Source organism: Coturnix japonica, chromosome 17 (assembly GCF_054131305.1).
Source record: "Coturnix japonica strain WE chromosome 17, WE-NBRP24, whole genome shotgun sequence".
In the NCBI taxonomy this organism is placed as follows: Eukaryota; Metazoa; Chordata; class Aves; order Galliformes; family Phasianidae; genus Coturnix; species Coturnix japonica.
Window position 1 is genome coordinate 14,188,085 of NC_140679.1, and position 136,456 is coordinate 14,324,540.

The 136,456-nt window shown below is 46.8% G+C and overlaps 12 protein-coding genes and 1 long non-coding RNA gene across 42 annotated transcripts; 10 read left to right on the top strand and 3 right to left on the bottom strand.

Annotated features, from left to right (window-relative positions):
- Positions 1–7,970: 7,970 nt before the first annotated feature.
- LOC107323804 (uncharacterized) lies at positions 7,971–25,234 on the top strand. The gene is made up of 4 exons (XR_001559348.3): positions 7,971–8,067; positions 13,241–13,352; positions 17,872–18,097; positions 24,970–25,234. It is a non-coding gene; the product is annotated as an uncharacterized LOC107323804 (long non-coding RNA).
- Positions 25,235–29,755: 4,521 nt separating this feature from the next.
- Positions 29,756–31,525, top strand: C17H1orf232 (chromosome 17 C1orf232 homolog). 2 transcript variants are annotated; one of them, XM_085518087.1, is made up of 5 exons: positions 29,756–30,339; positions 30,423–30,643; positions 30,728–30,814; positions 30,899–30,984; positions 31,153–31,525. In XM_085518087.1, exons 1-5 carry the CDS (start codon positions 30,174–30,176, stop codon positions 31,412–31,414), a joined length of 822 nt encoding a protein of 273 aa, XP_085374213.1. In that variant the 5' UTR covers positions 29,756–30,173; the 3' UTR covers positions 31,415–31,525. The 2 variants fall into 2 exon arrangements, with proteins under 2 accessions (XP_085374213.1, XP_085374214.1); XM_085518088.1 differs by lacking the exon at positions 29,756–30,339 and having other exon boundaries at positions 30,361–30,497.
- A 186-nt stretch (positions 31,526–31,711) lies between these two features.
- On the bottom strand, positions 31,712–46,153 carry FAM110D (family with sequence similarity 110 member D). Of its 9 annotated transcripts, XM_085518079.1 has the most exons (4): positions 37,277–37,493; positions 36,949–37,015; positions 34,447–36,580; positions 31,712–33,259 (listed from the first exon to the last, which is right to left on the bottom strand). In XM_085518079.1, the coding sequence occupies exon 4, from the start codon at positions 33,186–33,188 to the stop codon at positions 32,154–32,156; it is 1,035 nt and encodes a 344-aa protein (XP_085374205.1). In that variant the 5' UTR covers positions 33,189–33,259; positions 34,447–36,580; positions 36,949–37,015; positions 37,277–37,493; the 3' UTR covers positions 31,712–32,153. The 9 variants fall into 9 exon arrangements, with proteins under 9 accessions (XP_085374205.1, XP_085374204.1, XP_085374208.1 ...); XM_085518078.1 differs by lacking the exon at positions 36,949–37,015; XM_085518082.1 differs by lacking the exon at positions 34,447–36,580.
- On the bottom strand, positions 39,041–46,153 carry PDIK1L (PDLIM1 interacting kinase 1 like). Of its 3 annotated transcripts, none has more exons than XM_015883614.3 (3): positions 46,090–46,153; positions 44,656–44,957; positions 39,041–42,119 (listed from the first exon to the last, which is right to left on the bottom strand). In XM_015883614.3, exons 2-3 carry the CDS (start codon positions 44,938–44,940, stop codon positions 41,379–41,381), a joined length of 1,026 nt encoding a protein of 341 aa, XP_015739100.1. In that variant the 5' UTR covers positions 44,941–44,957; positions 46,090–46,153; the 3' UTR covers positions 39,041–41,378. The 3 variants fall into 3 exon arrangements, with proteins under 3 accessions (XP_015739100.1, XP_015739098.1, XP_085374212.1); XM_015883612.3 differs by having other exon boundaries at positions 44,656–45,860; XM_085518086.1 differs by having other exon boundaries at positions 44,656–45,860; positions 46,074–46,153.
- Positions 46,154–47,989: 1,836 nt separating this feature from the next.
- TRIM63 (tripartite motif containing 63) lies at positions 47,990–51,092 on the top strand. Of its 2 annotated transcripts, none has more exons than XM_015883778.3 (9): positions 47,990–48,190; positions 48,281–48,450; positions 49,388–49,556; positions 49,823–49,918; positions 50,020–50,253; positions 50,379–50,401; positions 50,516–50,640; positions 50,729–50,800; positions 50,914–51,092. In XM_015883778.3, exons 1-9 carry the CDS (start codon positions 48,032–48,034, stop codon positions 50,922–50,924), a joined length of 1,059 nt encoding a protein of 352 aa, XP_015739264.3. In that variant the 5' UTR covers positions 47,990–48,031; the 3' UTR covers positions 50,925–51,092. The 2 variants fall into 2 exon arrangements, with proteins under 2 accessions (XP_015739264.3, XP_015739265.3); XM_015883779.3 differs by having other exon boundaries at positions 49,391–49,556.
- Positions 51,093–51,661: 569 nt separating this feature from the next.
- Positions 51,662–53,882, top strand: SLC30A2 (solute carrier family 30 member 2). Its single transcript, XM_015883751.3, has 8 exons — positions 51,662–51,955; positions 52,171–52,370; positions 52,525–52,671; positions 52,746–52,899; positions 52,973–53,147; positions 53,270–53,375; positions 53,455–53,589; positions 53,671–53,882. The coding sequence occupies exons 1-8, from the start codon at positions 51,903–51,905 to the stop codon at positions 53,814–53,816; spliced, it is 1,116 nt and encodes a 371-aa protein (XP_015739237.1). The 5' UTR covers positions 51,662–51,902; the 3' UTR covers positions 53,817–53,882.
- Positions 53,883–54,421: 539 nt separating this feature from the next.
- EXTL1 (exostosin like glycosyltransferase 1) lies at positions 54,422–60,294 on the bottom strand. Of its 3 annotated transcripts, none has more exons than XM_015883748.3 (12): positions 59,884–60,294; positions 58,593–59,768; positions 56,731–56,824; positions 56,555–56,662; positions 56,342–56,461; positions 56,140–56,272; positions 55,942–56,060; positions 55,562–55,657; positions 55,396–55,482; positions 55,065–55,225; positions 54,824–54,995; positions 54,422–54,744 (listed from the first exon to the last, which is right to left on the bottom strand). In XM_015883748.3, exons 2-12 carry the CDS (start codon positions 59,522–59,524, stop codon positions 54,562–54,564), a joined length of 2,205 nt encoding a protein of 734 aa, XP_015739234.1. In that variant the 5' UTR covers positions 59,525–59,768; positions 59,884–60,294; the 3' UTR covers positions 54,422–54,561. The 3 variants fall into 3 exon arrangements, with proteins under 3 accessions (XP_015739234.1, XP_015739236.1, XP_015739235.1); XM_015883750.3 differs by having other exon boundaries at positions 54,422–54,699; positions 59,884–60,276; XM_015883749.3 differs by having other exon boundaries at positions 54,422–54,702; positions 59,884–60,276.
- Positions 60,295–60,366: 72 nt separating this feature from the next.
- On the top strand, positions 60,367–65,046 carry PAFAH2 (platelet activating factor acetylhydrolase 2). 10 transcript variants are annotated; one of them, XM_085518089.1, is made up of 12 exons: positions 60,386–60,555; positions 60,856–60,943; positions 61,668–61,768; positions 61,886–62,036; positions 62,465–62,561; positions 62,652–62,720; positions 62,837–62,951; positions 63,691–63,804; positions 63,912–64,003; positions 64,067–64,237; positions 64,311–64,459; positions 64,724–65,046. In XM_085518089.1, the coding sequence occupies exons 1-12, from the start codon at positions 60,478–60,480 to the stop codon at positions 64,816–64,818; spliced, it is 1,320 nt and encodes a 439-aa protein (XP_085374215.1). In that variant the 5' UTR covers positions 60,386–60,477; the 3' UTR covers positions 64,819–65,046. The 10 variants fall into 10 exon arrangements, with proteins under 10 accessions (XP_015739025.1, XP_085374217.1, XP_085374220.1 ...); XM_085518091.1 differs by lacking the exon at positions 60,856–60,943 and having other exon boundaries at positions 60,368–60,555; XM_085518095.1 differs by having other exon boundaries at positions 60,381–60,555; positions 63,912–64,237.
- Positions 65,047–66,648: 1,602 nt separating this feature from the next.
- On the top strand, positions 66,649–75,818 carry STMN1 (stathmin 1). Of its 4 annotated transcripts, XM_085518100.1 has the most exons (6): positions 66,649–66,939; positions 69,724–69,913; positions 72,605–72,660; positions 73,325–73,497; positions 74,769–74,960; positions 75,326–75,818. In XM_085518100.1, exons 3-6 carry the CDS (start codon positions 72,648–72,650, stop codon positions 75,392–75,394), a joined length of 447 nt encoding a protein of 148 aa, XP_085374226.1. In that variant the 5' UTR covers positions 66,649–66,939; positions 69,724–69,913; positions 72,605–72,647; the 3' UTR covers positions 75,395–75,818. The 4 variants fall into 4 exon arrangements, with proteins under 4 accessions (XP_085374226.1, XP_085374225.1, XP_032304810.1 ...); XM_085518099.1 differs by lacking the exon at positions 69,724–69,913; XM_032448919.2 differs by lacking the exons at positions 66,649–66,939; positions 69,724–69,913 and adding an exon at positions 70,581–70,703.
- A 1,846-nt stretch (positions 75,819–77,664) lies between these two features.
- PAQR7 (progestin and adipoQ receptor family member 7) lies at positions 77,665–80,787 on the top strand. Its single transcript, NM_001323224.2, has 3 exons — positions 77,665–77,749; positions 78,568–78,626; positions 79,499–80,787. The coding sequence occupies exon 3, from the start codon at positions 79,537–79,539 to the stop codon at positions 80,575–80,577; it is 1,041 nt and encodes a 346-aa protein (NP_001310153.2). The 5' UTR covers positions 77,665–77,749; positions 78,568–78,626; positions 79,499–79,536; the 3' UTR covers positions 80,578–80,787.
- Positions 80,788–82,826: 2,039 nt separating this feature from the next.
- On the top strand, positions 82,827–85,882 carry GJA9 (gap junction protein alpha 9). The gene is made up of 2 exons (XM_032448915.2): positions 82,827–82,966; positions 83,852–85,882. Exon 2 carries the CDS (start codon positions 83,873–83,875, stop codon positions 85,406–85,408), a length of 1,536 nt encoding a protein of 511 aa, XP_032304806.2. The 5' UTR covers positions 82,827–82,966; positions 83,852–83,872; the 3' UTR covers positions 85,409–85,882.
- A 501-nt stretch (positions 85,883–86,383) lies between these two features.
- On the top strand, positions 86,384–88,776 carry MYCBP (MYC binding protein). 2 transcript variants are annotated; one of them, XM_085518101.1, is made up of 5 exons: positions 86,384–86,477; positions 86,592–86,683; positions 87,887–87,935; positions 88,021–88,150; positions 88,674–88,776. In XM_085518101.1, exons 1-5 carry the CDS (start codon positions 86,392–86,394, stop codon positions 88,716–88,718), a joined length of 402 nt encoding a protein of 133 aa, XP_085374227.1. In that variant the 5' UTR covers positions 86,384–86,391; the 3' UTR covers positions 88,719–88,776. The 2 variants fall into 2 exon arrangements, with proteins under 2 accessions (XP_085374227.1, XP_015739029.1); XM_015883543.3 differs by having other exon boundaries at positions 86,420–86,477; positions 86,611–86,683.
- Positions 88,674–97,067, top strand: RRAGC (Ras related GTP binding C). Of its 3 annotated transcripts, XM_085518096.1 has the most exons (8): positions 88,674–88,792; positions 89,168–89,448; positions 90,984–91,187; positions 91,837–92,036; positions 92,575–92,689; positions 92,901–93,043; positions 94,176–94,324; positions 95,086–97,067. In XM_085518096.1, the coding sequence occupies exons 2-8, from the start codon at positions 89,191–89,193 to the stop codon at positions 95,235–95,237; spliced, it is 1,221 nt and encodes a 406-aa protein (XP_085374222.1). In that variant the 5' UTR covers positions 88,674–88,792; positions 89,168–89,190; the 3' UTR covers positions 95,238–97,067. The 3 variants fall into 3 exon arrangements, with proteins under 3 accessions (XP_085374222.1, XP_015739021.1, XP_085374224.1); XM_015883535.3 differs by lacking the exon at positions 88,674–88,792 and having other exon boundaries at positions 89,167–89,448; XM_085518098.1 differs by lacking the exons at positions 88,674–88,792; positions 89,168–89,448 and having other exon boundaries at positions 90,993–91,711.
- Positions 97,068–136,456: the final 39,389 nt, after the last annotated feature.

Below are 136,456 nucleotides of genomic sequence, written 5' to 3' on the forward strand. Positions count from 1 at the left end.
CAGTGAGGACTCAGGGGATGCTGATCTCATAGGAAAGCATGACATAGAAATGGCAAAGAGCACTCGGTCCTGTTCTGGGGAGTAAAACTTCCAAGATAAGCCAGATCATCTGTTCTCCAAGCCTTTCATTATTTTTTTATGGAGTATTTCTTCTAATAGTTTTCATAACTTACTTCCCAGGCCCTTATTCTGCTGCCCTTTGAAATTAAGAAGCTGCATCCATTCAACGACTGTAAATCTGAAATCAAATTACCGATAATCACAGCAGCTTTCCATTTCCAAAAGTCACCGTGACACTGCAGAAAGCAATGGATGATAAAATGCTGCTGTAGTATTCCCTCAACACAACAATTCCTCCCCATTCCATTAGAAAACCCCCTAGGAGCACCATGCACTAAATAATGTGTACCTGACCCTCTTTGTGATACAAGTCACACAGCGATCAAGGACTCTTCAGGTGGAGTAGTGCAATAGGGTGACACATGGCACAGAGAAACAATAACAGTGGTAATTATGAAGATAAGATCCCTTTGGGAAGCCATTGCACAAAATGCTACGGGTAAAAAAACTGAGCTATTAAGAGGTTTTCTCATAACCACTCTTTTCACAGAGAAGCTCTCACACATCCCAGATCATCAAGGTTAAAAATGCTGCCTGCTTCATTATTGTAAGACAATGGTTTTCTTTTGAACTATTGTTTACGTGCCAGATGGATCATTGATGTGTTGCGTGAAATATGGGGAGTTGTGTGGTTACAATAAAAATCCCAAACAACTCTCTGAGTAAAGTGGTATCAGCTGTAGTTCTGCTTAAAATGGTTGTTCTGTCCCCTAAGTTACATACAAAAATAATAAGAGAATGGCTGGGGATAGATGGGTTTCTGTTTTGTCTGTCATCGATAACTGACTTCTTCAGTTACAGTTTTGGTTTTAAGTACCTGGCATTTATGATCTGCTAGAAGAAGTAGATTGTCCTTTATTTCTGCTCCTTTATGGCTATCAGGGTGTGCTGTCAGTTCCTTGCTACAGGCACTATTTTGTCACAATCCTTCCAAGAATTAAAACAACAACAGCAACAAACTATTAAAAAAAGAATAACGCAATATGAATTTCAATGTTCTTTCCTTTTCAATTAATGGCTCAAATAAGCATTTGATTTACATTCATAGGGACGCTTGCTGCAGGCTAATTAAAAATAACGTATTGTTGGCGGATCATTTATTGAGGGAAAACAAGCTGACAAAAGATAAATTAAGTTGCTACGTAATTAACGAAAGAAATACACAAGTGAAATAGTGAATTAATACATGCATTTATCAATATCTCAGCCAGGAGTGAATAACGTATTTCAGATTTCCCTGTATAGAATAGGTAACAAGCAGATCTGGTTGGATTCAGTTCTGTGACTCCAATTTGCATGCATGCTAGTGCAAGTAGGCTACAGCACTGCTAGGCTGAACCCACCTGGACCTTGAACTTGTCAGTACAAGGTTGTGTCTGTTGGCTGGTGATGTTTCAGGAGAGGATGAATGCGGTTGAGCAGGAGGCAGCAGAGAGCAGCCTTGCTACTGAAACCGACCTGAATCCTGAGAGTATCATCCTGTATTCCTGGGGATTGAGGGGTCTATGGCCATTCTGCTCTTTAAAAAAGTGTTTTAAATCCAATCGGTGGCAATTCTGAGTAGCTTCGTCATGTGGATAAATGCCCTGTCGTTTCATTCCATATTCATTTCCATCTTGAGCTCATAACTGTAATATCTGTGGGTGATATAAGATTCAGATCTTATATCAGGACCTTTGAACTGTTGCATCCTTTTCTCTTTCCTCCATCAAACAACCCAGTGCAATTCTGTGGATAATATCTGATAAAAGAAGACACGGTCTGGGTTCTCATGGCTCAGGAAGTAGAAAATAATATTTAAGAGTTGGCTTTCCAGATCAGCGTAAGGAGGATACATTAGCATTGATTAGGGTAGTTTCCCACCTCAGCTGCTGAAAAGAAGGTGAGCTTTGAATATTGTATCAAACCCTTTCTGCTTCATTGAGCTTCTCTTTTATGCTCTATTGCTTTGCTTTGGCTTTTCAAGGTGTGACCATTACTGCAATGGAATAACAACTATTACCAGGGATCCCACTTGAATTGCATTCGCACAAAAGTCATTGGTTAGGTTTCAGCAGTTGTGTATAATTTGTAAAAGAAGAAGGAAGAGGAAAATAATTAGTTATACTTCAGCTGGCAAATGAGAGGATCTGAATGAGAGTAGCTTTGTAACAGCATGTTGGCTTACTTGGTAACTACTCACAAAGCTGACTGGGAATGGATTCTCTCAGCAAGATAGTGTTATATGCTGCCCTCAGTCATTCATATGGGAGAGCTTTATTGCTGAACTCAGTGGGAATATAAATGATATTCAATGGAAGTACTGCCAGCAGAGCCCCTCTGGGTTAGGAGATCAGCTCTAGAATAATTTGAGTGGGAATTCGAAGAGTTCCATGGGACTACAAAACTGATTTCAGCTTTCAACCATAAATGAAAAGAAAAATGCATCAAGTTAGAATAAATGTTGCATACATGAGTACGAGGAGGGAGAGAGTGAAAGGGATAGTGTTCTCTGATACTGTATGCAGCAGATAAAAATCCTCTGTAGGTAACCGGAGCTTCCCCCTGCATCTCTATTGCAAAATGCAGTCTTGGTGAATTATTGTTCCACCCAGCTATCCCTGCTGCTTGTCAGCCCTATGACTGACACCATATGTAGACTACACCAGGGTAACACACCATTTTTTGTCTGTTTCTGAGTTTTCTCATGCATTTTTTTTTTTTCTGAAGGTGAGACTTGTTTTACACTGAAGTTTCCTTCTGCTTTTATCTTTCAACGTCTTAGTTTCTATTTTGCTGTTTAACCAGGGCTAAACAGAGTTTGGGTGGATATGGAGAAAGAAGAATGTTTGAATTTGGTTAAAATCATCCTAAGCCTAACTGGTTTAACTAGGAAAGACATGATTCTGCTACATCCTTATATCATTTTTTCATCAGAGCAACTCCACCACATTCAGTGGAATTTTGTCTGATTTACATTTACATCTGAGAAGAAAATTAAGACCCAAATTGTCTGAGAAATGAAAGCCAAAGCCCTTAGTCTTGTTGCCAAACTGCTGTTTGTTTCATTGTTTGTTGGTTTTCTCTATCTTCTTCAGCCCCAGCTCTGTCTCTCCTTTCTGAAACTGGAAACTATGATTGGAAAGAATTTTACTGTTGTTCATACCAGTTTTTCTACTAGGAAAGAAAAGAAAGCTTGGAGTAGTGAAAGAAAAGAATAATTATCCTCTTTTTTTCTGACTGAAAAGGCTTCAGGAAGACGTCTGTTTTGATTGAAAATGCAATTCATACCAAAGCAGAGAGATTCAATAGAGAATGAAAAACGGAGATTCAATAAAATACATCTACCCCTGATCCAGGCTATGAAATGTTGACAGCCTGTGTCTACCCTTTGAGTTTTCTATTTGCTACCACATTATTCGGCATCTACACCTGCTATTTCCTACTGGTTACACTGGTCTGAATGCTTAGAAACACCAATGGTCAGGAAGCCCAAACTAGGTCTGGACACTGTAGCTTTCATCTTGATCTAATGGTGCCATATGTCACAGAGAATCAATATATGTTTATTCCATTTCTCTGACTTAGTCATCTGAGTGTCTCATTCTCCTAGTTAGGCTTTTCTCCCCTGTGGAAACCATCACTTGTTTTTATGCAGAGTCTGCCTTCCATTTTATTTAGGGTCAGTCTTATCTTATACTGACTAAGAGCGTACAGCATCTGGTTTTGCAGCTGTCCCTATGCTAAGACAACTGTGCAGCTGCCCTCCCTTGGGTACTGTGTAACCATAAGGAAATGTCACTTGTCTGCACTGCTGATGCCTTCGAGTCCTTTCCGTTTCCTTGGGGTACACTTTCCTAGCCCTGCCAATATTGAGTCCATCCAGTGTCACTCAAAGTCCATATCTGTTACCCAGAGAAACTGATTTGTGAGACAGAAAGGAGTGAATCCAAATGTAGCTGCAGGAGATGCTGTCCCCAGAACTGCAGAGCACTGAGTTCTTCTGCCCACTCAGTGTGAGCAACAAGATGCCCAAGACAAAATAGTCTTGAGGAAGATGATAAAATGCTGGGATAGACACCTGGCTATTAACTTGAGGGGTCACTCCAAGGCTCAGGAGAAAGGGAGCAACTCCTGTTCTGTCTGTTAAATAGGAAGCTGGATCTTTGGAAGAGTATGCCCTCTGCCTAGGTGAACTTAATTCTGGATAGTCTTATGATGAAAAGACAACTCCTGGTATGGGTTCCATCATGTAATGTATTCATAGCATTACCAGGAAGCTGCAGCTCTCACGAGACCTGCCCAATAAATATACAGTTATGGTTCTACAAAGCAGAGACTGATCATGTCTCTCACAACATAGAAAAACAAGCTTAATTGCAATAAAGGAAAGAAGAGATACTATCCATGTTTTCTCTAGGTCTCTATGCTAATGCCACCTGCTGCTAATGGAAATAGGTCAATGGAATGAAAACTGAGAAGTGAACACACTGAACCCAGTGACTTGACCATTCTGCTGGTCACAGCTTGAATGTGACATGACTGTAACTCACAGCTGAGCTAAGCTGAGGCTATACTCAGGAATCACACTTGCAGCCTGCCTTTGTAATATCTTAGCATAGACTCCAGAGGTTTACAGTGAGACTAACAGTGTTCCAGTGATCACAGGAATAGTTACAGCTGTCTGGCAACGATGGGAAAGATCTACTGGTCCCATCAAATTCTTCTCTGCATCTGGAAAACTGTCCTCATGGCCTTTGGTTGGGAGAACATAAATAGTGGCTATGAGCAAAGCATACAGTGTACAGTCAAGACAGCATTTCATTAGCATGATTAGATTTGGTCTGAAATCCTGATGAAAGCAGATCCTGATAATAACTAGAAATGAAATCTCTGAAGCAGTTTTGTAATGCAAGCATTTGAGGAGACCAGGTAGCTCCAGGCAGCAGAGGCACAACTATGATGGATTTAATAGGCTGCAGGAACTTTGTTTATATCAGATACAGAAGGGAGAGCTCAAAGCAAGTTTGCTATAGCATACTATGGTATAGATATTTTATTTATTATTGAGTGTTATATCAGTAAAAATTTCCTTCAGATTCTTCCTTTGCTCCTCATTTTTAGTTTTTCTCTCTTTTGTTCAGCTCTATTTGATGTTTGATGTATTTTTCATTCTCTGCCTTTACTGGACTTTGCCTTATTCAATGTTTTCCAACGTGGGCATAATCACAAGAAATTGAGGTTCTCACAAAGTTTTAGATGCAAGGATGTCTTCATATGATAAAAGATTTTGGCTTTTGTGATTGGTGTCTCATTAGAGTCAATTGTAAGAGTAAATGAACTTAGCCTCTGTTGGTCTTCTGTTATGAGGCTCATAGAAATTATGACTACTTCTCTTAGTTTTCAGGCCTTTCTTGTGGGAGACACCAGAAGTCTGATAAGCACGCAGCCCAGATGCAGTGCATTCAGTCATGTCTACTTCTCTAAGCATGTTCTATCTGAAGACTGCAGAAGCCTTTTGAACACTCAATTTGGAAGAGACATCTCAAACTAATAATCAGTCTGGTCAGTACGAGACAACAATCTACTGATAACTGAACACTCTGGAGAGCTTTATTTTCCATCTCCTATTACAAATAGCTCACAATCCAGGATAAAGAAATCCTTGAGGCAATCAAAATTATATCCAGATCACCCAAGAATCTGTGAGAAACACTCTATGCAGTCTTTGCAACCCAGTAAAATTTTCTTTTAATAGAAATATGTAGTAAAGCTTAATTCTAAGACCATTCTCTCTAGCAGTGTACCAGAGAAATACTCTTCCTAGAAACTACTGTTCATGTCAGGAAATCACATCTCTAAATTGCAGCTTGAAGTGACATTTGGCCCATTAATACACAGGGAGTTAAAGCTGAGTATGATCATTCTTTTATTACATTTTCTCTGATATCTATAAGTGCTTCGAGTACTATTTTGTTCTGGATGCCAGTAATGTAACCTTGCTATTACATCTTGGCAACAGCAAGAAAAGACAATAGCTGCATGAAAATGTGCCTCGTGCAGTGCAGAAGGAAAGCTAACACGTCATGAGTCTTCCCTAAGATTAAAAGTGGGCTTGAACCTAGGTCTAATATTGCCTAACTGTGTGAGCATTGTGGTTTTTCTCACTGTTGGTGGCTGTTGGTATGGCACTGTCTGTGGAACAGAGAAGGAAGTAGGTCCAGTGTCAGGCTGTGATGACAGAGGTCAAATCATTGCTGTACATACATCCTCAGGGATTAATTTAGATGGGCATAACAAGGCCAGCTCCAAAACCTGCAGCACTCAGGACTTATGACCTGGAACTTTCCCCATAGGGCAGGTGCCCCAGCTATTTCTAAAAGAGAAAGAGAAAATCTAAGATTTATTCTTCTTTTGAAAGAGATTATTTCAAATCCACCTCCAACGCGCAGAGCCTTTTATACTAGAGGCTATAAATAGCAATAATAGCCCAGAGATGTAGGAGACCCATGTTTGATTCTCTCTGCTTTCTAAAAAGATTAAAACTCTCCACCTCCTAAGAAAGTAGCCTGGCTGCCATAGAGATGTGGTGGGTGAGGGGTGCTCTCTCATTTTATTTCTGCATTTAAGCATCAAGACATCATCTGTGTATATCATCCTGTTTTAGTTGCTTGATCCTTGTTTTGGATGTGGTACTTATCCTGCATCCTTATTGCTTGAAGAGCTACCGTGGTCCATTAAAGAGTCCTGCTTTGTGTCCTTTCATCCAAGGCCTTCTGCCACCCCACTTTTATGTCTCGTTTCCTGCTTCAGCATGTCAATACAACTGTTAGGAAACGAAGGTCATTTCAATAGCACAGCCTTGTTTGCAGCAGCAATGGGGGGTGACTGCAAAACATCTGGGAGAGTGTGGGAGAAATGAGTCTGGTAGAAAATGTGCTCCAAAAGCTTTGAGTGCTTTGTGTGAGAAAGCCTTGTTTCCATTAGTAAAATATAGATTTGTTGTGACATTGTAAGTCTTAGCTCTGAGATGCACAATATTTCCTTAGAACATCTTGCACTGTTTAATATATCTATTAAATGCTACATCTAGATCTAAAAGCAAACAATAAAACTTGTTTATTTACCTTTGAAACATTTGGCAGAGTAAAGCATATCACTACATATAAATATCTGTATATAAATATACACGTTTCCCCATTCAAACCTACTAGATTTTTTGAAATGGCAGCAATAAAAGAGAGAAACCATCCATTTTCTTCCCAGGTCCTCATTTACTGTGGACAAAACAAACAGTGCCAAGGTGCATTTCTTTATTTCTTTATTGCTGCCATCTTTCTAATGCACCAAAAGGAAAAAACCAAAGCGTTGCCCCATTGTGTTTTGTACCATTGCATAAAATATCCAGGAGCGGCCAATAATCAATGCCTTCACAGTGATCCTCTCTGTAATCAGTCTGCAGCAAAAACTCTGTATTTTGTTTATACTGGCATTTATGGCTGTATTTATTGTCCCATTGGTGGGGCAACAGAGGGTCTTCTTGGCTGTACATGCACTTTTCAGCATCTCTCCACTATCAATTCATGAAAATTGCTTTCATTTCTGAAACCAGAGCGTTTCAAACAAGAGTGGGGAAAATAAAACCCAACATTAAAACAGCCTTGTGGGTTCAGACAAGTGCACAGCAACCAGGAAAGCCAAAAATAAGAATCTTTTTTTGCTTTCCTGCTTGATGAAGGTTACATTCTCCTGGTGCCTCGTTTTCTTAGGTTTAATACCTTTTGATATTTCTCCAGTCCTGCTAAAGCCAAAGCTATAGACACATGAAATAGCCTGTGTACCACGAGGAGCAAAGGGCAGCCTGACCTTGTCTCTTGTCACTTTCCTGTTTGCTCAGCAGGAGACAACTGGCTGTGCTAAATCGCTAACGTTTATAACACGATGAATCGAAGTGGAGGCTGGGAGAAGGTGAGAGATAAAAAGCGAGTTTATACTTCTTGTGATTCCATTGAATCTCTTCAAATAACTGAAAAAGCACATGAACAAGGGAATATTTTGTCACTTGTGGGTTTTTTTTTTCCCCACAGCAAACGTAAAAGAGATTGTGATCTTCCCCAGGTAACACTGGTAATACAGTGACTAGATGAAGTGCACTTACTTCAGATCTGAGGAACTGAGGAAGTGGGTTACATTAATACCTGAAATTGTTTCTTGTTTATTTTCTCCCCCCTCTTGTTCATGCCAATTCTACAAGGTGGCTGCTGAAAGAAAGCTGGCAGTGCAGACTCAATGGAGCAATGGAAAGAGAAGATATTCCATATGCATAGCAGTTAAAAGTAATGCCTTCCCAGTGCATCTCTCTCTAAGTAATTAAACAGGTGCTAATGACCACTTCAGGGTTTGTACATGTTCAGCTCTGGGAGTTCTGTGAGCACCGAGTGGGAGCATGTAGTGAAGTGAAATTATTGTGTGTATGGTAATTTTATAACAGGGGTAACAGCAGGGCCTTTAGTCACAGTGTGATTTGAGAAAGAAAAATATTGCTTTTCTGGTTTTCTTTTCCTGTGATGAGCAGTATAATGGTCACAATATATCTACACAGGCATATACACCAAATACATCTGTGCAGATGATATCATTGCATAATCAATATCTGGAAACTATTTAGCAAAAAAATCTGATAGATTTCAGTTTTGGAAGCCAATTTTATAATGAGAATAATGATGAAGTCGATTTTATAAGACTGAATGGAGACCAAGACAAACACGCTAAATCTATCTTATAAAGACTTCCAGACAATAAATCCAGTATAACCACAATTATAAGCTAATCCAACCTTCTGGACAGGATAACCAGAGATATTCCTTGAACTAAGTCCTTTTTTAAGCACTTCATCTGAAGCTTTTTTTCAGTGATGAAGAATCTCCCATCAGCCTGTATATGTCGGCCCAGTGGTTAATAGGGATTGCTGCTGATCACTGTGGTTTAAGTGAGGGTTTACCGAGCATGATGCCATATGGAATATGATGTTCTTTGGGCAGTGTGGATCAGTTGTGCTGTGTCCCCCCCAGTTCCTGGTGCACCCCCAGCTCCTCATTTCATGCTAAAAACATACAATAGTGGTGCATTGCTACAGCAATATCAACATTAATCCAAAACATGGCATCACAAGTCTCTACTGTGAAAATTAACCTTATCCTAACCAAAACCATGACAGGGCATTCTCCCTTATTACAGGCACCACATTGCAACTTAAGTCTTTCAACGTGATGAAACGGAGGGCAGTGCTGTGGCAGGGCTTGTTCTCAGGAGCTCTGTTAAGAGCACTGTCATCAATGTCTGCAAATCACCCCGAGAGGAGCCATTAGAAAACCATAACACGCTGTTACTAAATAGCCACATTTTAAAAGAGGGGAAAGCAGATGTATGTGCTTGCAGTCTAAATGTGCATAAATCTCAAGCAATAAATAAACAAACAGTGAAAGAAAAGCATCCAAAAGTGAGCACGGCCCTGCCCAGTCCTTTATAAGAAGTTGCAGAACAGCTGTAATAAGCTGCCTGCTAAAAGGACACAAAGGATAAAAGGCATCACAGTTTCATGTGCTGCATCCCGAATTATGTGGCGTTTCAAGGCTTGTGAGCACCTTCTCATAAAGAAAGAAGCTGTCTTGACAATAATTTGCTTTAGCAGCTTTCCTAGAATGTCATGAATTAGTAGAGCAGAAAACAAAACAAAAGCTCTAAAATAGGGTGGGTTTTTTTTCATTGCAGACAGGAAAAAAATGAGGCTACCAATGTGTATCTCTCTCTGTTTTTTCCACATGAGGCCCCTGATTTAATTAGTCGAGTCACCAGAGACTTTGAAAGAAGCTTTCTTCAAGATGCTTTTCCAGACTCTTGGGGATGGAAGTAAAAATAGGTTTTAAATTGGTCTTGGGGAGCTCCTGTTTACTTTAGAGGTAGTAAAGAAAGAAAGAAAATGAAATCTACTAATGAACCCTAAAGATGGCCTTGTTCCAAGTCATTGTCAAACCACAACACTCCCAATTACTCTGCATTCAGACTGGCGGCACAGGACAAAACAGTCCAAAGGCTGTTCCACCACCTTCTGATGGAGAGAATCCAGATTTATATCATCCCAATTAGCCCCATGTGGCCCTCTGCTGGGGTATAATCAAAAATCTCTTCCTGCTGGCTGCAGCCATACCAAGGATTTCAATGTCTGCTTGCTGATGCTCATAGGCTGCAGCCCTGTTTTGGGAAGTAAAGTTTAAGCCCCACACAGAACTGCAACATTATTGATAAACATATTTGTGGATAAGTAGAAAATAGGTCAATTAGGTCCAAAGAAAGCTGGTATTTCAGGTACATGTACAGGTCTGCCCTGGGCTGTATCTTCACATGGTGATCTTGCAGGGACCCAGGTTAGAGTGTGTCCATCAGCTCCTCCTGCTGCCTTTCAGCACCAAGCCCATTTCTTGCTTTGTTATACCAAGCTTTTCTAGCATCCAGAAAAGTTTAGGGAGTATTTTTTCCATCCTGGAGTGATAAAATACTTACCCATCTACTGCAAAAAAATGTTCCCATAAAGTAGCAGGAACACTGAAAAGTTGTTAATAAAACCATTGGCTGTGTGCTGTGGACTGCAGTTACTCTTCAGGGGCCAGATACAGATCTCAATTATAAGCTGGAATAATTTCCTGGCACTCAGAGGACTTACACTGGCATACAACTAATACAAGCCAGAACTTCATCATAAAGCATCATGGCCACATTAACTTTCACAATTTACACCAGTCAAGGGGTTGACTCTCAACATTTTAGAGTTTGGCCAGGAGAGAAAGAAATGCAATTGAGTAGGGGCTCTGTTTTCAAAACCAATTTCTAACTAATAAAATTTTTCCCTTCATTTTAAAACACAGCCCTCTCTGGTGCCTCTATCCGATTGAATGAAATATCACCACGCTGTGTAATATCATTGCCCAGCCCCCTGGGTTATACAGAATGCATATTGCTGCATTTACCACGATATGGCTACGACTTCACTGCACAACCCAAAGAGTGAATCTTAGAAGATGGGATGGTGCCTGGGAGGGGGCTGCTCTTTAAAGCTCTTTTAATAAGACATGGGAATTTTGAATTCAGCCCTGAGAAAGCAATAAGAGTCGAGTGAGATTCATGGTATTGCAGCTGCTTGGCTCCACAGAGGAGCACAAGGAATGTACCTACACTGATGCTGGAAATGGGAGGTTGCTGTTTACTGTCAACCCAATGTGGTCAATGGTGGTGAGTGGCAGCAGGTTCAGAGAGGCCAAGCAACATTTGCACCAGTGATTTCTAATCCACACAAGGGGCAAAGTGGGGCGCCCTGGGACACCCCATCATTAGGGGTGGCTGAAGGGAAAGCACCGTGCTGCTGGAATTGGTTTGCAATTGGGAATGAGCTGAGGACTGCAGAGAGTGGCAGCTGTGCAGGGAAGGTGGGAGCAACAGGGTGACATTCTCTGTCTGGGAAGCCAAACAATGAAAAAGCTGAACGCTGTGCTCTATGTAGTGTTTGAAGGTTGCTCTTCAATCCATGAAATCCTCTTAATCATGGAGGCTACAAACAATTTGCTTTTCTTCTAAGGAAAGAGAGGTATGAAAGTGTGATCCTAAGAGATCATTTCCCACACGGACTGATTCTCTACTTTAATCTAATTTAAACCTTCAGCCCAGCCTGAATGAAAGAACTTGTTTTCTGGTGAAGCTTGGGCTGAGAAGGGATTTTTGATCCTGAAAACAAAGACCTTGTCAGCAAATGTATGTCAGGCTGGAGATTAAAAATAAAACTACAAAATGAAAACTCATTTCAAACTGCGGCACCAAAATATTATATTAAAATAAAAGCTTTCCAAAGGAATATGTCAATATTTTGAGAGCTTTCTGCTTAGATAACGTGGTGATATCAACACAATTCTGCATAACCTTCCATCCTTATGGAACTGCCTATCTGGACTGAATTTGGTGGCATTAAGTTTTGCTAGCTGTCTGTGCTGAGCAGCCATCATATCTTCATCGAGCCCTTTGAAAAACCCAGCCATTCATTCTTGATGCAAAAAATGACAACTGTGTTGTTCTGAAATGCTGATGCCTGGCGAAGAAGGATATCCCTGGTGCCTGGGCCTGACAGGTGGATTCATCATTCCTTCATGGGTTCCTGTGGGTTTGTCTGGGGGCCATAGTGACAATAAATCTGACACAGGAAAAACTTTGTATGCGGATGCCCCACTGTGCTCTCGCCTATCTTGTTTACAGCTCACCTGTTTTTTTGTGGTTCTTTTTAATGCGAACAGCCTTTAATGAATTGAACAGCGTTGACATTTGAGTCTTGTCACTTTACGAGCTGGAAAACAGTCACTGTCACCAGCAAGTGAATAATAATAGTGATGAAAAATTAGTCAAGAGGAGCAGGGCCTACACATTACTGTGCTAATTATAAACATCAGCATATTCATACATCAGAATTAATTCCTAATAGAAAGGAGGCAATGCTCTGTTTCATTTATCACTGTGGTGAGGGATGTGGGAGGGGGAGAAGTCACTGCCCACTGCTTTTTAAAAATAGGATAAGCGGATAAGTAGGAATCTTCTGCTGTGATCTGATCATTACCTTTCACTGAGGATCACAGAATGAATCATAGAGTGACTTGGGTTGGAATGGATCTATATCATATATCATCAGAGAGTGCCTTGGTGTGGAAAGGTCTTCAAGGACGATCTAGGTCCAACCAGCCCACCATGGGCAGGGTTGCCACCCACAAGATCATTTAGGGGTGTGCCTGGACCTATAACCCTGCAGTCATCCTTTATCTGTACTACTTTTGTTTCAAAGCACAGACATCCTTGCCTCTGCAATTCCTTGCTGTAAGCAGGTTGGAAGGCTTTTTCCATTTTCTGGCCAGGTTAAAATTATTATTTATGAATCTGAACAGATTTTGACAAATGCTTTCAAGCACGAGGGAGAGAGAGAGGTAAAAAAAGAGAAAATAATACATAAAAATTTTAAGACAGTTTCTACGCTGGCAAAATGAATACTTTGCCTTGGCGTGTTGAAATGATGTTTTACTTTGATATTGACTTAAATTTAACTTTTCTAAAGGTTTAAAGGGAAGCAGAATCCTCCAACCTGAACTGCTGCCTTTCAGATGAAACCCAGCAAACGCTCTGATCCGTCAGATTGCTCTTGTTGCCTATTTCATTCCATGGGGAAGGTAAGCAGTAAAAGTGACATTTTGGATGTGCTGAGGGTGATAACAGTTCATTTCTATCACAAGTTCTTCCTTAGGACAAGAGCAGGAGATGGCTGAAGGCTTGGATTAGCCTTCCACAGAAACATTTGGTCAGTGTGGAATTTTCCAGGCTTATATATGCTATGAGGGGGAAGGGCTGAGTGTAGCTCTGAGTTATTCCAATCCCTTAGATCAGAAGAATGTTACAATGATTAAAAATAAATAAATCACAGGAGTCTTCTTAGCTCTGAATTTGACATTATTAGTGACTTTCTATTGAGTGATAAAAGTGAAACAAGAATAGAGAAAAGGCATTAGTGTGATCTGGTGTAGGTTTCTCTTTAGCTACAGGTAATCAAATTGACAAATCCCTTAAGGGTAATTACTAGAGTCAGCTGGAAATGTTTAGTTGGAAATGTGCTCTGACTCTAACTCATGGTTCTTTGGAAAAATAACATCAAATTTTAGTTTCAAACAGAACTTGCCAGCATCTCTGCAGATCTCTAGAGCAAACCAGCTATGCTCTAGAGCACAGACAAAGCCAAAGTGCTGAAGATACGCTCTGAGGGCAGAGAAATGGCTGCAGTGGTGACCTGAGAAGCCCCACATGAGAGCTTTTCCTTAGGGGTGTGACCATGACTCCTGCTTCAGCCCCAGAAGGGCACCTTGCCACAGGAAGATCATATATTTCCTATACAAAGACAATTGTATGAAGATGAAGCAATGGGAGTTTAATGCTACTCCTATAAGAAAAAGCAGCCTTGACTCTAGGCTAAATAGAAAACCTCAGCTGAAAGGCCTCAGCGTTGCAGAATCCACATATGGATGAGCATGAGGAAGATCCATGCAGTCCTCCATGGGAGCTGGGAGCTCATCAGAGAAGGCTCTGGGCCAGCAGTTCCTATCACAGCCAGTTGGCAGGCCTTTGGACGTTTACTAAGGTGGTATTTTGAATTAGATCCAGCGTTAGTCATGCAGCACCAGTCAGACAGCCATTATACAGCAATCTTTCCAAATCTCTCCCTACTCAGATTTTGTGGTGAAAGAAAGAGGTTTGGTCCTCTACCCATGTTAGCAATTGTGGTGTATTGACACGGTTGACCACACTTTCAAGTGCATTTGGAAAGATCTTCCTTTGTGCGGCTCTTTCAGCAAGGCCCTTGATACTGCTAAATACCTTGATAAGGGCTATCTCATCAGTTGGACACACTGCATGTTTGATCCATCTGCCCTATACAAAATCTCTGATCCTTGACCCCGATTTCCTTTCATCACTGCCTGTGCTTAGAGCAGCTGTAAGATAGCAGCTACCTTTTCAACATCAGTCTCTTGCACTCCCCATAAAAGCTCTGCCTGGTAACATCCTCAAGTGCTGAGAGGAGGCTGGAAGAAACACTGACAACCCGCAAATGCTGGCAGCTCTGGAAGCATCACATCAGAGCAGGAGGCTCTCATGGTGTGAGAAGTCTGAACTTCCACACAAAAAAAGCTCTCATCATTACATGCTTGAACAGCTTCAGGAACAAGAAAAAATCTTCATGAATATTCTGGCAAGTATCAGAAGGGCAAAACTGACACTGCCTTCACCCTCTCTGGCTTCTCATCACCCATGTAATTAACACTCACCGCCCCGTGATAGATGGGAAATTCAGTGCTAATTTTGAATACTAAGCAGGGAGGATGGGTTGGTACCCCCTCCTATCCCTGGACTGACCTACTTACAGGTATTCTCTGATGACCTGGGTAAATAGGAGCTTCTTGACTCAGAGACAGGATAATGAGGTGTGTATCAACAAGCTTTATCGATCTTGTACTGCCTGGGTAACCACAAAGCCCTGGTAAAAGCTTCAAATCCCCTCTCCCAGCATGTGGTGGAATCAAGACGAAACTCAAAAGGGATTGTCTGTAGACAGTGCCTTCTTTATTTAAAGCCTTGCTCAGGAATCTGCAAGAGTATTTCAAATGAAAGGAAACAGAGTTGTTCAAACCCTCTTGTGAGCTGTGCGTTAAGAATGGAGTAAGGAGGTGAAGGACAGGCTGTCAACCTTGGTGCAAAGTCCTTGTCTTCAGTGCAGGGGTGGAAATTGCAGTGGAACAGGCTTGGCAAATGATCTAAACAGGTTTTGAAGAGTGAAAATCCAGAGGTGAGCTGAGGTTGTGACTCTTTAAAAAGTGACCTGTAGAAAAGAACAATAGAAAGCAGAATTAGGAAACTATAGTAATAGAGGTGGGAAAGAGTCCGTAGCACATTAGTGGTGTAAAGGATCGGCCACTAAGGCAAATAGTGAAAGATTCTCTGTCTTTGGCTGTTTCAAATTAAAACGTAGCAATGATCAGTGTGGTGCTAGTCCAGCATCTGTCAAATGTCTGCTCTCTGGCCCAAAATAGAGCTACAGAACAGATCTGACCATCATTAGATATTATCATCACTACTTGACTTCAGTCTGTCTGGGAACTTACAAGGCCCATCCATAAGAATTTCTGAGCTGTTTTAAAGACACAAGAACATATGAACCAACTCACAGTTCTCCAGGTACAGCTCCTCCATGTGAGTTGTTTACATGAGGCTCAGACCTCTACAGGCTGTATCCTAATGCCTTCATGACCGAAAGCTACAAAGCACCACGACTAAATCCAGCTGCTATTGCTCCTCGAAGACATATTCTTACCTGCACAAACTACAGAGCGCTCCATCTGTGCTAAGTGGATTGAAACGTCAGACCCGTGGTTGGGGTAAACCTGGCAGAATTTGTGTTTAACAACTTTGCAAGTACATTAGATTAGCAATTATCCTGTTCTGGTTTGAAATTCTATTTTCACCTTCTTTCTTACTGCTGCAGGATGCAATGTTCATGTACTGTTCAATCAAATACTCCATTAACAGCACCAGAGATAAATATTGAATTAATGCAGGTTAATAGAAGATTTATAGGATAATGCTGGAGGATGCAGTGCATGAATTATGCCAGCAGCTGAACCACTGACCCTCCCCATGCTCTGACTGCAGGCGCAATAAGAATAGGAAGAATAAAAAAAGAAGCTATTTAAGATTTAAATATTTACTGGGAGTATGAAATAGGTCATGGATGCGGATAGATGCTCAGATGAAGCATGGACAAGCCATAAGCAATGACTTTTTCAGGCTCTCCTTTCCTGTTGAGAGGTAACAGAATCTTCTGAACAAATGCTCATTTTCCTTCACAAAATTCTGTCTCCTTCAGCCCCATCCAGCACAGAGGACCTCGGTCTGTGGTTCCTCACAAAGGCATCTCGTTAAGGCTGCATGAGCCTCTGCAGAGCCGCAACCAAATGAAAATGCAATATTTTTAGTTAAAAAATGAACAACCCGCAAACCCCTCCAGAAATGGCCTGAAGTAATTACCTGCTAAAGCCCAGCACAGCCATGGAATGCCAGTCAGAGAGCAGAGCTCTCATTGACTCAATGTGCCCAGCCACAACCACATTAATGAAAGTCTGCAGGCCCTGTGCATGACTGACATGCCAGGCTGATTTAATTTCTGCTCAGACCAGCCATGCTTCTCCCTTCCATCCATTTGCTGAGGCTGAGCATCTAGAAAGACATAGCCCAAGGGAGTGGGGAGCCCTAGAAGTCAACCAGGATGGACTTTCATACTGTTCCTGTAGCTCTATTATTCAGCACATTGTTTTTAAAGTCTGCCTACTCACTGTGTTTTTATGCTTGACTTGATGGAAAAAAAAGCAGGAAACTCATCTTGCACTTGTTTTGTTTTTGTCTTTTCTTCCAGGAAATGTTATGTGTGCAAACTCCCCCTAATTTATGTAAATACGGAGGCAGAAAAGTTTCACTTGGCTGTTACAAATTAAAACTTCCATGACATTTCCAATTAGCTGGAGAGAAAAGCAAGGCAGCCATAAATACATCACAAAGGCAGAACACAGGCAGCACGCTCCCACCACGACACTGCCTGGCGAGGCTCTGGGCTCTGCTGAGATTAATAGCATGGTGGCAAGGTGGCCTATTGCTCTGGGAAGCAAAGAGAGGATTTGTGGCTGAAAATTCAGGCAGAAGAGGAAAAGAAACCACTGAGAGTGCTAAACCCGGCTCATGGTGGCACCTTTTGGCTGATCTGAGGCTTAAGATGGGGAGAGGAGTTTGTTTAATTCATCTGCCTGCTGCTGCTTGACAGGGTCTTGGCTTCTGCAAGACAAAGTCAGTGTAATGCCCATTGCTGTGACCTGCAAAGCTGCTGCTGTCTGGGTCAGGCTCACTGTAAGCATCTCTGCCCAAACTGACTGAGACAGGTAATAGTGCTGTAGTGAAGAAATGAAGGCAGGTGGGTAGCATCCCTCAGTGAGGGCAGGACATGGGCTTCCCACAGGAGACCAAGCAGCCTTGATTTGGCCCTTCCTTGAAATTTCACATCTTAGACTTGAGGGACCTTGTGAGGCACCAAAAAAAAGGTGAAAAAGGCTCCTTTTCTGTATGGAAAATAATCCATATTTATGATCTGCTTTACAGGAGCCTGTCCTTGGCATGGAGGGAAAGCACTGTGCGAAGGGCTGAGTCCAAAAGGCAGCATAGGCTGTGCCAGCCAAACTCTGCGGAACAGCTGCAGTTCTCCCTCTGCCCATTGGCCTTAATGTCTTCATGTTTTCTGCACCAGATCTACACATCATCTCACCCTGAGAGGCACAGCTTTAGCTGAGGGAATGAGTACACTGAGACAGCAAGCACCAGCCTACAGGTGAGTGGCTCTGGTTGTAAATCATTCTGCAATGATGGTTTTGACGGCCCTTAGGCTTTTTGAGGTAGTCACATGAAACATCTCATGTCTGGTTGCTGGGCTTAGGGGTCTCTCAGGCTTCCCCTGGGCATTAGGACACATAGGCATAGGCATTGCAGTGCTTAGCATCCCCCCTCCAATGCTCCTGCAAATGCTAATGGCACTTGGTGGTGGATGTCTGGAATTCCAGCAACATCATCTCCCATCTTACAAATCCATCATGCTGCAGACACAGTCAGGTACAATGTGTTCAGGCATCCAATGCAAGAAAAACTAATCATTATACCAGTGCTTTTTATTGGCTTCACACACCATAGCTTGTACATCTCCTCCCTAAGGCCAGATGAAAGTTTTGTGGTGTTGTTTAAGAAAAAGCCCATTTTGGCACTACAGCTGACAGAAAAATTGAGAGCTTCATTTCTTTCCCCTTCCCCCTCTCTTTCTGCTCTTGTAATCTTTGATAAAGAAAAGAAAGTGTACTCCGAGAAAGGTATGCTAATTAACAATTAATTCTTTTATCTCATAGTGCCAAGACTGTAAGACCTGAAAAAGATGTAGAATAAAATTAGTGGTAATTAGCTTTTTAGAGCATTAAACAAACAGTGACATGAACGATGGAGAATTAATGTTATGCATTTATTTTTAACAATATTTATACAGGCAGTTTTTGAACAAGGCCCCGTGGCATTCGCTTTTACTAATACAGGCAAAACAGCAATGAGAAATAATTACATTTAGTCTGCATTAAGACAGCACTATGCAAATCAAAGGAATAATGAAGAGAAGCCTGTTAATAAGGTTTTTGGAGACTTTACACTTAAATGTAATATTTGGGCTTCGTATTCCTCTGTGGGATCCAGGAATGATTACCCTTCAGCATTTCAGACTCCAGGCATGAGGCTCTCAATAGCACTGGGGTGAATCAGGGCTGCCCACTGGCTGGGGCTGCACTTCTGCTTCTGGGTCACTTCTTTAGCAAGCAGTGAGCAGGAAAGGGGGCTCAACCATAAGCAGGAAAGGGAGCTCAGCTGTGTCCATGCCACTCTGCACCCCAACCACAACCTGGCCATTGTGCTATAAGGTAATGGTCAACGTTGCAATACCTGGCAGTAGTTTCTATAGGTAGTTGCACCTTCTAGAGCATTTAACTCCTTGATGCATCCACTGGCCTATGTATTGTTAGTAATGAAAAGCACTGGGTCCAGATACCAACACGCTACTCTGCCTCTTTCAGTAATCCATCTATAGCAGGAACCAGAAGTCTGCGTTCTCTCACTTCTCCTTGCAAGCAGTGAAATCAAGAGTTTAAAATAAAGATAAGTTTATTGGGATCAGAAAGTGGTTAAACAAATCAGAGTGACTGCATATATATGTTGACAGTTCTCATCAAGTCACGCCTCCACTCTTCCTGGAAGTGGAGTATTATTCCCCAGTGGACAGCCTGGAAGATGATGATATTCCATTTGCAGAGTGATTGCAAGGTAAACAATGACAGTTCAAAGCCTTGCATTGCTCTGCCAGTCTCTTGACAGCATTAATGGGACTGTCAGGAGGCCATGAGAGTGTCCGTGTCTTTCCATGGTCAATTTACAGCCATCCTTCCTGTGGGAACAGCCCTAAAGTTCTCATTAGACTCAGTGGTTGTGATGACTATAGTGTAGCTACTTGTTCTTTATCTTCAGACCCATCTGCCTCATTTCCATCTGGATCGTACAATGATATCTACAATACTGGGACACTTGGGGGAGGGATAAGAAAAGGATCCATTCCTTCCAGCAAGTGAGATGACTCAAAACACGCAAATCATGATCATTTATGGGAGCCACAAACGTGGCTCAGAGGTATCACAAATAGAAATCAAATGGCAAAACCAGGCAGTGGGAGAATCGTTTGCAAAACGCTCTTCTTGGATGAAATACTGAATAAATGGATTGAATAAACTCTGCATTTCTCAAACAGACAGAACCTGAGGAGCCATGAGAACAGTGTCGTGTCCTGATCTTGAACAGCAATATCTGATACAACCATAGAGATTCCCAAACCCGCCAGCTCTGACCCCATTCTGCAAAGTGTTTTAATTTCTCTTACCACTTGTTTCTAGTGCACTCTTTCTCTCTTCCTGCATATTGAAGTTTACTTCCTACCTCCCACCTGCAGCTGAACACCCGCATTTCTGTGAAGATAGCATATAAAATAAAATTAGGAAAAGAGCGATCAGCTAATAAGCAGTTGCTATTCATTATGGGAAATTACATCTTTCATCTTCATAAAGTAAACGCCTGTCAGCTCCAAACCAGCAGACCTGTTGCATCTACTTTGCTTAAGTGGGTGGATCGTTCTGCTGTTAGCAGAAATTGATGCTCCTGGGTGCCTGGGGACAGACAGCACAGGATGGGGGTGGCAGACATTCTCTCCTTACCATCATATTGTGCTCCTACAAGACATTGCTATATCAGAAGAATTACCCATCTAAAGACATTACCCACTCTCCAAGCGTCCATGAAGGTTACACTCCATCAGGCCAAGGTGGTGCCTTCCATGAATGCTGACGTGGGTACATGACTCATGAAGTGTTATTTAGGATACTTGTCTTGCAGGGTGACATCCAATTGACTCACTTGGACTCATCTACCCTTCGCTGCAATTTACAGACTGCTGCTCTGTAAGAGAAGGATGGAAACTGTCAACTTGCAGGCAGGTTTTCTGCCCTCTTGTAATGAAACTCTGACTATTTGCAAAAGGAAAGTTCATGCAGAGAGAGGCCTTAATGAGAAACCCACTCGAGAGCTTTTGGATGTTTCCTGTCAGAATTTCACAAGCCAAGTGATGTGGTTGGCCCATTTTACAAGAGGAAGATGCTTACAAAGAGATGGAGTTAATCACTGTTTGAGTGTTTGGATGTCATGTTTAGCACAAAGCCTCACTGCTTTTTCTGTTGCTACTTATTTTTGCCAAACTCTGTTTTTTGGGCTTCTCAGAAAGCCTGTTATATGCAGGGCATGAGAGCAGACCTGCTGGGAAGGAGTGGGCATCAGAGCTGTAGATGCGCACCAGGGAACAACAGGACACATTGTGCACACTGGATAACTCCAAGATTGATAAAACCTAATGGAGCTCATATCTGGGGAGGGCTAAATGCTAAGGCTGTAATTCCTCCCCCAGTCCAGCACATCAGCCCTGTGCAGAGCCAGCTGTGGGACACAGGTCTCAGCACAATGTGCAATAACTCAGCCAGCAAGGCTTTGCAGCGTGGGCAGGCACACAGCACTCCTGGCATGCCACGTAAAGCAAGGACGCGGGAGCACAGCTTTGGGCCAGAGGAGCAGAAATAAACAGAACATTATCAGAAACAGAGCCCCAAGTGATGTTGGGAAACATCAATCGCCTCTTCCATAATGTAAACCAGTTTGGCATCTCCAGGTTGCTTGCTTGTATGCTTTGGAGCTTGTCCAGTGTTTTTGAGAGCAGGCAGCCTGCTAGGAGGTGTAGCTGTTGCTATGGCTGCCTAATTACCTTCTGCGAGGTTACCATAGAGAAAAGCCCAGAGCTGACTGTAGAAACAATAGCACTTCTACTTTGTTTACACGGACATTTCAGTTTTTAAATAAAACTTTACTGTGAGCCAGAAATTGAGCCCTCAGTCCACAGCGGAGCAGGGAAGGGTTTTATCACTGCAGAAACTAAACAAATGTTTAAACAGTTGTTGCTGTTTACATTGCACTGAAACCCTGAAAGCAAGACTGGGAAGGGGGACTTGCTGTGCTGTGAGTTGTTTGTTCTATGGAAACACTGTGGCCTCTGACCATAGGGTGGGTAGGTCCCAGTAAGCCAAAACCAATGAGGTATTGAGGGTCTTTTGCTTGCACAAAAGATGCATTCCATCAAAAAGCTCAGATGAGAACAAACCTGTGTTTCCAAACAAGAACCTGCTTGACAGAACCAGGGTTGTGCAGGTAGATGGGAATAGAAGATGCTGCTGGGGACCAGATGTGGTACTTCACAAAAGGCATTTTGGGTTCACCAAGCACCTCATTGCCACAGCCCAGCGGTGCCTCTCCACATTGACTCTTCCATGCACTGACACACCTGGGCCTGAGACCTAGATGAGACCTTCACCCCACCCAAAGGGAAGGTGCATGGGTAACCTTCCAAATGATGTGGTCCAGGCTGCACAACAAGGGGGCTTTCTGCAGCTTCAGGTTGTCAGATCAGGGTGACCACAGTTAGTAATGGGCTCACAATTAAGAACTAATTCCCACAGGGCGTCACCTCCCACAGTCTGGTACAAAAAGGAATTCTCTTTGCTGTTGCAGTCATATACATAACTCCTCACAGCATTGTCAGGAAGACAGAGAATGCCATACCCCCTTTGTGGCATCAATAATATAATAGTTTATTAATTCTGCAGCAGAAGAAGTTAATTGGCTGGGGATAAATTATGAATGTAGCAGGAGGCGAGGGAGGTCTGCATTCCTCTCGCCACAATAAATGAAACAGAGTATTATTAATCCATAGCAAGATTAAAGCAATTTTCATGGCTCTTGCTTTCTCTACAGACAAGTGAGTGTGAATTATCTTTGCTTTCAAGTCTCAAGAGTTCTGTAGGATTTGCACTTGTGTTCCATCCTAATGAAGAGAGTATTACCTCCATTGGTCAGGAAAGGAAGAAGTCCACTTGTCCTCTGTGGGATTGCTCTTAAAAGATACAACAGCATGTTTTCTTAGTTGATCCACTTATCAACACACAATACATAGTCATAGAATTACTTGTGTTGGTAATGATACATAAGGTCACCACAACCAACCATCACAAGTCCACCATCAAACCACATCCTTGAGAACCAGATGCAGACATCTCTTGAGCAGCCTGTTCCAACCCCTCACCCCACTTCCCACGAAGGAATTCTTCCTGATGCCTTATTTAAACCTCCACTGGATCAACTTGAGGTTGTTTCTTCATCTCATAATAAGCTATAACTTCTGTGTGTGTGTGTTGGCGCTTAGACATGATAGATAGATAGATAGACAGACAGACAGACAGATAGAGTGAATGAGGAATATATCTCCCGAATAGATCAAGTTTACATAACTCCTGGTAGTGGAAAACAAGAGTACTGATGCAGTTCTGCACTGTGTGCTGGCATTGAAATGCTAAATAACTTGCAAACAAGCAGCACTTCCAAGATGGGCTTCAAAGAGAGGTCAGTACCCCTTTTAAGAAATAAAAGGAGCAATTCAGTCTGTAAGCAAGCTAGAAAAGAGAGGAAGCAAAAACCAAGGAGATCAGTAAGGAAGTTAACTAACAGTGGCTGCGTCCCTTCTGCTGGAAGGATCATGGAGAAGGACTGCAAATTAAAGCTTCCTTCAGCTGAATCTCTGGAGAATAACAGGGCAAAGATGACAGAAGAGAAAAGTTGCTTTTTCAAGGCTGTAAAACAGGCTGGATCTTCAGACGTCCCAGAGGAATCTGTGACTTCCACAGCAGTGGACGAAGTGTGGGACCACTGTGTTATCTTGCTGCACAGCTTGGCAGGAAGCAGATGTGTGGGTATCAGGGATTCAGCTGGGTCAGTGATCTCCTTTCACCTCAGCTTGATATGCATGCATTCATTTTGCTCATTAGAAGTACTGTGGCCACATCGCTATGAATTACGTGGCCTTGGCTTAGAGAGAGTGTGACCATGTCTCCCCCTAGTAGCTGCCTCTAGCAATGAGAATTACCTCCACCTTGCTGCCTTCAGATTGGTGAATTGTTCCATTTCACTGTGAATAGAGAACTGTGGCTTTCTCCCCCAGGATGTGCAGTTTGATTCTTGCTGTCTGTCCTTTTCTGTTTGTCCCACTGAACTGATGTATCTCTGACTGGGAAAAGTGTGTAAGTAATGGGAATAACAAGGATACATCTCCTTCTATCCTAGACTTTCTCTTATCTTTTACATAAGCAATAAGAACAAGGGAAATGTGAATATCCCACTCTGATTCAGAAGCATTTTGCACCCTCCATGAATGTAAGAGCCCTGAAAAGAGCATCAGACAACCAAACATCCAGCATTTGCCCACCAGCGATAGGAATAGGTGTGTCAGGTTCTTTCCCTATGTACTATCTGAAATACCTCACCCCAATTTCCTTTTTGTGGCTCTGCAATGGCTGGTTGCTCAAAAGCCAGTCATTTTTCCCTTCAATGACACCAATTGTTCTAATAGAAGCTATTACCTCTCCCTGCAAACCTTGTCTCCATGGAATCCTTTGACCACCGTGGTCAAAGCACTGCTACCATTTTCCACTCTTGCACATCCATCTCATTACCAATCTTCCATCATTCAGGTGCCTTACCACGCTGTCCTCCAGACTTTCAGCAGCCCTTACCACAGACCCATCTGCCCTCACTTTCTGCTGGCTCATAATCCAGATCATTCTATGTCACATTTCTCTCCTTAACAGCCCGCATCAATACTTAGGCTTATGACCCTGTTGTAGTTCTGCATGCAAGTCCATTCCTATACCTCAAGGCTCTGACTTCCCCTCTGAATCCCCACTGCCTCCCCCTGCTCTCCAAGGGCCCCAGGTTTTCCTGCCCAGAGGTGAGCAAACAGGCTGCTCTCCAAACCATGAAGCCCCAGGTGTGGCTGCATTCCTTTGCTTTTGTAATGTTCTTTAATCTCCTATCAGAAAAGAACACGCTTTTAGACACGAGATCCAAGGAGCAGCTACAGACACAAGCAGAGAAGTTGCTACAGTCTAATTCAAAGCCATCTCCCCATGCTCACCATTGTGAGGTTGTTTTATTTGCTTTTCAAACCAGGAATCAGAATGCTCTTATGTTTCTCCGCAGAGCCGTAAATTGAAACTAAAGGGGAGATTGAAAAGCAGCAGCTTGTACCACATAACCAGTGACCTTCCTGAAGAACTTTAATGCCTGAAACAGCCAAAAATTTGTTTTGAATCAATTCAATATCACCTCTGCACTCAGCAATCTCTACCTCTGAAAAAGGCTATGAAGAGCAACGTGGTTGGCTAAGGCAGCCTGGCAGCATTTTGCTTACAGCAGTTTAGATGGCACTTCTCCTTAATGGGATTGAATAAAAGCTTCCAATGTATTATCCTTTCTGTGGGGTCATTTTATTCAGAGATATGCCATTTTTTCCCCCCCTCGTTGGTGCAAGTTTGTCACATCTGCTGATGCTAATGGATGTCACATATTCCTGCTGGCAACAAGGCCACAGAGTTACACAAATCCCCTTACCCTCAAGCCAAGCTGGAAGTGGCTCCATTTAGATTACATGGATCAGAAAGAGCTCCAGTCAACGGAAGGTCTTGCAGGAAGCAGGAGAGAATGCTGTGCTGACAAAGCCTGTGCTGATTTTGGTTAACGCTCTTAACACTTGCATTGCTTTTTTCTTTTGATTTCTTTTTTTACCTGTGAAAGAGGGACAAAATCTCATTCTCCTGACCCTATTTTCCTCATAGCAAAACCATGACACCCCTTGGATTCATTTGCACAAGAGAGCAACCTGCCCTAGGCTGTGTTCTCCCTTTGGGCATCTCAGCTCTTGGGACCAAGAGGTGACAGGTTGTGTATTAAGCAGATCAGTGTCTATGTTCTCATTCCTCATCTTCCCAAGTCTCTGCCCTGATTGGTATCGCTCTCATGAGCCAGGTATCCTCCATTTGCAGTCAAGCCTGAGCTCTGTGTGATGGATCACCCTTCCAGGCTGCTAAACAAAGTCCTCCATTCACTGCCCGAGCTCTGGCAGTGGTACCAGCATCACACAGAGCTACCTGAGGTTGCTCTGCCCACAGGCATCAAGAGCACAGGGCTGGCATGGCCTCACATTTAGATGATGCTCTCCAGAATGGATGGTGGCGGGCGGTACAGATGAAAGGGGGGAATTTGATTAATAGAAGAAGCAATTCCTACTCCTCCGCTCTTCTCTCATTACCAGCATTTAAAAGGCAGGATTCTCATTTCTCATAAGCTCTGGTGCTGTGTACAGATGCGAAGCTGTGTCTCTCGGGAGTGCTTCCACCAGCAGAATTCTGATGGGAGGAAATGGGCCTGCGATACCCAGCAGACAATAACCTATCAGAAAGTATCCTCTGCAGATGTGCTTCCCACTCTCTGTCCTCATCAGCACTTATTATCCACAGGATTCCTTCCCCTCCTGCCCCATTCTGGAAAGTGACTGCTGTTTTATCTTCTTTTTTTCCAGAAGGATGAAACAAATGAGAGAAAGGAAAAGTAGCAGTTTTGGTTGGGACTGGCTGCCATGTAGAAGGGATGAATCAGGCACCTGTGTGGACACTGGATCCATTGAAGCCTAGATGCTGGCTTTGCAGGTTAACACATATAGATTACTGTGGTCTGTGGGCTTTAGCTGTGACATGCCCTGTGCACAGAGCATTCTGTCCTTCTGAACTTCTCTATGATAAGCTTCAGCACTCCATTTCTACTAACGTGGCTTTGTTTTACCACAGCTGTGTTTTATCAGCATGGCTGTGAGCTCTTAAGATACGTGTCAGAGGGCAGCACCTAATTCTGCAGCACCTGAATTCAATGGGTCCTGATCCCCTCAGCCCCACACAGCCTTGCTATTAGTGGTGCTGCTGAGGTTTGTGTCTGCCCATATCTCTTAGATCTCCCAGAAGCAAGAAAGGGCCGCTGCAGTTCTATGGCACATGAAGTGCTTTGGGACCCACAACTGAATGTACGGAGGGAGAACTGGTGGTGGCTGCAATGTGATGAAATGAAGCTGAGCAGGAACATGGAGATTTGAAGCATTTCAGAGGTCCTGCAGCTTGATGCTGCCAAACCCCCAAAATAATGTAATGTTACATTTCTTTGAATCCAGGTTTATTTTCTGATGGCTCTTTTTGGTAAGTTGAACTTCTTTTTAAATGTAGAGTTAAAATCATTTCAGGGGGGAAAAATGATGGTAGTGCTTCATTTTGAACAGGAAGGTCTTTTAATTGAGTATGTCAAGGAAGAGATGGGTCAAGTATGTTTTCCATTTCACTGCATCTAATTGCATACGTTGAAGCTTCTCAGTACTGGCTCTCATTTACATGACCCCAGTTGTTCTCTGTGTGGTTTGGAGGAGGTGCACTGAAGGAACCAGGGGTTCCTGCAGGAAAAGGTTTCTTTCTTGAACAGAATGAACCCTGAGAGGTGGTTGGGGTTGTTCTGGGGGTGATTTTCTTGAGCTCCTTCCAGAATATCCATATTTTCTTCCATCTTGTGGTGTTGTGGACAAAACAAAAACGGGAGATGCTGCTTGATTTCGTAATCCCCGTTGATATTGGATGCAGCAACGGGAGAGGAATAAAGATATCCTCTTCAGAGGAAATAAATAAGATGTTGATTGGCAAGCGAAATCCTCCACGGTGTTGCTGTCTCTATGACTGGAATCCCAAATGAGCCAAACTGCAACGCGTTTTATGCTGTTTCCGCATCTTTCAATCTATTTCCTTAAGCCTACAGGACCGCTCTCTCAAATTCCACTTCCCTCTTGGAAAGAAACGCTAAATACAAGCTCTCCTTACCAACCGCACCTTTCGTTTTCCCTTCTCGGATTTCTAAGCACATCAGAGGGGTTAGCACGTGTTAACAGAGCCATTGTCATGAGATAATGGCCTGCTATTAGAGACGCCTTTTTGATGGCCGTGGGCCATTTTCTTGTGATGTGAGAAATGATGTCTTGCAATTCCCGGACATATTATGGGCTCAGCCTTCTGTCTCATTGTCACAAAGCGGGATCGGTTCTGTCATCTCTTTTGAGAGAGGCAGAAGGAAGATGTTCCCCCCTCTGGATGTTGTGTGATACCACCATAAGCTCGGACAGCTGATGCTGAGCAGAGCAAAACCCGAACCCAAAGCTCCACATCCCTGCTCACGGTGTACTCCGACCTGCTGCCCTTAAACCAGGGGCTCCGAGGGAAATGGAGCTCCTCATTCTCCTTTGCACAGCTGGGAGAAATGGAAGGCATCAGCCTAAGGAGATAAACGTTGAGGTTAAGATCTAAGGATTTATCAACTCCAGTTACGGTTTCCACTTGCTTCTCCTTAATGAAATAAAGCAGCTTAAATGACCTGAAAATACTGAGATAAGCAGCCAGGTGAAACAAAGACAGAGGAGCTGGAAAGGAGTGTGGGCAATGAGGACAGCTCACTGCTGCCAGAGGAGCATCCCAGATCCAAAGGGAAAATGTTCTGGCTGTCCCCATAGAAGACATCAGGGATTCAGTGGGTTGCTTGGGGCATTGCACAGCTGAGTTCTGTGCATGGCAGATGCCCTCACCTTTATCCCAGTACTGAATCTCATGCCAGCAGCTTTCCCCTCCAAGCACAAGGATGAGAATACATTGGATGGGGTGCAGAGGATACAGGGTGCAAACAGGGTGCACAAGCTGAAGGCCTTCCTGCCACCCTCAGCTCCCTTTGGTGCTTTATGCCCTGCTGAGGTGCTTGCTTATTTGTTTAGCTTTTCTGCTGCAGAGGTTAAACAAATCAAACTTTACCGACTCAGTGCAAATGACAGGAGGCTAAGTGGTGTTATCTTTAATTACTGTCGGTGTCAAGGGGAGCAGCGGGGGGCTGTAGGACTGGTTTGTGCCTTGGTGGAAGAGGAGGGACGAGTTGGCAGGATTGCCATTTGTATTCAGATGGGGACATCTAGTGACCAGCCTGCTATATTGCGAGAATTGAGCTTCCCAGCAGAACTAGGATGGAAAGCCTGGTTTGGGAAGCAGCTTGTATTGCTGGAAGTGCTCCTCCTGTCTGCTGCATCCTTCAGTTGATGTCCCAGAGCTGTGAGCCCTTTAAGGCTGACCCTGAATCCAGTTGTCCAGAGCTCTCGGACAGGAGATGCCCACACCACATACCTGGCTGCCTGCTGACCCACATCAGGTTGTGCTATTGTACCAAAGCCTGTTTCCAGCCAGCTGATGGCTGTGGTCAATTTGTCCCACCTGCACAGCCTGCTTCCTATTGAACTTGGAGCACTCCATGAGCCTCAGTGAGTCCATCATTAACAGCATTACACAGCACAGTGAGTGTGGGTTCAGTGGAGCTTCTTCCCACGTGGAACATAAAGTGAGTAATAATCTTCACAACATCAATTTAGCAGCACCTTAAGCTGTCTGTTTACTGAGGATTTGGAGGGAGGGAGCAGTAAATTCCCACAGCTGGGACAGGTTACAGTGCCTGATGTCACTAGGAGAAATATCTTCACAACTGGTTTGCTACTTGCACATTTATTAGCAGCAATTGTACGGCGTTGGCATTACAAATTGCTGCTGAATGCTGTTACCAAATGGAAAGCCCTCGGTTTAATTGAAAGCACTTCTTCTATTTGATTACTAATGGCCCTATATTATGATATCAATGACCTGCATTAGAAAATAGCTTCCCCGGAGGGATGGAGTTAGTGGGTCTCTGTGCAGATGGAGCTTCATCCCCTGGGAGGAGTGGAGGTCTATGAGGCACAGAACCAAGGGGGGGTTCAGGAGGATCAGCCAAGTGTTCTTCCCAGGCCCAGAAGATGGCATTTGGTAACTTCTATTAGTTATAATACACCTATAGATATTTAATACACCTATAGGTATAAGAAGGTATAACTTATATAAGGTGCCATGGGAAGGATGGTTTCCCAGCCTCCATCAGCTGTGTGTCCACCAATGCATCTTTTGGGACATACAAATAAGGTTTTTCAATGGCGTGCAGCATCTTTTGTTTCCAAGCTAAGCATGTAATTAACTGAAAGAAGATGCAAAGGGAGGTTCATCTACTGCGTTTCCATCTTGCAGCCTTCGGCAATCCATTAATGAAGCCTAATTACGATGTCAGAAGCCGGAGTTCTAACCCAGTGACTAATTGACTATGGAGATGCAAGAGCTCTTTTGTTGTTTTAAGCCAGGAGAACGGAGGAAAGAGAGTTGTTAATTAGTTTTAATTTTGCTTTATTGTGACGCTGGGATGGCTGCAGCGCGGTGGCAGCAGTGCGTTGCGTTACGATCCAAGTCCTCCCGGTTATACTACGCATGCGCTGGCTGAGCGGAACCGGTGTCGGTTCGGTGCCGGTTCTGCTGTTCTTTCATGGGATGACACAAGAAGGACACGAAACAGGCAGAGAAACGCACCCGTCGAACACGATGGCGCTACGGAGCGCTCCTGTCTGCGCTCGGGATGCCCCGGGGCCGCCCCTATGTGCGCACTGGGCACCGGGAGCGGGTTTGGGGTGTACGGAGCCCTTCCCCCCTTCTCTGCCCGCTGTTTTTCCCCCTGCACAGCTCGGGCTCAGGTTCCCCTTTGTGCACGGAGTGCGGCCCTTGAAACTTTCATGAGGACATCGGATCGCCAACGAGGTCCGTCCCACCCTCCCCTCCTGCCGTTGCGCATCGCCTCTGTGCCGCAGCCCCACGCCATGACCCAGGGCATCTGGGGGCTCTACAAGGCCAGGGTGCTGCAGACCCTGGGGGGGGCACGGGCTGATGGTGCGCTGCAGGAGGAGGTAATGGGGAGGGGGGGGGGGTCGCACGGCTGGGCACAGCCCCTTGTCCTCGCTTTTCACTCACTTGGGTTGGGTTTGTTGCAGGGAGACCCTTCCGAGCTGATGGATGCAGCGGAGCCCCCCGCGCTGATGGAGGAGGGACCCGGCCCTGTGTCCCAGCTGGCACGGAAGGTGAGGATTGCAGCTGTGGGGTGCTGCTGGGAGTCCCATAACTCTCATTGAGCCCCATTGAGTCACACTGTGCTTCATCTCCAGGTTCAGGGGGGCTGGCGGACATTCTCATCCCTCTTCACCCGTGAGGATGAGCATCAGCTGCTCAACCCAGAGCCCTGCGCTGATCAGTAAGTTGTGTTTTTGGAGGGGGGGGGCACCCATAGCCTAGATTTTGCCCTGGGTTCTCCATCCCCTGTGATCCCAGTCCCTGGATCAGGGCTGGAGGAATCCCAGATATGTCCCAGCACTGAAGCTGGTTCAGGAGTCTCCTTGTCCACATCCTGCTCTCCCTTTAGCCCCCTGGCTGCCGTGCCAGCTGAACTGCCTCCCACCCAGAAAGCAGCCGGCTTTTGGGATCTCTTTGCTACCAAATGGCAGCAGGCATCGGCACCGGACAAGGAGGTGGACCCACCAGAGCTGGGTGAGACCCCTATGGAGCCAACAGGCGATGAGGGCCCCAGCGACCTGAGGGAGCCAGAGGAAGGGGCCTTCAAATGGGGCTTCCTGGCCAACAAACTGGCTGAAATCCGAAATAAAAATGCTTCCAAGGGCAATTAAAGGAGGCGGTGCCAACGTGGCCCTGCGGCAGCACCAGCCAGTGATGCTGTGATGGGCCCTGGCAATGTGGAGGTGTTGGCACTAAAGACCCCACGGCGCCCTTCTCCCTGAGCATGCGTGGTGCTTTCTTTGCCTTTATCCCCTACTAACAGCCCTATCACCTGTGGAGCCCCATTCCAAACTGCCCCAAAGGGTTGAGACCCTCCAGAGGGATGGGAGGCAGCTTGCCACCCCAATCCCTAAAGCAACCCCCATCCACTCAGGCACTGCTGGAACAGACCACAGATGCAGCCATGCTAGAATAAAACCACAGGTTTATTAAGAGTCCTGCTCCCATCCTAGCAGCCCCTTTCTCACTGAGGCTGATGGGGGAGAAGGCTTCCATCCTAGACCATAACCAATAACAGGGAAGACCAAGAGGTAGGGATCCAGCAAGGAACAGCAGCCTTCCAACCACAGTGGCTGAGGTCGGATTCACCCAAAGAAGGTCCCTGGGCACCCCACCACACTCAGCCATGCACCCACACCTCCAAAAGCAGCTATTGGTGAGCTGCATATCCAAGGGGTAGAACACTTGTCTCTTCTGTGGGCAGATCTTGTCTCTACTTAGGATAGACTTGGTGTCCCTGCTGGCCTGCAAGCAGCACAGGGTGCTGCCAGTCCCCAGTCTGTATCCAGCAAGATCAAGGTGCCATATCATCCACATAGACCCACACACGGCTGGCTGGGGTGCTTCCTTTCAGACTGTGGATTCCTTGGCGGCCGCCCAAGCTCGCTGGCAGCCATAGAGCCATTTGATGACACGGGCATTGCGCTCCACCACCGAAATGGCAGAGCAGAGCCGTGTATCCGACTCCTCCTCACCTGGCCCTGCATCCTCCTCGCTGCACCCCGAGGTCTGGCTGGGCTCCCACTCACAGGAGCCGTGGAGCCGTGCCGAGGCAGCGTCCCATCCTGCTGGCACAAACCTCTCCTTCCCCAGCCCTTCCACCATGGCCTGGTCCAGCCCACAGTAATTGAAGAACCTTTCCTTCTCCGAAAGCGGCAGGGACGGGCGCAGGCCAAGTGCTGGTTTGGTGCTGCCGGGGGAGGTGGGGGGCTGGGCTGGGCTTGGGGCTTGTTGGGGTTGCGGCACGGGGCTGTCAAGCGATGGGACGATGCTACTGCTGTCGGCACCCGGTGTCTGTGCATCTTTAGCTTGCTCCATGGACACCCACAGCATGGGGCTCTCAGGGGCTTTATCCGACCCCTGGGCCGGGGGAGAGCTGGGGGAGAGTTTGTCCCTGAGCGGCCCCTGGAAGAGGCGTCTCACCAGCCCGTAGCCCTTGGCGTTCTCCTTGTTGATGACCGGGCAGTCTCGTTTCTGCCGGTAAATGACGAGCGAGTCGGGTCTCAGCAGGCGCCTGCTGCCGCCTCCCCTCCGTGGCACAGGGGACGAGGGACAGGGCACCTTTCTGCTGCCATCGCAGCTCAAATCCGAGCCGTGGCACAGCTCGTGGCACTGCTGCAGGGTGAGCAGGCGCCGGCCGAGGGGTGAGCGGCAGGGCGAGCATCCTCTCAATGCCGGCTCCTGCCTGCTGTTAATGACCTGCTGAGATTTGACGTACTTCACTTTATCTGCTTCCAGCCGCTCCACGGCGCTGGGTGTGCGACCCCCGCTGCTCCCCCCGACCTGCTCCCGCAGGTACTCGGGGCCCCGGTTCAGCAAACGGAGCGGGGAGACACCGCGGCCAGAGGAGCAGACGGCTCGTGGGGTGCTGCCCAGTGGGACCATCGCCTGCCAGCCGACCCTGTGTGGGATGGGGACCACAAAGCTGTGCTCTGCTTCTGCTCTCAGCCACGGGCCTGGGAGGAGAGAGGAGCGTTGGGGTTGGGTTAGCACTGGGGATGGGGTTGGAACCAGAGATGAGCTTGGAATCAAGGGTGAGGATGGCACCAGGGATGTGGCACCGGCAGCAGAAGGACCAGGAGCAACATAGAGCTGTGTAGGGGGACAGAACTGTCCCCTGCCTGCAGTGGAGGTGTCCTGCAATCACAGCAGGAAGAGAGAAGCACCGAGCATCCGCCGGCTTCATCAACATCCCGAGCAGCTTCAAACAGGAAAAGTTAGTGGAGCCACTGCTTTATCTTTATGAGCCCAGAGACGGCAGAACAAAGACAGCACAGGGAAGCCAGTGTGCTTCCCCAGCCCTCCCATCCCGTGTGCCAGCAGCGGGGCCCTTTTGGCTGCTGGGGTTTCCGTGCTGTGTGGGGCATCGTGGCTCCCCGTGGTGTTGGCCTGGGCCGGGCTCCCAGCTCTGTTTCCCTTTCAGGAAAAGAAAACAAAGGAGCTCCAGGAAGGTTTATTTTACACAGAGGTTGTTTGGTCAGCACCACGACTCTGCTGAGGGCAGGGGGCTCATCCTGTCCTGTCCTGCCCCTCTGCACCAAGGGGTTCCTAAGACAGGCTCTGGGATCATCAGTTCATCTCCTATCGCCACTTGCTTGGAAATGCCAAGGAGCAAAAACAGCCCTTGCTCAGCTTTAACCAAGCACCCATGCAGGGACAGCGGGGGATGATGCTGGAACCAAGCAGGCACAGAGCATTGGGGCCATAAATTGAATAGCAGAGGTGGAGTCTGGTGGGGGCTGTAAATGCCCAAAGCAGATGGTGCCCCTGAGCAAAAGAGGCCCAAATGGCCCTAAAGAGCCACCTCTGGGATAGCGATGGGGACAGGCAGACCACAGCTAACCAAAGAACAGGCAGCCCAGGAGCATTCGTCTTTCACACACAGCCATGGACTTCAACATTGCATCCACCCCCATTTTACACATGGGTAAACTGAGGAGCTGGGTTTTTCAGATCCTGTGCTCCTAAGGGGCAAACTCCCACATCTCCATGGGTTTCCAGAGCTCTGCAGTGCTTCCATGGATGCTGCCCCCAGCATGTGATCCTGTCACCCCCTGGGCTGCCATGTCCCTGTGTCCCCAGCCCAGCCCCAGGACCCGTATATGCCAGCTGTGTGCCCATTGCTGGGGCTGCTTGTGCTTACCTGGGCCTGTGCAGGGTGCTGGTCAGTCTCCTCTGCTCCTGTTTCCTCCAGCAGCCAGCAGCAAACTGAGCCCAGAGCCACAGGAGCCTCATATAGAGGGGGAGGAAGAGCCACCCCATTAACCCCTGCCAGCCCAGCCTCATCAGCACATCCTGCTCTGCTCCATCACCCTGCCAGCGCTGAGCCCTCACTCCCTGCAGCCTTTACACCCCAAACTCCCCCTCAGCCATGGTCTCCATCTCCCAGCTCTTCCTATGGGATCACAGAAAGGATCCTGGCTCTGGGACAGGCTCCCCACCACCCCTCTGACCCTTGAGGCCATAGCAGCAATGTCTGCCCACCCCATTGGAGCCCGCTGTGTCCGACCCCACACACACCAGGTGCATCAGGAACAGGGCAATGAGTACCTGGCACTGCAATCCCCTTCCTCAGGTCCTGCCCGAGCCCACAGGAATGGGGCAAAGCAAAGTCCTTCCAATACCTTCTGTCAGCGGTGAAAGGGTCAAAGTGAGCTCAGATCCAGGCAGGTTCCTGCCTCCCCTTCCCCTGGGAAGGGCTGTAAACTGCAGGAAGCCGCGGGGACCAGAGCCAGCCCAGGGGTTATTTTTACCTCTGCCCTTTCCCCTTCCCGGAGGGCTCAGCATCCTTTCCGGCTCCAGCCCACCTCTACTCCCAGTGCCCCAAAACGTGGGCAGACCTCAGCTCCCTGGAGTTGGCACTGCAGAGCCCAAGGGCACCCTGGCAGTACAAGGCTGGAGCTAAGGCTATAGCAACACCCCATGCACCAGGGCCTGCCCAAGCTCTGCTGGCATAGGTCAAACCCCACTGAAAGCAAGGCAGGACCAAGCCGAGGAGGAGGACCCCACTGTGCAGCACTCATCCCCCCTGCAGGATGCAGCCAAAGCAGAGCAAACAATGCTCCAGAGGAAGAGGAGGAAAAGGACAGGGGGAAGAGGCCGAGAAACCCACACCAGGGCTGGGATCTGCTGCCATCCCACACAGAGCATAGATTGCCACCTGGGGGAGGAGCAGACCCCATTGTTAATGCCAGGCAGCAGCAATCAGGTTTCTTTTGTTCCCGTAAGGACAGCCATGACTCAGAGCAGCCTTCACTTCACCTTTCTGCACCGGATTCGGGTGTTCCTGTCAGGCACTTCCAGCAGGCGCCTGCAACTTCCCCTTTGCTGGGAGTGGGATGGACAGACAGACACACACACAGACAGGCTGCTCTGGGAGGGGGGGGGGGAAAACACATCACATACCGACTGTGTTAACATCCCAACAACCCCAACTCCTTTGGGGATACAAAAGGTTGGAGGGGCCCTTTGTGGCACTGGGATGCTGAGCAGCTCCTGCTTTCCCAGGTGAGGCAATGAAGCTTTATCACTTGAGTTTACCCCATCCATCAGCCTCTAACAAATGCACACAGATGCTCAAAGTCTCGTTATTTAATTAAGGCTGTTTTTCCCAGCCCCAGTGCTGACTGTGGTTACATGAGGGCCTTGGGTTTGGATCTGTTTGTGGGTGTGTTTCCATCCCTCGTGGTGGGAGAGAAGAATTCGAGGAAGTGCTCATAGGTCAAACACCCCCGAGCATTGCTCTGCCTCCAAAGTGATTTTTCAGAGCACACCCAGCTCTGATTAAACAGCTCCGCTCCCAGCACGACCTCCTCTCTCCTGGCAACAGGTAATTGCATGTCACACATCCTACAGGACATCATATGCTTCAGGAGGAAAAGCAGGAGAGTGCTGAGACCAGCAGGGTCCATGTGTGGCTCTGATCCATTGCAGAGGAGCAGCCCAGGAGGAGGTGGAAGCTATCCATGGCCAATTGATGCTGTAGGGAGGATGAGCTGATTTCCAGAGGGGGAGAGCTCACAGCCCACTCCTGCAAAGGGGGAGAAGTGCTATTTGTGTAGTTATTAGGGCACTGACCTACTGCCCCTATGTGCCCCCAAGCAAAGCTGTGGACCAGAGAGACTCCTGGGGGCAGGGACTGACCCTGTAAATAAGTGGATCTGAGTCATTTTCACTTCTTAGGAGCTCAGTCTGCCCCTGGGAGGGTGGTCAGGACTTTCCAGATGCATTTCTCCTATGGAAATCACTCACACTGCCGTGACCAGGTGCAGACATGACTGTAAAACTGATAACGTTACCATCTGTTGCTACTTGTCGCCTTACTTTCACAACCCACAAAAGCCCCTTCTGGTCTGAGGCCATGTAAATGCCATGGACTGGAGAGCAGCTGAAGTGAGCTGGCAGGCTTGGGGCAGAACGGCTGCACGCCAAGGGCCTGAGACACATGGATTTCTATTGGGGAACAAGCAGGAGTGGAAGGCCTTGCTATACTAGCTTAAAAATATCAAGGGCTCAAATGGGCATCAAACAGGCACTGATAAATCTGAAACCAACACCTGATCTAAGGCAGCCATCCACAAGCTTTTGCAAGCAGAAACCGGAGAGCAGCTGAGCACAGAAGAATGACCCCGAGCTTCACACAGACCTTTGTGCCCTACAGATGAACCTTTGGAACACTGCAGGAGGTTGTTGGCCTGGATGACTCCTGGAGCCTGTGTTTGGGAAGTAAAAGAGCTGGCGAGATGGGAGGAGCTGCTGCAAAGGAGGACCTCCCCAAGGTGTGTCTGTGATGAACCCACCCCTTGTTACAGGGGACCTACAAACATTGTTATGTTGCATGGTTTCATTTCAAACCCCAGAGGCTACAGAGGCCTCGGTGCACCACTTGCAGCTCTAACACTGCTTTTCCCTTTGCCCACCAATGCAAAGCAAACCAACCATATTCCCCAGCCCCCCACCCCAGCGTACTTTACCTGGCTAAAGTGCTCAGAGGTGCAAGCTGTGTGTGGGAGGCACTGCAGGGAGGCAGCCTTCCTCCTCCTCCTCCTCCTCTTCCCGTATCACAGCAGTTGCAGCTTCAAGTCACCACCTGCAGCTCCAGTTTGCTGCCTGCAGGTCAGGCACTGCACATCCCTGGGCAGCACCTCATCAACCACAGCCCTTCTGCAACTGCTTTGTGTTTCAGGCACCCAGATAAACCTGGAAACTCATCTGGGAACAGACTTAAAGGGGTGTATCACCTGGGCTGTGGCTCCTTGTGTAGTGATGCAGTGGGTTGCTAGCTGATCTTTGGGGTTACTCAGTTTCTCCATGCTTCCCTGATGTTCTGCATATAGGGGCAAAGCATCTCAGACTGCCCCATATACTTTGAGACCCGGTGATCTGAGAGAAGCAGTAGTTTCTTCCAGTACTTCCACCTCCTGTCCCTCCCCATATGTAGGGCAGGCACTCTGGACACTTTGTGACATTGGATATGAGTCCCTCTTCCCTAATGGTGTATAAGAATAGCCGGCACTTTGCATAGGCTGCTCCTCAGAACCTGACCAAAAAGGAAACGAAACTCAGCGCTGCTCAACCTGCCCTGCTAACTACACTTCAATCCTTTAACGACCTCTCCCCTCTCCCAGGTGGGGATCTGACTGTGTGCAGCACCACAATATGCAGGAAACAGTAAACCATGCATATGCAATGGCACCCAACATACAGCCAGGTCTGTGCTTGCTGGTGGGACAACATATAGAGCTACAAGGTAATTTATAGTGATCCCAGATGGGGCTATTCCCACTCCCAGCCTGTACAACAACCCTTTGCTTTGGAGAACTCTTAATTAAAACATGCAAGTGACTTTAGACTCTTGTGCCATGTATAAGTAATAGCGTTTCCTAACCTTAATTTCTAAGGTTTCCCAGGGCATGTGAAACCAGCAGGTCACCATCACCTCCCCAACCTCCAGGGCACCATTTACATCTGGTTCAACCCCAGCAGCATAGTGGCAGCATAATAACTAAAAAGAAACCAGGGTAGATCAAACAGCATTCAGGGAAATGTGCAGGAGGATGCTTACCAGGCTGTGTGCTCAGCCCACAGGGGATCCCAATTTGTTAAGGGAGGGGACGTGGGGGGCAGCAGGGCTCAACCAACAGCAACAACCAAAAGCTTTTGGGTGAAATCTTCCCATTCCAGCACTCAGAGGGAGACTCCTGGCTGGCTGCAGAGGGAGGAGCAGCAGCGCCCTGGAAAGCAACAGCATCTGGTTCACAGCCCCAAAAATCCAGTAAGACCAGTAACAGAACCTGCTAGAGATTTCCATACAGTCCAGGGTGGTACTTGCACTGCTTGTAGCAACAGCTCCCAGCCCATACAGGATGTAAGAATATTGCTGTGCCTTTAATCCTGTCCTTGAAAATGAAGCAGCACGCCCAGAGGAGCAGCACTTTGATTCTTAAGAGGCTCAGCAGGAGCAGAGGGATCCATGAGGTGCCAGCTACTTTCAAACCCAGCATGGCCCTGCTCTGTCAGAGCAGTACATTAAATAGCAGGGAAAGCTCTGCACTGCCTCTGTCAACCAACCCAGCACCTTTTACGAGCTAAAATCACTTACAGTGTGACCGTGATGAACTGCTATGGCTTACAGCTATTCTAGCAAAGCAAATAAACCATCCTGAAGCTTGGCTGAGAGTGAGATGGCTGTGCCAACTGAAAGGAAAGGAAAACACTTCTGAGTAGAGTTCAACAGCTTCATTGAAATTCAGATTTTATTTAAAAAAAAAGGCATGAACTTAATAAGTTACACAATCTCTCCATTATAAATCCCGCATAAAATATATCTGACAACTTTGAAAGGAAGATTTGCAAACCCTTTTACGAGTGCTGAAGAGCATCTTGACTTTGTGTCGTGCTGGTGAACAATTCTGTAGCTGCTACAAGTTTGATTTATCGTAAGGCTTTAAAACAAAGACCTCGACAACAAACAGAACACACACCTCAAGGACAACCACTCTGCATGAACCAAGGATGTGCTCAGTGTCACCCACCAGCTAAGCACCATGAGAGGGATTTCAGGTTCCCCCACCCTTTAAAGTGGCAATCAGTGCAAACAAGTGCTGTGGGAGTCAAAGAACATTCTTCTCTGTGCCGTTCATCAGCACCCAGCTCTGCAGTGCAGCTCGGCAGCACGCTCAGCGTTCAGCCTTTGAAGTGCTTGAGGAGCATCAGACTCGCAGAGCACCTTAAAGGTAAGTGCTATCGTTCTGTAGTAGTTTAATGCTGTAAGATTAACATAGTTGATTCTGTCTTTTGGGTGGGCAGATGAGAAGAAGCGAATGTATTTCCAAAACCTCTCAAGTTGAACATGGATGATGATACGTCCTCTTAAACTTCACAAAATCCTCACTGGATCACCAGTGTTGGGATGGAAGTACTGTAAAAGTGCTGGTACAGACAGTAAGAGGTTTGTTCTCCTCCTGTCAGTAACAAGTCAAATCCTCACTTGTAATGAACCCAACATGAGAATGAGCAGATCTCCACTTCCAGAGCATCAAAGGTGCATCTCTGCTTGTCATCCACTACCCACAGTCAGGTTCCAAGTCCTGCCTTGCAGCCTGAGCTCCCTGCAGGGGCAGCAGCACAACCCCACTGTCACTCACCTCCATCCCCACCAACTGATGCTCCCAGAGGTGCTCTGCTGCACTCAGCTGATGGATCACCTGAGAGTTCCTTCTGTGACATCTTCTGAATGTTAAGCATTGCTTGGTTTCAAGGCAGCGATGCTTGTCCGAGCACCCCTGTTTAGGTGAGCTGCCTTACACAGAGTGATGCAAAGTGACAAGAATTAAGAATTAACGCCCCCACCTCTGTTGCCACCAACACTGCACCAGGTCAGAGCTACAGCTCAGAACTGCTGCTGCAGTCTGTACAGCCACAGACTTGTGGCAGAATTAGAATCCTTTGCTTCTGGAGGAACAAGCAGTTATTCTGCCTGTTATTCACACAACACGTGTTCCATGAGACAGTCACCTCTTTTTCTCCCCATTGCTCCCAGGTGACAGACAGCACCAGAAAGAAAGAGCCCATGGCCAGTAACATCTAATCCAGCTGTTCTGGAACCATTACTCTGAGTGCTCTTAAATCCAGTGCTTCAGTGCTGTTGGATTCCCTCACTGGGTGTTCACATTCTCACCGTACTCTCCTATTCTAAGTACCCAGTTTGCTGGTAGAAGAGCAGTGAGCATGTTGTGAAACTGTAGATTAGTGGATTAATGAAGTATTTGATTAGTAGGAGAAAGCAAAATTGAACGATTAATGACCTCACCAACATGCCAGCACCCAGCTGCAGACACTTGACATCGGACTCCCTCAGTGCTGAGCTCCTTGGGCTGTGAGTGCAAAGCTTGGCCACCTCAGCACCTTTGAGAGCAGCTGACACTCCTGCATTGTATTTTTTGCTCACAAAGTCAAGTCTCGGACCCTACCTTTAACATTAGATAAAAATAAATAATAAAGTTAATTCCGGACCAGAGAAGAAATGATTCTCATCCATCTTCTTCAGCCAGTTTTCTAGCAGACCCCAAACATTCAGACCCACAGCAAATAACTTAGGAAAAGTGTCATTTCCCCATGGAATGCAACACGCTTGCAAGCATACGCTCTCAGTCACCCATATGCATAAATACATAGACAATTACTTTACAAACCTGAAGATTTGCACTACCAGCATGCAAATCTCTTCTTCCAGGAGAGTTCCTAATACTGATATAGGAAACTGGAATGTATTAAATACTCTGAGATATGGCCGGAAATCAAACCTCAGCTCCTAGGATGTCCCACTGCCAACGTACACAAATGAACATTGTCACATCTTAAGACTTAACACATAACATCCTGGAAACAAAACACAACGCATCGCTAACACAACTGCCAACTCACATTCTTAGAACGAGCGGAACTCAAACAAAATTCCATCAATAGAAACTACACCCTGCGGGTCTGAGATCGGCCTCGTTTCTTTACTGCCATTAAGTTGCACCATCAGCTGGGCAAGGAGCAGCTCCTTCCAAGAGACCACCACTCTGCAGGTCATGTGTCCCAGCTGCTGTCTTTAAAAGCTATGTTGACTAATCGCAGCTCTAGTTCAAAAGCATCAGGACGGTCCTGCGGGTTGGCAGCCAGCATTTCCTTAATCAACTGTTTCATCTGTGCATTCATGGATTTTTTCTTTACGGGGATGAGCAGTTCCATCTTAGGGTTTTCTAGCAGTGCCTCTCCAACGGGCACAATGGCTGTCCCCTGTTTGACGTAACTACCCAGGAGTTCTTTCTTTGTCTCTGTGTCTACGAATGTGATTCTTTCTAGCATTGCCCAGATTATGATCCCCAGTGCAAAAATGTCTGCTTTGGCAGTGTAGTGTCCTTCCCAGACTTCGGGGGCCATATAGAAGTCAGTCCCACAGGCAGTCGATAGAAAACACTTATTTACGTTGACTGGTTCCTCAGGATTCTGGCCTGAAGCTGAACATACCTTACTCAGCCCAAAGTCAGCTACTTTCAACGTGGGCTCCAAGTCACTGGCATCCATCCTGCTCTGCGATATCAGAATATTGTCAGGTTTGAGATCACGATGGATAATCTGATTTTTGTGCAGGAAAGCCAGCGCACTGCTGAGCTGAAGCATGAAACTGGTGTTGGTCTTGCGGTTAGGTTTTCGAGACAACAGATACTCATTCATATCTCCTCCATCACAGAAATCCATTACAAACCAAAGGTAATAAGCACTTCTGGGGTCAAAGACTATTTCTCCTTTTAATGAGGTCTCTACAAGCTGCAATAAGGAAAAGAAGTGTCACAACTACCCGATGACCACAGAAATAGAAAGATATGATGGAAAAACAAAAAAAAAGCACACATTTTGGATCTTCCTCTCAACAGCTCAGAGAGTAAGGTATTGCCAAACGAGTTCATGCAAAACTTATGATGTAAAAAGGAAAAAAATCACAATGTATTTGTTATTTCTGTGTGCGTGTGAAGCATATCAACCTCACGCTCCTACCCAGAAGCCAGAGCCAGCCCCAGATAACAGCTTTCTGAAGGATATCAAGCAGTCCTTGCACTCCCATCTGTTTCGGCTGGCCAGCGTCCCACCCATTTTGCTAACTCCAAATACAAACACAGCCCCAAGCAGGAACCCCTGCACAGCAGCACAGGGCTGGGTTTGTCCTCTGCTCATAAGGCGGCCTCACTACACGTTCTTAAGATCCTGCCCTCCATCCCTGACACGTGAATGCATTCTAGCAAGCGTTAGCACAGGATCTCTTAGCTCAGGAGAATGCTAATCCATAGGCAAAGCTCAACAGCTGCTGTAGCAACACCTTTCTCACTGCAGCACACTAGAACATAAGCAGAGAACAACTCCAGCAGCCAGTCCCAGTGGCCACTTTGTACAACGTGCAATATAAACCAGCAACTCTGCTTGCTCTCTGTTCACACAGCTACAAACCTGTCTTTTCAGCTCCTCTGAGGTGGCTCTTTGCACACTCTGGAGTGTCAGACTTGCTAGTTAGCACTAAACCAGTGTTTACTAATGCAGATGCAGCCTCTATAGGCCTTCAAAAGTGAATACAGCTATTAATACATAGAGAAACTTTAAAAAGTCTTCCTTCTCCCAAACCAAGAGCAAAATTAGTAACAAATGATAGCTACGTTTAGTTGTGAGCACAGTTAGTACTCAAACCAATTTAAGAGCAATTCTGTGTTAGAACTTAAACTGTATATTCAGGGTTTACAGCCAATAACAGCAAGATGGGAACCACAGCACAGAAGGGAGCAACTCCAACACAGAGCTCTTCCCACACTGGAGCTGTAATTGGGTCTCAGCTCAGAGCATCCAGATGACAGAATCCACCTCCAGACCTGGGACTGCGGCACAAGGAAGCCACACCAGCTCAGAGCTCACTACATAAGCCTGGTTCTGCTTATGTCTCCTAAAGCACTGCAGGAGACACCAACAGCCCTTCCCAGGCCTCCTCACACCGCACCAGCTCAGCCTGGTAATGTAATATCACCTGGAGTGGGCAGAAGAGAGAGCAAGCCAAGGGAGATCTGGGTTTCTCTCTTTCAGCATAGGCTATCATAAAGTGATCTCTGCACTCAGCTCTGCCCTTTGCTCTTCTCTGCTCTTTGGAGCAAGAAAACAACCTGCAGCACTTGTGCCCCAAACACGGGCAAGGTCTGCATGCTGCACTGCTGACATAACCCAGCAGTGACCTGGGAGCTCTTCCTCACTCACAGTCCCACCCTGCAGCCTCCCTCACACCCCTCTTTTTTTCCCCCCTATCTTCTCCCTTTGCAGCTCCCTGCAAGTCTGATGCAGTATCTTACAGCTCCACTAACAAAATAAGGTACTACTTTTACCCCACGTGAGCCGATCAGTATTATTTTACCCTAATCCCTTCGTGGCAACGTGCCATTAACAATGACTGTGCTAGGGCAAGTTGACAAAGGCAAGAAGCCTTTCTCAGGCTCGCAGAACACCCAGCACAAGGGGATCAGAACAGCCATGAAGTGCTGGCAAATGAAGTGTTGGCAAATGAGTGCACACTAACAAAAGATTCAGTGTCAGCCATGCAAGAATGACAACAATAAAAACTGAAATGATAGAAGCTGATCGGGGATAACGCAGCAAATGTTTATTTAGCAGGCCGCTGATTCTTTAATATCAGAGAGACAAATGTCTGCCAGGGGATGATTTAGAGCTGGGGCAGACTCCTAGCAAGCTCACATGAGCTTTCAGGTCCTTCCAGGGCTACGTATTGCTGTGAAATACTTGCCTTCCAACTTCTAGGCAACTCCATTTTCAACAGCCCCAACAGAAAGGATAGCAGTATCTACTCTTCTATTCCTCTACATACCATACATTTACTTCTCTTTGAAGTTATTTACCAGCTCAATGAGCTCTCTTAATTGCTTACTACTTCTGGGAAGAGTTAAACGTTGGCTTACTACATCAAGACAGCCCCTTCCAAAGGCATCTGACATTAAGAAATCCTTCAGGGCTCTGCCTCAAGACATTAGTGCTGCTCATTAACCCTGCAGCAGGACTCTACAGGCCTGCACCTCCCCCTGTGGTGTTTCCCCAACTTAGCAAAGCAAGTCCTGGAGCCTTTAGCATGGCATGGCTTCAAATTAAAAGATGCAGATGATTGTTCAATAGATAAGCTCTTTTAAAGACATAAAATAAAGCAAACGATACCCTCTCCTGCCTAAATATACCTCAAAAGCCATCTTAGCTACCCACCTCCTTCCCTCCCAGCTGCACATCCATATAAGCACTTCCACCCCATTACCTCAGCTTCATGTACCTGTAAATAAAGGGAAGAACTGGAGCCATGTGACATCTTCTGTACCATGCCATCTTTCTGCAAGATGCACTCCTCCAGGTGAATGACGTTGGGGTGCTGGCTCTTGATACTGCTAAGTGCCCAGAACTCACGCAGAGCTAGTTCCACGTTCTCTGGAGCATGGCACCGTATCTTTTTCACTGCCACCCGTGCAGAGGTCTTCCTGACGACTGCTTCGTACACCACACCATAACTGCCACGACCAACCTCCCGTATTAGATCGTACTTAGGCTGGCTACTCACCATCTTCAAGATCAAGGCTTCTGGGGAAGGGGGAAAAACCCACACAACTATAACTTATGAACAAGAACTGAGCTGTGTCTTCCCCCATATGGCCTGGCGTGGCAATGCCAGCTGCACCAACACCCTGCAGCGTGCAAGGAGGTCTCTGAGCATCACATTGAATGCAATGCTGTGCTCCAGTGCTGGAAGACTTCAGAAGTCACTCTTGTAAGCTTGAAGCCATAATAAGGGCTGGCTAATACATCATTTGGGTGGGACTATATGATTTCAAACACAGCTCAGCGTTCAAGAAGGCAACAATTCAAACCTAGAATTGCACTGCGCTGAGGCAGGGCTATCCCATATCCTGCTGCTCCTTTCCCTCAGTGTCTTTTGGGTTTTCCTATGCGAATAACAGGGCTGTTTCATGCTCTCCATCCACACCTGGGATATCAGAGAGTTTCTAGCTGAAACCTGCAGTTGAGGAGTAACAGGTTGAAACAGAGCTGACTTTTAAGATGACTGCATAGGTAAAGCTCGCTGTGATAACTTAACAATGGTTTTCCTTCTTCTGGCACTAAGATGAGATAGGAAACATCACTGATCTTTTAACATCCCTATGACTTCCCAACTAGCTCCTACTGTCACAAGAAGCAGCAGAAGCACCCAGCTGACTTCGTTACTCCATAGGATATGGGGTGGAGCGATGCTCTATGAGGAAAACAACAAACACAGCTCGGAATGGGGGAGGAAGAAGGGCAGCCCCACACCGTGTAGGCCCCGATGACCCCAATGCAATGGCAGCTGTGTCACATAGAACACTAGGGGAGGGCCAGGCCGGCAAGGCCGCAGTGAGAACTGCGTTTAAACGCCTTGATGGGGAAGGGAGGATCTCATCAGAGCTATTAACGAGGAGCTCGCGATTGATTCCAGTGCGGTAGGAACTATTTGTTCGGAAAAGAGAAAGAAACAGAGAGAGAAAGAAAGACAGGCATCATCAGTGCGAGGGCACCAAGCTCCGGCAAACCGAGGCCTCGCAAGGCCCCGATACAACACCCAGACCCCTCGTAGCTCTCCCACAACGCCATTATACCCCTGCCCGCCCCTCTCAACGCTCGGGAGCTCCGTGTTATGCGGTGGGACCCCGCAACACCCACCAAAGCCCCGCGTTACCTCCGCACTAAGGCCGCGCCGCCGCCGCCCGGCCGCCATCATAGGGACCGACCCCCCGAAGGCCACGCCCACTGACGCACCGCATTCTGATTGGCTGCGTGTATGTAGGCATTGGTGCTTATCTATTTCTTCTTTATCTATTTCCTCTTTATCTCTTTTTTATTTATCTCTTTTTTCGTTGCTTGGGGTGGGACAGCAAGCGAGCCTAGCTCCTCTGCTTCACTTTATCTGCGTGTCAGCGGCGCAGCTTTGCAATGACAGCCCCTTACCTATCCCTCTATTCGCCTATTTATTTACCCATCTATTTCTTCACCCATTTATTCACCTGCCCCATCATTGGCAGCGTCTCTGGGCTCCCCCGCTGTCCTCAATGGCAGCAGGGAGCAGATGGAGGTTGTGTTTACAGCGCTCGGGTTGGTTGGTTGGCAGCCGTGCCTGCATTGCTCGGAGCCAACTGGGGGTTGAGGAGGAGCCATTGGGGGCTGGGAAACCGAATGGGGCGTTCCAGCTCATCCTCTTGTGGGAATCCCCTTCATAAAGTCCAGCAGTGATGAGTTCAGTGGGCAGGGCCAGCAATGGGACAGGTGTGCATCCGGTCCCCCCCCCATTCCCTCCCTTACGGTGTGTATCTCAATGTACAAACCTCCTTGGAAGGTCTCCCAGTGCCAAAAAGGGGACAATGTTGCAAGATGTGCTTGGCTGGCTTCTGTGCTGTCACTTGGTTGACATGTGAGAGCCTTCCTGGAAGGAGCGTCTGGAACAGTCACAGGCTGCCCATGTCTGGGGGGTTCATCTGGGACAATATTAGAGCCCCTATAGCGTGCACCCACTGTGCTGTGTCCCTATGCATAAGTGTACTCATACAGCTGTGCACCCACGTATCCATGTGGTCATGCACCCATCTATCTGTGCACCCCTGTACCCTTTGTGCACCCAAGTAACCTCATTTACCCCTGTACTTGCATACTCATGCATCAATGTGCACCCATGCACCTGTGCACTCCTACAGCCCTCTATACAGATACCCCTGCTCCCATGTACCCATGCACTTGTGCCTCTGTGTGCCCATGGCTTTGTGCACCCACCACCCACTTACCGCAGCATCTCAGCACCCATCCCTTTGGCCACTTGCAGCACCTCCTACCCATTGGGCTCTATGGGGAACAGAGAAGCCACCTCACCCAACCCCGTCCTGTGACCCACAGCAGAGGTGTTATAATTATCCTCTCCCCTGCAGCTGCCAATATTTACAGGTCTCCCTGTGCACCGGCGCTGGGATTTGGAAGAACACCGTGTTTACTGGTGTGCCAGCTGACAGCCAGGCAATGTGATCAGGGCGGCTCCCAGCTGGGAGCAGTCTGGAGGGGCCACACTCCTGTTTTCCTGTTGATGTTTCTGGGTCAGGTTTTGCAAACAAGTGCAGGGCACAGCCGGGCATGTGGGATGTGCAGCATGGTGCTGCTGTGCTTGGGAACCCCCTTGCAGGCTGCTATATGGATTTTTGGGGTGCAGAGAAGCATGAGGAAGAGAGGGTGCACGCACCAAGCACATTTGCTGTATCCCCCAGGTGCTGCAGTTCAGCTAAAAAGCCATCAGCTGCCCTGCAGGTGCCTTTCACCCCACAAGAAGTTGCATTTTGAGGGTGCAAAGGGCAATGCAAACCCCCAGCCCGGTGCTTTTTCATCCTGACTCCCCAGCAGCATCGACCCCCCCCCAGTCTCTCGGTGTTCCCCAGCAGGGCCATACGGACAGCATGTCCCCAGCATGTCCCCAGCTTGTTTACTGCGGCCGCGCGCCTCGATTGTCACCGCCATGTGACAGCTGATACCTTCGGACAGCCGAGCCGACTCCACGTGATTGCTGGGCTATGGATAAAAGCTGCACGAGGGGCTCCGGCTCCAGAACTGAGATTGCTCTGAGGAGGAGCAGCAGTGCCGTACCAATGGATTTCCAGCCCAGCATCCTACGTGATGGCAGCCCCATGGAGAGCCTGGAGAAGCAGCTACTGTGCCCCATCTGCCTGGAGATGTTCAGCAAGCCTGTGGTGATCCTGCCTTGCCAGCATAACCTCTGCCGCAAGTGTGCCAACGACATCTTCCAGGTGAGATGAGGACCCCCCTGGACGTTGCCCTGCTCTGGGATGCTCTGCAGGGGCACCTGGGGACACCCCGATGTCCTTGTCCCCCTCCAGGCTGCCAACCCATACTGGCAGAGCCGGGGCAGCAGCATCATCTCAGGGGGCCGGTTCCGCTGCCCTACGTGTCGCCATGAGGTCCTGCTGGACCGCCACGGTGTCTACGGGCTGCAGAGGAACCTGCTGGTGGAGAACATCATCGACATCTACAAGCAGGAGTTCTCCAGGTTGGTCCTATGGGGACACAGGGGCAGCCACATCATTTTTGGGGGGGCGAGGAACCAGGGAGGCTGGCTTGGTGCTCCCCTCCCCACCTTTCCCTAACCCAAATCTCCACCTCACAATTGAGATCTCCATTCTCAACTCGAATCTTCACCCCCAACACAAATCTCCATCTCCCAGCCCAAACCTCCCTCCCAGCCTGTGCTGTTCTAGTCTGCGGTTGCTCTGTGGGGACAGGGGGACCCTAAGGGGGTGGCAGAAGAACGAATCCAGCCCCCATCCTGGCACCCTGCAGCTTTGGCTTTATGTTGAAGATAAGGGGTGTGAGGGACAAATCCAGGCTCTGCTTGTGACAGCAGGGAATGATAAGGGACAGGGGGACAGCCTGAGGGGTCTGACAGCATTACTTAGTGGCAGAGGTGCAGCAGGAGGGGGACAAACAGGGGGGTGATGTTTTTTAAAGGACCCAGACATGTGAGTTCATCTCCCCATTCTCCTGCCCCACTGTAAATATTGTTCCAGCTCCATGGGAACAGGGATGGAAGGCACGTGGCAGGTGGCAGCAGCCCCCGGGGGGGAGCTGGCGAACCCCCCAGTGGTGACTCAATGGCTGTCACCCCCCTGAGCTCCCTGGAGCCCCTGCCCGGGTCACGCGTTGGATGATAATAATAAATGCCAGCAGCACTCAGCTAAAATTAGGAGCTTGTGTAGCATCCCTGGAGCGTGGCCCCAACTGCTGCCATGCCTGATGACACACTGCTACAAACTGGGCTTACTGGGCATGCAGGAGGATAAGGCCAGGATCCGGTTATGGGGCAGTAGTTCTGCATTGGGTGGGGAGGTCACTGCTGTGGGGACGTCACCATGATGGGGACATGACGTCAATATGGTGGGGATGTCATTGTGCTGGGGATGTCATTGTGGTTGGGCTGCTCTCTCCAGCAGGCCGCTCAAGAAGGGGGAGCACCCCATGTGCAAGGATCATGAGGATGAGAGGATCAACATCTACTGCGTCACCTGCGAGGTCCCCACCTGCTCCATGTGCAAGGTCTTCGGTGCTCACAAGGACTGCGAAGTCGCCCCTCTGCAGAGCATCTTCCAGGGCCAGAAGGTGCAACATGGGGGGACATGGGGCCACAGTGGGGAATGGCCAGATCTGGGCGATGTGCTGAGCTAGGGTGGCTGCAAATAGCATTGGGATGCCTCATGGGGTATTAATAGGCAGCAGGCTGACTTTGACCAGGAGACAGGCCTATATTTAGTGCGATGCCCCCCCCTCTCAGCCTGTGGGATGGGGGCTGGATCGTGATACCCTGGCAGCACCCATCTGTGCCCTGCAGGGGTTAAAGCTGCTTCTGTCCATCTGTCCCTTCCCAGAGCGAGCTGAACAACTGCATTTCCATGCTAGTAGCGGGGAACGACCGCATCCAGACCATCATTTCCCAGCTGGAAGATTCCTGCCGCAGCACTGAGGTGAGGGACATGGAAACATCCCCCCAGAAACCAAGTGCTGGGGGAGGCAGCCCCTGAGCAGAGGACACAGGGGCTGGAAGGACACATCTTTGTCCCCATAGGAGAACAGCGAGGCGGCCAAGCAAGAGCTCTGCTCACGTTTTGATGCGTTTATGGCTCTGCTGGAGGAGAAGAAGACGGAGCTACTGGGACGCATCACCCGTGAGCAGGAGGACAAGACAGGCTTTGTGCAGGGCCTCATCCACAAGTACAAGGAGCAGCTGGAGAAGTCCAGCCGGCTGGTGGAGACGGCCATCCAGGCCATGGAGGAGACCGGCGGGGCCGCCTTCCTCATGGTGAGACCCCCAACCCCTAAAGCCCTTGCTTCCTATTGGGAGTCTGTTGTGCCACGTCCTGGTGGCACAGGGACATGCTGGGTGTTGCTACTCTGCCATCCTCACCTTTCCTCTTACTTCCACAGAATGCCAAGCAGCTCATTAAAACGTAAGTGCCCGAACTGGGGAAAGCTGTGGGATCCCCATCCCCTGCCAGATGTGGGTCATATGGCTCTGCTCTATGCTTGGGGCTGTGGGATCAATGCTGTGCTCCCTCCCCCAGCATTGTGGAAGCCTCTAAGGGTGGCAAGCTGGAGAAGATCGAGCAAGGCTATGAGAGCATGGACGCCTTCACAGTCAGTCTTGAGCACCTCGCCGATGCTGTCCGCGCCCTCGACTTTGAGCCAGGTAATTCCACCCCAAAAAACCCTTTGGGATCTGACAATGAAGGTCCTTCAGCAGCTGCCCCTCACTGACATCCGGTGCCTGTTTACAGATGAAGAAGATGAGTTCTATGAAGAGGTGGAAGAAGATACAGGAGACACAGAACCCGAAAGGGTGGTGGCAGGTAGGGCCAGCCCTCTCTGTGCCGGCACCAGCAGCATCACAGCGGAAACCCCACAGACAGAGGGGATGACAGAGGATTGATGAAGTCCCACTCACTGCCCTCTCCCTCTGCAGCCCCCCAGTAGGACACAGGATGTCCAGGACAGAACCTGGGGACACACTGACGGGGCCGGCCATCCAGCTCCAGTACAGGACACTTTTCTATACGGGTGCCAAGAGGACTATTCCGCACGTTTTATATGTTCCTTGTTTTGTATATAATTGTAATGGAGTTGTGTATTTTGTACAGAAAACTGGTGCTCTGGCTTTTGTTTTCTTTTCCTCTCTCACCTCTCGTTTTCTCACCCTGTGATGGGTTTGGGGATGTGGGAGTGTTCTCTGCTATGGGATCAGTGCCCAATTCTCAGCCTAATTAACACCTCTGGTGGCCTTGGCACCTCATGCTGGCTGTGCTCCCGGGATGTGACAGGTCAGCACCCAGCAGGATTTATCCCAGTGCTTACCCGGCCTCGGGGACATGGGGTGACGGTGCTCCAAACTCTGCCAGCCCCAAAAGGGGACAGCATGGAGCTGAGCTCACATGGGTCCAAAATCACAGCACAGTCGGGTTCTTCTGTGCCAACATAAACCCAGCTCAGGGTTGAGGGTAAACTGAGGCAGTGCTGAAAGCAGAGCCCAGAGCTGGAGTCAGCCCCACAGCAATCAGTGCTGCTCCTGGGGGCAGTGGGGTGCAGTCACTGCTATGGGGGTGTCCAACCACAAACTGGGGGGGGGGGGGTTGTTCCCATGGTGGGGAGGGGGTGCACCAATGCAGCTCTGTCCTTAAGGGATGCAGCCACATCCTGCATGCAGGTTAAGATGTGCTTCTGTGTGATACACATGGGGATGCCCAGAGCAGCCCCTCCGTGACCCCGAGAGCCCCCCGGCTGCGGGCTGCGGCACGGCCAGCGTGGGGCGAGGCTCAGCAAGCGATTTGCAGCCGGCTTGGCCCTCCTCCCCCCGGCCTTGCTTTGCACACGGGTCCCGGTGCTTCACACGGCCGCGGTCACAGCTGCCACCAGCTCCGGACCCGCATCGGGGTCAGCAGCGCCGGACCCCGCAGGATGGCAGCGGGCGGAGGGGAGAAGCAGCAGCTGCTGGGCGAGGGAGTGGGCAGGTAAGAGGGTGAATGGGGGGGGGGCTGGAAACCTGCGTGCACCCCTCTCCTCACTGTGCTCCCGGATGGGGTCTGCCAAAGCCATCTGTTTAGGGAGAGGATCTGGGGAAGGGGACACGTCGGAGCAGGGCTAAATGCAAAGAGCGGGCTGCAAATCCCTTCCTCCCTCCCCCATGTCCCCCAACCGGGTGCCCCGATGTCACCTTTCCCTGCAGGTCCTACTTGGGGATGGTACAGAAGCACACAGCCGGCTCAGCGCAGGGCCAGGCGCCCACCCTGGAGCTGAGGGCACGGCACCGCCGGCACTGCCATGCAAGGGGGGCTGATAGCGACCCCCACCAGCAGCAGCGGGCACGCAGGAAGCTCTATGTGGCTGCTGGCATCTGCCTCATCTTCATGGTGGGGGAAGCTGTGGGTGAGTGAACGCTGGGTGAACACATTGCCCTGCATGGCCCCTCTTGTCTCATTCTGTGCTGTGGGTGCAGGCGTGGGGCAGGCAGGGCACCTCGTTTTGCCATGGGATGCCCATATGCTTGGATCTGGATGGGGATCCCCCATCCATACCACAGGTGGGTACCTGGCACACAGCCTGGCCATCCTGACGGACGCTGCCCACCTCCTGACGGACTTTGCCAGCATCATGATCAGCCTCTTTGCCCTCTGGGTGTCCTCACGTCCCGCCACCAAAACCATGAACTTTGGCTGGCACCGGGCAGGTAACCTCAGGATCCAGCTACAGCCCCATTGTGTGCCATCCCTATGGCACAATGACATGGAGGGCTGTCTGCAGAGATCCTGGGGGCCCTGCTCTCTGTGCTGTCCATCTGGGTGGTGACGGGTGTCCTGGTGTACCTGGCGGCCCAACGCCTGCTCTTGGGTGACTACGACATTGAAGGCAGTGTCATGCTCATCACCTCTGCCTGCGCCGTGGCCGTCAATATTGTGTATGTATGATGTGCTGTCAACCCCTGGGCAGGAGATTGGTGGCTGGGGAAGTCACTGCTGCCCTGCCTGCAGGATGGGGGTGGCTCTGCACCAAACAGGCCATGGGCACAGCCATGGAGGGGCTCATGAGCAGCCCCACACCCACGAACAGCCCAATGCCAGCGTCCGTGCTGCCTTCGTCCACGTGGTGGGGGATCTGCTGCAGAGCGTCGGCGTCCTCATTGCATCCTACATCATCTTCTTTAAGGTATGGAGGGGAGGGAGATATGGGGGACATAGTCTTGTCCAGCCATGAGGTGAGATGGGGTTGATTGTTAATGGGGATTTGGCTGCACTTGTTGGGGTTTCACCTGCTTCCACCCCTCCCAGCCTGAGTACAAGTTTGTGGACCCCATCTGCACCTTCCTCTTCTCCGTTCTGGTGCTGGGGACAACGCTGACCATCCTTCGTGACGTCCTCCTCGTCCTCATGGAGGGTAGGGAGCCCCCCAGAGTGGTGATATGTACCCCCCTCCCATAAGTGCCTTATCCCCATCCCACCCCGTGTCCCTCCAGGCACCCCCAGGGGGATGGACTTCAACGCGGTGCGGGACACTCTGCTGGCGGTGGGCGGCGTGGAGGCGGTGCACAGCCTGCACATCTGGGCGCTGACAGCCTCGCAGCCGCTGCTCTCTGTGCACATCGCCATCAGTGAGTGCTGAGGGATGCAGGGCCGGGGAATGGGATATGGGGGTTCCTCCGGCCCCCAACAACCCTCCGGGCTCCTTGTAGATGCGGATGCCGACTCGCAGGAGGTGCTGGAGGAGGCCAGCTCCAGGTTGCAGCGTGCCTTTCGCTTCCACACCACCACCATCCAGATCGAGAGCTACTCCGAGGACATGCGGGACTGCCGTGAATGTCAGCCCCCCAGCGACTGAGTTCCACCCTGTCCCTCTCCCACCAGTTTTTTTTAATAGGAGGAAAATAAACGCGAGCAAACAGCAGCGCCGGGTGCCCGCGGGGGCTGGGTTCGGGATGGGTGATGTTGAGTCTGGAGGCAGCTGGGCTTTATCGGGGAGTGACGGCAGTGAGAGCAGAGCCCGGGCTGCAGGAGGGGGCGGAGGGCAGCGCTTGCTTCTCTTTCCACTATTTTAGCTGTGAAAAGCGTTTGAAACAATGCTTTTCCCCCCCAGCTTTGGGGAGCGTTGGGGGTAGAGAGGGGTGGAGGGGTGCAGGGGGAGGAGCCCTCGATCCCACTGTCCCGTTCTGGGGGGGAGGGAGGACCGGCTCGCTCTGCTCTCACCTCTTATCGCAGCTCTGTTTACCTTTGGGAAGCTCAGCCCTCCCGGCCAGCTGTTAGCAGAGTGGGGATGGTGGCAGGAAAGCATCACAGGGACACAGGCACGGGATGTTGGCCTTGCAATGTGTGGAGCAGGGCTCGGGGACAACACATGGGAGCACAGCAGTGGCTGCTGAGCCCAGAGGTGCTGTGAGAGGTGGCACAGTGCTGTGCCATTGCTGGGTACAGAATGCTCACCCCGTGTCAGACTTCACACCTCCACCGACCTTTATTGCACTGGTAAAACCCAATCAGGAATAAAGCCCCCTTGGCAGCACTTGGTGCAGGAGGGCTGTGCCATGCCCTGTGAGGTCTGTGCAGGGGTATGGGCTGCAGGGCTGAGCTCAAGGCTTCTCCAAGTAGCGGTATTTCTTGCGCAGGACAGAGACCTGGTCCTTGAAGAGCACTGGGTCGAGGCGCAGCTGGGAGGACACAAGGGGCATGGAACCAAACCAGTCCACCAGCTGGTTGAGGCAGTCCTGCTGCTGGGAGAAATGCCGGGTGCTGTCTGCTGCCGTGCCCTTCACCTGGGCAGGAGGAGAATGCAGGGTGAAGGGCTCTGCCCATAGCCAGGGGGGGTCCCTGAGCCCCAGGACACCATCGTACCGGCTGAGACACAGCTTCTTTGTGCTGCTTCCACTGTGTGACCTTGATGGGAGGCAGCTTGGTGACAGCAGCCACCAGCAGGTTCATCAGGATGTCCTCGCAGGCAGCCAGGCTGTCCACCAGCTCCCGCAGCCCCGAGGGGAGGTACTCGGTGAAGAGGCTGTGGTAATACCTATGGAGAATGAGGAGGGTAGGTCTCAGCCTCGCAGACCCATAGGGCCCTCCCCATCCACTCTGGTACCTGTGATAGAAGGCGGCGGTGGTGAGGACGATGGAGAGCTTGTTGGTCCACCTGGAGGTGTAGCCCCAGCGCTTCTGCTCGGGGTCCCAGAAGTGGCTCCATGCAGAGAAGCCCACAATGCGCTCAGGGAAGCTGCGCCACACCACGAAGGCAAAATCCACCTGCAAAGGGCAGGGGATGGCATCACCTCAACCCACAGCGACCTGTGAGGGGCTAATGGCTGCCTCATTGCCTGTCCCTGAGCAACAGGTTATAGGGACAGCACTCACTGCCAGCCCTGCAGTAACCACCATGCATCCTGCTTGGATCCATGGGGCTGGGAAGTGCTCACCTCACTGGTGGAGAGGCTGGTGTGCTCATCCAGGCTGAGCACTGCATCCGTCCCAATGGCTGAGTATGGGAAGAAGCGGTCGCTGAGCTGCAGCAGAAGTGGGAGTTCAATATGAGATGTGCCATGGGGTGCATACCCTTAACTCCCTGCATCCTGCTCTGTGTACCTTCGTCCTGCCCTGGATGATGGTGAGAGGCACAGCAGTCTGTGGCCATGTTTGTCTTGGTGGTAGTGGCTTCTCACAGCTCCACAGCACCAGGATCTGTGGGAGGGGGACAAAAGCACAGTGGAGGGGCATTGCCTGAAGTCTGTTATCAGTGTTTGCAGGGCAGTGGGACCAGCTCCAGCCCAGCTCTCCATTTAGGGCTGCACCTCTTCCATCCAAATACATTCCACCAGGATTTGGCCCACCCCCAGAATGAAACCATGGCTGGTCCCATTGCTGCAAGCAGGGGGTACTGAGGATGACACGAGCACTGCCACACTGCCAACCCCCCTCCCACCTCAATCCCACCCTGGGTCCTTCCCAGCCCCATTCCTCCCTACCTGTGCACAGTACTGGGACCTGGAGACTGCCTGGATGAGCTTGAGGGTGGGCTGGGAGAGGGTGCCCAGCGGGGGGGCAACCCGGAGCAGTGCTGTGAACTTGTCAGAAGGGCTGGAGCCTGCAGTGTGGGGGAAAAGGTGAGGTGTGGGGGCAGGCAATAGGCACATAGAGCACGCTGCTGCGGTGTGGGGTCCTACCATGCTGCAGGTAGTAGAAAGGGAAGTCTCCGAGGTGCGTGGAGAAGTCAGGCAGTGCCAGCAGCCCCCCGGGCAGTGTGTTCCAAAGGAAGCGAGAGCGTGAGCGGTGCAGGAGCAGCCGATCCCGGATGACCTGTGTGGGGATGTCAGCACCCTAAGGTGGCCCTGGTAACCTGGGGGAGCTCTATGGGACCGGGCTCACCTCCAGTGTAGTGTGCACTATCTTGTCCACAGAGGAGAAGTACGCATCCCACAGGAACTGGGTCTGCTGTTGGAACGCCAGCACACGCTCCGGGCTGATGCAGCGGATGGCTGAGGGGATCTGCAGGATGGGAGAGATGGGGTTCTCATCTCATACACACCCATTCCCCCCCCGGGTCAGCCCTTGATGCTGAGTGTGGAGCAGCACCAGTACCTGCAGGAGGAGTCGCTCGCTGCCCATCACGGCCGCTTTGCCCCAGTCGATGGCCTCAGAGAAGGGCAGCTCCCAGCCATCGCTCAGCAGCACTGGGATGCAGGCAGCCTGTGTAGGACCCCATGAGCACGGGGACACCAGGGATGGTCCCTCATGCCCTCGCAGCCCCCTGGTACCTGTAGTGCCTCCAAGAAGCGGAAGGAGCCCAGGCGCCGGCCACGGGGTATGATGCAGAAGGTGGAGTTGTGCAGCAGCTCCTGGTAGTCAAACCTGGCAGGGGAAGGGGATTCAGGTGTGGGCTCAGCACCGTCTGCTCCCCAGCACTGAGGCACAGTCAGCACCTAAATCCCTGAGCCCCAAACTGTGCTGAGTCCTGGCACCACTTTGAGGGGGAGCTGTGGGCAGTGCATCCCCCTGGCTATGAAAGCCCCTTCTGTGTGGCTGCAGGGAGAGGAATTCACAGAGCCCTGCGACCGCACCGGAAAATCCAATATTGACATTTGGGTGGGACAGACCCTGTCTGTTCCTGTACATAGAGAGGATGGGTCCTGGGTGGGATGGGGAGGGACTGTGAGGCCAAAGCAATGTGGGATATGTGCTGACCCCAAGGGGAAGGTCCCCTGGACCCGGCTGTGGTGAGGACATGGGGTCAGTGCCAGCCACCTCCAGGCTGGGGAGCTGATGGGGTGGCTGGGAGGTAAGGATGAGTTGCTCTGTGTTGCTGCAGCATCCCTGCAGGAAACCAGCCCAACACAAACCTTTAGGAACAAAATGCACCTCCAGGGAACCCATCCATGGGCAAGCTCTACCTCGGCCATATTTCATGACCACCCCACCACTACCTGCCCCACGGGAACGTGATGTGTCCCCGATATGGCTGAGCATCCTTCCCTCGCAGGCGGCCGTGGCCGGGATCCTGGCGCCGGCCGGGCTGCGGGGCCGACACCTCCCGATGCAAAACACTCTGCTCCTGACGCACTGTGGTTTCCGGGCAATCGAGCCTGCAGGGCTTCCTTGTTTTGTTAGGGCCGGGCCGGGTGCCCACCGTGCTCCCTCCGCATGGCCCCTGTGCATGGCCGGGCTCAGTGCCATGGGGGACCCGCGGCTGCAGGGAGCCCTCCCCGAGGCGGGTGGGGGGCAGGACCGTGGCATGGCCACAACTGCCCTTTATCCAGCACAGAACTGGCTTGTTCGAGAGTGAGGAGGGTGATGCAGCCCTGAACAAGGCTGGCTTCTTCTCCTGTGGTTCAGTGGTGTGGTTGTTTCCTGCGTCCCCATGCAAACAGGGACAACTCCAAACCTCTGAGTGTCCTGTCCCTGGTGTCCTGTCCCCACTGCCCCACTGCCACTATCCCACCTGGGGACATACACATCCTTGGGTGGATGTGATGGAGATGCTGATGCCTTTGTGCCCAAGTGTCCAACAGGGACAAGACACATGGTCACACAGGAGGACACAGCCATGTGCCACGTGCTCACCATCAATCTGCTGTCTAAGGCTGTCCTGGGTGAGGTGTAAATCCCTGTGTATCACAAACAGCATTAGGGGATTACCTGCAACCCTGGCTCCGCTTTTACCTCCCGGCACCTCCTAAGATACTTTGAGGTTGGTATCCTATACTTCCCATCAGTTCTCATGTGGCCATGAGCTGTTCCAAAGCTGCAGGCAGGGAGCCCACACTGTGATGTTCACACCAGGATGCCCCAAGCACCCGTTGGTTTTATGGGACTTGGAGCTGAGCTGGGCTGGGGGAAAGTTTCAGGCCCATCTCCAAAATAAACATTTATATTAGGGGAGGACAGCAAAGGGGAGAAGAAAAGCATCATTCATCAGTGTTAGGAAAAAGAGTAATCGCATTAGGAGCAGCAATGGCAACTGCAGATCAGAGCTGCTCTCACCAGGTTGCTCCAACTTTAATACAGAATGGGACAGACTCAAAGCACCTCTCTGGATGGAAATGAAACCAGGACTGTCCCCACTCCCTGTGCAACCTACAGAGCCTCTCCCCCCACCTGACCCCAACCCCATCCCACTCACTTTTCATAGTCCACGTTGTCCTGGTCGCACCGTGTGTCCTTGTGCCTCTCCCAGTCCTTGCCATGCCTGCAGGTGGTGAGCGACACGATGTCCCTCCCATTGTGGATGTGGTGCAGAGCATTCCTGGTACCGGAACCGATCCCGGTCAGGTAGCGCTTCCCTTTGAACACCAGCAAATACTTCTTTTTAGGGGGCACCGAGTTGTGGTTCAGCCACCCGCTCTGCCCACCGCGCTGTGGGTGCTCCTTGGGGAAGAGTGGGATGGAGATATCAAAACCAGGCCTGAAGTTCTTGCTGTGGAAGCTGGCCTTGGCCAGCATGGCATGGCCAATATCAAACCCCAGCTCCTCGGTGTAGTTGGGCCACGTGCCCGCATACAGGTTGAAGATGAGGTGGTTGCGGCCACCGTTCCATAGTGGGAAGGAGCGGATCCTCTGCTCCACACTGTGAACATAGTGAGCAGAGAGGGGGTCACGGTCCAACGTGTCGATGCTCAGCACAAAGAGACAAGCTTCCTCGGGGTGTGGGGTGTAATAACGTGAGCGCTCAATGGAGTTGAGGATCTTGCTGTAGCTCTCCGACATGGGCTCGCCGTGCTCCCTCGGGTACGTGAACACCTTAAAGCCATTCTGGCAGCGGGAGGCATCGAAGCAGCTCTCCATACGGCACCGGCTGCCCTGGGATGCATTCAGCTGTGCCAAACGCCGGGCATGGGGTGAGGGCTGAGTTGTATCCCCACTGCCCTGCAGCTCCCGGGGCTCTGCAAAGCTGTGTAGGATGGTACGATCCACCCAACGGGGCCAAGTCCTGCGGGCTGCGACGTTCCTAATGGGAAAGAAAGCGAAACGGCGCAGCTGCTCCCTTCCAAAGAAGAAAAGCAGAAGCCAAGAAGTGAGGAAAGTCAGGAAAATGTATTTCTTCCTGGTCTGCATAGGTTCAGGAGCTTCTCATCAGGCTCGGACGGGTACTGGGGTCCGGTGGAAAGAACGGCCTCCCCGACCCCAGGCGTTGCGGCTCCTGGTGCTGACTGCCCCGCAGTGTTGGGAAGGGGGATCCCACGATCCTCCCTCCGTGGGTGTCCCTGTGCCGCCCCTCCAGCGCAGCGTTCCCTTCACTCCCAAGCTCTGCGAAGCGACGGTCACATTTCCCTCTGCCGTCTGGCCCAGCTTCAAATCCCTGGGGAGGGAGCGAGGTCGCATGATCGCTTCCCTTCCAACCGGGTCAATCCCGGCGGGACTCCCCCCCGCAGCCTCCGGGAGACAACCCCATCTCACCTCCCCCCCCCCCGTACCTCGGCTGCTCCTCCGCTGTCCCGGTACACGCTCTCGGTCGGTGCTGCCCTCGGGGTCCGGCATCCCTGGCTCTGCCCTAACTCTGCCGTGGGACGGTAGCGGGGCGGTCCTCGCTCTCCATCTGCCCCGCGCCCCGGGGGGGGTCCCACCGCGCTCCGATGCTCATTGCAATGAGGACACCCCCTGCTTCCCAGCTCCGTGCTGTCCCTCCTGGGGGTGTCACTGTCTGTGCCCCTCTGGGCTGCTGACACTCCGAGTGTCCCCCCTCACGCTGTCTGTCCCCCCTCACGCTGTCTGTCCCCCCCCCCAGGCTCTGTCCCTCTCTCCCCCCAGGGCTGTCCCCGTGTCCCTTCACTTCTTCCCCCCTCCCGAGCTGTCACTCCCCTCGCTGTCACCCCCTCGTCCCATCTGTCACTCCGACACCCTCTCCCCCCCCCCCGACAACGAGTCCCTCCCCCTCTCTTCCATTGGCTGCCCGAGCCCGTGGGGGCTTGGCCCCACGGCACCAAAAAGCCGCACCCCGGAGGCACAACAGCTCGTGGGGGTTCTCCCCTCTTGTTGCGGGGGTCCCGTGGCTCTCCCTGCATGTATCCATGCCCTCCCCCACCCCACAGCGCTTCCATCGCCTCGTCACACGTGGAAGTGGGGCACCCTGGTCCCGCCTATGGGAGGTGAGCCCCGTGGCACGGCAGGCAGGCTGGGGCTCGCTGCCCCCACCCCTCCCGGCAGCCCCGAGCTGTGGGTGTATATATATTATATTATAATATATTACATATATATTATTATATAACTCGGCCGGCCTCTGCCTGCGGGGACACGGGGTTGGGTGCGGAGAGGTTGGCATGCAATAGGAATGGCACCGCCACAGCCCTGCCAGGCCCACGCCTGGCTCTGTTATCCCGCGTGGGCTGCGTGTATAGATTGTCACGGATTTATTATTATTATTATTATTATGTTTTTCTTCTTTGGAGATTTGCCCAGCCCAAGGGACAGCTCGGCCCCGTAGAGACTTAATCCCCCGCCGCTGGGGATTATCGGGGACGTGGGGCTGCGAAAGCGGTTTAAATTAAAGAAGGGGAACGTGGGGACGAGGGTGTTGGGGGGAGGGTGTGGGGGCAGGAGGAGCCGAGCGGCACCACGGGGCTTTGGGGAGCTGGGATTGGAGCTGGGGACCGACTTCCGCGCTGGGAGCTGCGGTGTCGCAGCGGTGACACGGGGAGGTGCGGGGTCGCGGCTCTGGGGACCCTCGGGGTGATGAGTGTGAGGGGTGGGGGGTGAAGCTGTGGGGGGTACAGCGTGTAACTGGGAGCTGGAGGAGATGTGTGTTGGAGGGGCGATGGGAGCTGCGGAGTGGACGGGGCGGGGAGCGATGGGAGCGAGAAGCGCTGGGAGCTGCGAGGAGGGGTCTGGGGGGGGGTCTGAGGGTGGGGTCTGAGGGGGGTTGGGGGTGTTTACTTGCGTATGGGAGGGGCAATGAACGCTGTAGTTCTGCGGGGGATGTTGGGAGCTGTAGTCTGGTTATCCGGTGCGTTCTGGGAGCTGCAGTCCTCAGCCGAGGATATGTTGGGAGCTGTAGTTCTCCATGGGGCGGTGCACAACCCCTTTCCCCCCCCCGCCCCATAGTCCACGGGGCTCTCCTAGTGTCAGCCCCTCCTGCTCAACCACATCGCCCCTTCCCCCCCTACCATGGGATGGGATGGGGTCGGGTCAGTTGTGCGGGGATTTGGTGACGGGGGAAGGAGGAGGTGTGGGGGATGGATGCTGACCGCATCACTCTGCCCAGGCTGCGGTGCCATGGGGGGGGAACAGTCGCTGGCGATGCCGCCGGAGAAGGGACCGCACCGCGTGGGTTGCGCGGACGTCATGGTGGGACACACACAGCAGGTATGGGATGAGATGGGGGCGGCTGCTGGGTATTGGCAGAGCTGAGGACACCTTGCGGCCGCTGCTGTGATGGAGCAGAGCGCACCACGTTCCCCCCCGTTCCCTCTTGTCCTCCAGGGGCTTTTCTTCCGCCTCTTCTACCCCTGCGTGCCCCGGGATGGGGCCGAGCGGCCGCTGTGGATCCCACGCTACGAGTACTGCAGCGGACTGGCTGACTTCAGCGGCTACAGCCGGCGGTGGTGCGCTCCGCTGCTCAGCATCGCCATCGGTGAGGGGGGGCTGTATCCCCATATTGCATCCTGCCCCCCAAGTCCAACTCTAGAGCCCTCATTCTGCCCCCCAAGTCCCGTCCAAGTAGTTCCAATGTCCCCATTCTGTCCCCCAAGTGCACCCATCGCCTTCTGCCCCCCAAGTCTAGGTCCTGAGCCCTCATTCTGCCCCCAACTCCACTCATCTCTTTCTGCCCCACATATCCACTACCCCCATTCTGACTCCCAGGTCCAATTCCTGAGGTCCTCTACACCTGCTGCCTTCGTGGGCTTAAAGCCAATGCAGCGGGCTGTGGTGTGAAGAGGAGCTGGGGTCGGTGCTGTGGGTCCAAGAGATGCTGCCTTAGTGGTGGTCAGCCCTTCAATGAGGTCTAGAGGATGGGCCCATCTCGATTTTATTCTTGGGGTGTTGTTTTGTCCCCCACAGGCTCCTGCAGGGTCCCGCTGAGCTGGAAGGCACCTTTCAAACCCTGCAGCAATGGGTACCCACTGATCATCTTCTCCCATGGCCTGGGGGCCTTTCGGTAGGGAGGGCTGGGATGGGAACTCTAGTGCTATGGGTTCCTCCGACCCATCAGTGCTCAGGATAAAGCCCTGACCTCATCCCTTCCCAGCACTGTGTACTCATCCATCTGCATGCAGATGGCGTCATGGGGCTTCGTGGTGGCTGCGCTGGAGCACAGGTTGGTGCCATTGTCCCTGCAGCCTCAAGAGGATCCCCCTCCCCAAATACATGGCTGGATGGGGGCCGGGCATTGGGCTGCTTTGCCATGTTCCCCCTTTCTTCCTTGCTGTACAGGGACAGTTCTGCTGCCATGACCTATTTCTGCACAGCACAGTCCATCCAGGAGCAGTGGATTCCCCACCAGCGTGTGCCACGGGGCCAGAAGGAGTTTTATTATCGGAACAACCAGGTATGGGAGGACTGGGGGGGTTGGGGTGGGCAAACCAGGGTGGATCACATCCCCTATCCTAAGGGATCTGCTCTTCCCAAACCCGTACTGTGTTGATACTGGGGCTGAATCTGAGCTTTCTCATTGTAAACTGAGACAAACCCACCCCACTCCATTTATCTCTATTTCCTGAGGCCCTGCTGGTGATCTCCACCTCCCATCTCTCTGGGATTACCATGCACAGCTGCTCGCTGATAGCAGGAGGGTTTCCTGCTCAGCGAGGTTCCCCATTGCTCATTTCTTCCTCATTTAAAAGGGAAGCATGGAGCTGAAATCTGGTTGGAAGCCTTTGTAGGACATGCAGAGTCCTAAATCCAAGCCTGTTATTTTCTATGTGTGCTCAGAACTGGGATGTGAGCCTCGGTCTGAGATAGTCTGAAGTGCAGCATCTCCTGGCAGCGCTGCTGTGGCTTAGGAAGGAAAGTGTTTGGGGGCTTTGGGTTATCACCAATGGTCTGCGGTATCAGATGAAGAGTTAATAAGAATAACAAAGAAAGCGTTGCAATAAATTTACTGCATCCCTGTGGGAACCACTGCGGTGCAGCCTCCTGTTTGCTTTTATGCTTGTGATAATGCAGGGGAATGAGATGTATCTGAGTGCTGAGGGCAGCTCTTCTGGGGGGATATGGGGTAGAAGCAGCCCCCCTGCAGACCCCCACAGGGTGGGTTTGCTCAGCTAATGGGGCAGTTTGCTCTGCAGGTTCATCACAGAGCAAAGGAGTGTGCACGAGCACTTCAGCTCTTCCGGGACATCAGCAGTGGTAAATCCATCCCCAACGTCCTTCCTCAGGGCTTTAACCTCTCTGTGCTGAAGGTACCTGGGGCTGCAGGGCTGGTCTGGGTGCTCCTGGCTGGAAGGGTCAGGTTATTTTGTGTGGGAAATAGGAATATGCCTTTATTGTGTGCACATCTTCCTTGCAGGACAGCATTGACCTGGCTAAAGCAGCCGTCATGGGCCATTCATTTGGTGGGGTCACAGCTGTGCTGGCCTTGGTGAAGGAACCCAGGTTCAGGTGGGTGGCTCTGGGATGGGAAGGTCATAAAGGGGCTATGGATACATGTGCCCATCCCACCAGGTGTGCTGTGGCTCTGGATGCATGGATGTTCCCCCTGGAGAACGTGCTGTACCCTGAGGTGCCCAAACCTGTGCTCTTTATTAATAATGAGAAGTTCCAGACCCCTGATAGTGTGGCCAAAATGAAGAGGCTGAGCTCCAGGAACAGCCAGACAAAGATCATAACCATCCTGTGAGTCCAGGGTTGGGGCAGGTGCCTGGTCAGGAGTGGGAGGCCCTCACCCATGTTCCCTTCCCTTCCCCAGGGGATCTGTGCATCAGAGCCAGACCGACTTTGCCTTTCTCACTGGGAAACTCATCAGCCGTGTCTTCAACGCAAGGGGCACCCTGGACCCCTACAAGTGCCTGGACATCACCAGCCAGGCAGCTCTGGCCTTCCTGCAGAGACACCTTGGTACGAGACAGGTGGAGTTAGATGGGGCTTGGGATGGCACGAGGTTGGTTTGGTGATCCCTGTTCCATATGGCTGCCATCTTCTGGGCACAAATGGCAATGCCATATTGGGATATTGGGGTGTGTTGGTTGGGAAGTCCTTGGGAAAGCTGCTGGCTTGGTCCTGCCTCTGCAAAGTAGATGTGTGCAATGGCTGCTCCTCTTATGTGTGAAACTGGGGTGATTATCATTGTAATAACCTTGAAACCATCTCTGCCCCATGCAGATGTGAGAGAGGAGTTTGCTCGATGGGACCGTCTCCTTGAAGGCATCGGGGACTCCATCATTCCAGAAGCACCTTTCTGCCATTCCAACCTGTAGCTTCCTGTTGGGATCCAGCTGCTGGGAGTTCAGCTGCTCTAAAATGTTTGGGGTCTGCCTCCAGAGGGCAGGAGGAGCCCTGGGAGAGTGAGGCCTGCAGACTGTGCTTGCAAGATGTGGCTGTGATGCCCACCATGCTTCTGGGAAGCCCTCCCTGCTTGAGAGCCTGTGGTGGCTATTGGAGACTGCAGAGCTCAGGGAATAAAACCCCTGGGGTCACAGACCTGAGCTTGCTTTGGTGACAGCGCCCTGCTTGCATGCATGGGGGGCACTGCATGCCCTGCAGCAGTGGGTTTGCTGCAGGTGGGGGGGGGTTCAAGCAATGGGGGTTTGCTGCAGGTTGGGGGGGGTTCAAGCAATGATCCAGCACAAGGAAAGATGTAATGAGGGCTCTGAGCATGGAGGTGGTAAAGTCTGATCAGGGTGCTGACTACAAGTGGGCATTAGGGCTGGGATGCAGCAGGCACTGCAGGACACACTGCTCAGCAGCTGGTGTCCATCTGCTCCTCCTTTGTCCCTGCTGTTCCTGCTGGGACAAAGCTCCTGCACTGCAGGGAGAAGCCATGAGCTTGTGGCACTGCATGCAGCTGGGATCCATCAGCTGCCCTGGCTCTGGGTGATGGGAGCTGTTCCTCATCTGGTGACAGCAAACCTGGGGGGGAAGGGAGGGGAGTTGGGAGGGAGCAGCATCCTTCTTCTGTCCTTCATCTGTGTCACTGTGATAGCCAAATCCTCTCCTCCCTGTCTCCTTTTAATTGAGGAGGTAAGGATGCTCTGGGGGGGGGGGGGGAGACACGACAGCAGAGGGCTCATCTTCATGCAGAGCAAGGGCTGGTGTGGACAAAGCTGCAAGACCTCAATTCTTTTGGGGGTTCCAGATATATATTTGTGAGCTGATCTATGCCCTCATGCTTTGGAGTGTACTGGAGCGTGATGCAGCGCTAGGACCAAGGTACTGAGGCTGGAGAGGGGACAGTTGAGGTCACTGCCTGTAGAGCCCATGGGGGAACGTACCTCTGTGTCCCACCTAACAGTGAGAGACAGTGACTGGTGCAGAAATCAAGTCCCATCTTCCTCCCAGAATTAGCACTGCTGTGATGTGCTGTGACATTGCAGGGAGTGGCCCAGCTCCGCGTGGCTGAGGGAGGCTATAAATTCTGCACGAGCCTTATGTAAAGGCTTAGGGAAGGGGGGGGATGGCTGTGGTTGGAGGGCAACTGCAACGTGTTAACCCTTTGGTGTGCTGAAAGCTGCCCATTTCCACCTCCAGTTCCAGCCCGAGGCTCAGTGCTTCTTCCAAACCCAGCCCAGATTCCCCTCCCTGCTGCATCCTCCATCCCTGTCCCCATGGCATGCTCCAGCAGGCACAGAAGCTGTGACACAAATCCCTGGGTGTAGCACATGGTGGTGATGCTCGCTCTATTCCTGGGTTGATGCAATGTGTTACTGGACCTGGCTGGAAGGCTTTTTTGGCAGGAAGCAGCAGTTAAGGGTTACCACGATCTGGGAGCTTCTCCATCATTTGACTACTATCAGCTCTCAGTCACCCTGTCTTTAACATATGGGGGTTTGTATCTATAGGGTCCCACTGGGGGGCTTTGCTGCTCAGGGACAGGGGAAGAGCCAGCTGAGCTCTGCACTGTGCCTGCTCTGCTTCCATATCCCAACCAGTGGCTTATAAATAAAAAACCCCAACAGCTGCCCATTTGTATTCCACTCACAGCTGCACTCACAGCGTGGCCAGGGTGTGAATGGTGCATTCCTCATCCCCACGCCTCATCACAGAGCGAGCTCTGCACCCTGAAAGCTGCTGTTCCCAGGCTTGGGGCTGAGATCAGGCAGCACAAACACACAGTGGGCTCAGAGCTCTCCATGTGTCCCAGCCCAGCAATGAGTGCTGCTGCTCGAGTGCCGGCTTTGTTCCATGCAAGCTTGCTGCTTGATTTAATTAATTAATGCAAATCGAGACTTGTGTTAAAGCCTCCTTTTAATTACCGTAGCATCTAGCGGAGCGTGATTCTTTTTCCTCCCTTTTTCTTGTGTTTTTAAAGGGAAAGCAAGGCCTGGATGTGCAGCACCCGCCCCACTTCCCAGCCAGCAGAGCTTGGAGCCCTTTGATCGGTGAGTACACGAGTTCACATTGCTCTATTTCTTTCCCATCAACTTCCCTCATCACAGAAGCAAGTTGTTGTCATCACTTCCAGGGCACCTGAAGGGAATAATGGGTGTTTCTTTGTCAGTTTTCACTCTGAAACCCCATTGCAGCTTGCAGCAATGCCCTGCTGGCCCTGCATGGGACAAGAGGTGATCCCTGAATAAGCAGGAAAAGAAAAGGATGCAGGGAAACTGAGGCACTGGAGGTGGAAAAGGGTTGTGTGAGGTATCTCTAGTTTCAGGCTGCCCCAAAGCATAATGGAGGGATCATTTGGGGTCATTTCCTCTGAGTTTGGGAAGCATGGGCTGAGCTCAGCCCCTATGAAATTGGGACCATAGGTGCCCCATAAGCCCTATGCTGGGTTACACGTGGCCTCAGGTTGCCTTTGTCTCCTCAAGTCCACAGCAGCTCTCTAATAATATCCAGCACCCAAGGCCTGGGTTGGGTTTCTGGTTTATTTATTCTTAATTAAATGAAGCACTTAGGTTAGCAGTTGTAAGGTAGGCATGTCTCTCTGGGTATTGATTTTAGAGTACAGCAGCAGTTGGGTTTATTGCATAAAAGACAGCCATGCGTTTTTTCCCCCAGCAAGGCTGCCTTTGTTTGCTTGCTCTCGCAGTTGTAGTGAATGTGCCCGGTCTATTTTTCTTTTAATATAGGTATTGATTGATTAGGAGCTCAAATTAGTGGGGAAAAAAAGGGATCAGACAGCACTGAGCAAATGTTAAGTGTAAGCATTGTTTCCATGCTGAGCAATTCCAGGCAGCCCACAGAGCCAGAGGGATGGGGTGGGAATTAACCTGTTTTGAAGCCAAATTGTTGATGGAGATGGGAGAGAATCACTGATTGTCCTAAAGGGATCTGGAAGCTGAAAGAAGCTCATGGCAGGACTGGAGTGGAAAAGTGCTTTAAGATATATGTGTATGTATATATGGATTTGGTTCACAAAACCAAATAGATAGGAAGGGTTTGTGTTTATGGTGCCTAACACAGATCTCATCCACATACAGCACCGTGATTCTTTATGGGGCGATGCTTCCCTACAATGCCCATTCAAAGGAAAGCACTGTAGGATTTTCCCACCTCTGCAAGAAATAAGTGAAATCCATCACTGTTTGACTCTGCATTGATTTGTAGTTGAATCTGCTTTGATAGCAAGCAGCCTGAGAGCTCTGCATTGAGTATTGATGCAGAGTTTGTTCCTAGTGAAAGCAGGATCGCTTTGGGGTTGCTACCAGCTCATCTGTTTGACACAGGGGAAGTCATGCTCCTTTAAGAGGATTTCCATCCCTCAACTCCTCCCATCACAACACTTCCAAGCTACATTCTGTCGTGAAAGGATGGGAGTATTTTTAACCATATCTCGCTATGGAAGTATTAATAGCACAATGGGCCTTGCTGAGAGAGCTGAAACCATATTTTAAATTCAAGGAACTAATTAGGAACCAGGGATTAATTAGTGCTATCCCCAGCTTTTCTTCCCCTCGCTTCATTTGCAAAGAGCTGAAGCAAATGTCTCTACTGGAATCTTCCATCTCTACTGAATATTTTATGGCTTCTCTATGCACCTCTCTTCCATGTGGTTGTTGAAAACACAGTCTCCTTTGCTCTATCCCACCTGCAATGACTGACTGTCACTTCTGAAATGGAACTCGTGTGTCTCACGTTGGCTCACACACACAAAAACTAGCATAAAACCTTTCACAGGGCTACTCTGCAGCCCCTCAACATGGCTCTCACACCCTCAGCACTGGGATATGCACAGGCATCCTCAAATAGCAAAGTGCTCAGTGCTCCATATGGAAAGATATGTGTGTTGGGAGCAGAAGGAGGAAAGCATAAAGGATGCTGAGAGCAAGGAGAGCAAAGCAAGGTGAGGAGACCTTCAGGACAGCTTTCACTGTACACAGATTGCTCCTATCAGGCAGTTACCATGCAGCCTTTCTCTACCCCTAAGCATAAGTTTCTTTTACTGCTGTCTCCTCTCACAGGTTTGGATTGACTCGGATCAAGCAGAGCATTGGATTTCTAGCTTTACAACATGCTTTATTCTTGTGGTCACCGTTACCAGTCTCAGAAAGTACTTGTTGCTAATATTACTTACAAAGGTGCTTTAAAACAACCTCTAACTAATAAGATGTCAGCCTATCCACCACGTGTGCTTAAGCGTGGCACTTCAATGCTCACAGAGCACGTTTTCTCACTGGAGACTAAATATTTTTGCAAGTTAAAAGAGCTGCCGTGGGCTGAGTTGTCACCTAATTATGTCAGTCTCTTTGTGGAGTATTTTGATAATCACATCAGAGTGGGGGCTCTTTAATCTTTGTGCTACATCTAATCACGTCGCGTCCCAAATCCACATGTACAGGGAGCTCTCTGGATGGGCCCTCAGCTTTGCTTTTGCTCTGAGAGCAGAGTTCAGGTGGTGGAAGGAGTGTGAGTGCTCTGTGCTCTTTTTAAGCTCTTCTTAGTGGTGAGGAGCCTGGGAGATAAACAGGGCTGCAGCCACACAGTGCCAGGCTCGATGGGAGAAGAATCTACATTGAATCCCAGTTAAAGTGTTGATAAACAATAATCAAATGCAACAAAAGCTTTTCACCTCCTTCGTTCTCATTGAGATTTGACACGAATAAATTCCACATAAACAAGCGGGTTCCAAAAATAAAAGCACTCATGCAATGAGGCCAAAAATGAGATCGTCCCCGTGTTCCTCCAGCTGCTGAGAGCTGTTCCTCCTCTTTGTATTGCAGCAGCTCTTGGAGCTCTTGGCTTAAATTGGAGCTGGTGGTGGCAGGTGGCACAAGGAGTCTCTGCATAACTGACATGTAGGAGCTGAGAGCAGATCCCAGTTCTGACTCCCAGTGTGTGTTGCCTCTTATGTGTGAGAGTCCTTATCTGAAATAGAATGTTTTTGGCTGTAAAGCTGATCTGCGGAGGGAGGTAAGTTACATTCAGGTCTTCTTTATCTTTTGGCTTTTTTTTTTGTCTCAGGAGATAAGATGGAAAGCTCAGAAAACAGCCCCAGCGTGACTTAGGGTTGTATCCCAGCCTGCAGCCCTTCTTCAAAGGCTGCAAAGCAATACTTCACCATCATCTCTCTAGGGAGAAACAGTGACTAATGGCAGTAAGGCAGGTACCAAAGGAGAAGCCCAGCACCCAGAAAGCATTACTGCCTTTGGGAAATCCCGAGATCATCCCAGGATAAGCTTCCTAATATTACTGAAAAGCATGAATAATAAAGCATCCAACACTGATCTGTGTAAATAACAGCGAATGATCAAGCAAAACACAAGCTGATGTCATGATTACTTGGCTTCTTTGTCTTCCAGCAGCATTTAATCCAAGCATTTGAGATGCTTCATTGCAAAACAAGCGTGTTGTGTGTGATATCAATATATGCACTGCTGTTATTGAGCCTGGAGTGCTGTGAGTGCACAAGGCATGATCCCAAATGGCCAGGCAGGCAAACCATGTGGGACCTGGGATCCCTACCACCCTCCTAAAGGCCTAATGGTTCTGCTGTATGAAAATGGCTCTTCTTTGATAGAAACCTCTCCCATTTCCAGCAGCCAGGCGGCTGGATGTGGTTTCCATGGAAATAGACGTCAGATCAGTAAAAGGAGAGAGAGGAAAAAAAAAGAAAGAAAGAAAGAAAGCAGGGCAAGTGTTTAAAATAATCCGTGTTTTGAAAGCTTTGGATGTTCCTGTCACAATATTAACCTTCCTGAAGGTAGGATGGTTGGTTTTTCGGTGCAAAATCCTATGCATGAGATGGGTGGGTCCCTCCAAAAGCTCCTTGCTTTGGTATATTGGGTACAAAGGCTGCTGTGCTGGGTTGCCATTAGCAGGTTTGTAGCTATCTGCCTTTATAGTGGCTTCTGGTGTTGGCTGAAGTGGCTGCAGCGTGGCAAGGGATTGCATGGTGGTTATTGTGCATAGCATGCAAAAAGAGACATTGGTGAGCATAGCACTCATCTGATGGTGTTATATGGGAAAAGGAACTCTCATTTTGCAGCCAAGGGTGTCATGTCTCTGTCACGGGTTAACCATGACAGTCTCACAAAGATCAGGGCGGCTTTGCTGCTGGTGTCACCTCTTTAGAGAGCTGTTGTGCTGCTGGCTGACCCCAAAACCACTGCCTGCTCCTATAGGGGCCCTAACAAGGCTGCAGCCTTAAGGTGGCTGTGGTTCTGATGGATCATAGGTGGGCAGTGAGATGATGGAGATCAGTGCTGGCCTGAAAGACCAAGCTAAGAGCCAAGAGCCCCAAGTGACCACCACCCCTATAGCTCCAAGGGGCTGCAGTACTTCAATAGGGGATGAATGGGCAGTACTTCAATAGGGGATCAATAGCGGTAGGTTACATCCCGCATCCACCCGGTGCTCGGCAGACAAAGGGAGTCCTGCATCCCCTCCGGGATCCCTACGAGAGGCAGCACAGCCCATAGGACAACACATAGAGGAGAGGCACGGAGCAATGCGGCCCCATATCCTCCATAGGGCCACGGCCGGACCCCGGTATATAACGGGATACGGAGGATGGGGGCGCGGAACCCCCCCCCCCCAATCCCGCGCGGTCGGCACGTGCCGCTGGGCTCGGCCAATAGAGGGGCGGGGCTGGGGGGTCACGTGACTTTGTTTGGCGCTTTTTTGTGCGGTGAGGGAGGGGCCGGAGCGGTAGTGGGAGCGGAGCGGCGGAGCGGGCAGGTGGGTGAGCGGGGATATGGGGGGGGGAGGGGGATGAGGGGTTAAAGGGGGGTTTGGCAGCCGATTTTAGGGCGTTATGATGGGGTTTGGGGACTGAATTAAAGGGCTCGGGGGGGCTGTTGGCTGTGGGGGTCGCGGTGATGCAGTGCGAGGCTGATGGAGGGGCTATAAGGGGGCTGACAGGGCGGCGGCTCCTCAGCCGATGAGGGGAGGGGTCTATAGGGGCTCCTTTGTAGGGTCTCCTCTATGGGGTCTTATTTATGGCGGCTCCTTTTGTCCCTTATCCCCCCTTTCGTCGTGGAGACGAAGAGAGAGAGGCTCAGCTGGAGACAATAGGGGATCGCTATGAGGGAACCGCCCCGATGGCGGCTGAAAGGGGGGGGGGCGAGAAGAAGAAGAAGGGGCGGCCGCCCACCCCCCATCCCGGCTGTCAGCACCCCGCCATTGTCAGCTGGGGAAGGGGCGGCTCCCCTAAAGCCTTTGGGGTCTTTTCCCTGTGGGGTTGATGGGGGGGGGCAGATGGGTGAGGGGGGGCGGCAGTTGGTTGGGTTGGTTATGGGGGGGGGGGGGGGCGTCGGATGGTGCCCGGATGTTGCCGTTGGCTCCGCCCCCCTTTGGAGCCCCCCGCCCGGGCGCGCGCGCGCGCCGCCATGCTCGGCCGTTTGAATTCGGTGCGGTTGAAAGGGGCGGGGCTTCGGCTGCAAAGAAAGGCGCTGATTGGCTGGTGGAGCGGGGCAGCGCCCAATGGGGGGGGGGGGCCAGAAATAGGGGCTGGGGTCGCGCTGATGTGGCTGGGTTTGTGTGTTATAATGGATGTGGGTTGAATCAAAGGGGGAATAACGTTGTGTCTGCTGATGTGACCCATCTGTGTGCCATCAGATCCCAACCAGCAGCCATTCAGATGCAGGTTTCTTTGTTTTCCAGGTCTCTCTAGTTAAAGGTCTCCTGTTGACGGATTGCATCGGTCATGGCTACTTCTGGTATGGAGCACTCAATGCTCTATTCTATTCTATGTGCTTTTCTCTAACACAATTGAGCTGCATTGAATGTGTAATGAATTGCTTTCTCGCCCTGCTTCTCTCCCATCGCTAGGCTGGCTGTTAAAGCATCCCCCCGAGTTACTGTTAGCAGATAGGATGAGGTTCATCTGGCTGCCATCTGCTCAGCTAACAGGGCTGTCATGCAAGCATGTCTCTGTGATCAAAAAGGAAACAGCACAGGGTTGAGGTGTCTGCTCTGAGGTCTTCAAAGAGCAAACGCTGCCTCAATGTGTTTCTATAGGAGCTGTTGTCAGTTCTTGGCTCTTAATGAATAAAACACCTTATTATCAGACTTTTCTCTACAAGGAAGGGAACTTTTTTCCCTATTTGGAGTCTTGCCATGCTAGTTTTTGTGTGGATACATAAGGCTACAATAGCATCAGGTGCTTTAGGATGCGGTATCCAGGAAGAACAGCAGACAGAATTGTCCACTGCCTTTTAAGTAGTGGTGCTGTTGCTTAAAAGGCAGCTATCGGCTCAGATGCAGCTGTCTCCTTAAGCCAGTTTGGTGGCATTGAATTACTGAAGGCTTGCCTGTGTTAGCCAAGTCAATTTCCTGGCTTCAAACCCCACTGAGGGTTGTTGTTGTTGTGTGTGTCCCTAGATATCCAAGTGAAGGAACTGGAAAAGCGTGCCTCTGGGCAGGCGTTTGAGCTGATCCTTGGTCCCCGCTCGAAAGAGGCAGCCCCAGAATTTCCTCTTTCTCCCCCGAAAAAGAAGGATCTGTCATTGGAAGAAATTCAGAAGAAACTGGAAGCAGCAGAAGAGAGACGCAAGGTATGTTTGAAACAAGAGATGTGCAAGCAATGGGATTCTCTTAGATGGAATTTCTTACTGAAGTCAAATCGTTGACAGTTTATTTGTGGTATTACATTGTGAATGTTAATTCAGCTTCGTTAGGAGCTCAGCTTTGTCTTTCCAAAGCTTTATTTCCAAAATGGTTTTGAATGGTCACTTGAAAAGCAGGGGAGGTATTTAGCTGGGAGGGGAAGCTGTATCAAGAAAGAAGCTGCTGTTGAGTTAAATCTATTCTGTTAAGGATTTGCTTTATTCCACCTAATCAAGTGGCGAATCTGTAACTAGAAGCCTCATGAATGCAGTATTTTGAGGTAAGTTCCTGCTCTTCAGGTGTAATTTGGAGTCCTTAGATATGCAGAGACTTGTTAAATGAGGTGCCTCCTGTGTGACCAGAATTGCAATAAGCCACCATTTTGAGATGCAGGAGTGTTCTAGGAGAGTTCTATAAGTGCTGGCATCAAGTATCCTGCTATGGTTTAACCTGGGAGGCAGCTAAGCACCATGCAGTCATTTGCTCATTCCCTCTCTCCCTATTCCCAGTGGGGTAAGAGGGGAGAACTGGACAAGAAACTCAAGTTGAGACTAAAAAAAAACATGAAGATATGAGAAAAGGAAGGGAGAAAGGGTTATAGTTATGGTCATATACAATGTGTGTATCCATATACATATCATATATATATATATATGATATATGAGCAGTTGCTCACCGCCCACTGACTGATGAACTTCTTTAAACTTACTTTCTGCATGATGTCACATAGAATGGAATAGCCATTCTTTGGCCACTTTAGATTGGCTGTTCTGTTCCCTCCCAGCCCCTTTGCTGGCAAGACAGTAGGAGAAGCTAAGGAAACTGAGCTGTCCTTGGCTCTATGTAGCCCTTCTTAGCAACAATTAGAAGCATTTGTACATTATTGTTGCTTCAAATCAAAGCATACCATCATTCCAAACACTACTGAGAAAAACAACTGCGTCTGCTGAAATGAAGACCTTTCTGGGTTGTTTTTACTGGGAAATATCCCCCCTGTCACGACTTGAGTTATGATAGAAATTTGCTTTCCTGTGTGGTTTATAATGGTGAAACGTAAGCTGTGGGGGTGGAGAAAGTACTAGGGAGCTTTGTATTGCATCAGGAAGTTGTGTTGTTCTGAACAGCAGAAAAACCTCTTGTTAGGAACTGCAAGAACCGGGGTTGTAGTTGTCCTCATTCATCCGCTTTTATGTTTGCAATGTGCGTGGTCTGTTTGTAGTCTCACGAAGCAGAAGTCTTGAAGCAGCTCGCTGAGAAACGGGAGCATGAAAAAGAAGTGCTTCAGAAAGCGATCGAAGAGAACAACAACTTCAGCAAAATGGCAGAGGAGAAGCTGACCCACAAAATGGAAGCTAACAAAGAGAACCGTGAGGCACAAATGGCTGCCAAACTGGAACGCTTGAGGGAGAAGGTGGGTGTAGAGTCCTGGTTCTGTCTGGGAGGGAATGTAGCAATAAAGATAGGTAGAGCCAAGTAAATGGCCAAGTGAGGGAGCAGGCAGATAGCATTCAGTGCTATGTGGTATTCTGATTTTGAAACCAGATCATTAAATCCCCAGGAGACTTCAAAGAAACGCTCCTTTTGGGGAGGTGATGGGGTATGTGGGGTGACATTGGGCTGCTTGCTTCCAGGGAGCTTCATTCTGTAGCCTTCTTTATAACCCCTATTAGGAATCCTGCTGTGAGCTGAGGGGTGGGAAGCAAGCTGGGGCTCACTCTGCTGTATACCCTGCCTCTGGGCTTGGGGGGCTGATGTGTCCCTACTCATGTCTTTCAGGATAAGCATATTGAAGAGGTTCGAAAGAACAAAGAAGGCAAAGACCCCGGTGAGGCCGAAAGCAACTGACTTCATTCTGGAAACTGACATTCTCCCCCTCCTCTTAATATCCAAAGACTGTACTGGCCAGTGGTTTTGCTTTTCGGTTTTGTTCTTTTAAGTTTCTAGAAACTGATGTAGAACTGTAAAGTTAGATCCAAACTGTATGCTTTCTTTGGGGACTAGAGGGGAGACCTTACATGTTTCACTTTTTCTAAGGTTGTCTTTCCAGTGTAGCTATCTTGTTGCATCCTTTTCTACTCCAGAGCGCTTGCTGCTGGATTGATGGCTAGTACTGTATCAGCTCTGTAAGACATTTGTGAAAGGAATATGTAGTATACTGTTCCATGCTGAATATCTGTTACACTTCAGAAAATCTGACTGTCCCAGTCTTTTAAAATACTGCTGTAACTGAGTGACTAAATAAAGCTGCACAGTGCTGTTAACATGAGAATGGTTTCTGAACGTGGTGTATAGAGTTGGCTGAGGCCTCCAGCAGGGCGTCCTTCCCCAGCACTGCACAGAAAAGCTCTGTAACAGCACTTTTCCTTACATCTATGGGCAATGCTGCATAACTGGCTCTTCCCTAAAGCGCTTTCATTGTCTCGGTTTTACAATCAGAGCTTTGTTTTGACACCTCAGCAGTTGTCAGCTGTTATTTGTTTTCCTTGAGATGCTTTAGAACCAACCTCCCTTCAGATGCTGATGCTCGGACAAACACATCTTTGTTGCCACATGACTCTGATCTGACCCTTGTGTTTGGTTTTTATTTGGTAAGGGCTTTTTAGAAGATAACTTGTGTTATTGAACTGGGCCTTGTACCACTTCCTGCAGCATCACAGAGCTTTGGTAAAAGCTAAATCCCCCCCTCTATATTGGCATCATGTGCTTTTCAGGAGTGTCTGTATTGTGCTGGTGCTTTAAGAAACCAAGAACCTTCTTTTCCTCTAAGATCACCATCTTAATCACAAGAACTCAATGCTGCTCTGCACTAAAGACAAGACTGCAGTTAGTGTGAGTTTGTCACCCCCTTTTCATTATGAACAATGCCCTGACCTGAAGCAATTGGCTTCTCATAGCAGGGAAGCTCAGCATTGTGCACCTTCTGTCAGGCACAGAGTGGCTGGGCTTTGAGGCCGGTCCCATCCTGCCTTCCCAAAGCTGTGCCCTTGATCTTTAGGGTTTGCTGCTGTGTTTATTCGGGTTTCCTTCACACCTGGATCATCTGGCTCCAAGCTGGTGACAGTTCGATGTTTGGAGCATGGAAAACAAGGTGAGGATTTCTTTTTCTTCAATGGGTTTTAACTGAGTCCTGGGTCATTTGTATCTTTGGGGTTTGCTAATGAGGAAACATTTAGGGAGCTTTTGTATTTCATGCTTAGTGCTTTTGATTGTATTGAACTTGTACTTAACTAGCCAAAAATGGGGGGTGTGGGGTAAGGCTTCAGCTGAAACAAAAGTTGGCCAGTACAGTGAAATAAAGCCAATGGTGACAGGTGGGATGGCTGAGATGTGTGTGAAGGCTGGTATCATAGATAACAGCTTAAAACAGGCTGTGTCTGCCAGCTGCAATGGGGAATGGGGCAGGTTTAGTGGGGTTTAGAGGCCCATGTTACTGCAGTGGAAGCAATTTGTGTGCAAATCCACCTGCAGGAGCGTGCAATGAGTTCCATGTGGAGACAAGCTCGAAGCAGTGAGTGTATCCTTACTGCCTTGTAGAGGCTTTAAGTCATCTCTGAATCACTTGCTATGTTTAAGATCATAGCAATGAAATCAGCTCTTGAGCTTAATGTCTTCATCTGCTGCCTGAACAAAACCCAAGTACCCCTAATGCTGGAAGCCCCCCCCCCCCCTTCCTTTAGGGGGAGGAGAGAAGGATGACAGCGCTGCCAAAACCCAACTGGCACTAAGAAAGCAAAGGCTTTGAAAACCCGAGTTTCTGCCTTGCCAAAAGCTGTCAGATGCAAAGATGAAGGAACAGAAGGGCCCAACTTAGTTCTTTCCTTCTGCTGCGAGTGGAAATGGAGCTTAACTCCTTAGAGAGGGGTTCTGAGATGGGAGTGAAGTGAGTACTGAGGGAGGAGGAGGAAAATTGCTTTTGTGCTTAGGCAGGAAAGTGGCTTAAAAATGACTGCAACGAGCTCATAGACCGAGTTACAAAAACGATGGAGCCTTATTCTGGGAGGCAATGGAGGTACAGGGTTGGATTAATGGTAAATAAGGGAATGATACAAGGCTTTCCGATAGGCGGAGGCCGAGGGCTGCTCTATCGCTGCTCCCTGCGATGCCCTCCCCGCGGGGCGGCGGCGTTTCCCGGTGGGGCGGAGCTGGTTCGACCGCTACGGAGCCTCCGTCGGAAAAGGAGCCGCTGGGGGAGCTCAGCAGGTGAGGGTGGGCGGCTGGGAAGGGGAAGGGAGGACAAGGGTTGGGATGGGGGGGACCCTTGAGGGGTCGTGGGGAGCTGGGCTGTGCTGCGGGGATGCTGAACGCCGTCTGTGCGGTGGATAAAGGCTGAGGCTGCATCCCATCCCATCCGGAGGGTGTTGCTGGGGGCAAGAAAAACTCCGAAGGAAATAACAGGCGTTAAAGGCAGCTTTGCTGACATCTCACGGGTGTGTGGGGGCTGTTATTCCGAGCTTAAGCCGGGTTAATGATTGCTGGCACAGTGCAAAACTTGCTCTGCTCATAGCGAACATTGCTTCGGGTTTTGCAGCCAGAAAGAGCTTTGCTTAATTAAATCCTGCTCTGACAAGTGTCAGAGCCTGCACCATGTCCCGGTGTCTTTCCTGCCCCCTGCTCTGAGCACGCATTTCCCCTGGCAGCTCCTAAGGGCTCTTTGCAGCATAACTGTCAAGCTGAAGCCATTTCCCCATACGCAGACACAAGGATGAGCTCTTTGTGCGACACCAGGGCTTTGTTTGGAAAGATTTTGGAAAGATTTGGTCAAATCAGCCTCACCCGGGCAGTTCTGTTTTTGCTAACAGCAAAAGCTGTTTGAGATCAGCAGGTCTGTGAGCATGGAAGGTTGGCTTTCCCTGGGCACCTTGCCCGTGTCATAGGAGGTCAAGCAAGGACAAGGGTCAACCTGTGCCGGTGGCTGCTGTTGGTGCAGTGCCTCGGTCACCGGGCAAGGTGGGGAAATAACATTGAAGAGGGAAGCCAAGCAGTAAACAACTGATTTTGTTTGCATTTCTGCTCCCCAGCTTCAAGCAGGCCTGAGTTCTGAACCTATCTGCTCCATTCTGATGAGGAAATTCTAGAGGTGGGTTTGTTGTTTCTGTCGTTTCTTGTTTATAAACCCAGTCCCATTCCCTCCCCCTCCTATTTCCAAACTTTGAAGAGCTTTTCCTGGCTGAGCTGTACTTGAAGTGACTGAAGTTGGCAGGAGTTGAGGCTTAAAGCAGCACCGGAGCTGGGTTGGTTTCTTCCCAACTTGTCTGAGCAAGAGTGGGTAACGGGTGGGGTGGGGGATCACCTGGAGCAAATTCCATTCAGTTCTGAAGGCTGCCATGGAAAGGCAAAACAAGCTGGGGAGGCTGCCTTTATCTCAGTGGGGACAGCAGCTGCAATAATGTAAATATGGAAAGCTTGCTCACAGAGATTACGCTGCTGGACATCAGTGATGCAACCGGACAAACTCAGGCTGCACTGTCTTTGTGGGAAGCCACATGGAAAATATGGAGCTGGGAAATGATGGTGAGAACTCAGAGCAGCTCACTCACACGTCCTGTTTCTGATGTCACAGTTATTTGTGCACTCAGGAGGATGCAGCTTGGGAACACAGATACTGCAGGCAACCAGCAAGGGAAAGTTGGGGCTGTTGCTGGAGGGGGAAGTTGTTAGAACACTCTAAACTGCAGGGAGGGAGTGAGATGAACTTCTCTAGGAGCCAGTATGCCCTGGAGGGTTAATTACCTGCTCTTCCAGCTGCTGTCACCTGTATGGAATAGGGCACACCGGTGGCACTTGTGAAGCATCCATTCCCATTCCTTCATATTGCTGTTTTTAGTCATTTAGTGATAATGAGGCCACTCTTTAGTCATGCAGGATTTTATATATTAGAGGGGGGAAAAAAAAACCACATTCAGGCAGTTTCTATTGCTGACTTTAGTAAAGTTGTCCTTTTGTCCCAAGGTTCTTTTGAGCAACGAGAGCTGTGCTGTGCCTGTGCCATGGCAGCGATGGTGGCAGAGAAGCTCAGCCGCCTCTTCATCAACGTGCGCCAGGTCCCACAACTGCTGGCCCCCCCAGTGCCCACCACTGTCAGCAGCTCCGAGGTGCCAAGGGTCTTCTGGAAGCCTTACATCCACACCGGCTACCGGCCTGTGCACCAGACCTGGCGTTATTATTTCTTCACGCTCTTCCAACAACACAATGAAGCCATCAATGTGTGGACCCACCTGGTGGCCACGCTGATCCTGCTGCTGCGCTTCCAGCAGCTCTCCCACAGGGTGGATTTTGGGCAGGACCCCCATGCCCAGCCTCTCCTCATCATCATCACAGCATCCATCACCTACCTGACGTTCAGCACGCTCGCTCACCTCCTGCAAGCCAAGTCTGAATTCTGGCACTACAGCTTCTTCTTCATGGACTATGTGGGGGTGGCCATCTATCAGTATGGCAGTGCGTTGGTGCACTACTACTATGCCATCGAGCCCAGCTGGCATGAGAGGATCCGGGGCTTCTTTATGCCTACAGCTGCACTGCTGGCCTGGCTGTCGTGTGCAGGCTCCTGCTATGCCAAGTTTCGCTACCATCAGACAGCGTGGCTGCTGAGCCGGCTGTGCCAGGAGGCACCATCAGGCCTGGCCTACCTGCTGGACATCAGCCCTGTTGTGCACCGCATCTACACAGCATCACCTGCAGGGCACACAGACCCAGCCCTGCTGTACCACAAGTGCCAGGTGCTGTTCTTTCTCATCGGTGCCTTTTTTTTCTCCCATCCTTACCCAGAGAAGTTTCTCCCTGGGAAATGCTATTTCTTTGGGCAAAGCCATCAGATCTTTCATGTCTTCTTGGTGCTTTGCACCTTGGCACAGATTGAGGCTGTGGTGCTGGATTATGAGTCCAGGCGGCACATCTACTCCTCGCTGCAGGGTGACCTGGCTCAGCACTTCTCTGCCCTGTGTGTGCTCACTGTGACCTGCTCCGTGCTCACGGCTGCATACATGGCACGGAAGGTGAGGGACAAGCTGAGCTTCAAAGAAGACTGAGATTTGGGGCAGAGTAAGGGATGCAATGGCCAAAGGATGCTCTGAGGAGAGGAAGGAAGCGCTTTGCGGACTGTCACTTGGCACTGCTCTCTCCAGGAAGGGAGAATAAGAGCTGCTCTTCATGCTTTTTAATTCAGAATTAATCCCATCGTATTCATGCAATAGTGCACTGGTTTAGTTCCTATATCTGAATAAACAGATAGAACGGTTTGTCATTGTGGTGCAGCCTGGTCTCTGCTGTGCCCTGTGTGGTTTGTTCCAGGGGTCCCCAAAGCTGTCCCCTCCATCACATCAGCAGCAGTGGGGCTGCATTCCTTTTACCTGCAGATGGGACATTGCATGGCCTCTCCCAGCCCTGCCCTGCTTTGCATCTCTGTGTGTTTCCAGGAAGGCTGTGTGGAGCAGTGTGTTGCAGTGCAGGTGAACAATGAGCACTGCTCCCCTAGTTGAAGATGTTATCTAGCAGGACACTGTCCAGCTGCTCAGATAAGAGCTGCCTTTGCTAAATCCTTGCTTCTTTTCCCAATCCCCTGCTTTGTTTAGTAGCAGAGCCACAACTGCTGCCCTCTGGCTCCAGCACTCAATGCCAAGCAGTGCTGTGCCAACCAGCTTTTGTCTGAAGATGTTGAGGCACGTCAGGTTGGTATTTCTTGGCAATCAAATGTCGCCTCCTTTCATCTGCAAAATACCCAGGCCAAGAAGTCCTGAATGTTATTGAGCTGTCTCAGCACAAAGCACGTTAGTGTGGAACGTTGAGTACCCTACTGCCTTGCAAAGAGCTTTTTACAAAGGAGAAAGGAACTTGTGCAGGAATGAAGGGTGTCCAAACCAAAAACCACCTTAACCCTCCAAGTAATGCCAGGGCATCCTCAAATAGTGCTTGGGAAAGCGGGTCCACCAGTCTGCACCTACTGGGATGGGATATCATACTGGGATGGGATATACTGCATGGGATATCGTAGCAATAACAATAGATCCCATACACCAGCACTGAGAATGGTGCAATATCAGCACTGCGTCTCTGTACAGTGCTCTGCAATCCACCTCCTAACGCAGTACTGCTCCATTTTGCAGTCATGGGCAATGCTAAGTGGTGTGATTGTCCGAATTTGTCAGTATTGTAGTTCATCCTTTGTGACCCTGATGCAACCATGGAAACAGAACTATCAGAGTGAGCCTGCGCTATGCTGACAGCCCATGCCTGATGCCTGTGATCTCGTTATCCAGTTGGTCGTTGTGGGTCAGACAAATCGAGTAGGGAATCAAAATCAATTCTGCACATGAAGTGCATGTTGCTGATGAGTAGGAATGAAAAGGCCTTGGGAGGATGTTTCCCTGATCAAAGGAACTTCAGGGAGTTTGACCTAAGAATACCCAATTTAGTAGTTAGATAAAGGATAAGGTTATTTTACAGCAAAACGAACTATGGTAAAAGTGAATGGTGTGACATCTTGACCTGAAAGAAAGCAGTGCTCTGTCCTGGCACTGCTAAATGCTGAGTATTGGTGTGACAGCCCATGTAAAGAGTTATAGCTGCAAAGTACCTGCACTAAAGCACAGAACAGCACATCACTACCATGGAGCTGTCAGGGGATACTTCTAATGCTTCCTCTAACACCAAACAGAGCTTCAGCATCTTTGCATAGGTTGGGATCCATCTGTGGACTGCATGGATGGATGAAGATCCCTCAGTGGCAGCAGGATGATGCCCCAGTGTTGCTAACTGGAGAGCACTGGTGGCACAGCCGGAGCAATCGAGTGCTTCTCTCACTGCCACCCAGCTGTGAAATCGGACGTGACCTATCGACTGATCCTCAGACCGAAATGAAAAGGTATCGATGGGATCTTTGGAGCTGCTGTAGAGGAAGCGCATTCATCCTATGCAGGACACTTGTGTTGGTGATGCACTTTAGCAGGGCACTGATCAGAGAAACCTAAAGGAGCGTTTAGTGCCATGTCTCAGCCTCATGCTGGGCTGCTATGGACCCAGCCAGCCCTTCCACATCTCTGCTTATGCTGGGAAGTTCCAACACAGCAGATGTGCCTCTGTCCTTTTGGGGGTGCAGCAAAGGTGAAAGGAAACATAACTGGAAGGAAGCTCAAGCAATGGATTTTTCATTTCTAGCTTTTCTTTAAATATGTCCCCCCCGCATCCCCCTAAATATTAATTTGCTCACAGTTGGACTGTGCTCGGAGCTGCAGCAGACGGACCAACACATTGATTTTCTCCTCCCTCCATCCCCAGCAAATATAAATTCAAGTGTGCAGAGCCTGCACTCCACCAATTGCTCCGGTGGGGACATCAACAGTTCAACACACGGATGGAAGATGTCAGGGCTTGTCAGTGGACACCATAGAGCTTAATGTTACACATTTTCTGTAAAGAAAGGTATGTTTTGTTTCTAATGTGCTGTTTATCTTAGTTTGTTTCTCTTTTATGATGTCTGACACCTCTTTGTCTGCCAGTTTGAAAGTGTATTTTCGTGTTTAATTGTGGTCTTAATGTAACATTTCCTCTGTAGTCAGAGGCAGAGCAGCCACAAGAATTTAACATCCATTTACTTCCTTAACATTCTTGTTTTACAGCACGAAAACTAATCACATTTGAACTGAAAACTCTGTGTCAAATGACCTATATGCTAAAAAATCAGATTATGCTGCTTTTAATGTGATTGAAGTCCAAACAAAGTAACGTTATATCTACAGACAGAACCGTTTATGAAGCCAGCAGATAATTTTTTGCACAAGTCATTCATTTTCTCATAGGCTCGTGGGCAAAGGTAGCAGCACTTGGTGCTTGGATACTGTTCTGTACTTCAAACAGAGGTGTCATGAAGCAGAACTGGACTGGTGACGGGGGGTTGTTTATTTGCTTAGCACTAGGGGACAGGAAGTATTTTCTCTGTTTGCCTGCAGATACCTTCTCAGGTATCCTACAGATAAATATCCCACTGTCACAGTGGCATCTATTGGATGATGGGGAAGCAGATCCCTGCATGTCCAGTCCTGCTGTGAGGCAGGCACTGTATTTTCACTGACTCAGATGCATTGGGGGTGCTGCATACCTCATAGTTACATCCTTGCCTGAGTGTCTATTAGTGATAAATTAGACACAGGTGGACAACTTTGCCTCATAGCTGAGGAATAATAATGCCTACAGTGCCAACGAGTAGTGTCATGTTGCAATTGACACCGTGTGATGGTGTCATCCGTTTTATAATGAAGGGCTGCAGCTTTTACAGTTATCTGATGCTTGCTCTCTCATACGTTCCAGTGTTAAGATGGCACAATAACCATGGGAGACTGGAATTTCCTTGGAGGCATTCTGGAGGAGGTTCACATTCACTCCACTATTATTGGCAAGATTTGGCTAACCATCCTCTTCGTGTTCCGAATGCTTGTCCTTGGAGTGGCCACTGAGGACGTCTGGAATGATGAACAGTCAGAATTTATTTGCAATACTGAGCAACCTGGCTGCAGGAACGTGTGCTACGATGAGGCCTTTCCCATCTCTCTCATAAGATACTGGGTCTTGCAAGTTATCTTTGTGTCTTCTCCTTCTTTGGTGTATATGGGTCATGCCTTATACAGACTAAGAGCCTTAGAGAAAGAGAGACAGAAGAAGAAAGTTCAGGTGAGAGTGGAACTTGAAAGCACTGAATTAGAAATGACAGAATACAGGAGAAGGCTGGAGAGGGAACTCCGGCAGCTGGACCAAAGGAAGCTGAACAAAGCACCCCTACGAGGTTCATTGCTCTGCACTTACGTGATACATATTTTCACCAGGTCTGCAGTGGAAGTTGGTTTCATGATTGGGCAGTATCTGCTTTACGGGTTTCGCCTGGATCCCCTTTATAAATGTCACAGAGATCCATGTCCAAATGTAGTCGACTGCTTTGTATCACGACCAACTGAAAAGACAGTATTCATCCTATTCATGCAGTCAATAGCGACCGTATCATTGCTTTTAAATGTCTTGGAGATTATCCACCTTGGATTCCGTAAGATTAAAATAGGTCTGTGTGGGCAGGAGGAAAACAAGGATGATCGTGGGAATTTCTATACAAACAAATGCAAGAAATACTCAGTGATACCCCGCTCTTCTCTGGGAATATCTGCAACTCCTCCAAAAACTCTCCCTTCTGTACTTGGTGGTTATGCCTTTTTAATGGAGAAGCAAACAGACACTGCCATCTACCCAGCCTTAAACTCTGCTCCCATCTTCCAGCCCATTCAAAACAACCACGCAGAAAACAGAGGCAATTACACCCAGCACAACCAGGAAAACAAACTGCCCAAGAAAAGGCCAGCTACGAATGCTTTAGCTGGTCAGACTCCGAATGCCAGCACAGAGTGCAGGGAAGGTTTGCTGGGCAGACCTGCGACTGAAAGGAGGAACTCGCAGAAAGAAGCTGATCAGAAACACCTCCTTGCTGGTACTCAGAATGCAGATACAGCTTCGAGAAGCTTTGCTGAGATGCTGTCGCAGCCTCCCCTGCAGCCTTTTCCTGTTGCCAGCCTCAGAAGACAGCACGGAATCATCTCCTCCTGGAACTGCTGCACAGCAGCTGAGAGTGTTGGATCCTCCACAAACTCCCTTACAAAGAGCAGCAGCAGGAGACGGAGCAGCCTCAGTGCAAGCCAACTGCCCCCCAAAGCTGACACCCGGCACCCCAGCCGCCCCAACACCCCTGATTCAGCAGGGGAGGCCAGCACTGGCTCCAAGCAGAGCAGGGGCTGTGGCAGCCCCCAACCACTGCCCTTATCAGGGCGGCTGTCGCTGTCAAGCAGTGCAAGCAGCCGGAGAGCCCCCACCGACCTGCAGATATAGCATGGCTGCCCAAGCACTGTGCTTGGGTAACTGCTGGGCTTTGTGATAAGAGCAGCCCAGGAGCAGCTTCCTCATTCAGCTTTAACCAGTTCTTCCGCAGAGGTTAAGATAGAAGCTCAGCCCTTTGCTTTTAGCTCAGTAACTTCTTGCTTCGCTGGCGATGGAGGGATGGCTTCAACCTCTGTGCCAATCTTCTGCATTAACCTTCCAGCTAAGGAGAACATATACATCATATACACCATATACATAATATACACCATATACATAATATACACCATACACAACATATACATCATATACACCATATACATCATTTACATCATATATACATCATATACAACATATACATCATATACATCATTTACACCATATACATCATATACATCATATAAATCCACATACAAAGCCACACAGGAGGAGAAGCTGGGATTACAATAGCTGGTAATATGTAAGCAATAAACATAAAAGAACAAATTACAGTCTCAGAATCTATTGTATGGAGACCAGTAAATGAAATGAGGTGGAAGATCCATTCACTGCAGGTGTTTCTCCAGCAGCTGCTGTTTGTGTTCTCAGTGTGTGTGCGTTCAGCTCTGTGTAGATGTAGGGTTGGACATTTTGGATATATTTAGGTGCTATTATGCTCATTTAACCCCATGCTGTGTATGTGAATACCCCATTTGCATTTGACACCTCTATAGCAAAAAACGTGTTGACTTCACAGCTTAAAGAGCAAAGAGACAGCACTGAGGGGCTCGTATGTAGCAGCTCAAGAGTCTGGAAGGTTAGAAAGGAACCCAAAGGGCAGATATAGGGCTCTGAATGGGTTCTTATTGCCAGCCATATAGACCAACATATCTATATAGATACAGGTATAGATACAGGGCCAGGCCGAAGCCTGCAAGCACCGCGCATGCGCAAACCTCCCACAACCGGAAGGCCTAGTCGCAGAGATAGAGACCGGGACTTCCGGTTGGGTCGCCATGCCAACGGTAGGAAGCCGGGGCCGCCATATAAGAGGCGGGCGGTGGCGGTGCGGGCGTTGCGGGGTTAGATGGCGCACCACAAGGTAGGGGCTGCGGGCCCGAGAGGGTGGAGGGGCCTTCCTTATAACCCCCCAAACCCTTGGTGGTGGGGAGGGGTCGAGCTGTGTGTAGGTAGGGATGTGCCGGTGCTCTGACAGTGTGGGCGTCCTCCTTCAGGCCGCGGATTCGAAGAGGGAGCAGTTTCGGCGCTACCTGGAGAAGTCGGGGGTGTTGGATACGCTCACTAAGGGTAAGGAGGATTGAAGGCCTGTATGGGTTGGGTTGGGGCCGAGCAATGGGAATGTGCTGTGCCAGCCCCCTAATACTGGGGTTTAATGGAGGTGTCTGTGCTTATCTGGATAGGAAAGAAAAGCACGTTGAAAGCTCAACGTATTTATCTCTTTCTTATGGCTCACTGTGCTTTAAATGATTGCTAAGGGGTATGATTTAGTGTAGGGTTGTTTTAGGGTTCTGGTTAGGCTGTGGTTGGGCTTGATGATCTTTGAGGTCTTTTCCAATCTGCATAATTCTATGATCCCTTTGTGCTCTCAAGATCCTTTCAACATGGTGTTATATTCCTACTTAATAAAGCACGTTGCTTATGGGGTGTAGCAGCTGTGAGGGGTGTGCTCTGTGCTCAGCCCAGGTGTGTTGGAGCCCTTTGATTTCCTCTGGCTGTGGCTGTGCTGTTGCAATGTGGAAGCAAAACAAATCTTCCAAGCCCTGCAGCAAGCAAGTTTGGCTTCTAACTTTAAGTGTTTAGCTTAAAACTGTGCAGTTTGTGTGGCTGAAAATGGGAGGGAGGCGCTTAAGCTCCTTGAGAAGCATTTATCAAAGCAGAATGGTGGGGTGTGTGTGTGTTATGTCATTCATTTTGTGCTCCATAATCACAGAATGACCCGGGTTGGAAGGGACCTCAAGGATCATGTAGTTCCAACCCCCCTGCCTGGCAGGGCCACCAAACATACACCTTTACTAGATCAGGTTGCTCAGGAGACCCCATAGACCCCATAGATCAGGTTGCCCATGGCCCCGTCCAACCTGGCCTTGAACACCTCCAAGGACGGGGCATCCACAACCTCCCTGTGCAGCCTGTTCCAGGGCCTAACCACTCTCCTAGTGAAGAACTTCCCCCTAACATCCAACCTAAATCTTCCCTCTTTTAACTTAAAACCATTTCCCCGTGTCCTGATATTGTCAGCCCTATCGTCCCCTGTGGGTCAAAGAAATCCCTTCTGCCCACCCATTGAAGTATAGGATGCTCTGTTTCACCTTGTGCATGACTAAGATACTATGATGATGATCTCTGTCCTTAACATGAAGGATATAGGTGAGAATCTTGAACATGCTGTGAGCTTGGTGTGCAACTTGTATTTATTCTGTCTGCTGTATGTGTTTTGGAAACTAGAGTTGCATGGATGTCTTATAATGGTTGTTCGTCTTGTATTTGCAGTGTTAGTGGCCTTATATGAAGAGCCAGAGAAACCAAGCAGCGCACTGGAGTATCCTTTCTGTCCTCTATGGGTTGGTTCTTGCTGTTATAAGCAGCCTGTTGAGCTGAGGAAATACTTAACATCACAATATCAGCTTTTTGAAGCATCACCTGGGAGCTTCAGCTCCTGAGAGTCCAGAAATGGAGGCGCTTCGTATGGAACTGGTAGAGCTGAAGGAGAAATACGAAGCTGTGCTGGAAGAGAATGAGAAACTGAAATCCAAAGTAAAAGTCTATTTAGTGTTCAAGTCTTTTTAGTATTCCTAAGTACTTCTGTGTTTGATAAGGGTGCTTTGGCACTTATAATACAGCTAACTTTCACTGCCATAACTGATTATGATGTTATAGGGTTTGGCCTTGGGAATATTATCTCATTCCTTGCCTATATGTAGCTTCTGATGGAAGACTTGTATTCTGAAATGCAGTTTTTGCTAACAAAATAAGTAAATTAAGGGATAGTGGGAAACTCCATCTCATCATTCAGTCCCATTTGTTATCTGATAATGTGTATATGGTTCCATAAGAGCTTTGTAAAGCAGGGCTGGGGGGAAGCTAATGCTTTTCTATTCAGGCATTCCAAAGCAGGAGGGGAAATAGTGTTAGTTATTGAGGCCTGGCATGGGTCTGTGGCTGGGTTTTACCACAGGAGGTCACCCTTTACCCCTATGGAACATTAACATCCAACTCTGCTGCTCCTGTGTCTTTTAAGATGCCCCATCTAACTGATTGCCTCTCTTTAAATCCACAGCTGGCTCAATATGAACCACCTGAAGAAGAGAAGCGTGATGAATAACAGTAGTTTCTCCTTTCGTACCTTGGCTTTATTAATAAAGGGCTTATTGTGAACCGCACTCCTGCTTCTTCTATGTGAGTGCTGTGTGTCTCTGTGGGTATCTCAACTATAAGGACAAGCAGGGGGTGTGCAGCTCTATTTGTGGTCAGTCATTTTACTTCCGTGTGTGTAGGAAGGAGCTGAAAGAGGAAATAACACAGTGTAAGAGTTTCAAAGGCAAAACAACCCCCAACTCTATTGCAGGAGGTAAATTAGAGTGTATAGCATGTGTGTGCAGGCTGAGAAGGGGCTGATCTATGTATATATGGGGCTCCATATATCGGCTCGGCCCCATGTCCCCACCCTCGCCGTCATATGACCGGAGCGTCTCCCAGCACCTCCTCCATCGGCTGCGAGAAGCTTCGTTGTCAACCAATAGGGTCCTAAATGGGTGGGACTTTGCGTTGCAGGCGGAGGGTCGGGCCGGGCCGACATGGCGCTGCAGTTCGGCGGAGCTGGTGCGGCGGAGGAACCGGCCCTGGTGGGAGGAAGCTTCGGAACGGCCGATTCGTTCCCTAAAGACTTCGGTTATGGGGAAGAGGAGGAGGAGGCGGAGCTGGAAGGCGGCCCTGGGCCCGGAGGGACCGGAGGAGGCGCAGGAGGGCCCGGGGGAGGCGCGGGAGGGGCGGACTCGAAGCCTCGGATCCTTCTGATGGGGTTGAGACGCAGTGGGAAGTCATCCATCCAGAAGGTGAGGGCCGGCCCACATCTACCCCGAGCTGCGGAGCCACCCGTCCCTTCCTTTAGACAGGGTTTGAAAGCACGAGCTAAGTGTTAGCGAGCAAAGTTTGCCTTTAGACTGCACTGTCATTGCTTGTCAGCCTTTCCTGTTATGTATATATGCTGTTATTTGGGCCCAATGCTCTGTGTACGCATATACTGATTTATTTTAGTCTCTAGTGATGTGAACGGCAGCCATCGCTGACAGCATCTGCTGAGGCTGTTGGATGGTCAAAGTGCCAAAGGGACACTTGGAAAGGCAAAGCCATAGTGGAGAAGATCAGCTCTTTGTAGCTCATTCCAGGCCTGCCTGCTCTGCTTGTGTTTGCCTGGTGTATCTTGCCTGTATTAGAGCTAACCCTGTGCTTCCAGTTGGATTCTACTATTGCCTTTTCCTTTGCTTTATCCAAGAATGGGGGTTGACTCTAGGAAGCAGAAATGGGCTTAGATCCATGCTGTGTCCTGGTCAGTGTGAAGGAGGGAGGGAGGATGAGCTCAATGCTTCTCAGAGCCTCATCTGCTGTAACCTTTGCACACAGTCTCTGCCCTGTTCTTTGTGAAAGATGCTGAGCTTCAAAGTAATGCTGATTTCCAAAGTGCTTTACAACCGTTCTTCAAACCTTGTGGAGCTTTTAGTCTGTGCAATAAAGCTGGAACCTATCTAGAACTGTTCTTGCTTTTCCATACATGTCCCACTGTTTAAAACCTCATTTAGGTCCTGGCTTCCTTGTGCTTCTGCCTTGAGAAAGTGCATTTCTTTCCCCTTATCCTTAAAAGTAGAGTCTGATGCACTGCTTTGGAGCTCACTCAGTGCTGTGCTGCCCACCCAGCTGTGTATCTTGTGGGCAGGGCTGAAATCCCAGCAGGGCTTTCTAAGCACAGCAAGAATATTGTTCATCACTGCTAAGTGGGTTACCAAGCAGTGTGAGAGCTGTCAGCATTCCTGTAGGATACCTGAAGGGAGAAGGTCAACCAAGATCGATCAGCTGGTCATGGAAGGCAATGACAGCTATTCCAGGCACTGAGAGATGTTATTTTTATACTTGTATTGCACTATTGGAGTGGTCTGATTCTGTTGGTCCATAATGCTGAGTGCCAGACTAAAGCAGTTTGCATGGGGGTTTCTAAGACTGGAAATGAACCATTCTTGCAGTTGCTTAATTAACACAGGCTTTATAGCTGGTGTGATCTGGCTAATGGAGCAAAATATGAAGAAACTGTTAGAAAACACCCAGTATATCTATGTCTTTAGGTAACATCATTACTTACACTTGTAAGAATGATGGGCTGTGTGTTAGTTCTCAGTTCTGGTTGGCAATAGGTTATGTGCTTGGCTGATGTAAGAATCAGTCTGTGGACCAAAAGGGACAACTGAAGCAACTGTAGATAAAGCTGTACTCTCTAGAATATAAGACAAACCTATTTGTTAGAAGTTCTGTGACTTGAATCTTTCAATCTCTCGCGCTGAGACAAAGTCAAGACTGTTATTTGTATTCTTTTTACCAGGTGGTGTTTCACAAAATGTCTCCAAATGAGACTCTGTTCTTGGAAAGCACCAACAAAATCTACAAGGATGATATTTCCAACAGCTCCTTTGTGAATTTCCAGATATGGGATTTTCCAGGGCAGATGGACTTTTTTGACCCGACATTTGATTATGAGATGATCTTCAGAGGAACAGGTGCTCTAATATATGTTATTGACGCTCAGGTAAATATAAATCCCTAAGAATTATGAAGAAGTTTCCTTTTACTTTGTGAGAAGAGTGGTCGGGAGTGTATTTTAAGATAAGTTTGTGAAAGATTCATTATGTGTTGGCAATTGCTTTTAGCTCTGTGAATTGATTATGTGGAACGTATATCCCTATTTGAGACAGTGGAAAGTGGCACGTACTCTGAGCACGAGCAGTGAGAATCTGATCTGTTAGATGATCTGAATTACCCAATTATCTCTTTCCTCTGCTTTTGATTGCTATGGAGTTCATGTAGTGTCAGCACGCCTCTGACTTCGATGTCATGGGAATGGCCCTGTTAGGTTTCTGGTAGCTTCTAGTGAACTTAGGAATTGCACCGATGGAGAGTTCCTGGTTGTTGGGACCACCTTGGAGATCACTGCTGCGCTGTGCTGGAGTTGAAGCATAACCACCTTTTGCTATGAAGCCTAGTTTTGTATAACTGAGCCTTGCATAGCTAATGAAACAGAATCTAAGCTGCGTGGATTTCTGATTCTCCAAGGTATTCTCTCCTACCAAACTTCTGTTTAATTACAGAAGTGAAATGAAGTTTTTCTTTGTACTGAATGGAATAGTTATTGAAGATAAAGCCTTTTTCATTCATTCCTGCCAAAAACTTGTTCACAGGATGACTATATGGAAGCTTTAACAAGACTCCACATCACAGTTTCAAAGGCCTACAAGGTCAACCCAGAAATGAACTTTGAAGTTTTTATTCATAAAGTGGATGGTTTATCAGATGACCATAAAATAGAAACTCAGAGGGATATTCATCAGAGAGCTAATGATGACCTCACAGATGCCGGGCTTGAAAAACTTCACCTTAGGTGAGTTATATATTCCTGCAAATGTGATTCTGCTATTGCTTGTATGTGTGCAGACTAATGTCTTTGACATGTGGTAAAGGACTGGAATGAGATCTTGTTTATTTCTTGAGACTATAGAATGCTCTTTTGAATCTGGCCCTATCTGCCATTCTTCATTCAGCTGTCAGATTCCACTCAGACTTCTTCATAAGCTCACATTCACAATTCACCCTCTTGCCCAGCTTTTATTCTGTTCATGAAGCCAAATTTAGGCAGGTGGCCTGGAGGGGTGGGCAATGAAATGTCATTTTATTTCTCTTTTTACTGCTGTTTGATTCTCATGGAGCTTGTAAACATGGTCAGCATCTCAGTATTATTGTGACAAAATAGAAGGTCGGGAGAAGGACTCACTGAAACCTAGTTAAGCACTTATTTCCTTTGCCTTAAGTATTCTGGTAGGCTTGAGTGGTAGAAAACAAAGCTTTATCATCTACTGCGATTCCGATGGACTCACAGATCTCTCCTCTTTTTCCTTCCCTCCTGCCTTGCCCTCTCTCAGCTTTTATTTGACCAGCATTTACGACCACTCAATATTTGAAGCCTTCAGTAAAGTGGTACAGAAGCTCATTCCGCAACTACCAACACTGGAAAATCTACTAAATATCTTTATATCAGTAAGTGGTGATCTTACAGAATTCTAAGTGAAGTATGTGGAACACTAAAGCAATTCCTTCTGCTCAGATATAAACTGTGTGCTCTGAAAATTGCTTCTGTTTGGAGCCTCTGAATTGGTTGTTTAAAACGCTTCTTGCTGTTAAGAATGTGAAAGTATATGAATTGTACTTGAAATGGAAACATTCATTCAAATTCTTTCTCTTTCCAAAGAATTCAGGCATTGAAAAAGCTTTTCTCTTCGATGTAGTCAGCAAAATCTACATTGCAACGGACAGTTCTCCTGTGGACATGCAGTCGTATGAGTTGTGCTGTGACATGATTGATGTAGTGATAGATGTTTCCTGTATATATGGGTAAGTAAGTGATGAATACTCCTAGCAAAAAAGTCCTTGCAAGCTGTAGGGCAGGCTGCAGACTGCACAGGTTGCAGTGTGCGGTCGGTTGCTCTGTGGAGCACATTATTTCTGTGAGCAACTGGAGTGAAGCCAAATGATTTGGCAGCTGGCTTAAGTTTCTGATCAATTTTCCCCCTCCATTTGACATTAGAAGCAAGTGTCTCATGTACAGTATGAGTATTGCTCTGTCTCATTTGGCATGGTCACCCCGGCCTTGCTGACTGTAAGGTTTGTCTTATTGCTCTGTTAGCTGTGATTTGTTGTTATGTGGCTTCAATTCCAAACAGTCCATGGCAGGAGCTTGTTGTCTGACTGCTCCCATTAAAGTGGGTGCTGTGAGTCTTCCTGAAGGTTCTGTCCTTACCACTGCTCTTCATGCTCCTATGAGACATGCCTTCAATAGTTATGAGGGTGACCTGTAGAAATATGTAGAGTACAGCATCTTATACTTAACCTTCTAATGAGCTGCTTCAAGTGACTAAACAGGCCAGATGACTGAACAGACCAGTGCTTGGATCAGAATATATCTTATGAGTATCTCATACAGCAAAAGGATGCAGACCATTGTATTAATTTATTAAAAGTAACTGTGCTGAGGTGTTACTTCATTGAAGTTTTTACCACTTTTGCCTTAAATCTTCAAACCTGTTCCTGGATACCATAACATGGCACTGGGTGCTGTGAGATAGTGTGTAGCACTGACTCTTAGGTTTGAAGGTACAACCCGTGTGCTATGCTGTATCCACTAAGAGTGCTGGGAATAGTATCAACTAAACACAGTTGGTAGCCTGTATCAAAGGGATGCATGCTCGTAGCTTGCTGGTAACTATTCAGATAACATAGTTTGTATGTAGCCAAGCCTTATCTTCTATTTAGGTCTGGCTTTCCTGTAGTCCTGGGGAAGCTTCAGTGGTGAAAATGCTCTTACTTATAGTTGCATTAAATCCTGTGCTGAAAGTTCTTTGCTTGCTTGCAATACAGTATGAGCATTATTCTTCTCACTACATTTCTCAGGCAATGAGTATTTGCTCTGAAGTTACTGCAGCGTGTCTTACTAAGTTACAGCTTGGGTCAACTCATTCTTTCTTAGGTTAAAAGAAGATGGCACTGGAAGTGCTTATGATAAAGAGTCAATGGCGATTATCAAGCTCAATAACACAACGGTCTTGTACTTAAAGGAAGTAACAAAGTTTTTGGCGTTAGTTTGCATTCTTAGAGAAGAAAGTTTTGAGCGCAAAGGTAAGAGCTTCCCCCATTTGCATGGCTTTTATCTACTGATTTCTATCAACTGTAAGATATTAATAAGGCTTTACAAGTCACTTTCATGTAATTAAATTTGTTTAATTTCTTCTGGGAGGAATTTTCCCCTTTCTTAGAGATAAAGAGATCTTATTTTTGTTCTTGTGAATCAGTGCCTTAATTGATGTCCTCCTGTTGAAATTACTTGTGTAGCTAATGAGGCCTCGTCATTACCACCTGCTGTAGTGTTGTCAGTTGTCATGTTCTGCTTGACAAGCTGCTGTGTCGTGATAACCATATTCTCCATTACCTTTGTTGCACTCCTATAACCTTTTTAACATATGACTGAGTATACAATAGGAATGTAGGGCAGTATTGAATGTGTTGCAGGCTTAACCAATTGTATAGTGGACCTTTAGAATGCAATTGGTACGAATGGTCTTGCATAAGTTATGGGATAGAAATGAAATCCTAAGCCTTGATTTTGAAGTATTGAGCTTAAACAATGATGATGTTTACCTTGGTGTTTATGGACTGTTCAGATAGTGGAAGGCAGATGTATTTTAACTGTGCTCTATTTGGTCTTGAAAGCTTCACTCAGCACAGTTAGGATATATATCAGTGACACCATCAAAGAGGAGGACAACATTAAAGTGGTGACCAAGCTGTACTACCATGTTTAACTGTTCCATGTGTTAGAACATCTTTGGGGTGGGTGGAGTCTTGTGTCATCCCCTTATCTGCTCTTTAATTATATACAGGTCTGATAGACTACAATTTCCACTGCTTCCGCAAAGCCATTCACGAGGTCTTTGAGGTAGGTGTTGCCTCCCACAGAATCTGCAACCATCAAGCCAGCGCCTCCAGTCTGAAGGCAGTGACACACAATGGCACACCCAGGAATGCAGTCTAGAGAAAAACTAAAGACATTGGATAGACTTGTCAGCTCTTCAATCCAAAGCTTTGTGGAACAAGAGAAAAATAGTCTGAAAGCCTGCAGTGCGTTTCACAGGAGAAGAGTGGCCTTAAGTGTGGCACCGCAGCTTGTAACTCATGTCGGACAGCTGGAACTACTGTAAAAATACTTTCGGGCCAGTGGTGTTAGAAATGTCAGTTTGAAACCACCTCTATCACAAGTGCAGTGGTATTTCAGTTTGGAGTCCTGTTCTAACAGTCTGTTTCTGACTGATTGCCCCAGTTAAAACTTCACAATGGTTGAGTTGATTTTAATGTGAAACACCAAATTGTCGTTTGCTCAGCCTTTTTTTTTGGGTTGTTTGGTGGGATATCCAGTTTTGCTTAAGTTTAACCTTTTGTCATGCAAAACGTTGTCAGAGTTGATAGAGGGGCCTGTGAAACCCATGCTTTTAGTTGTGGCTCGCAAGTCATCCCATGAAGTTCTCACTCTCCATGGTTTGCTCAGCGTATCCTTGGGAACCTGTACCCGTGCAGTGGATGCAAGGCAGAGCTCTGCTGTCATGATTCACTGTTTGCTTGGAGAACTGAGCTGCAGTTTCATTTGAGGAGATGGTGATACTTGGCCTTTGGACAACCTCTCAGTGTGCCCCCTTTGATGGAAGGGCAATGTTAACATCAGAAATCAATCACCCACTCTCTTTTGCAAAACCACAGGTGTCATAAATCTGAGTCATCCTATTCACAAAACCAATGCTGACTGAACTGAAATATCTGCCATCTGCTGGAGCAAAGCAACCAGGCTCAGCCCTTTACAAATGAAGAAGTGACCACATTCCTGGCTTCTGATGGTGGGATCTCTTTTATCCTCTGACTGATAAACATGACAAGGAAAAATATCTGGTGGTTGTTCTCCTTGCACAGCGATTAAATATCAGGGTGCCACAACCTACTGATAATACCTGACACTCGAGGGGTTGATTCTGCATTGTGACAAACAGCTTCTTGTCACCATGAGACCTGAATGGAATTGTCTATTTTCTGTTTTTATGAATGCTGGCCGTCATATTATGGGAAGCGTATCAGAGCAGTCTTCATCTAATTTATTGGTAACCTTGCTGCAGATGTCATATTGTACATCAGCCTTGTTATATGCAGTAAGCTTGGCTATTGGCCTACAAAGATCTCGCCACTTTCTGCCTATCCCTGTGTGTGTGTGTTGGTGTTCCAAAGCCACTGGACCAACTGACTACAAGTGCCACTATAAAGATTTCCACAAGAAGGTCTGTAACTGTAAGCGTTCTCTGTGACTGTTTGTATTTATGTGGTCAGACATAACCACGACATTGCTTCTGTGCTTATAGAATGGATTGTCATTGAACTATGTACAATTGAATATACATGCATTTACATTAGGGTGTACGCACATACCATGTAAATGTTGTTTTTGTTTTCCTTTGTTTTAAAGCTGTTATGTGATGCTCAGTACCTAAAGGATTTGCTCCAAATTTAAGTCAGTATGAGACCTGGCAATTCAGATGCTTTAGTTCAGGTCTCTATGGGCAGTTGTTCTGAACCTGGGCCCCTTTTGGGTAATGGACTGCAGGGTTTTGTAAGGGTGTAACACAGGCTTGCAAGGTTTTTTGTGGCTTGCAAAGTCTGTGGCAGCTTTCAGGTACTTGAGGTGAGGGGAGAAGTAAGAGGTAAGATGGCAGGAAGTAACAAGTCATTCCCACTTTTGTAGTTCCTCATGTTCTGGGTACACACGTTCCTCTCTTTGTCTTCACTGTACATGATTCCGTGCTAATAAAATGAGAAAGATCTCCTATTGCTTGTGTGTGTGTGTGATTATTTCTTATTAGGAAGAAACCCTCCAGGTTGGCTGTGTCAGCTTTGAGCACCTGCGGGCAGCAGATGGCACCCTCGTATCACAGCTACAAGGAGAACAAGCCTTTACTCCTAAGGAGCAATGTTCTCATTCTTTAACTGCTGAGCTTGGCATCACATGTTGCTATCCTGCTTGGCCTTGATTACAGCTGTGTTAATAAATCAGCCCCAGCTTGTTGCAGGCTCACCAGACATCGCTATGGATCAGGCTGCTCCTCCAACACTGCCAGCAAAGGTGGGGCTGATGGAGCAGGTGCAGTCACTGAGCAGTGCTGGGTGTTTCCTTATGACGCAGTAAGGTTCCATGGTGAGGTTTATGAGGTCCTGCTTTGTTTTGGCAGCAGGGAATGCAGCTGTGCTTGCAGCCCTATGGATGTGATGGAGGATGAACTCTTGTCCTGGCTGCTTTCTTTATTTCTGTCCTTGATCCACATTTTCGTATTAATAACATTCAAGTTTCCATTCCTGCTTTTTTATCTTTAGATAACGTAACTTCTTTTTCTTCTTTTCCCCCCAGCAATCAGCTTGATAAATCAGACCTCGTTATGCTGATTTAGCTCTGAGACACCTGGTCAGGCAGGGGGAGAAAAGCAGCCAGGCATGCTCAGAAGGAAAGGAAGCAATAAATAGTGCACAGCCCTGAAGCAGGAGGTCAGAATGATGCTGGGGGCTGCAGCTGGGCATTAGGAGAGCAGGTTTAAGGCCTAGTAGTAGAGGGCCTGAGCTTTGACTATTCTGAAGGTCATTTTCAAGGGGGGAAAAAGTTGTGATTCTAAAACGGTGGAAGAAAGTTTGGCTTCAGGAATTGATGAAGAAAAATAACTGAACTGCTGAACCTTTCTAATGGAGTTTTTTGGATATATTAGTGGTGTTTGAAGTGAGAGACTTTGCCTTTACAACGTGGTCGTATGGATATGACTGCACTGCTCTGAAGTACTCTGCAATCCAAAGCAGGATTTCCTTCCTTTGAAAGCTGGCCTACGTGGAACAGGTAAGTGTTGAGTCTTTCATATTTACTTTTCTTTCCTATCTGGGGAGCAGTCGCTGTCTTGGTCTGCCCACAGCTGGTTTCTGATGTGTTTCTCAGAATGGAGTTTTTATTGTTGTTCTCCATCTACTCCATATTGTCATTTAGCCTTGTTTAACTGCTGTTTCATGACCTGAAACCCATAAGGAGAAAAAAGAGAGTATTTCCATTGAGATTGTCTTCTTACTATGCTGCTGGATACAAATAATGATGCTAATGTCTTCTTGTAAATGGCACTTTGTGGAGCTTTTAACTGCAGTGATGACCACATTACCTTGGTGCATGTTATCTAAGCATTGCTAGTTATCTCACAGTGTGTTGGTCTGAGCTGGTTGCATAGGTTGGTGTTCTTTTATTTCTTCAATGCTGTTTGAAGACTGATAAGAGATTAAAAACAAGCAAATAATGAGGATTCATAAACCTCTTCCATTTAAGTGTAAATCTTTTTTTCTAACTAAAAATAATACTGGGAACCTCAATCATTCCCTTGTCCTTTATCAGACTGCCTGGTGAAGGCACAGCTCTGTGGCAACCATTCAGTTTCTGGTGGAGAAAATCCTCACCTTGTGTGTTTCCTCAGGGGAGTTTAGCTTCTTCCTATTTAAAGTGAATAGACTTGAAGCTTTTATCATAATGGGGTTAGGAGGGGATGCTCTGCTTTTTATAGCTTTACTGATGGTCACATGTGAAACCATTGCAAAACTGGGGAAGAGGTTGTGTTAGAAGGGCAGCCAGAAGAAGCATTTTAGAGCTTTTGGATTGAATTCAAAGGTGATTTCTTGCTGGTATCAGAGGTGAAACAAAAAGGGCTGGTCTGAAAATGAAGGGGAAGAGGTTCTTTGGTGAGCACCCCTCTTCTCAAAGGATAACTCCATTCTTTAGCTCCCTATTGTAGAAACAGGAAGAGAGGTCAGGGAGTTGAGTGTTTGTTCTCCTGCAGTGGGCAGCACTCCATGTGTCTGTAATGGGTTTAAAAGAGCCTGTAGTACTGGGTCTGTAATGCCCAATACTCATCCAGTTCTCTGAGTCCCTTTATCTACATTGCCTACTCCAAACCAGCCGTGCTAACAGAAGCACTTGAAACCTTCCCATAGCTGGGAATGGAGCTGAGTTGAGCAGTAAGGAGCACCTGGAGTCCTCCTCCAGGGGTCTGTGATCTCCAAATCCATAAGCTTATTATGTTTTAAATATACACCAAGAAATGGGTACTTAAAATGACATCAACTCAGATCTCTCTGCTCTTCTGGCTGAATGTGATGCTTTACTCAGTTTATCAGCAATGAGTGCTTAGGGCATTGTGGCTGTGTTATGAGCGTGCAGCACAAAAGCTCAGTGCTGCTCACCTGCCTCGTTGTGCTGTGTTCTGCCCTGGAGCCAATACAGGGAGAGGAAATGATGAATACAGCAGAACTGACTTCACATCTACAATTAAGGACAATGCTCTGCATAGTAATGAGTGCCCTGCTTTCAAGAAAATGTGTGTTTTCTTTATAAATGATCATCTTATATTGTCACGCTTTGATTTCTGGGTTAGTAGAGGAGTTATGATGGGTTTTCTCAGCTCAAAGCCTTTGGGTTTGGATGTTTGGTCTCCCCGTGACCCAAAGGCCAGTTGGCTTTGCCTCTAGATGGCTGTCTTGTTCTCTCTTGGAGTGTGTGACCTGAGGATTGTCTGCAAGAGAAAGTTTTGGAACAGTCACAGTTTTTACATGTTCCCACATTATTTACAGGGCCCATTAATAAGGGAAGCCAACAACTGTGAGGAAGACGTTTCATTTTAATGGTGTCCCTTTTATTTCTAGCAATCCTTACATATATATATTTTTCTCCTTCTCATACTCAAAGCGAAGTTCTTCTGCCTTTGACAGCATTGATCTGATGGTGTTTAGAAACAACTGCGTAGTTAATTGCTTTTAAAGACAGTTGTTAAGAGATGATGACTTCTATGATTTAGCATTGATTAAAATAATTGCTTTCTGGGAAAGAATCTCTTGTCTAATAAGTTAATGCTTCTGAAGGGGAGATGCTGAGATTATTAAGCATTCTTTGACTGTCGTAAAGATGCTGGTCTCTGTAAGTGATGGTAATTAGCACTTTCTGATGGTAACTTTGGCTAGGAGGTGATGGGCTTAATCTGCTTCTCCTGCATGCAGCAGGTTGTGACGCTATGGATAAGCGGTTATACTTACTCTGTGATTAAGGATGAATCATGTTTGGAAATGGTGATGTAAAGCATTCAGTGATCTTATCAGTCATTCATAATAACTCCTATGTCATGCGGAGTTCTTATGGAAAAGAGCAAAGTAATTGGTATCCGTCACATGCACTTGTGTGTAGATCACCATTTCCATGACAGTACCGTGCTTTAATAGAGTCTGTCAGCTTAGCTTAGACTGGAATGGCTCTCAACACATCAGAACACATGAACTGATTATTGATGAAGTTAACTCTAATTTTACTGAGGGTTGTATCACAGAACTCTCTTAGGGATGAAAGGGTGGATACCAAAGCGTGGTTTGGTTGAGCGTGGTTAGACACGTGGCTTTGGAGATCATGGGCTGAGGATAACAGCTCACTGAAACAAAAACATGCAGAGTAACCCCAGCTTAAAGCATGAATAAGGATGCCATGTGAAGTTCATGTTTGATTTTACTGCATAGCATGCATTTGTTTCAATGAAGTTTCCTGGCAGTAGCTACCACTTGCTCAAAATGCCAAATAGGAGCATAACCTTTTCTCAGACATAATTGAGAATAATACAGTGTGGATCTGAATGCAGCTGGTGAGCTTAAGGATCAGCTCTGGACACTCCATTCTGCTGTGTGGAGCCTTTAGTTTGTTGCCATAAGCTGCTTATGTGAAATGAAGAAGAAAAGAGGGGAAATGCCATGGCTGCAGGTATATCTGCAGGTATGTCTACAGGTTAACAGCACTTCTGTGACTGCAGGAATATAGGCGAGCTGCCTTTAAAATAGTTCATTTGGACACTGCTGACATTGTGACAGCAGAACAGAGCTGTGGTCTGTGCTGCAGAACTAGAGGGAACATTCAGGTGTTGTAACACATAAAGACCTACCCAAACTCAGCAGTTAGAAGTCGGCTTAAGTAACCGTGATTGATTTGAAGGTAGCAGTATCCCACGGAAAGATGCGTGATTGGAACACTTGAGGTTTCCAATCATGTAAAATTAGAGTAGATGTGAGGCGGTGCTGTCATATTCAGTGTTTCTCCGATTACATGGAAATGCTGCTCTTTGGAGATCATTGCTATCTTCAGCATTCTTATTTTTAACGCTTTCCTTTCTCATGTTTTGCACTTTCCAGTGTCAGTGCTGATAGGGGCTGTATGAGAAACGATGCAAATTCTGCTGCGTGCCCTTCTTTAGTTTTCTGCTTAGCTTGCAAGTCAATGGCAATGTGAACTGAAGACCTGGATCATTTGCTATTATTATAAAGGAACTAAGTATGTTTTTTGGCATTAAAAAAACCCCAGACCTACCCCCGAAAGAGCATACTCCCAAAAGAGATAGTGATCTGTGTGTATGAGATGGAAGTGATGTGACTGCAGTTTGGCTTCGGTAGCATTCATCAGCTTCTCAGTGTTCATAACGAAATATATATACATATGGGGGCTAAAAAGCTCTTAGATATTTGGGGAGACGTAAGAAATGAATCATCATTTCTTTTTCCTTTTCTTTTTTTCCCCTTATTAATTCTGCATAGGATTGTAAATGAAAGAGTTCTCTTTGGAGCCGATGTAGTTGGTTGGAATGAGGATGACTATGCCTATTTATTAGGGTTTGATATCAGACTGTTCCTTACCATATCTGATTCTTCTGCACAATACTGGTTTGTCATCAATTTTATGACTGCCTCGCACCATAAGGTTATTAAACGTGAGCATATGGATCTGTTCTGGCTGCAGCACTAAGCATGGACTGAAGTGCACTGAGTGTCGGGGAGAAGGAAAAGGAATAATAAAAATAGAAAGGGGGGAAAAAAAAGAAACCCATAAAATGATAACGAGGGAACGTGCAGTCCCTCTCAGCAAGCAGCTCAGCAGAGCAGAAGTGTGGCCTCAGTCACGGCACTGCGCCTCATTATGAGAATCCTTCGCCTAAAGGCTCGGAGCAGCGGTGCGGTGCAGCCCCACGCTGGGATGCTGATAGCTCTGAGGCTAATCAGGCAGCGGCTGCTGAAGGCTCGCGCTTGTTTCGTGACAGCCGTACTCAGAGTCAAACGTTAAAGCTATCAGGTCTTGTGATTTCCGTGAGGGCACAAAAACATCCCGGCTTATTCGCTATGAAATGTGGTTTTTCTGTTGTTGTTGTTGTTAGGATAATAAAGATTATGATCGTTATTACCAACCTCGTCTCTCGGGAGTGAGGCTGTGTCCTTCTGGGACTGCTGAGGCTCTGATGTCCTGCTGGGTAAAACACTTCTCAGATCTGGATGGGGCTGAGCGTTCCTATTTGGCACTGGGGAAGAGTTCCTTCTTATCGGCTCAGGGAAGTCATTACCAGAGTGACTGTTCTCCCAGCGCTGTCCATCATTATAGTGACAGCACACAGATGATAATGTTAGCTTAGTACCAAAAGCTCGGTCCCTTTTGCTCATTTTCTATTCCTGATTGCTTCAGCATCTCTGCTTCACGCAGCTGCCACTTCTATGGCGATAGAGGTATTCTTTGGTCACCTCATAACACTGCAGACCCTTCATTCCCAACCTCTGGAAGTCACCGAGACAGATTAGTTTATGTTGGTTTTTTTTTCCATACAGAAGGCAGCAAGGAGGAGGTTTATTTCTATGCATCTATCTATCTATCTATCTATCTATCTATCTATCTATCTATCTATCTATCTATCTATCTATCTATCTATCTATTCTATCCCACCAGGATTTCAAACAGGCTTTGAGTTCACCAAGACCTGAGTGGAAAGCCCTGCTCTGAGCAAGGCAGACAGTGTTTGTATCTGAGAGCACTGCAGTGCCTTTCCTGCTGGTGTTCTCATTGCTCAGCTTTTGAAGGGTACTATTAAAACATTACCAGCACTGCCACTTGATCTTCCCCATCTATGAGAGATGCAGCTTGGTAACTGTTATCCAAGCCTTTTCCGTATGAATTTATATGTGTGCTAAAACATGATATCCATAATAAAACATGGGCAAAATTAGAAATTGGGAAGGATGAGAGGTTTTTGGAGTACTATTTAGTAACAGTGTTGTCTTTGTGTGCCCATCTCAGAGGGCAGTGGGTACAGATGGGGGTCTGCTGCTGTTCAACTGCTGAAGGGCAATGTGAGATGGCTCTGGAGGCAGAAATGTGCCTCAGAAATTTGCCCTATGGGAACTTCAATACATAGATAACCACGAGCACACTCTGAAAGACGAATAGAGTGTTGGGGATTTGGGCTTATAGGTCCCGCTTGTCAACTGAGTGCTGAATGCTTCCTTTCTTTATGCCTATTTGCATGACCTAACTGATAAAACAAGCTCATGCTCTCAACGATGTTGGGAATAACAGTTCTGGGTTCCTGGGATTCGTATTTGTCTTGCTTGGAAACATGCACTGTCAACATTCAGAAAGCTGTTTTCTAAGCCAAACGGTCGTGACACGTGGTTTTATCATTGTGTTTCTCCCATTGATGATATCTGAAATGTAATGAGTCTAGGAATGGTTTGAAGAAAAGCAGTGTAGGTTGAAATGTGATTAAAGCAGAGATTGTGTAGGGGGGTGCGTGTGTCTGATATTTAGGTTGCTCTCTTTTAGTTGAAATGAATTTGAAATGTAGGATAACTGTACACCCTCATATATTCCCATGACAATATACTTGACATAAACAGCCTCTACACTTAACTATGGGTTTGACCTTCTTGTGGCTGGGTTTAAATATAGTTGAAGACATGAGCAAAACGAAAGCCCAGATTTGGGTGTGCTTTGTGAATCCGTGTCATCACACCGTAACGATGGAAGCAAACAGACTGCATATGCTATTCCAGATGTGCACGAGTCTGAACCTTAAATATGTAAAGTATTACCAGGTAATAGTTTTATTGGTCTGGAGGTTTGAAATATTATGCATAGTAGTTCTCTGTATTGGCAGCACCAGGTAAAACCCTGCTGGAGCATTTTGTTTAGCACGTGGACGCTTGCAAAGAGCACTCCAAGTAAAGTTACCCGAGGGACATAAATACAGATTAAAATCTGAGCTGAATAGGAATACAAAGAGTGTGTAATTCTGTGCAGTTTGGGAATACAGAGTCTATCAAACATTGTAGTTACCAGGTAGATGACCCACGTATCACCCTATTTTGTAAATGGGTAAAGTTTTGGCTATAGGATCTCATACTGCTGACCGAATCAAATAATGAGTTACAAATGCTGCTCTTACTTGTCTGTGCCTTGATTTATTTCACTTTCTGTTGTGATGTGAATAGTATAGGGGTGCTTTGTGACTGGCTATTACAATGTGGAGTATGTTGACAAATGTGCTATTTTGGTTTTGTTTCCTCACTGTTTTCTGTCCTAAATTTGTAGAGTTTCTCTGGGCCTGTTGGTTCCCAGGTTCCCTCTTCAGTGCAGTTTGTTATCAGGGAGAACATGGGATGCTCTTCTTGGTTAATTGCTTCTAAGAGCAGGACTTTATAATATCCTGTTTTCTGCTTTCTTTCTCTGTATCCCCTCACTCCATTTTCCACTCAGCAGCCTCTTTTTAAAGAATTCTTTGTTCCATTTCTTAAAGATAAACTCCATAAAGGACGATTAAAGGCCCACCTTTAAAAACACTGTGTGGCTGAAGGCTTAGTTGGAACCTTCTGACTTCCCTTTTGTTTCTTGCTTTGGGCATATAATTTGATTGAAAATATGAACATTTTAGTGAAGTATATTATGCTGAGGAAAAAAAAACATTACCTCTTAATTCTAAATATTTTCTAAATACGGGTAGAATGTGGGAGTTGTTTAACGTAATGTTCCAGTTTAGTTATTGTGTAATGGAATAAGAAATCCCAGAGGAGTTTTGTTAGCAAGGTAAGATAGAATCGCATACGTTCCTTATTATTGCAAAAGTTTCCTTAATCAGATTATTCAAACTTTTCAATACACTGTAATGCTTATTAGTGGTTTTTCATTCTCAGCTGTCAGGTAATTCCTTTTGCTAACTCTGGATAAATAGGATTCCCAACACTTTTGGTTTTAGTTATGGATGATGTAGATACGACCAGACAGATGATATAATAAAGAAGTATTGTGTTTTCCACTGTGTTGAACTTAGGGGTTCAAATGTGTTAATGCAATTGATTTGATTGTAATATTTTATAAAAGTTTCTTGCACCAAAATGCTGTTAGTGATTCTTGTTGTCACTGGTTATGAAAGGAAATGGAATGTACTTTGTGCCGCAGTGACAACAGATGATCACGACCTCAAACAGAGAATAGAAATGGTCTCACGGTTTCTTTTTCTTCCCATTTTTCCACTAAAAGCAAAACGTTCACAGAAATCCTTATAATGAGAGGCACTGAAATAGATTGTCTTCAAATATCGCACGTGTAAGAACTGAGGAAATAAATACAAACCTTCCAAGATTTGAAGTTTCAGTTTGTTATGCAGTTTCCAGCAGCTGCTTCCCCCTTGGGGCGATGTTTTTCCTCCTATTTCTTTTGTTTGTCAGTTTGAAATTTGATTTGATTCTGAGTCAGAAGTATTCTAAGAGAGAAGTGAGTAAGGAAGGACCTTGAACAGGCTTAGGCAAAATTGCTACAAGTTTTATTTTATTTCTTTAAATCTTATTAGCTTTCTTTTGGTGAGAGGGAAGTATTGAGCTCAATCTCTGTCTTTCGGTATCAAAAGTCTTACAGTGTTCATAGGGGAGGATAATAAATAAAGAGTGTGCTGTTCAAACCTGTAAGTGCATAATGACATATTTCATCAGGAATCTTCAAGTGCAGCACGACTTCTTAAGGTTTGAACTTTATTGATTACTTTTTCTTCTTGGAAATGAAGCAATGGGGATGGAAGGCATTAGCCAGCTATTGAGGTGTTATGGTCAGGTTGAGTGGTGTTGGGTATGAGTTAATAGAATTTAAGGTCAGAACAGAGTCTACTTAAAACTTGACTTCTAATAACATGTTAGGAGACTTTAAAATGGAGAATAATGGAAACAGGCACCTTTAATACTGTACTTCAACTGTTAATTCTTTCTTGAACCCATTAGTGTTTCTAAAAGTATTCTGTGCTTGGCTTTGTTTTTCTGGAGACACAAAGTATTGACCATGGGCAACCCACTGTTGAAACAGAATCACCTCTGCTATGAAGAAGTGCTATTGTGTTGGGCTGCTTTTTTTTTTTGGTAATTTTTTTAATGTTCTGTCTGATTTGTACATATTTAGCACTTTAAGTCCAGCATTTTTGGATCTAAATAATACTTGATGTTTTCTTTCCGTGAAGATCCATTTAGCTGTGGACAACCCCTCTATGATCAGCCCTTCTGTTGCTGTGCCTTGAGTCTCCTATCCATTTCCACTTTTTTCCCCCCCCATCTGGTGAAATCAGAATAGAATAGAATCTGTTAGAATGCAATAAGAGGAGTTTAAAATCCGCAGCTCTTTCTATACCTGAGCAAATCCCATTGTTAACAAGCTTACCAGTCAGAAGAAGGGATAGAGAGAGGATTGAAGCTCGCTGAGGGTTGTTTGTGTCTAAATAGGTCTGTGCATAAGACTTTTGGAAAAGCAGAGTTTCTTGATGAAAAACTGTGAAAATCTGGTTTTATATTAAGTGTTTGGAACCTCTTGGCTTTACCCAATTGAAAGTACTGAAGGCATTGTGGCTGTTTTAATTCAATATCATGAGCAGTATAATAAATGCTCTTCATCAGCCCGAGGATGCTGCTCTGGGTTTGGCCATGCAGGATTCCATAGGGGCAGAGAACAGATATGGTTTTCCTGCAGCAGTATGCTTTGATAATTGATTCCTCTCATTAGTGAGCATGGCCAATGGTGGTGAGTGGAATTATGAGTACTTGTATGGAAATTTTAAGGTAGAAAACCCAGGAAATCACTGATGGTAATTTCCTGGCCTATGTAAAATGGTGGTGAGATCCCTTGTGTTGGTTTTGCTGCCCTAACCTCATTAAATATCATAAAAAATAGCCACTAAAAGAAACCGCCTCTCTTCAGAATTAGTTTTACGAGATAATTAACGTAGCGAAAGTACGAGGGGCAGCTGAATGCATGCTGGTTACTTTGCATGCATTCGGAGTCCATCATTGCTCCTCGGTGGAAGTCAGCAGCTGTACCTCCATGCTCCTCTGCCTGCACAGTGGGTACGGTGAGCACAACGTGCCCTTCTTGGCATCCTCCGTATGCATGGAGCTCCTGGCACGGCACACTGACCCGCCGGAGCTCCGCGTGCCGTGAGATGGAAGGTTGGCCTGCCCGTCTCTGAGGTGGCGGCGCGGATCAAATCGCAGAGGATCAGGCAGTGAGATGTTGCCTTGCTCTGAGTGACAGAAGTTAATAATTAGTGACAATGATTGACAGATACACTCCATCTGCCGCTCTGACGCCTAGGAGCGCTTCTCCTACCGCTGTCTGCCGGCACAATGAACTCCTCGGGGAGTGCTGTGCCGTGACTGACAGCTGCCGTGCAGAGAGACGGGTGCTGACAGGAGAGGCCCTGTCAGCAGAGTGCTGACGTCCCCCCGCTCCCTGGAAGCCTCACTAGCTGTATACATTTATTCTCTTTCATTTATCGTGTCAGGTGTGGTTTTTAAATACATTACTTCCCAGCCATATTCTTAACACCGATGCTGGTGGAGATGTGCGGTGAGATGCTCCACCCGTTCAGACCAAGCAAAGCATCCTCTCATTAGTCCGTCTGTCTGTCTGCACGGAGCTCTCACACTGCATTCTCACTCTATAGGTGCTTTGAATGCTACCCTAACAAATTTCAGGTATTTTCAAGCACAGAACAAACACGAGGAAATGATTTGTAGTTTAACATAAGTTGTGTGGTGTCATTCCTTCAGATCTGCAATGCTGTAGTAGAAATAAAGGTGTTTTCTTAACTGGGATTGGAAGCTGTAGCTCCTACATCTCAATAATACATGCAGTAAGTGGATAACTGTGATTCGTAATGTAAAATTGACCTTAAATGATAGTCAAGCCAAAGTAATTCTGAATTCTATAAGACAGAAGAATGTAAGAAGATGCATCAGAGGATGTTTAGCTGATGGTTCGTTGCTTTACCTCATTATAGGTCACTTTTCTATGGAAATAAGTGCTAACAGCACAACATGGGTCACATCCCCAAGCACTACTGCTGTCCACAACTGAGGAGGTCTGGGAGTGTAGTGGGATCCTGTGATCCATTCAGAATTGCCTGCATGTCCCTCCTGGTTGGTGAGACCACATAGAAGAGCAAAGCTTCTCCTTCTACAGATTCCCACACGTTCTCCGAAGGTGTTCTGTTCTTTATTTCTTGCATTAGAGGATGTTATTTTTGCACTTTCTGCACTAATTAGAGGAGGTCTACGCTGCATTTTGCTCCTATTTACTTTCTTACTTTGGATCTTCTCCGCAGCTTTCTTTAGTATACGCTTTTGGATTGACTGACCCAATGCAAAAAGCCCTCCCATGTCACTCAGCCCCACTCCCAGTGGCAATACACTCCCTTAGGTAAACTGTACAGGCTTTCTTACCATAAACCTGAAGAAGGGCTTACATCTGCAGCCTACACTTGTAGGCAGCTTCCGTGATTCTATTTGCTTTGGTGTTTGCTGTTTTAAGTAGTGGAAGGTAGAAGTGTGCAGTCACTGTTACCCTTCCAGATCTGGGAAGAAGTCCTTTACTGTTGCTTGCCTTCCAGCTCATCATTTAGATACATTAACTAGGAAGCTGTGTGTTCCTATAAATGAAACAAGTTTGACACTCATTTTCACTTATGCACTTATTCCAATTTCATTTATTCCAGTGTTCACATGGAAAAAGCTTTCGCGCAATATAATGGTATAATGTTGAAAATCCTCAGCAATTTGATTGTCCTCATCTTTAAGGGGGAATCAAATTAGCTTTCTGTTAAACAGGGGACCATACTGGCTTTCCAGAATGTTATGTTTTTGACTGTCAGCATTCAAGTCTTGTCTTTTTCTATTTAGAGTCTTTTCTTGATTCACAATTTGAATTAAAGATCTGGAAAGAACAAGGCCAACTGAGAGAGCTGCTTCGATCAAGCTAAGAGGCAGAGACTGCAACTTGGAGTCTGAAGCTTTGGGCTTTTTGGACACATTCTTTCAGTCTGAGGCTTCATTTGCAAAGTTCAATGTCCATGCCTGTTAGCAGTGAAAGTCAAGTCTTGTTGAGTGTCTGTTTGCTAGCGCAGCAGGAGGTACATCATCTGTCTTTGAATAGGGCTGCTGTCGTTTCAGCTGACATGTACAAGAAGCAGCATGCCTTGCAGAAATGAGTGTGTGATAACTATACAGTGAACAAAATATTCTTAAGGCATTAGGAAACCGAGCAGATCTCGCTGTGTTGTACTTCATCTTTGCAATTCAAAATGACACATTTTTTATAGGTTCAGCAGTCGTAACTGAACGCGTGTTTCTGGCCCTGTGAACACGACCCTTTTAAAAAGCCTTAAGTTTTGCGGACTGCTTTGGAACGCAGATCTCTGTAGAGACAGTCTTTAGGGGGAAGAAAAAAGCCCTCATCTGTCGAAGTGTGATTAGAAAGAAGTACTCCCTGTGTATGGTTGACTCATGGAACTTAAAACAATTAGAGGAATGAACGAGTATTGAATGAGAGCACGTGTATTATTTATTAATTTATTAACCCATCCTCTTCATTTTCTTCTCCTTCTTGGTATACACCATCCGTTCTAATGTGTGCTACCTCAGCACTATTATTGCTGAGCTGATGGGCTTGCCAGTAAGACATGCCTAGCTGTAATCTTTGTCTCATCATTAGCAGCCTGCTGTGAATCTGTTCTTCTCTTGCTGTCCATTGATTCAGTAATATACATTTCCTCAGTGACATTTTCCCCTTCAGTGTTCTTTTCTTTTTTTCCTACTTACCGCTGTAGAATAATTAACCCTTTTGACCAGTATACCGAGATCACTTCAAGTGCTACATATAAGCCCCACAGGGATGTGAGGAAACAGATGCTACCAGCGCTTTATTGCTTAATTATGATTACAGATATTTCTGTACTCAAGAGGCCTGACTGTCTTGGTGGTGCCATGCGTTTCTGGGTTGCTTTTCAAGTATATTATCTCTTCCCAGTGGAAAAACTAAGGCAAAAGAATAAGGAATTATGTGGGTATTTGCAATGCCGAAATGCTGAGACTTGTTCATTGAGGCTGATGAATAAGCAATACAGAGTAAAGCCCCACCTTTGCAGGTACTTAGACTGGATGTCCTTGCAGATGGAAGCACCAAGACCTGGAACAAAGCTGGTCCAGTTGAAAATAGTGCTTCCCACGAATCACATCAAAGACTCTTCTATTGTTAGCTGTTCCCTTGCAGGGGAAAATTATCTCATTAAAGGCAGGGAGAGCTCCCTGTTGCCTGAGCTGGGGCTGATTTACAGCATGTGCTGCTGCTATGTGTCCACCACCATGAACTCAGCCACCCTTAGGTGTGTGCTTTGAAGGTGTGTTCCTTGGAAAAGGATGCCTGTGTTCGCCTTGCTCAGGTCCTGCTGTTTTCTTAGCTAATTAGGTTGTTGCATGTAGAGCAGTATCTACTAAGCTGAGATGTAAAACAACCCAACTCTGTAAGATTAGCTTTGCAATTATGTTGATTAAGCTGTTCCGTGCAAGAAGCATTGTCATGCCAGGCTATGAAATCCTTGTTCTTGTGGGACCTTGGTACTTCTGGTCATTAGGCCAACGTTTGCCAAACTACTAGGAATATCTTTACAGAAACCATGTCAAAAGGACTAAGGTACAATTATTACAGAGCACAGGCATTACTGGGAGGCTTCCTGAAATGACAGGATATTAATATGTGACAAATATTCTTGGTCTGGGAAATACGAATCTGAATTATATCTGATGTCATGTGGTTTGTTGTCTTCTTTTTTGTTGTTGTGTTTCTGGTTGGTCGGTTTTGTCCCTTAAACTCTCCTGGGTGCAGCTGTCAAAGGGAAGAGCACAGCTCTGTTGTTCTTCATTAGTGTGTCAGTGCTGGCTGGAAATTTGGAGCTCGACAGCCAAACTGCTTCTGCATGTTTCTCATGAGAAGTTATCAGAACTGAAAGCTCAAGTACTACGGCCATATCTGTGAGTACTTGCTACTACGTAAGTACATCAGTACAATGGTTGTGTATTGAGAAATAATTGCACTCAGATGGATTGCTTCCCAGACAGAGGTGATCTTCAGTTCTTCTGCTGCTGTTCATGTCCTTCTGTAGGCTCTACAACTTAAAAGGTTATTTTTTTTTCCCCACTAGCTTTTCTAATAACGAAGAGCCATCTGAATTGTTGAGTGATGGATTCTGTTTAACTTGCAGATTGTTGGTCCAGCTTCAGTCAGTATAAACCATAACGCAAAGGTCATGGAGATTAAATAACGTATTTAAAAATGATAATGATGCAGATGAACGGGTAGGGTTATTTCACATCCTTACCATCTAGATTTTTTGACTAATGCAATGAATAAAGAGCTGTTTGTTGGAAGATAGAGGTCTCTGACCTTCCTTTGACTTGATTAGCCGAAAGCGGGGTGGTAATATTAAAAATGATGGGGCTGGTATTTAATTTTTTCTTCTAATATTTTATTTATAATCAAACAGTAACATTTTTAATGGCCAATCAAGAATCTCTTATTGTACTTTTTCAATTTCCAGCATTTCAAATCTTGCAAGGAAATGGATAGTTTGCCTTACAACCACCGGTAATGTTTTATGTTCAATCAACTCAGGCTTTGTCTAAGACTGGTGCTCCAGAAAATGGAGATGCAAGGGAAGAAGGTTTCAAATTGTGATTAGAAAGGCTTTGTTTTGGCAGAATGCTCCAAGGCAGCATTTGTTGAAGCGTTGTCTGCAGGTTTGGTTGCTCTGTGATTACAGCAAACCTTTTGGAACCCCACTATGCATTGCTGAGGTTAGTTGGACTGCATTGATAACATGCAACTTGTATTTATAGCTCCAGTGCTCGAAGCATGTAGACACCAAGGGCTGCATTCAGTGACCTAACAACAGCCTCCAGCAGCCCCAGGCAGACCAGTTCTCTGCATTGAATCATCATGAATGGAGCTGTGTGACAGCCTTGTGTTGGGGACAGCATGCGCTGCACTGGGTGCTGTTGCTTTTGACATGGACCCATCACCTTGGCTGCAGCTCTCACAGATTGAGGGCCTGATTTAGTGGCTTGGATACGTGATGCTGAGGGGTTGTAACTTGGGAAAGGGTCTCTGAGTGCATCTAGGCAGACTCCTTCCACTCCAGGTCTCACTGCCTTGCTCATAAGCATGCAGCACTGAGGGCAGACTGTGCTGTGCTCCTGAGCACCAGCCCTCACCTCTGCCCCTGCCTGCTCACCTGCCTGGCTGGGGGGAAAGCCTGGGTAAAAAGAACACTTCTCCCTCTGCTGTAACAATCCACTGAGTGACACAAGAAATGTCACTCAGGATGATTAACATTTTAAAGCAGTAAATCTTGAAGGTCAGTGTGAAGCAGAGGACAGGGAACGCTCGTGGCTCTCTTTCCCCTCTGCCTCCCATGAGGGAAAAGGTTCTGTGTGAGCAGGGTTGGCAGAGTGATAACAGCCCACTGCTTTCCAGTAATGCAAAGGGTAGAAATCGTTTTATAAACGTAAAAGTATAAACAGTTATGTTCATGCTTTAGAAACAGCACCACTTTGACTCATTCCCCTATTCTTCTGGCTGCTGCTTAACCCAATGCGCCTTGCCTTAATGCAGTGCTAGGCTGCTGCGTAGGGCTTTAAGATAGCTGGAATTGCACAAGGCACACAAAAGCCTTCCGAAATAAGCAGCAAGGTTAACAGCAACAACAAAAAAAACCAATGACCCCACCAAACTCAGTGCCATAGGAATTTCCCTTATAGTGAGACCCTCTCTAAACCCATGTCACAGAGCCCCTTCCTCAAACACTCTGCTCCCCTCCTCCCTATTTCTTGTTAAGTGCATCCTGATGCCACACTGCAACGTAAAATAGGTAGAATCAAGCAGCCACCGCCGGCTATTTATATGCTAATATCCATCCCCAAGCTGAAGTAGGCACCTAAAGCCTATTGCTGCTACTAATGATGGCTATGCTTTAACCTCTATGGAAGAAAGAAAAGTATTTTTCCTTAAGAAAACAACTCAGTTTCTTTAAGATGAAATGTAATTATCTATTATCAGATGTCCTTTAAAAATGCAAGGCCTATTTAAGCTGCTAAAAATATTGAAGCCCTAATTCCACCATAATAGCATTTTAATTTCAGCAAATCACGGTTCCATTGTTATAGGACATTTCACTGTAGGAATGTGGTAAGAGGTCCATCTTAGCTTTTTAAAGAAACATTTCCCTTTCTTTTAGACATTCAATTAAATCTTGGCAATCATCTAACCTTCCCTGACACAATTTTACTTACCAAGTGAGAAAACAATGGCCATTAGCATTTAAAAGAATTTGTTTTAAAAGTAGTTAAAGTTTAATTGCTTTACATATTCTCATCGGAATATTTTCAGCTGTTGGCTTACTGTTTGCCTTAGATAGCTTGTGTTTAATTCATTATTGCGTGCTATTTAAAATACTTATTTTAATATTGGGACGAAGTTGGTATAAAAACTACTGTATCTGGGTCTGTGAATTGATGCTGAAGATTATTTGAAGAACAATGTAAGTGGCAGATGAATGCAGGGGTCATCCTTTTCTGTTGTCATTAAATAAATTTACTTTTCTACTTGAAATTGCTTATTTATCAACATTTCTCCTGTTACAGCGTACAAATGTAGGTGATATAATTATAGAAATCCCATTTGTGTTGATGATTTGTGCTGTCGTAGCAATAGGTGGAACACAATGCCAACAGATAATTCAGGCTGCTTCTTAAGAAGTTCCTTGAGGATATCTGGTTTTGGAAGGGGCTGTGGTAACTTGCTGCTTGTTTGTTAGTTTTCCTTCTTACCTTCATATGCTCGGAGAGTCAGAATACAGCATTTTGGGTTAGAACTTCTGATTGATGATGCGAATGCCATTCCTGCCTTCAGGGCTGTTTCTGGCCTGGCTTTCAATCTGTGGCTGTTGCTGGAGTGTTTCAGCATTATGAATGTTAGGAGCGTAATGTAAAATGGGATGGACTGGATGGTTCCTCTTTCAGGGGGTGAAGTTTTTCCTCTGAACATTCATTATTTTTCACTTTCCATTCGTTCTTTACTAAGTTTTATAATCTCAGTTGCAGTATAAAACGTCTTCTCTGCTTTTAACATGATGCTTTCAGATAGTGAACTTCCTTGGTTGCATTCGGGCTGTTGGTAGGCTTCAAAACCTCCTATACTGATGTGAACTGAAGATGGTATAATACATGCTCTCAATTAGTGTGCTTATAAAAGCCCAGCAGTGGGAAAGACAAGGGCAAAGCCCTACAAGGAGTTCAGTCTGCTCTGTCAAATTCATACCTGCCCTCCCATATCTGGATAGTGCTGTGCAGCAGTTGGGCACTGCACTTAACATGCCTTGGAATGATTGGTGCCACTTGCAGATCATATGTATATGAAGTCATCTCTTGAGTGTGATGATCTTTTTAATCACCGTCCCTTGAAACTTGAAGGAATACAAGAGGAAACTATCTAAACAGAATAAAAAGGTTCTTGCTCTGCAACTTGTGGAATTAATCAGTGCTGTCATATTTTACAAGATATAATGAAGAGGATACAGTGTAATACATGCACAAAACAGTTATAATTCAATTAAATCCTACTTGTTCCAGAGCTGAAACGAATAGCAGTGGCAGGCCCGTATAGCTGGGGCACATAGCTATATGAAACAACCTATTTAAGCTAAATCAACTCCTACTTAAATGACTGTAATAAGCATTCGCGGAGCAGCTCTACCCCTGGGGGTGTCATTTATCACAGCGTAATAGAAAATTGTAATGAATAATAACACCTAGCTATTCAGCAGGAGCTTGCATGTATTAAGGGAAATGCAAATAATGCCACAGAGTGAAAAGATGAGAGTTGTAACGTTGTTTTTTTTTCCCTTTCCCCTACCTCTCCCTGCCCCTCTTAAGACTATCTATGGCTGCTGTGCACAGAATGAATTCTCCTTGCCTGGAAGGTTTACATTTGAGAGGCAAAGAGTGTCGCTCTATCATTCTAATCTATGTCTCTGTTCTCTGCAATGTGCTGTATAATTCTGGCTTATGTCATATTTGCTAAACAGGAAAGTGAAGCAGAGAGAAGGCTGTTATTCTGTAAGAGGTGTGGGCTATGGCCTGAATCTTAGCAAACGTGTGTGAATGCAAAATTACACCATGGTGCTCTAGCCAAGATTGCACTGTTGCTATTTGCCCTCAAGTCCATGGCTGATTTCCAGCTTTCTTCACCAATTGTCTTTCCTGTCCCAGCACTGTGGGGGCATGATTCTCTCTTCCTCTGGTTTGCTGTTATCTTCACTGAATTAGTATTTGTTTTTAGCCACCTCTCAGTGAGTGAGCAAATGATGGAGGGCTTCTTACCTTGGTGCTGGTGTATCCTAGTTGAGTCAGGCATCATGGATGCAGCAATAAAACTGCATGTAATAATGATCTTACATTAGGATGTGATCCTGGGGAGTGTTGATGTAGATGTTGTTGGGTGTTTTTAATCAGGGCCCTGTCTCTGTGTGATGAAAAGCATCTCCTAGCAGGAGAGCTTCCAAATGGTTCTTCCAGGTTCTGTTTTGGTGCATTGAAGTAAAGAACCTGCCTGCAGGTTTTCTTGGGGTTTTGTCTGTAAGAATTCACGTCCACATGACAGAACATCCAGTAGTATGTTGGATGAACTTTGTGATGAGTGTAATGGACATCTCATCATCCAAGCAGTGCTCGTGATGTTCACATAGTTATTATTCCATTAATAGGACCATTACAACCACCGAATAGCAGAAATTTATTTTAGGGAGCAAGTATCACTCGCAAGTGAGCTCTTACAGCTGAATAAGCATATTTAGTAAGTTCATAAAACACATTTATTAGTAATACTTTAATTTTGATGATGACTGAAAAGGGTAAGCCATTAACAAACCATTTAAAAGCTACTGAGTACAGTAATACCTTCTGTAAATGGGAGCAGCACTTTTTAATCAAGTGTTTAAGGTTATATACTCACTAGTAAGTGCTGCTTTGTCCATTAATAGTGAATCTAACTCTGTGCTATAACAAAAGATAAAAGTAAGAAGATAATTTCAAGTGGCAAATTAAGCTGTTTGGCAGGCCAAGTTATTAAATTTGAATCAATGTGAAGCTACAGTTTTTTTTGTTGGTTTTCTTTTTTAATTGATTTTGAACATAAATGGGGGCCACTGTAATTAAAGGCTCCCTAATGTGACTTTATAAAGGAGGAAGAGTGGGAATGAAATGGAGAAGGAAATGTTCTGCTGTCTTGCTCAGAGTAACTGGGTTTTGGGAGTGGGAATTACAGGGCTGCTGAGTTGGGTATTGAAATGACTGTCTGTGGTGCTGGAAAGTTGCTCATTGTTCTGATATACCTGGCCCTAATTGATATGAAATAACTTATTTATTAAAACAGACTTGAGGTTATGCAGTCAAACCATTTTGTTTGTAGAGTTTTAAGGTTGTGAGGATGAGGGAAAAACACTGGCAAACTGCAGTCTGTTACAGCATATGGCAAATCCATCACCATCCTCCCTGAAACCTGCACTGGAAGGGATGGTATTGAGTTTGTGATTTTATTTCTTTTTATTTAAATTGTTCCTTTGAGTTTATTTCCAACATTATTATTTAAATAGGTCTCTCAGCAATGCTTCTATTTCAGTATTAAAATCCAAAAGCTTTTATATCCATGGGGATATTGTGGTTTTGAGTCCTGCTCTTTGTGCAAGTTTAACTCAGAGCTCCCCTGATACTGTGCCATAGAGGATTTCTTCCTTCTTCATCCATTAGTATTATCAGCAACCAACTGAAGTCAGAGCACTTCAGGTTAGTGACATTTGGAGCATTACTTTACTATGTAGTCACAAAGGAGGTTGTATATTTTACTTGCAGGAAGACAAATATTTAGGAGTAAATGAGTTAAATACAACAGGAGATTGGAACAGACAGAGTTAGAAGTGCCAAAATGATATGTCATTATCACAGCGTGGTGATAATGACAATTCAGAAGTCATATTATCTTTGTGATCAGGGCCATTTGTTCCCAGAAGTTCAGAAAAGAAATGGCCTTGTTTAATGCTGTTGCTAATAATAAATAATTGATTTTTGAGAATTAGACTAATTTGGCAATGAGGCAGGTGACTTAAAGCTGTAGTTCTTTATATCTCTCAGATTCAGTGAGAACACGAAAGTTTATTACAGAGATGTTTAAGAAAGAAAATAATGATATTCTTCAGCATTTCTAGGAAGCCAAAATCTGCCTATAGAATTGTTTATCTCTAGTTGTGGTTCCCAACTTGTACTTAGTGTTGGAGGTCAATTTGCACAGGTAGCAGAGGTATATTTGCAAAGTGTGGAGCACTGAGGAGCATTTGTCCTGTTTAAAAGAGTTGGAAAGGGGAAAGTAAATGAACCCATGGCCGTAAACAAGATGCTACCAGGAGCTGAGCTTCCTGACAAATTAGATTTAGCTTTTTTTCAACCAACCATCATATGGATCCTGTGATGTAAAGGTTTGCTTGATGCACGAGGTTGGTTTGATATTCTGATGCAACGATTCTAAAAACTAGAGTGTTATTTTTTAATCAATTTCTCCAAATAAAACTGTCAGACAATAACGTAGTTATGGATTTCTTCAATGCAATGGTGCTTCCTCTGATAATTCAGCTTACAGCTCAGCTGTTTATATGATGAGAACATGTAAATGTGTAATAAAAATTGTCTGCAGTTTTAATAGATGCTAAGCATTATGTTAAAGTAATAATAAATAATGAAGTAGTTTCTTTTTTAATATGTAACATTCTATTTTAAAGTAAAAGTTATCATAAAATGCCTGTAATAATAGGAACTGCTTAGCTTGAACGATACAAACCAGTTTCAATTTGACATCTTAATTGTGGAACAAATGAGATTTAAAGCAAACAGGCTCAGGGGAGGTATGATGATACCAGCAGTTAAACTGAACAGATTTGAACAAATGATGAGTGGTGTTCTCTGTGAAATTAATCAAAACTCAGTTTTCATAGAAAGCAGTTTTCAAATGGCAGAGGTGTGTTTGAGCCACAGTGATGTTATCAAATAACCCGAGAGATATGAGAATTTCTTGGGTGTTTCTCCTCTTTTTACACAAGGTGATGGACGAACTTTTTCTCACATGTTTTGTCTTTCAATAGAAGTTAGTGTAAAACGTGGCCAGGAGCTTTGCAGCAGAGGTGGTTTCAATCCTTGACTTGGTCCAATGCTTGGTCATTGTTTGTTGATGCGAATGGAAGGATGGAAGATGGAGCTTGTCCTTCCAGTGCAGACAAACGTCCTATCTTTGTGTTAGTGGAGCTTTAAGATTTGTTATCAGACTACTAAGTCTAACAAGCAGTTACCTCACAAGTTTATTTCTAAACAGTAAAGTGCAGGTTTGATAAATTATTGCCTACATTCAAGTGCCCCTCCAAACTTAAACCTTTTCCTTTCTTTCTCCCTACCAGATGCTCGAGCTCTTGGACCCATATATTATTCATTACAATCAAATAAGACACAGTGGTGGCTCAGTAAACTTGCTTTTCATATCAGAATTGCTTTTATTGAGTAACACACACTGCAGACCCTAGCTTCCAGCAGCCAGGGCTGAAATGAGCAATTCTCTCATTGTAATAATGTGCCTCTGTCATCTCCTTATTATCAGCATGATAAAAGATGAAATATTCACAGATGCTGCCCTCCTAACCTGATCACAGCTTGATATTTGAGCTTTGGAAATGAGTTTTATAAGCTTTAATATACTCCTTGGCGGAGTGACCCCTGAAATTAAACATTATTACAGAGCGGATATTTAAAAAGCTGGGGCCGTAAATTACATCAAAATGAAAATATTAAGGAGTATTACGACTATACCAAGTGGGAACTCGCTGCTTTTGAAACTGTGAATGCCATAAAATTCAGCACGTTGGTGTCAAAAACATCAGAAAAAATAATAACAGCGCAGGCACCTTGACTTCAGTTATTTTATACTTAGGGATAAACTGAATTACTGGAATGTTGTTGTTTTTTCCTATGGGCTGGTTCTCTGGGAAGCAGAGGCGCATTATTCTCAACTTTGTCTATAGCGGCCTTTGCAGCTCTTTTAAAATGCACATTGCTTTCTTTCTGTGCAAACACCAATAGAAAATACTTTGGGATAATGAAACCAAAGATTGCACTTAAGGAAAAAATAATAAGGCGACATCTCCAGATGAAACATCTTGGTTCAATTTCCATTGCTCTCGCTGCTGTGATGGACAGGTCTGTATAAAAGCCTGGGATATGAAGGCGCCTATAGGAGCAAGGGGATGCTCCTAGTTGTGTACAAATGGGAATGTATAGCATGTATCTCAGCACAAATGGTACATGGCTTTCTTAAAGTTGGCAAACAAATTTAATGCACTATAATGAACATGAGAAACTTTCTGCAGGAGGTCAGAGTTGATATTCCTTCACATAGGATATTTACCAATGGTTTACAAACACTTTTATCTTTTTCTGTAGTTTATAATTTCAAAATCCCTTTAAATTGGTGTATGGGATATAGTAATCTTCTTTTTTTCAGGGAGGTGATGTAATGCATTTTAAGAGGGGAAAAAAAGTATCTTTTGATGCCTCCAGTGCTAACTTTGCTAATGAGTGTATTCATACACCAGCTACTGCTCAGGTTTAAGTCTATGCTTATGGTATGTCACGGTACCTTCCTTTTACTGGATTTCCCTTTTCTCCCATGTTCTGCCCTCCCTGTTTCTCTATAGATATTGACAGAGCTATCAGTCCTTCTATGCCGTCACAGCCCATTTTAACCATTAGTTCAGGCAAAAGCATTTCAGAGAGATCTTTCATTCACCATCCCCAGTCCTGCAATTCTGCCTTGTGCTCCCCTGGGTTCAGGCACTCTCCACATTGCTAATGCTGCATGGAAATAAGCTGTAGTGGCTAATACTGGTCAGAGGAGTACCACAGCTACAGAGCTGCCCTGCTAGCAGCTGCCCTATGCAGTTTAATTGGAGTGCAGCCTGTGTCCTTAGGATATGTTACCGAAATAGTTTGGATTGCTGGGCTCTCAAGGAGGTAGCACTGTGTTTTGCAGATTGCTGTTCTTGTAAGGATGCAATACCTTGGTGTGTGCTTTGGGTGTTTAATTCGAGTTCTGAAAACTGTACAAGATAACAAATCGCTTCCCAGCGACAAAGACTGAATCTGTGGTAAAGCTGGGGACTGGATCTAATCCGAATTCTTATGTGGAGTTTTATTGTAAATATTTTATGCAATATAAAATGGAAGAAGGAGAGATGTTTTCATGACTTCCCGTGCCCAGCAGATGAGCTGTCACTTCCCCATGTAACACAAAGCTTGTCAGCTAGGAGAGACCTGCAAGCATGCTGCAAGCCACACGAAATAGAAGACTGATGGGAAAGAGGGGGCATTCCTCCTCCATTTGTTCTGGGAGTAAAACATGCTGTGGGAAAGCTGCCTTGTTTTCCAAGGAGCCAGACAGGCAGAAAGACGCTTTTTGCTGCAGACTGCAAGTCACAGTGCAGAGTGAGATTCTGTTTCAGGAGTTTCTTTCCTTTTGAGGCTGTTTTTGCACAATGATTCAAAATTCCTAAAGTTATTTGGGTTCTGTGGTTTATGCTCTTCAATGGGAGAACAACAAACAGGAAGAGCAGTGGCAAGTTGCTCAGACTGCTGAATCACTACCTGTAGAGGTTTCTCAAAGGGTGACCAGGCAGAGCCCTGTCTTTATAGGTGGAATTTCACTTTCTGAAGGTTATCCTGTGTGTTTTAACATCCTCTTTTGGATCCATTGGGCTTATATTTATATCGTTCTGCCTTTGCAGTTAGAATTGTGGAGTGCAATTCTGATCTGAATAAATCCTACTATTCGGACCATTATTTTACTGCTGTCTAGGAATTATGAAAACAAAAACCAAAGTAGAATGCTTACATTTATCAGCTAGTTTATCAGAAGTTTAAGATAGCCAAAGTGTTTTGATGTACTCCATCACTTTTCTAGTTTTGATAATCTCTGAAACAGTGAGTGCAAATGTGATTGCTGTTGGCTTCCAGTGTGTGCTGGTTAAGAGGTGTGTTCTTAATCTTAGGTTACACCATAGATTTCTTTTAATATTATAGGACAAGATCCAGAGAAGGATGAATAAGTACTCAGTGCTATAATGCATCTGAAATCGGCTTTCCTTGTTGGCTTGAATGTTGGCTCCTTATGTCTACCTTAATGCACGAGAGATCCTTTTTATTCTTGGCTTAGAACTAATGATGGCTTTAAGCCTATAATTAATTTTGTATGGTGCAGCTCCAAGTCTTGTTTAAAACCAAGAACGTCACATTTACATCTTAGGTTATAAAATCTGACTGTCTGCTGATGTGCCTCCAGCATTCAGCCTATGGATGTTTTTGAGTTCTGTAGCAGTTTGGCCATCACCAAGTCAATGTGATTGTAATATTCTCTGCACTGATCTAGCCAAAGCTCTTGCTAAATTGAGCTCAGCAGGAGCAAGTCCAGTGACCTCATAAATAGTGGAAATGATTGCAAATCGGAATTCATGTATGTTCCTGTCTCAGTGGGTAACCATATCCCCCACAAAGGAAGCAATCATCTCTTTCAAATCTCTGTTTGCCCTTTCACTCAGATGTGTTTGAAGATAATATGGAGAAGGGAGATCTTGCAGCCTCTGCCTGACGGGGCTGTTTCCTGAAATCTACAATAAATGTCTCATATCTGAAGCTCCTACTTAGCGATGTGTGTTTCAAATATTATCCCAAGAATCTGGGGCACGGCATGTTGTAGTTCCGAACCTGGCCTGGCAGATTTGCCTATTGGATTTAACTTCTGATATGAACTTATTTTGTTTTCCCCTTGCTATTCTGTGTTCTGAACTCTTGTTAGTGTTTAAATACTGGTATCGAACCAATGGAGGTTCACCTGCAGTTTTCTCCTAGTAGCGTTCTGTAGTTCTCATCACTCAAATGGGTGCTGAATCTTAGTTTGTATTTCAAAACACATCTATTTTTCTTTGTAGTCATGGCCACAAACGGCCGATTTTTCTGCTTTGCATTTCTTTTGTCGTGGGTACAATGTACTTCAGATTCCCATTGGGGTGGAGATGGAAGATGTGTAACTCATTATGTGATGCCCCAAGATGTTTAGCAGTAGGAAACCTTCTTGCTTTACGCTCCGTTAGAAATGATCAGAATGAAAGAAGTCTGTGTCTGTCATCCCTACACTGCAAAGAAGCTTCACAGCTTCCCTCAAAAGCATGGAGCAGCCCCAGCAGCGGTCTGGTTGCCATTGCCCTGCAGGTATGAACCCTCAGTACCTCTTGTTGTACAACATCACTGTTCCAAGCCAGAAACCACGAGTGCAGGTAGTGCTGCCTATGAGAAAAGTTGCTCTCCAAGAATCCTTTGACATGGGATGTACCATAGGGTCTATGCAACACTCAGTGTATATTTGAGCCTTCATGTGGATAGTACTATTATTGTAAAGTGCCTCTAAGCAGAGGTTTAAAGCATTAGGAAAGTCTCTGATGTATTTCACCTGTGTATAGTTTACAAACCCCTAAACAAGTGTGCAAACCCAGGATGCTATTTGTGCTTAGTACTGTAGTTTCACCATCTGAAGAGCCTTCTCAGTTTCTGACAAATGACTTTAGAATTTCACATTAGTTTGTTCATACAGTGTGGGTTGTCTCAGCCTGTTTAGATTAATTAAAATGATTTAGAAGTTCAATTTGCTAAACGTGATATGTTTTGCCTTATAGAAATATCACACCATGGGGCAAGAAAACACCAAAACAAGCGACAAACCCATTAGTTTGTTTTCCCATTTTCATCTAGTGAAGTGGGATCTTTTTAGACAAGAGAAGTAAGGATTGGCCAACATTAGCTATAGCAACCAGCCTTTGCTTGGGTATACAGCAGCTCCTGTTGCTTGAACTACTGCTTATCTATTGGCCAGGATTCTGGGGACTACTGTATGCTCTTCTAAAAGGATTTGTCTGGGGTTGCACAGCCTTGCACTACAGTAGAAGACTGGGGAATGAATGAAACACGGCCGCAAACTAAGTGTAAGTTACAGTGCAAACTTGAAGTATTGTATGACACACACAATCGGGTTTGCAGTTTATTCCTTTATAGAAACAAACCTGCCCCTGCTTCACAGTGCTCAGCTGTCTCTCCTCTGTCTTTTCTCCTCTATTTAGTTATGCTCAGATGTGTGTTTGGCCAACAACGTTTATTTTAAGATTCTTTTTCTGTACTTCACGTAAGTGGTCTGTCTTCGCATTTGCAAAGTGACTTGCAAATGGCATGTTTAATTGGGATTTATTTTACATTGCCTTTAAATTTATTTAATTGCATCTGTACAAAGGTTGAAAAAAAGAATTTACAACCGTGTAATGGAAATAGTAAGAAAGGTTTAATTAGGTTCTGAATTTGTTTGCATTTCTAATCATGAGGTAGTCAATTAATAGCTTATTTCCAAGGTGTCCTTATCTGTCAGTTCTTCTTTTTTGCTCATCCAAGTCTGCTTTTCTTCTTTCTTCCCTGCTACCAAAGAAGTTAGTGCGTGGCTGATTCCATTTGTACTCTGGGGTTCCGAGGTCTATGCTGAAGGCCCTATGACATCCAGTACAATATGGCACTACAGACGTGTTTTATGATAGCCAGCAAAGTGCTGTGATGGCTTTTTATGAGAGAGAGATCCATAATCTGATAGGGATGACTGATACACTGGGCAGTACATTTATTAAAATATATGTGCTGTTCTGTGCTGTTAGGGCAGGACAGAGAAATCTTCTGCTTAAATCATTTTGTTCGCTTCCTGGTTATAAATACTGGCACAGTAGATCCAAGAAACAGCGAATGTTTGAGGTCATGGGATTACAGATGAAATCTCACTCTCTCCTCTTCTGTGTTGGTTTGTAATACTTTACTTCTGAGGAAGTCTTGCAGTACTGGATCTGTTTGGGACTTGGAGGATTCAGGTAACCTTACCTGGTCTGGATCCATAGCTCTGACCTCCAAAAATATCCCTGCCCTCAGCTCACCCTTTCTTATTTCAGAGCCTGGGTGCTCCCAGGAAAGACATACAAGCAATTCAAAGACCTGCTCTTTCGTCACCCTTTCTCACAAGAGAACCTCCATGTATTTCCCTTGGAAGCATGGTTTAAATTCATAATCTCATTGTGTTCCTGAATTAATTCTTAAAGCAAAAGGAACGCAAATGGGCTTTTACCCAAACAGATTTTAGTCATCTCATTGGCTTAGGGCGGCGTGCTGACGTGTGATGCTGTGGCTTAAATGGAAAAGCTCAGTGGAACTTAGATTCTCCCCTGTGGCAATGGGGAATATTTGCTCATTTTTCTTAATTTCTTTCTGAGGCTGTTTTTCAAGGTGTTTCATTGGATGTCTGCTCACTGCTTCTGTATGGACAACATCCACTAGCTATGTAACTATTATTACTAATGGTTATTACAGGTGCTTATTGAGGGCTGTATTATCAGGCTGAGTTGTGGTTGTATCCCACAGTTTCTCAGTGTTTTCATTCCTAGGTACTTGTAAGAAGCTGTAGGAGAAGTTCAGGCACTGGAATGTCACAGCAATGTCTTATTTGCAGTGTTACCAGTGGGTTGTGGCTGCATGCAGGTGTATCCCTATTGCAGTGCTCTGCTCCTTCCAGTTGGAAGTGAAACCTTGAAATCAAATCCTTACTGAGAAGCAGAAATGGTTTAATTGAAAGCAATATGTATGTGTTACATTAACCACTAAAGCAGCTCGGGGATCTGTTACTCAGAGACAGATTACCAGCTCCTGAAACATCACACAGATAGCTGAGAAAATGCTTTGTTTAAAAAGAAAACTTACTGAAGCGCAGAGTTAGTGATGGAATCAGATTATTGACAGCTCACACTAGAGGGAGCCAGGCTGCAGATCACATCGCTGTAAAGAAATGTGGGTACTTGGGAGCAGAAAGGCATCCAGGTGCATAGGATGCTTCTTTCTGGCTCACTGCCTTCCTGCAAGCAGTTGTGGAGCAGTGTGTGATGCCCCGGCAGCAGAATGATTCCTACTGTGACTGTAAGCATCTGTCAGCATGGGGAACCAGCTGTTCTGCATCCACCTGGAAGCACTTGTGGGGTAGCAAGGAGCATCAGCACCATGAAAAAGGGGTGGTCACAGCAGCATGGGCTGATCCTGCTGCTCACCGTACAGAGAAACATAGGGTAGGATAGTGAGGAAAACATTGGAGTTGCATGCTTTTGAGTGGACCAAAAGCAAAGAAGAAACAGAGACCACTCCAAAGTCCACTTTGTATTAGAGTCATCCTTCTTGAGTTCTAAGGTGAAAGGTTAATGTGTTTGCATTTATAAAGCATGTCCATCCTTACAGTGCTGCGAGCTAGTTCACCACAGCTCCGGATTGTAATTGGCATATTTGGTCCTTTGGCTGGTGGAGACTTACTGCAGAAGTGACAGTGACAGCTCTCAGGGAGGACGGAGCCAGGGGATGAGCACAGCTGTCAGCGCTGGGTCGGGCAGGAGTTTTGCTCTGGAGGCAACCCTTGCCCATCTTTGCAGTTAAAGGGGAAATAACCAAGGGCAGGAACGAGCCTCCGTGCTGCAGGAGCAGCATTAGAAATTCAGGCCTTCCAGTGATGCAGAATCATCAGAGGAAAAGGGAAGATGGTAAAATGTTTGTGCACAACTTTTTTTTTGTGTGTACATATGTGTACAGAGAGGGAAATGGTTTTTATCCACAGACTGACTTAATTACCTGGCAAATGTAGGTTGATTCTGCACCCCCTATTGTCACATGTGGCTGTACAGCAGAGTGCACCAAATTAATGTGCATAGACATGGGGTTGGCTTCTGAACCGTTGCAGCTGTGGAGCTGGGGACATGGCAGTCAGCTTGTGTGTGGAGCAGGCCTGGTGGGAGGGAAAGTCACTCGATATTCTGTGTTGGTGATAAGGTTAATGGGCTTACTAAGACAGCTTATGAAAATAGGGAAATACAGTCATAGGTGTCCCAAAAATGAAATGGGAACCGGGGGAGAAGTAGCAGGATGAAGGAAGTCCAGTGACAAAGACTTGTAGGGGTATTCAAATGAATAAAAGAATCATTTGTAAATGCACAAAGAGTCTGTGCTATAATTAAAACAGGTCTTGCTGACCCGATCTCCTCTGGCATTTACTGTAGTTTTGCCATGAGTTTTGGCTGAGCTTGGTGTAGAAAGGGGACAGTTCTTCAGCAGGCTCCTGCAGCATCCTGCAAAAGGAACCTGGAGGAGAACGGAGGGTTAACAGCCATTTGGGTGCTGTTTCATTACAGATGCACTGTGTGTCCTTGTGGGGTCTGCCTGGAGCAGCTCTAGCCCTGCCAGCGATCATTCGCATCCCGCGTCAGGCTCCTGATTTATAGGTCTGCTTAAGCGAAGGCCGTGCTTTCTCCCAGCACAGCCATTTGTTTCAAATCTTTCTCATTTTTTTTTTAACCACTTTGGAAGGATGTGGCTCTGGAGGAGCAGAAAGCTTGCTGCTGCTGAGAGCTGTGTGTTTCCCTTTGTAAATGAGCGCTGCTTTCTCACTCATCAGATTAGGAGAAGTATTTGATGCACCAAACAGCTGTATAGATTCAAACAGTGATCATGTCTTCATTTCTCTGATCATCTTCTCTACCTGCTGCATTCCCTTCTTGTTGAGCAAAAGATGTTGAATGTCCTTGGCTTTCTTTGAGGAGGTGACCACAAGTTCCTTGGTTCAATCTTGAAGCAAAAAGGGAGAGTTAGTAGCGATGCTATGGGTGGCAGCGTATGCATGCTTGTAGTTGCTGTGCTGGCATCTTGATCTGACTGTGCCTTTTAGCTATAGTCCAGATTTCTATGTGGGCTTTGTCAGATCTAATACTGCCCACAAGGAGAACTGAATTTATTAAAATACTTGTTCCTCTGTTCTCATTTCTACTTGTGGGGTCTTCATCCTCCACATCAGGTGGGTGAAGTCTTTAGGGTCTTTCATCCCTGTCTGTGGACTTAGAGATATTTAGGTGATCTTAGATGTAGGCTGACAGGGGGTTATGAAATAGCCATCACCAGAGGTTGTTGCCAAGTCTCTGCAATGCAACAGGCTTGACATAAATGTGTTCGTAAGTGATGGGAACAGAATAACTGAAGTCCTGTGTGCATGGGGACAAGAGAATTTGTGAGCATTGGAACTGAGAGGTTTGGGACCCTGTCTTAGTGCCTGTGTAGAGATCCATGCCCTGTGAGGAGCAAATATAAAAACACTTTTCAAGAGGCCTTTATTAAGACGAATGATAGAAAAGGAAGAGAATTTGGAGATTAAATGAGTGATTTCTGGTTGTTTCTGCTCTTAGATGTTTAATACTCTTCAACTGTAGAGTTCTTTGCAAAACAAGGTACTGCTAGCAAGACAGTGCTGGGAAATAGGGTTAGAAGATACTTTCTCTATAAATAAATAGCAGTGAATGTTTCTATTGGAAAGAAAGTGGCTTTTCTCCATTTCATAAAGATCCATTCCCACAAGCAGAGTGATGCACAATGCAGTCTGAATTAAGCTTGGGGCAAATGTCTGGCACTTCTGCAGCTCGCAAGAACACTTGGAAAAGGAAGAATGTCAAGTGCTGAAGAATGCAAGAAAGGGGCTTTGTTAACATCTCAGAGCATTATGAAAGAATAAATAAGCAAACTAATTAGGCGTTTGGAGGTTTTATCTACAATTATCTTATGTCACTATTTGTCATTTCAATGCAATCTGTTGAAGATTACAGTGGAATATATTAATCAGACACTAAGGTCTACGTTTAAAACATCACAAAGTAAACTCTCTTGTGTTCTAATAATGGTAGCATTCTTTTACCAACTTCAGGCTGCCAGTGCTGTTACCTGCCTGTCTGCTGCCATCTTCACCATCCTCTGTCATCTTCCAAGTCCATTGTATCATAGCAGGGTGCTCAGGACTCCATCCATATCTTCCATATCCAGTAAGTTATTTCATGGCCATGGCTTTAATATCTTCCAGAAGTCTGTGTGTGTTTTTGATGCCTTGTCTAAGGATGAGGTGGTCAATTGCTTGGCCATGTGCACAGCTGTCAGTGCATGGTCTGGCCTTCCCACATTTGCTGCTTCTTTCTGCCCTTGGTTTGTATTCAGTGTAGGATTCCCACATTTCTCCACTGCATTTACTGACATTTTACCCTAGCTTTTTCTGCTCTGAAGTATTATAAGCCATCTTGAAGTCCAAATGCATTATGTCTGTTAGTCTGTTCCATCAGTTCTTATTGTGACTTATTTTCGTGGAACTTAATCAGATTTGTTCAGCATGACCTACTATCTCATGATTTCCCGATGTACCTCTCCCTTTGCATGTGTTCCTTTATCATTTATGTCACTTATTTCCCTGTTGTAATGACTGCATCCAGCAAACCCAGGCTTTGCTTACCTTCTGTTTTCTGTAGCACTGCCAGTACTCGCTCTTCTCTTTCACTAGCATTTGTATTCACCAATGCTCCATCTGCATTCCATATTCCAGCCCAAGCCCAGCATATGTGAAGTGAATTAGACGTGAATTGGCCCTTAGTGCCCCATTTCTTTCTAAAGGAGGAGGAATTCAATCTTGAAAGATTGAATCAGATGCGTGTTATAGAAGCATATAACTGATCCATCCAGATACTTCAAGCATTCTAGCAGTCAGTGACTCTACAGAAACCCAAATCCTGCTATTAATCTAAACATAGACAATTTCCTAAGGAGCGTTTATGGATCTATTTCCTCTATGTTGTCATCTGGCAGCAAATCAATTCTTTCCCCTTCCCATTGGGAGCTCAGTTCTCAACACTGGGCTGTAGATGTTGCTGCTGAGGTGAACGGTGGAAGGCATGGATTCCTTCCAGCAGTTCATTGCTGATTTGAACTTCTCATAGTCATGCTGCCTCTGCATAAACATTTTAAGTAGGTGGTTGCATGTAACTCATTTAATATCCATAAGCAGACAGTTTCTTCTGAGGTTTATCGGTCTAATTTCCTCAACTTAATCAGTCTAATTGCCTCAGATTTAGGTCTGAAGTTTAAATGTGAGCTTGTGTTACTTAACCTGCTTACCTAAATTTAATTGTGTAGTCATTAATTACCACTTACTTGCTGATATACTAATGGTACAATGAAGAGTTGAACACAGTTCAAGCAACAACGTTTCTCTTAATTCTAATGAGTATTTGTGATATTGCTTTTCCATTGTCTTTATTCTGCTCTACTTGAGTACTTAAGAAATATTTTGGTGAGTTGTTAGAAATGTAGGAACAGGTTTGTTTAAGTTTAGGGGTTCTTCAGGAAGACCCAAAAGATGCAGCTGTGGTAGTGACCATCATGAAGGAAGTCTTCATCATTTCTTGCATTACCTGCACCAGTGCTTGCTAGTCAATGTAATTGGGAATTGAAAGGTTACTATTTTTGGCTACTGAGTGCAAAATGCAGATATGACTTGACAGCAATTGCCTATTCCTTTCTGCCATCAGTTGTGATGCTCTGTTGCTCATTTATAAAGATGTGGCTTGTAAGAAGATGTACTTAACTAAATACTCACTCCCCCACCCCTGCTCTTAGTGCTTATCTGTAGTATGTTTGTCAACAATTGCTGTTGAGTGGAGAGATTACAGAGAGATGAGAAACACAGAGTACGAATCGAAGATAAGATAATCTTTCTTCAGTCAAAGCAAGTCCTACACATGTAGCTGTGTCATCCCTTCCAGTCTAGAGTGCTGTGGCTTTGGGGAATGGCAAACAGACACTGAGCACTGGGAACCCTGTTACCTCACCTGGGTGTGACAACATCTTGCTGGAAATCTGTAAGCAGCCCACTCTCCTAGATAGGGTTTAATGTTTGGTTTGCTATGGGCTACTAGCAAGTAATGGCAATCTATTCTGAGAGTTTGAGTTGTCTTTTGATTATTCCATTTTAGGAAATGTTTGTAATTAACTCCATTTAGAAAATATTCTAGCAAGATCTTTTGCATACAGCTCATGCAACCTCAGATATGATCTTGTGGACTTCCTATTTATTTATTCTCATGTTTTATATGTTAAGCTAGCAAGACACTTTTCTTGCTTTCTCAGTCAATCTGATTTGGAATACATTTTTCCTCCTAAAAAGCCCCAAGAGGAATGGAGATAGGATGATTCCTTTCAGAAGAATTCAGTTTCTTTACTTCTTCCAACTACAAAGTAATTTAACAGTAAACACTAAAAAAATAAATGATGACCCCAATGACTCTTCTTATTAAATCTCACCATCCTTTGTCTGATTGATCAGCAAAGTGTGCTATTAGAGGGATATCTGCATATTCATTTATTCCTTCTCTGTTTATTAGAGGGGGCATCCTTGGAGTGAAAATAACACTCACCCTATGTGTCTGTACCATAGCTGCTGTGGGAGCAGAACCCAACAGTGGAAAGCACAGCAGTCTAGAATGTGCTATAACACATCCCGTAGTTGGAACAGTTTGGACTTCCAAGCCAGCATAATAAATACAGTTTGCAGACTGTGGTTATAAATGTAGAAGGATAAGTTGAGTTGTTTGTTTGTTATCCTCTCAATACAGGACGAGCAGTGCTACAGGAAAAGCCCAATTGAAGTTGACAGATCAGAGGAGGTGATGGGAAATGGTTTAGAGGAGGTTCCTTTGGCCACGGATTCTATAGGAATACGTGCAGAACTGGGGAGATAACTGCAAAAGATTTTTGCCTCAAAAAAACATGTCTAATTTCATTTTTAAAACCCTTCTAGTGGAGGTGAAACTGTCTTGTATCTGTGTATTATTTAACCCCAGGAGGGTTTCATAACGGACATCAAAATAGATGAATTGTGACAGACACTTCCTGAAGTCTGCAGCAGCGGTTGGCTCTCAGTGATCCAGCGCTGACTGCAGAGGGTTCTATGGACGGCTCCAGGTGTCCGCTTGGGAGATGCCCTGTTCTGGTGCTAAGGCTGTGTCACGATGCAAACTTCTTGCTTTTAAAATAACCTGTTTATAAGCTAACGTCACGTCATCTTTCTCCTTAAATTTCACTTAAACTGGAACCTATTTCAAGCAAGGGCAATGCTTTTGCGGGATGCTAGGGGCGGTCTGTCCCTGCATCACTCAGAGCTCTCTCTCCTGCAGTAATAACACATATCCTGCCCTGTTGTCAGTGGTTTCTTTACTCCTTGCATATTCTTCTCCCTGATTTTCTGCTCTTCCTTTTTCTCCCACCTTCCAGTGCCAGCTTTCAGTCTCTTGAGTACCGGCTCTACTCTGTAGGTATGTTTTCATTTCTGCTTTATAGGAACGTGGTGACTCCCATGGCTCAGACACGGTGGATTCTTTGTGCTGGTGGTGATGGAAGTTTGATTTGTGCAGCTTCTAACTCACCCTTCTTTTACTAAGACAAGAAATTCCCTGAAAACTGTATTAAGTGGGCAGCCCCCCATGCATTTGGTAACCAAAGAGCTCACTGTCTTGTAGCAAAAGTCTTTTTCATGACTGTTTTCACATCCACGTATGCTTTTCCACCCTGGATTACTCGCTGTCTGCTTTGCTCTCAGTGCTCAGTATGCTGTGACAGAACCTTTTTCTCTGTTTCAGCGTGAGATTGATGACTCTGCGTGTTCCTGGGACTGCTCATGTCTCCAGGCATCCATCCTGCCTTGCATTTCCTTGTGCTGTGGCTCTGGTACTGTGATGCAGCAGTAATAGTGCAAGGCAGGACTCAGCGTGTCAGGCATGCAGCTGTATGTCACAACAAGTGGCTTTACAGAAACCACTGAGACGATCCACAAAGCAGAACTTTTGCTCTGTGGGCTGTTTTCCTAGGAAGGAAATCTGGCTCTTGTGTCTGGGCTGGAACATGGAAAGTAAGGTTACTGTGGCTGTCATATCTCCTATGGAGTCAGTGGAAAAGGGAGTCAAGCTTCAGTCTCTTTTTAACAGTAGACACCTATTATTTTGTTCTGATGTCTTTGCTTATAGTGATATAACTGTAAGGAAGCAAGATACAGTAATTGTGGAAAGAATAGAGGAAAAAGCTTTAAAAATGTTGTTATCATTGAGTTTGCCTGTAGTTCTGGCATGAATCACACCCTGGTTTCAAATGTATTCCCTAATTCTGCCTTGGGAAGAGTAGATCTGTTGAAATGTGCTACTGACATTTCAGACTCTTAAGACACGTTTTCAACCTGTTTTGCTGCCAGCCTGATGGCTCTAAGGCTTCTTTCCATTGAAAGAATGCCTGCCTGCTTTGCCTGTTTGCAGCAGAAGTTTGAGGTGGTCAGACAAGAAAGTCTGGGAACTGCGATCTCTTTGGTGTCTGTGTGTTCATTTTAATGTGCTTAAATGTAGAGGAAAGCCTGTTGTTGGCAGGGAACTGAGCTGGGACACCAGGCCACTGTGACAACAGTGTGCATGACAGCATGTGGTTTGAGTGCCAAATCTGCTTCTTTGTCCATGCTGAAATGTCTTCTGAATCTGCAAGTGAATCTGCATCAAGTGAAAGAGAGAAAATAAATGAAATCTCTCTTTTTCTGTTGTTTTTTTTTCCCCCCTATCTTTTCCTTTTGGTCTGCTTATAGGCTCCATTGGACTCCTCCAAAGTAAGGGTGCATTTCAGAGTCAAAAGCTGCTGTTTTCTTTCAGAAACCTTCCCAATCACATTTATTTCCTCCTCATCAAAGGGGTTTTTTTTCACCGTCTGATTGGGTTTGAAGTTTCTGTGGAGATTGCTTGGGAAGAGACAGAACACTATAAATTGTTGCTAAAAATACTATTTTTTTTTCTGCAACTGTCATAACAACATTTGGGCTAATTGATTCTCAGTAGAATAATGACATCCAGTATGTAGTGAGAAATATTCATGAAGGGATCTGTGAAAACCTAGATCTGCCTTACTCCCCCAATATCTCAGGAAAATTCATTAGAGTCCTCTATTTAAGAAGAATTAAAAATAAGCCGTCATTAGAGATTCTTTTCAGCCTGATTTGAGGACAGTTGGAGTTCCTTTAAGTGTCAGGGAATTTAGGTTTGATGGAGCTCCCGTTCCAACAGGTTTCTTGCTGCATATGCTCTGGGAGAAGGCTAGAGGAGCTTAGGGAATTGAGTTGAAAGGGAGTAGGAGGGGAAGGAGCAAAGGGAAGCCTGTGGGATGTAGGGGTATAATCACTGCCCAAGATGTTATCCATGCAGGAGATGGGATGAGTGAGGTAATGGTAGGTAGGAGATCTATGGAGTTTGAGCCCTTGCAGTTCTTTATAGGATGAGAGGCAAACATGCATTAAGAATGTCATAACATTAGCTTATTCTGCCTTGAGCCACAAAAATGGACTTTGTGTTCTTTAAAGTGGTGTTTCAACCCAGTTAAGTTGGGAGATGGGCAACATCTGCATTCATTCCAACAGTGTTGTGAGCTCCACTGTTTGGCACAATGCTGTGAAGCTGCTCACTATCCAGGGCTCAGTGCTCCTGCCCACTGTCTCTTATTGCACACCTGTGTCACATTAGGAATACTTCAGAGATGGGAAGAGGGGAGGTGTTATCAATATATATCACAAACCCAACCTCAGTTTGTTGGTTGCCATGCCTGCTAAGCAGGTGCCATCATCTCCCTCTGTATGTCCCAAACTGGATCGAAGCAGTGCTGCTTTGGAGTTGACCCTTCCTGACAACCAGTGGCTTTGTATGGCATTTACGTTATTCTCAATGGTAGTGGCTGAATTTATTGATGCTGTAGCCATCAAAATCTGTGTGGGCAACAAGCCCTGCTGCTGCTTTGTAATTACGAGGGACACAAACACAAATCAAAGCTGATCACACAGGTAGCCAGAGCACCCACAAGCCGGGGGACTGGGCCCGGTGTCTGTCCCACTGCTGCCTGTCTGTGCTCCTGCTGTTTGTATTCTGAGTGTGTGCTGAGAGCAGGTATTAGGGAGGAAAAGGCTGTTCCTGAAGACTGATTTGTTGCTATTGAGACTCATTTATCACAGCTTTCCACAAGAAACTCTCATGCAAGTGCTTGCGGGTCGTTGTGGGAGGGATGGTGAGCATGCAGCCAGTCATCAGAGGAAAGGAAAACATGGCCATAAGTCTTCCCGGTGGCAGGAATCTGCATGCCCCCTCTGTGGCTGGCATTATTTAGGAGTATAACATTAAAGCTGAGCTTAGCTCAGCATCACGTCTCCAGCAGAGACCAACTGCAGAAGCCTTCACTCTTTTGCAGGCTATCAGAACCTTGAACAATACGAACACCAATTCAAATCCTTTAGAACTCATTAGAGACCATTCTGTGCGGCAACTGGTTAGTTTGTGTAAGAGGTTTTAATTTGGGAGCTTGCTGGAATGTTTGCCTGTTTGAATTTCTCTGTCTGGTTTCTGGCTTCCCAAAAAAACATATAAATTTGTCCATTAGAATGTATTCTATGTATTCCTTCCTTGGTCTGTGCAGGAACCTGAATGGCTCTGGCAGAGTTGAGAAGAGCAGTAAGCAAAGTGATTTTCTTATACTGCATGGGAGTGTTGAGCTACTGAATTTGGTGAGGTCTGTCAGATCCTCCTTTGGGTTTACTGAGAACTTTCTTTGGATCCCAGTTCCATTCAACTTGATTTCCAAGCACGGGAAATGCATTGGAGTATAACCTCCTCATTACCATGTTTTTCTTTCATCTTAGTGCTTGAGAAGGAAAACTTGAATTACCACTTGGGTAAGTCATGAATGTAGAGCAGCATGTCATAAATGATCCTGTCCTAGCAAAGCTAGATCTCTTTCAACAACAACAACAAAAAAAGACCTCTCCAGGTGGAAGAAGGAGATAATACTGAAGTTGGAATTGCTGTTGAGTCTTTAATTAAAGTTCATGGAAAAACTTTGAACTTAAACAAGGCCTTTTATGTGAAGTTGTTTTATCATTATTTATTGTCTGTGCTCACACAGGTGAAATAGGCTCTTGATTGTAATACTCATTTAATTTGAAGGCATGATCAACTATCCTTCCTCAGAATTTTAGCATCCTTAGCCCAGGGAAAGCAGATCAAGGATAAAAGGTCTTCATTTGATTCCAATTAATCCATTCTTTGTGGATAACTATGAAGGGTCAGAGCTATTATGATTTCAAAGTGCATTCCCTGCTCCTACCAGGCAGGTCCTGGTTGCTCGTGGATGATCAAACCATCCCTCAGCTGTGATATTTAAGCAGTTCAACCCAATGGGGCAGGCAAAGCAAAGGCACAGCTCTTTGTGGACTATTTAGCATCAATTTGTCCAAGTGCCTGTGATCTTTCCTCACTTTGATGCCTGTGATAACAGCGAGTCTATTAGCTTTGAGCAGAAATAGTGTCACACTTGCAGTGCAGTGTGTCAGCAAGGCCTGATTCTGGTTTGGGGTATATGTTAGGTTTACCTATGCAGTATTCTGCCTCTGTCACGGAACCGATGTCTCAATTAGAGTGGAACGTAAGCTGTTAAGTGAGAACGTTGGTTGGAAAGTTAGGCATGTATGGTGCTGAATAATGTGCTACAGCCACGCACCTTGCTTAAAGCAATGTGGAGGTGTTAATCGCATTGAAGAGTTCCCACCCCACCCAGCAAAATGAAAGAATTAGATATACTGTCAAAGAAAAAGGCAAAATGAATGATGAGTTGTTTGTGCCAGAGCTTTTAATTATGTATTACAGTGTTTTCATACTGTTAAAATTACTCTCAGAGGTAGTTTCTCAGTTTTCTAAGGGGCAAAGGCAATTTCACAATAGCTCCTCCATAAAGGAGCTCATGTGGCTCACCAAGCTCTGGGTTTAATTTTGTGATCCCATTGCTTTCAGGCGATGGCACTTTGATCCATCTATTGAGTTAAAGATGGCAAATAAATTGAGCACCATTACTCTGAATCACGTTGTGAAAACCTCAGGG

Excerpts from the sequence above, each read along its gene's own strand:
- EXTL1 (XM_015883748.3), bottom strand. The coding sequence starts at position 59,524 with ATGCAGACCAGGAAGAAATACATTTTCCTGACTTTCCTCACTTCTTGG. Across the intron at positions 56,825-58,592 it reads GACAACGTGGACTATGAAAA|GTTTGACTACCAGGAGCTGC; the intron begins GTGAGTGGGATG and ends TTCCCCTGCCAG. Across the intron at positions 55,483-55,561 it reads TCATCCAGGGCAGGACGAAG|CTCAGCGACCGCTTCTTCCC; the intron begins GTACACAGAGCA and ends CTTCTGCTGCAG.
- STMN1 (XM_085518100.1), top strand. Across the intron at positions 73,498-74,768 it reads CAGCAGAAGAGAGACGCAAG|TCTCACGAAGCAGAAGTCTT; the intron begins GTATGTTTGAAA and ends GTCTGTTTGTAG. Across the intron at positions 74,961-75,325 it reads TGGAACGCTTGAGGGAGAAG|GATAAGCATATTGAAGAGGT; the intron begins GTGGGTGTAGAG and ends CATGTCTTTCAG.
- C17H1orf232 (XM_085518087.1), top strand. The coding sequence starts at position 30,174 with ATGCGCTGGCTGAGCGGAACCGGTGTCGGTTCGGTGCCGGTTCTGCTG. Across the intron at positions 30,340-30,422 it reads TGCCCCGGGGCCGCCCCTAT|CTCGGGCTCAGGTTCCCCTT; the intron begins GTGCGCACTGGG and ends CCCCCTGCACAG. Across the intron at positions 30,644-30,727 it reads ATGGTGCGCTGCAGGAGGAG|GGAGACCCTTCCGAGCTGAT; the intron begins GTAATGGGGAGG and ends GGTTTGTTGCAG.
- PDIK1L (XM_015883614.3), bottom strand. The coding sequence starts at position 44,940 with ATGGTGAGTAGCCAGCCTAAGTACGATCTAATACGGGAGGTTGGTCGT. Across the intron at positions 42,120-44,655 it reads GTTCTTCCCTTTATTTACAG|CTTGTAGAGACCTCATTAAA; the intron begins GTACATGAAGCT and ends TCCTTATTGCAG.
- FAM110D (XM_085518084.1), bottom strand. The coding sequence starts at position 33,188 with ATGGTCCCACTGGGCAGCACCCCACGAGCCGTCTGCTCCTCTGGCCGC.
- PAFAH2 (XM_085518095.1), top strand. The coding sequence starts at position 60,478 with ATGCCCTCCCCCACCCCACAGCGCTTCCATCGCCTCGTCACACGTGGA. Across the intron at positions 62,952-63,690 it reads TTTATTATCGGAACAACCAG|GTTCATCACAGAGCAAAGGA; the intron begins GTATGGGAGGAC and ends TTTGCTCTGCAG. Across the intron at positions 64,238-64,310 it reads ACAAAGATCATAACCATCCT|GGGATCTGTGCATCAGAGCC; the intron begins GTGAGTCCAGGG and ends TCCCTTCCCCAG.
- TRIM63 (XM_015883778.3), top strand. The coding sequence starts at position 48,032 with ATGGATTTCCAGCCCAGCATCCTACGTGATGGCAGCCCCATGGAGAGC. Across the intron at positions 49,557-49,822 it reads GCATCTTCCAGGGCCAGAAG|AGCGAGCTGAACAACTGCAT; the intron begins GTGCAACATGGG and ends GTCCCTTCCCAG. Across the intron at positions 50,402-50,515 it reads GCCAAGCAGCTCATTAAAAC|CATTGTGGAAGCCTCTAAGG; the intron begins GTAAGTGCCCGA and ends TCCCTCCCCCAG.
- GJA9 (XM_032448915.2), top strand. The coding sequence starts at position 83,873 with ATGGGAGACTGGAATTTCCTTGGAGGCATTCTGGAGGAGGTTCACATT.
- PAQR7 (NM_001323224.2), top strand. The coding sequence starts at position 79,537 with ATGGCAGCGATGGTGGCAGAGAAGCTCAGCCGCCTCTTCATCAACGTG.
- SLC30A2 (XM_015883751.3), top strand. The coding sequence starts at position 51,903 with ATGGCAGCGGGCGGAGGGGAGAAGCAGCAGCTGCTGGGCGAGGGAGTG. Across the intron at positions 52,371-52,524 it reads CATGGTGGGGGAAGCTGTGG|GTGGGTACCTGGCACACAGC; the intron begins GTGAGTGAACGC and ends TCCATACCACAG. Across the intron at positions 52,672-52,745 it reads CTTTGGCTGGCACCGGGCAG|AGATCCTGGGGGCCCTGCTC; the intron begins GTAACCTCAGGA and ends GGCTGTCTGCAG.
- RRAGC (XM_085518096.1), top strand. The coding sequence starts at position 89,191 with ATGGCGCTGCAGTTCGGCGGAGCTGGTGCGGCGGAGGAACCGGCCCTG. Across the intron at positions 92,690-92,900 it reads TACTAAATATCTTTATATCA|AATTCAGGCATTGAAAAAGC; the intron begins GTAAGTGGTGAT and ends CTCTTTCCAAAG. Across the intron at positions 94,325-95,085 it reads AGAAAGTTTTGAGCGCAAAG|GTCTGATAGACTACAATTTC; the intron begins GTAAGAGCTTCC and ends AATTATATACAG.
- MYCBP (XM_085518101.1), top strand. The coding sequence starts at position 86,392 with ATGCCAACGGTAGGAAGCCGGGGCCGCCATATAAGAGGCGGGCGGTGG. Across the intron at positions 86,684-87,886 it reads GTTGGATACGCTCACTAAGG|TGTTAGTGGCCTTATATGAA; the intron begins GTAAGGAGGATT and ends TTGTATTTGCAG. Across the intron at positions 88,151-88,673 it reads ATGAGAAACTGAAATCCAAA|CTGGCTCAATATGAACCACC; the intron begins GTAAAAGTCTAT and ends TTAAATCCACAG.